A 137,676-nucleotide genomic window follows, 5' to 3' on the forward strand; every position below is an offset into this window, starting at 1 on the left:
GGCTCAAACTCACGGACCGCGAGATCGTGACCTGGCTGAAGTCGGACGCTTAACCGACTGCGCCACCCAGGCGCCCCATGTGACGACTGAGGTTTTAGACCTGGCGGTGCCTGGACTGGGTGGTCGGGCTGCGTCTGGGCAGAGAGACAATAAAAGAAGGGTCTCTGCAGGGCCCCAGGGGAAGGGGGTGGGTTACAGAGAGACTTTGTGAGTCAAGTGCAGCGGAGAATCTCAGAAGCCCACATTCACGGAGCTCTCGGAACACCTGCACCCGGGGGGGAGTCCGAATGCTGTGACACGGGTGCCGTCAGAGGGCACCCCGTCTTCCCCAACTCCAGGAACAGTTGTGAGACGTATCTGCACTGGCAGTTTTTAAAAACATCAGCAGTTCACCTGAAAGCCAATGACCCTCTGTAGTTGTGATTTCTTAGTAAGCACCATCTCCACACTGCTGGATGTCAAGTTCACCCCAAGCTCGCGTCCTGGCAGCTCTGACCCGCCTGGGTGCCCCCTTCCTGCCGGCGAGAGGTGCCGTGAGGAAGGAGAACCCCCCACCTGCGGCCGACAGGGGTCAGAGGCTCAGGGCCCCTAAACGGAAGAGGTTTCAGAGTGGCCTCGGCTGTGGTCCGGAACACAGGTCCAGCAGGAACCGCGCTCTCCCCTAACTCGCGGATGTCCCAGGTGACGTCCAGGAGCAAGAAGGGACTGGTTGCCCAGCGGAGTAACAGGAAGAGGAGTGGCCGGCCGAACCCCCGGCCCAGGAGCGGCTGCGCTTGGCCGGTGCTGACCGAGGCAGCCGGGAGGATCGGCCCCGCAGGCCCCAGCGGGTCCCCCAGGACAGGGCGCCGAGCCTCGGCTGCAGGGCAGCGCAAGCAGGCCCTCCCGGCCCGGCCCGGCCCGCACACATCACATCTCGGCAGCACTGTGCACAAACTCAAAGCCAGGCGACAGGCATGGCCCGGGCTCCGGGCGCTCGACACTCAGGTGCGCTCCAGGAGGAGGGATCTGGCGCCCAAAGGGACTTTGAAAACGGTCAGCTTCCCTGGGTGCATCGCCCCAATAATCCACAGAAACAACAGTAATCTAAAAATAGTCTTGTTTTCTGTCCTCAGCTCCTTTTAACTTCGTTAGTCACCGATCCTTAAAATAAAACCCGTGTAGCGTCTCTCCTGGTAGCAGCGATAAACACACCCGCGCGCAGGCCGCGCCGACGGGCGGAAGGGAGCGCAGGGGCCGCGGCCCGGGGACCGACCGCGGTGGCCCCGGGGTGGCCGCAGGAGCCGCCCCGGGCGGACCGGGGGCGCGCTGGCCGAGGAGCCGCCGCCGCCTCCGGAACTCCCTGCGCCCTGGCGCGCGGCCACCGTGGTCCCGGCAACGGCATTAAACAGAGGGAAACAGACGGGGATCCCGTCACCGGGCGGGGAAGAAGGAGGCATTGAGAGCAGACAGGAAGAGAGCTTTTCTGGATGGAGTGAAAATTATTTACTGAAGGGGAGGAGGGGGGAGGGGGAGGGGGAGACGAGGTGGGGGGAGGAGGAAGAGGAGGGAGGAGACTAGGAGGAAGAGGAAGCGGAGATGGAGAAGGAAGTGGGGGAAGAGGAAGAGGTGGGAGGAGGGAGGGGAGGAGGGAGAGGAGACGGGGAGGGGGAAGGGGAGGAGGGAGAGATGGGGAGGGAGGGGGAGGAGGGAGAGGAGATGGGGAGGGGAAAGGGGGAAGGGGAGGATGGAGAGGAGGGGAGGGGTTGGAGGGAGACAAGGAGGAAGAGGAGGGTGGGGAAGAGAAGGAGGAGAGGTGGAGGCAGAAGATGTGAGGAAGGGGAGGTGGGAGAGCAAGAAAACGGGGAGGAGCCTGTGTGGGAGGGGCGGACAGGAAGCGATGGGGGTCAATTTTTATTTTCATGCAACTTGTGAGACCTTCTTGCCCCGGTGCCCGGACTCTGCCCTCAACCCTCCCCGTGGCCCCAGATGTGGGCCACTAGGACCCCCAGGCCGCAGGATCTTTGTAACGGGCGGGGTGAGGGAGGGGCAAGGGCTGTGAGGCCCTGGCGCCCCCTGGCGGCCTCCCACGCAGGATGCGCGCCCCTCCCCCTCCCAGCCTCAGAGTCTTCGCGGGGTCCCCCCAGCCTCGGGGCATCCTGATGGGGTGCCCCCAGCTTCAGCATCCTCGAGGGGTCCCCCCCCCCCGGCCCTAAGCCATACTATCCTCCCCCCCTCCCCCGCGTCACCTTCTCCCCGGCCCTGGGGCACCAAGACACGTGCCAGGCCCAGTTCACCGCGTGGGGGCAGATCTCCAGGTAGGGGCACCTGGGAAGTGTCCTGACAGCCACGCAGACACCCGCGGGCGCGCGGCCGCCTGACCGAAGAGTGGGTGGAAAGAGGGATTTCAGTTCTGTCCCCAACGGGCTGGATAACCCAACAGACGGCGGTGGTGACGGCTTCCGTCGGGCACCGATTAGCCAGCGAAACTCACCGGTTGGGGCAAAAGTTGCACCGCCCCCCCCCCCCCGGGTCCAGGCCCTGGAGGCTTGTGGGGCGTCCGCTGCCTGCAGGCCTCCTGAGTCCGCGCGGCAGACACAACTTTGCTTTTGGGGTTATTTGAAACCACATAAGGGTGTCGTGCAGCAGATTTATGATTTTTATACACCAGACGTTTTAACCGCCCTGACGCCCCAACCCCTTCCATCCAAGGCCAACACGAAAATACGGTCCGGTTTTGGCAGCTGAGCCGCGCCGAGGAGAGGCGGGGCGGGGGGGGGGGGGTGAGAAGAAACTGTAAAGTGAACCGGCGGCTTCGAGGGGCCTTCCCGAAACCAGCTCCCGGGCTCAGACCCCTCCCCCTCGGCTGGAACCCCAAAGTCCCTCCCGGGGCGGCTGGGAGCCCGGGGGCGGGCGTGGGGGCTGTGCCCGGGTTCTCCGGGACCCCCCCCCCTCCCCCAGCTAGCTCACGCGGCAGGCAATCTGGGTCGCTCAGATATTTACAGAGTAAAATGACAATAAGTCCACGTCCCGGGACTGCCGTGCAATCTGTTAGTAATTTAGCGGGATGGGAATTTCCTTTCTCGGGCCTGCCAATGGAAGCGCTTTTCCAAATTTCCACAGCGGGGGAAGCCTGCGACTTTACATAATGACTTCAGCATGCAGGGCGCTCTCGGCCCCCTCGTCTCCGCTCCCTCCGCCCCCTCTTTAAAGCAGAGTGTGACTCCCTTAGGACACGGGCTGGACCCCGGCGTCCCGGCCGGCTCGTTCTTCGGGTGCGCCCGGGTCTCACCCGGTGCGCCCCCGCCCTCCACGGGCGCCCCCGCCGACACCCCCCGTGCGCCCCGGCCCTCCGCGGGCGCCCCTGCCCGCCCCCGGCGCGCCCCCTCCGGGGCCGTGCGCCCCTGCCCGCCCCCCGTGCGCCCCGCGGGCCCGGCGAGCAGCGGGCCCGGCGGCGCGGGGAGGGCAGGAGCTCGGCGACTTGTCCTCCGGGCCCTGCGCCGGCTCGGGCGGGGGCGTGATGTCACGGCAGGGAGGGGGCGCGGGAGCGGCCGGGCCGGCGGGGAGGCGGGGGAGGTGTTTTCCAGCTTTAAAAAGGCAGGAGGCAGAGCGCGGCCCTGCGTCAGAGCGACACTCAGAGGACTCCGAACTCGCCGGCACAGTCACCGCGCCGGGTCGGGCGGCCGGGCGCGGGCACCGGGGCGCGGGAGCACACCGCCGAGCCCCCGCCACCCCGCCACCCCGCCACGCAGCTCGGGCCCCAGGGCCGCGGCTCGGCCCGCCACGCGCGCACACGCCCCCCAATGACATTTGTCCGGGGCGGGCGGCGCTGAGCCGGGGGAGAGGTCCCTGCCTTCCCGGGAGACCCGGCCGGGGCGGCCGCGCCGAGCGCCTCCCGCTCCTCCTCCCGCTCCTCCTGCTCCCCGCCGCCGCCGCCGCCGCCGCCGCCGCGTGGATGCCAAGTACCAGTTTTCCAGTCCCTTCCAAGTTTCCACTCGGGCCTCCGGCTGCAGTCTGCGGGAGCGGAGAAACTTTGGGGCCCGCGCCGCCCTCCGGCGGCACCATGAAGTCGGCGGAGGAAGGTAAGCCGGCGAGGCCGCCGCCCCCCCTCCCCCCCGCGCCCCCCGGGGTCCCGGCCCGGGAGCGGCGAGCGGGCCGGGCCCGGGTCCGCCGCCGCCGGGAGGGGCGCGGGCGGCGGGGCGCGCGGCGCGGCGCGGCGCGGCTTGGGAAGCGGTGTCCCCCTGGTGTTTCCCCGGAGCAGCCCTGGTCTCGAGCGCGCCTTCCTGCCAATAGGTGTCTCCTCTCCTCCAGCGCTGAGCGCAGCCTCGCGGCGGAGCCGCTGCACAAACTGCGTTCAGACGCAGGCGGTCCGGGGACCGGGCGAGGTTAGGGCCGTCGCCACCGCAGGAGACGCCTCGCGACCGAGCCAGGAGGTTTCTTTGGGAACGAAGTTCGGCCGGTTTCGTCCCCGGCGGGGGCAAGGCCACCCTGCGGCCTGGGAGAGCAGCCACGCGGCGTGAGGTGGGGGTCTGCGCCGCTCCGCGAGCCCCGCCGGTGGCGGGCGCCGTCTCGCCCCCCGCCCCCCGCCCCGGCTCTGCCTCGCCGGTGGCTCGACCCGCAGGACTCCAGGCATCAAACGCGCTGTCTGGACACAGCCCCTAATTCAGAACATTTTGCAACCTCGTAGAGGGCGAGTTCCAACCGTAGAAAAGGATTCAGGATAGTTTGAAAAGGGACCGCCAAGTTTCAGGCCGCTTGTTTATAGTCCCGAAAGTGCGGAAAGTGAATGAAGCCTGGTGATGGCGACTCCGCTCCCGACAGGGAGTCTCGCGGAGTCCCCTTGGCCCGCTGCCCTTAGAAGCGCCACCACCTCCAGCCGGGCGGCCTGGAGCGCCCACCGGCTGTGCTCCCGCAGGTGTCTGAAAACGGCCTCCCACCGGGGTGACCGGCATCCTGCCGGGGCATCGGGAGGGCGATTGCACCCTGGGAACCGGGAGACACCTTCCAAAGGCCTTAGGAGCGCCCGATGTTTATTTAAATTATTTCAAGACAGCGGGCAGACTTGGTAGTGAGCTTTGGGGGCGGACGTGCTTCCGAGGACCAGAACTTTCCTGCGGCATTTGCAGAGCAGACTTCCAGCCGCGTTCTCGCCAGCTTCGAGAACCTACGTTGTTTAACAGAGAGGAGCCCAGGCCAGTCGGATTCGCTCATCAAAAGGAGATCGATCAATTATTTGCCGGGTGTTTTGTGTGGTGGAGGAAGACGTGCGTTTCTTACCATTTCGTCCCAGTTGAGGGGCTGTTTAAATGTAAATACCAGGTGATGGTTATGGGCCAAGCTCTCGCTATTGGAACAGTTTCTAAAAAGCGTGCTGAGGTTTTGCTGTTGGATTCTGGGACACCGTTTTCGGAGTGTCTTCACTTGAACGGCCGGTGGCCCATCCTGCAACAACCTCTCTTCTTTCACAGGGAAAAAAGCCATGGGGGGGGGGGGTGGGGATTCTTCCTGTTTCCTGCATTTGACAAAGGGCCTCTGCAGAAAAGACAGCAGGCCAGGTGCCGCGAGGCCTCTGGACTAGGTGAATATCAGTGTATGTTGTGAGAACTGCGAGGCGAGGCAGCTAGAAAGCGTGGTCGAGTCCTTCAGGGAGACAGGCTGAGGGTACGACAGGCGCTCCGTTTGCTGCAGGTCGACGCCTGCCCAGCCGAGCGAGCGCTGGAGGACGCGTGATCTGTCCCCTCCCCAAGGCCTGACTAAGGCGTCAGCTGCCCCTGTGAGAATCTGCGTGATTCCCCGGCACTTCCCTCCAGTTTAATGAGCATCTGGGCTGAAGCTCATTAGGCCTGTTGTTTCTGAAGGCCTGGTGCTTGTTTTTCCGCGTGGAGAGCGCAGGGCAATGCAAGGCCTGGTAGGTAGCCACCCACCCACCCATTCCGAGGTTGCTCCACACGGAATGCCCCCGGGGCTCTCCGGAACAGAACAAAGCTCGCTCTGTTCTCCCGACACTTAACTTCGAGCCGGCCGCGCAGTTTCCTAATCCAGATTAGGAGAGGCCCTGCTCTATCACACCCAGGGCTGGAGCTCTGTGCTCCCACACCCGCAGCCTCAGAGACTGCACGCCAAGCTAAACATTTGCATCAGGACAGGAGTGTCTGCTGAGTTGGCAAATAGCTCCACACCATCCACCAGTTGAAAGGCACTCACCGGGAGGGGGGTGCTGGTAAGGGGAGCGTTGAAAAGCCTGGCCTCCCCGGGTGGTGGCTTTGCTTGGGGATCCGAAACTAGGTGGGGGGCGGCGGGGAGCTCAGCCTTAGGCAGGGCAGGGCTGAGTCCTGGTCCGGGGGCCCAGGTGGGAAGCTGGTGGGCACCCGTGTGCGTGCGGAAGTGCGAACCCACTTTCTCTGAAAGTGGTCGAACGGTCGACCAAAAAGTTTTCGTCTAAACAGATGACAAGGGCTGTTGTGTGTGCATTTTTGGTGGGGACTAGGTGGCTGCAGAGAGAACAGCTGGAAAGAAAATGAAATGTTGCGGCTTCTCAACAGAAACAGACTTCCATTTGCCCGAAGGTCAGCAAAAAAAGCGAACTAAAACAAAACAACCCTCCAACATGCATCTCAAAGTGAGCACTATTATTAGAAACTAAATCAGGCCAAAGTGAACTATAGTTTATCACTGGAGAAAACCAGGCATTTTGAAAAGGGTCAGGGGAGAGAATCATGGGGGGGGGGGGGGGTCACGTGATTTGCAGCTTATTTGCTTCCGGAAAAAGCAGTACCCCCAGGGCAAAGGGCCTGCAGGGCAGAAAGGAGGGCGCTCCTTCCTTAGCAGACCAGCAGCAGTGGCTGCGGTCCCGCCCTCCCTCTCTTGGACGCGTCCTTCTCCGTGGCTGACGCTCACTCTCCTGTAAAGTTCGCGTGTTCTTGCAGATGCCAGTTGTGCGTGGCGCTGAGACACTGGGGACAGTCAGAACGGACGGCTGAAGCAAAGACGTAGGAGACAATGGTGCCCAGACCTGCCTTGTACATTACATTTGCTGTGCCCGGCTGCTGTGTCCTAGCCTTGGGTTTCAGTCCCCCCACACTGAACCTTTGAAAGCTTTGCAGTTACTTGTGGACGCGTAGGAGTGTGCACGTGTGTTTTAAGAAGTTGCAGGACTGAAGCAAACGGTGTTGCAACGAAGCTAGGTGGCAGGTGGGCACGAGCCTGTGAGGAAGACGCCACAGCACAAAAGGGCTGCTGTGTGCCAGCCAGCGGCGCGTAGATGTGCGCAGCCTGCGGGCCACAGCAGAGCCTCCCGCTGTACGGGAGGGCGTTTCCGGTCCCTGCGGAAACCCGCACGGTTCCTTGGCATTTGCGGGTGATTTAGCCACGGGGGCTGAGAGATGGTGCACCCCCCGCTGCCTGTCCAAGGGGCAGGCGGGTTAGAAAGCGAGCACAGCTATCCAGTGGACTGCATCCGCACTGAGGCGAGCGCCGGCCTCTGGCAGGACGTGCATGTTGTAGACTCAGGCAGCAACCAAATCCTCGCTCCAGACGAGGCTCCGGCAGTTTGAGAGATTTTTTTTTCTTTTTTAAACTTTTACACAAATTTAGCAGGCGGGACGCAGTCTCCCGTCTCGGTGGCACGCAGTTTTCCATCTTTGGGCCACTCGGTGCCTGGGAGCGGCGCCCTCTCGCCCCCTGGGACCCGGCGGGTCCGCGGGCGGGGGGCGGGGGTCCCAGACGCCCGCTCTCCGCCCGCGCCCCGCCCCCCCCGCCCCCAGCCCGTCGGGCGCGGGCCGCGGGGGGTCTGGCCGGGGCGCACGTGGACCCCCGGACGCGGGCGGGGGGCGGGGGACACGAGGGAGCCGCGTGCGCCCCGGCTGCCCCGGGAGTTTATTTAAAACTCGGAAGCCGGCGGCCGGCGAGCGGCTTGTTTATGTCAACCCGGAAACGGCGGGGGGGCGGGGGAGGGGCGCGGGGGCGGGCGCGGGGGAGGGGCGCGGGCGGGAGTCACGTTACCCGAGGACGCGCGGCCCAGCGCCGGGCGCAGCCGAGCCCCGGGCGGCGCGACCACAGGTGCCCGCGGCCGCGGCCCCGAGCCAGGCCGCGACCCCGGCCCCGACCCCGACCGACCCCGGCCCGGCCCGGATCGGGGCCAGGGCCCCGCCCCCCTCCCTCCCAATCCTAGACCGGGACCGCCACCGCCCCCCCCCCCCACCCGACCCTGACCGGACCTTGACCCCCGACCCCAGACCCCTACCTGAGCGGCCCCGCACCTTGACCCCAGACCCTGGGCCCCGAGCCCGGATAAGGACCCCAACCCCGACCTGGCCCATCCCAACATGACGGGGCTGGAGGAGGACCAGGAGTTCGACTTCGATTTCCTTTTCGAGTTTAACCAGAGCGACGAAGGCGCCGTCGCTGCCCCAGGTGGGTCCGCGCGGGGCCTGCGGAGGGGGCGTGGGCGAGGGGCGCAGGGGCCGGAGGTGCGGGGGCCTCCAGTGCTGTGTTTCGGGGTGCGAGGCCGCAGGTGCAGGACCCTGGCGGTGCAGGGCTGGGGTGGGGGCGCAGGAACCCGACTGAAGTCAGGAGGGCTGGCCTGGGGGGTGTGCCTGGGGCCCCCATCCTGCCCCTAGGGCGCCGAGACCCAGTTTAGTGGGGAGTTGTGGGAGGGTGGGACAGGCCATGTCGCCAAGTGGCCACAGGGAGAGCATCAGGCCTCCTGCCTGCGGGGCACACTGTGGGGTCTCTCGGGCACTCATGCTGGAGAGGCGGCTTCTCCAGGGTGGGGGTGTGCTGCTTCTGCCAGGGGACACGAGTGTCCGAGGCCCTGGACTTGGACACTGTCGAGGGACAGGTGGTGAGCGGCCATTGCCAGAGGGCAGGGGGCCATGGAGCCCCTCCAGACCTGTCCCTGAGCGCCCCGGAGGCCCCGGCCCCTCCCGGAGGAAGGGAGGAAGCGTTAAGTGAGTCTGCCCTCAAGAGCGGGAGCCTTTGTCTCTTTCATTTTCTCCTCTGCAAAAAGAAAGGTTTCAGTTAAACAAACAAATAAACGAAACCTCCAGCCTCCCGGAGTGGATGCTCTTGAGTCAGAGTCAGAACTCGAGCTGAGCTGTTGAATGTTCACAGCCAGCTCCTGGTGGCAGGCGCTGTCTGCGGGGCGGGAGGGCTGGGGGGGGGGGGGAGGCGGGTGCAGGACCCCCAGAGCCGGGCCCCTCACCTCTCCGTTCTGGCCTGCCCACGTGGCGCTAAAGCGAGGAGGCTGAAGGCAGCTCTTGGCGCTGATGGGACGGCATTTCTGCGATGATTGTATAATATTTTCCACGCCGCTCACCACCCCTCCTTTAAAAACTGCAACGTCCTGTTCGTTTTTAAAGAATAAACGTTGCAACCAGGCAGAGGCGGCCTGAATTTTGTCATCTGCACCCCGTTTTCGTCTTCCACGGCTGTGGGTCTCCAGGCCTCCGGGGTCAGTGGGAGCCAAGGCAGTTCAGGAGAGGCTGGGTCTGGAAGGGCCGTGGTCCCTGGGGCCGTCTTCACTTTCTTCCCTGAGTCTGGCGAATTTCCAGCCACCGGTTTCAGGCACTCAGCAAGTGTCTTTGCCAAGAGGCACAAGGTGAAAGTGGGGGCCGTGCCTGTGACTCCCCCCCCCCCCCACCGTGGTGTAAAGGCCCATCCTGGGCAGGGCCTCCCAGCACTGTCCTCCCACCACTGGGCCCTCGGGGGTGCTGCTGTGCCGGAAGGCTGGGGGGCACAGACCCCATGTGGCTTCTGTGGTTGGGGGCTTCCAGAGCTGGGGAGGACCTCGCCGCCTCCCTGTGCCTCCCAGAATGTCTGCTCCACACTCAGAGCCGACCCTGAGCCGGGAACCTTCATGAGGCTGCTTTTAATCCTCAGCTCAGCTGTGCCCCAGCCCCCGGGCTCCCAGGGGAGGACGATCCAGGGAAAGTCTCCTGCGGGAAGCCTTCCAGGGTGGCGGCACCTGGGGCCCAGCATTCACCAGGCTTTGGGGCTGGGCGGTCCCGAGCAACTTGGAGATAGCTCTGGGCAGAGGAGGCCAGGCAGAGAAGGAAAGGCCTCCTTCGCATCATCACGTGTTAGAAAGAAGTGTAGGAAACGTTCCTCTTTTAACGTATATTTGAGAGAGATACTCGTGTTTTGTTTTGTTTTGTTTGCATTTTACTAAGACTGTCTTTTAAGAGCGCTTTTAGCTTCAGGGCTGAAGGAGAGGAAGGTGGAGAGATTTCCCCTAGACCCCCCCCCCCCCCCCGCCCCGTCCCGCCCCGCCTCAGCTGCCCTGTCATTTAACACCTGCCCCGAGAGGGCACCTGTTACTGTGCTGGACCTGTATCCTCACCCACAGTCCACAGTGGATGGTAGGCGGCGCTCTCGGCGGTGCATGCTCCGTGGGCCTGGACACACGTACGAGGACACGTGTGCACCGTGACCCTACCTCACAGAGCACTGGCACACGAGGACGCGCAGGCAACGTTCCTGCACCCCACGGGGGCCTTGCACGGCCCCAGACGCCCCGTGGGCTCCTTCTCCTCCAGCTCCTGGTGGCCGCTGGTCTGTACTGTCTCCGTAGTTGTGCTTTTTCCAGAATGTCTTCCAGTGGGAGTCATACAGGATGTAGCCTTTTCAGACCAGCTTCTTCCACTCGGTGATGCGCGTTCCGGTTTCCTCCGTGTCTCTTCGTGGCTAGTGGTGCTGATTCTTTCTGGTGCTGGGTAATAGTCCCTTGTCCGGATGGACCCGTTTATTTATCCATCACCTGCTGAAGGACATCGGTGATTGCTTCCGGGTTTTGGCCGTTATTTAATGAAGTCCCTCCTCTTTGTTCTGAATAATTGACGTATCATAATTATTAAATGTTAAAATATCACGGTGTTAGAGTAAGCGGTTACGTTAACTTCTCCAGCCTTTACTGGGTGATAGAAGTGGCTTCATGTCCGTTCTGGAACGAGCCTGGATGTAACTCTGTGAACGGGTAGCTGCCCCTGCGCTGGGCTGTGAGGCCCGGTAACGCGGCCTGACGGGCCGCCGGGCACACGGAGACGGGCGCTCGGCCGCGGGGGCGCGGGGGCACAGACCAGGTCTCTGTCACGGCTCCCCCCGCCTTAGCGGCATCCCCCACCCTGAGGAGTCGTGGGTGGTGGGCCTCCACCCCCGTCACTCTCGTCGCCTCGTGCTCCCGTTGGGCAGGAGGCATGCACACGGCTTCCGTCTCGCCTGGCGCTTGAAGGGCTGGGGCGCACGGAGTTCCTTGTCCCCAGGACGCTCGGCAGGCCCAAGTAGTCACCGTTTGTTGAGGGAAGGGAGAGAGCACGTTTAGAACGTTTAGAACCATTTGCCCCCACTGAACAGGAGGGGTGCTTGTGCTCACAGGGTCCCCGCACCCCACCCCACCCCCCCCCCATCCCATCTCTGGCGGCCCCAGCGCCCCCCAGAAGGCTGGCGGGGCCCCTTTCTCAGGCTCAGGACGGAGCTGCCGCGTCGGCCCGGAGGCGGGCACCGCCCTGCTTCCCACCCGGGGCCGGAGCCCGGCTCCTAAGTTATTTTGGCCCCGAGCTGCGGTGCTGTCGCTGTGGCAACTCGGGAGGAAGTCGGCCAGGCCTGTGGGCCCGGGCTGGAGTGTCCCCGGCAGAAGAGCCTCCTCCTCCTCCGGGCCTCCAGGCTGGCGGGCGCGGTGCCGGGTGCCGAGGGTGGTGTGTCCCAGTGCACACAGAAAGGAGACCTGTCTGCAGGGACCTTTATTCCTAAGTCCGTTGTCAGGAAGGTGGCGGTGGCAGGAAGAGACCCGGGGTCTCTGGTGCTGGGGGCTCGGTGAGTGTGGGTCCTGCACCCTCAGGGGGCCTCAGGGGGGACCCTCCGCTTGCGGGACAGGCGCCCCTGCATTCAATGTGGGCGGCCCACCGTCTGCACTTTGTCCCGAGGTTCCGGGATGTTCCGTCAGGATAGTTACTGGCACGAGGGTGTTTTCATTCGGGGCCTTTGTCAGAGGAAGACTGCAGCTAATAATGACAATTCCTTGAAGACAGGGAACGAGAAGGTGAGGGCCTGAGGGACAAGAGGTGTGCGGGGCGCCCGTGTGGCCCGGGGACAGGGGCGCTGCCGCCGTGAGGAGGCCGCAGAAGGCTGGGGGGGCGGGGCACCTTGGGGCAGGTGGCGGTGTCGGTGCGAGGCCTTCCCGGGTAGGCTGTGGGGCCCCGGGGCTTCCTCGCGGTTCCGCGTGTGCCCCGCGGCCGCCGGGCCTGGGCCGCTGTGGCGCCGCCTCTGTGTGCTCAGGAAACAGGGCCGGGCGGCAGGCTCTCGCGTGGAGTGTGTTTCGGTTTTGTTTTGCTCTGTTTCCATCCCCTGGGAAATTGCCGTCTTGCTGCCTGGTGGCCGTGGGGCCTTGGCGAGAAGGTCTGGTCGGGCGTCTTGGAGGACAGGACCGGGCGTCACGGGTGTGCGGTCCTCTGTCCAGCCCCGTGTCCTGCGGTCAGGCCCCAGCAGATGCCAAGCGGGGGGGGGGGGGTGGTTCCTGGAAACGGAGAGCATCATTCTGCGAAGGACGAGGGGTCCGTGCCCCGCCCGTCGCCGCCTGCAGGGGACGGGCCGGCAGGGCCAGGCCGGTGGCCGGGATGATGCCCAGAGGCCGTTGGCTTCAACACGAGACACACATGGATATACTTTTCTGGTGGTGGTTCGGAAGTGACAAAATTGTCTGGTTCTGAAATAGATTCTTTCTCAGAACGGGAGGAAATAGTTCTGACAAGTCCGGGCGCCGGAGAAGCCTGGGGGCGGCCCCCGTCCCACCCGGGCGTCCCTCCTCGGGGACACGCACCTGCGTGGGGCTGGGACTCCAGTGCGGACGGCGGAGGGGCGGTGCGTGTCCTCAGAGGACGGGCCACACCGCCGTCACTCTCGCGTGTGGAGCCTTCTGAAGGTCCCCACGATGCTCGCTCAGACCCGGGCGCTGTCTTTCGCGCTCCCCCGCTCTGCAGGTTACTGAACGCTCGTTGGCAGACGGCCAGGTCCCAGAAGCAGCGGCAGAAAGTGACCCTAATGGGTGTTGAGCGCCTCGGCGGCACCTGACGCGACATGAATCAGCCCGAACATCTCAGGGTTGCTAAGAAAGTTACTGCAAACATTTTCACTGAATCGCTAAGTAACGCAGATTTGAATACGGCTTAGGTGGGTCCTCAACCCAAACGGAGTGGGGAGCAGGCGGGAGCCCCCGGGCGCGGCAAGCAGGGACGTCTCCCTTGATGTGTTTTTGCCCCGGCAGAGATACCTCCATCATCCAGCGCCCAGCCCCGCCGTTGTGGGGCCCTCACGAAGGTCAGGCATGCGGCTTTCCGTCTGTAATTTGTTTAATTAGGGAAAGTTGTGTTTTAGGTGAGTCTTTTTTTTTTTTTTAATGAGGCTTTTTGCTTTTTCTTTTCTCATTGACTCATGTTTATTGACAGTGTTTGGTTTACATAAAGTCCCCTCGGCAGTTCCACAGCCCAGGCCCATTGTCTGCTCCTCCTGGTCTCTTCCAGATCCTTCTAGAAGACTGCGCTCCCGGGGGCACACCGGTCAGACCGGCCGCGCCCCCACCCGCCGTTTCACCCAGAACCCGCCTGTGACCCCCCTCACGCCTCCACCGGCTGTGCAGTCAGAACCTGGGGCCCAGGCACCTGCTGGGGGGGGGGGGCGGGGGAGGCCCAGTCCTGCTCGGCTGTTTGGTAGGATTTGTTTTTTAACTCTTCAATTACCTTCTTGCCGACAAATGTTAGCTCAATTGTGGGCTCAACCTTCTCTCTTTTTTAGGTTTATTTTTAATTTTTTAAGGAATCTCTGCCCCCAACAAGAGGCTCAAAGTGACGACTACAAAGTGGAGAGGTGTTCACTGCACTCACTGAGCCAGCCGGGTGCCCCAACTCTTAAACTGTGGATGCACCGTTTTACTTTTTTTTTTTTTTTTTTTTTTTTAATTTTTAAAAATTTCCTTCTGAGAGAGAGTGAAAACGAGTTGAGGAAGGGCAGAGGGAGGGAGAAAGAATCCCGGGCAGGCTCGCATGCTCACCACAGAGCCCGATGTGGGGCTCGATGTCGCGGCCCTGGGATCCTGAGCTGAGCCCAAATCAAGGGTCGGCCGCTCACCCGACTGGGACGCCCGGGGAACCCCACCCATAGTGCTCTTGTAACCGGGTCAGGGAATACAGGGATCGGTCCATTAAACTTCCTTTGAGGTCCAGACAGCCTGGGAGCTGGTGGGGGGCCCATCACAAGGGACACCACTTCCTTGGCGGTGACCCAGCACGTGGCTTTGTGACACACATTTGTATTTGTGGCGTTTAACATTCCCCCTCAGCCCCACGCCCGGTGCTCTGTCTGCGGGAGGCGGTGATTCCCTTTGAAATGAAAACACGTTCCTCACCGAACGCTGGGATGTCATGTGCGTCACGGGTCCGAGGGCTCTACGGCAGGGCCCACGATCCGTGTGGGTGGGAGCGCCCCAGCCACAGGCGGGCCAGGGCCTGGGGGCCTCGTCCACCGGGAGGGTCTGGCGAGGTGCCCCTGTCGTCGGGACGTTGCCTCCCGGAGGACAGAATGTCGAGACCGCGCTGGTCCTGGGAGCCCTTGGACCTGAGCCCACAGGCGGGCTGCACAGTCCGAGCTGCTCCAGGGAAGGCAGAGCCCCTCATGCCTGTGGCTCAGGGCTCGCTGGGGGCCCCCAGGGGTGTCTGCCCCCCCGAAGGCCAGAGGGGGCCGAGACCACAGGAGAGTAGCAGCGTGGCTTTCTCGGTGGTCTGGGAAAGTGCGTGTCTGGACAGGCGTGACGGCGGCGCGGGCAGGTGGCGCCCAGGGCGCGGACGCGGGCGGGGATGGGGCGTCTGCAGACCTGCGCTCACTGCCCTGCGGGCGGGGGCTGCAGGCGCCCAGAGAGGCGTGTGCGGCCGGTGCCAGCGGTTGTGGGATCGGCGCTGCTGGCTGGGCACCTGTGGCAGCCCAGGAGGCAGGGGCTCCGTGGCCGGCAGCGAGCCGGGTGCTGGGGACCAGGACAGCCGAGCGTGTCTTTCACTCACACTCAATTTTGCAATGTGCCAAACACACTAACGTCGTTTCTTGACGTCTGATTACTAACACTCCTGTCCTCTGAGTGTGTAAAACGGACTCACGCTCTCCTTGCTGATATTCTGCTTACTGATAATGATACTAATACGCGGGGAAATGTGTTTAGTACACGAGAAGGCGTGTGGCTGCGAACAAATGTTTTCTGCTGAGGTGGATCTTTCTGCTGAGACCCCGTTCCGTGCGGAATGGCCCGGGTGTTGGCGCCCCTGCTGCCCCTGCCTCGTCCTGTCTGCTGAGGATCCAGAGTCTGGGTTGGGCCCTCCTTCTGGGGGCTTGTCCCCTCGCGCCTGCCGGGCCCCTCCCCGATGATGTCCCGCTCAGGCACCTGTGTGGCGGTTTGCCGGGTCCGGTGTGGGGATGTGCACACGTGTCCCCGGGGGACACAGCCGCCATGCCACCTCTTCCCCAGGAACCGTGACCTTCTCCGGGCAGTTACTTTCCAGGGTTGTAACTTCTTGATTTTTACAAAGACTGTAATCGTATTTGTAACTTTTGATTGCAGTTCCTGTGTTCAGGTGTCAGTGGCCACGTGGGGAGCATGGGACACGGTCCCAGGGCAGGCGGCCCGCGTGGGCCCAGCTCCCCACCTCCTGCCCTGGGGAGACGAGGGGCTGGTCTTTTCCCCGCCTTCAGTGTTCCGGCTCCTGCTTGCCCGCAGGGCCGTGGGAGCAGGTGGGGACCGAGACGGGAGGTGGGCGGCAGGGTGGCTGGGCCGTCCGGACGGGATTGCGTCCTGTCGCTCCCAGCGTCTGGTCTCCCCAGGGGCAGTGCTGCTCTCTCTCCCTCGGCAGAGCTCTGCCCACGCTGCCTCCGCCAGGGCGTCTTAGCACCGCTGCCCGCCGAGCACCTGGGGCGCTCTCTCGGAAAGGGGGTGGGCCTGCGTGCTCGCCCCAGGCCACCTGTGAGGGGCCTGGAGGAAGAGAGGCCATTTGGGGAATAGCAAGCAGGTTTTCACGGGGGGCATTCAGAGCAAGAAAGCAAGAACTTCTTGGTTAGCAAGGACGGCAAGAGCCTGGGTCTCCAGAGAGGGTGGTTAAATGGCTCCTTCTGGAAAAAAATAAGAACAGCTGTAGACCCTTCCCTATTTAGGGTGCTAGACCGCTTCCTGTGAGCAAATACGATGGGGTTCGAACCTGTACTTTGAGACCCTTGATTCTCCAAGGTCGGTCCGTGTGGGTCTCTGAAACACAGCACAGGGGCGGCACCCTCGTCGAAGGGAGTGTGTTCCAGGCAGCAGTGCCCTTAAACCAGGGGACGGTGTAGGGTTCCATGTGTGCGTTTCCATTATTCAGAGACTGTGCAGTACTCCTCTCCAGGCCAACAATAATGAGGCACCAAGACGTGGCTCCAGAAATGTGGTTTTCCTATTAAAAATGACTAATTACACTGGTAATGGTTTTTTAGAAACGTTTTTCCTTGAAGTTATAATTAGCATATAATGATTCTTAAATACAGCTATGTGCCACTGTCATCTGCTTCCCAGGCCATGAGAGACCCCAGAAAAGGTTTCTGTCGGATCCTTGGGTGTTACGTCTGTAGCCAGTAGCTAGGACATCTTGACAGCGATTAGCTCATTACATCTCTTTACATGTCCAGGTTCCTGTAGCTAAAACCCACCCATCCGCCCACCTGTCCATCCACCCATCCTTCCATCTACCCACCCACCTATCGATCCACCCACCACCCATGCATACGTCCAACCATCTACCCACCCATCCTTCCACCCACCCACACTTCCATCCACCCATCCATCCATCCATCCGTTTGACAAACTGAGGACCTTACCTGTGCCAGGTACGGTCATAGGCTCCGAAGACAGCCACGAAGCAAGCTAAACTAAAGCAGGCAAGGGGTCCTGCTGTCACGGAACTTAGTTCCTTCTGATCAAAGAGGTGATGACCGAGATGATGTTAAGTGCCGAGGAAGAGAGATCGACTGGGGTGTCTGCAGGGAGAGCGGTTGGGCTGGGGACCGGAACCTGGGAGGGTGGCCGGGGAAGGGGGCGTTTGCGTGGAGAGCGGAAGGGAGGGGGGAGCGGACAGCTCTCTGCGGGCAGGACCTCGGGGCAGAGGTCGGCCAGTAGGAGCGTGAAGGCGGTGTGAGGTGCAGTGGGTGCCCTCGTGCTGCAGGGCGGAGAAGGGAGGGGAGGCGGGGTCGGTGCCTGGGGTCCCGCCCGGGGCTGCGCGGCGCCGACGGGCTCGCCAAGCTGTGCGCGTGCTTTCTGACGACTGGCCCCTCACGCCGTCTTCTTCTCTGGCCCCTTTCTAGAGCACTACAGTTATGCACCCCCCAGCATCAGCACCGCTCTGCCTCCCGGCTCGGCTCACCCCTCGCTGCCGGCTCTGTGCCACGACCTGCAGAGTGCCGCCCCGGGCATGCCGGGCGCTGCGGCCGGCCAGCCCCCGGGCTACGGGGGGGCTGTGGACAGCGGGCCCTCCGGCTACCTCCTGTCCTCCGGCCACATCCGGCCCAACGGAGCCCCCGCCCTGGAGAGCCCCCGCATCGAGATCACCTCGTACATGGGACTGCACCATGGCAACAACCAGTTCTTCCACGACGTGGAGGTGGGAGACGTCATTCCCAGCTCCAAGCGGCCCCCCTCGACGGCCACCCTGAATCTGCCCAACCTGGAGGCCTACCGGGACCCCTCGTGCCTGAGCCCGGCCAGCAGCCTGTCTTCCCGCAGCTGCAACTCTGAGGCCTCGTCCTACGAGTCCAACTTTTCGTACCCCTACGCGTCCCCGCAGACTTCCCCGTGGCAGTCGCCCTGCGTGTCCCCCAAGACCACAGACCCCGAGGAGGGCTTCCCCCGCGGCCTGGGCGCCTGCGGCCTGCTGGGGTCCCCCAGACACTCGCCCTCCACTTCGCCCCGCACGAGCGTCACGGAAGAGAGCTGGCTGGGGGCCCGCACGTCCCGGCCGTCGTCCCCCTGCAACAAGAGGAAATACGGCCTCAACGGCCGGCAGCTCTCTTGCTCCCCGCACCACTCGCCCACGCCGTCCCCGCGCAGCTCGCCGCGGGTCAGCGTCACCGACGACACCTGGCTGGGCAACAGCACGCAGTACACCAGCTCCGCCATCGTGGCCGCCATCAACGCCCTGAGCACCGACAGCACCCTGGAGCTGGGCGACGGCGTCCCCGTGAAGGCGCGCAAGACCGCCCTGGACCGCTGTCCCTCGGTGGCGCTCAAGGTCGAGCCGGCCGGCGAGGACCTGGGGGCCACGCCGCCCACGTCTGAGTTCCTGCCCGAGGAGGTCCCCCCCTTCCAGCACATCCGGAAGGGCGCCTTCTGCGACCAGTACCTGTCGGTGCCGCAGCACCCCTACCAGTGGGCCAGGCCCAGGTCCCCGACATCCTACACCAGGTGAGCGGGGGTCGGGGGCGTGCGGGGTCCGCGGGCGGCGCCTGGTGGCTGCCGGTCGGGATCCGGGTGCCCGCAGGGCCGCTGCCTTCTGGCGCCTTCCGGGACGCCCACGCGGCCCGCGGCAGCCTCAGGGTTTGCCGTTAGCAGCATCACGCGTTCCCTGGGCCTCAGCGACCTTCTCCCCGCGTGGCTGTATTCGAATCCGCTTCTTGTAAGGACGCCCTCAAACCTCGTCTTCGCTTAATTATCTCATTAAAGGCCCCGTGTCCCAACAAGGCCACGTTCTGAGCTGCTGGGGGGTGGGGGGGCTCCCGCACGCGCGTTCGGGTGGGGACCCGCCGGCCGTAAGGAGGGCGCACACGTGTGCGCTCAGCATTTTTTCCATAAAAGCAAACGATCCCTGTTTGTGTGCTTCCCTCCGCTGCTCACCCGCTCCCGTCCTCCCGCCTAATTGCCACCGCGGCGTCGCTGCAGCTGGGGCCTCGGCGCTGCGATTCCCCAGAGCCGCAAACCCCGCTCCCCGCGGTCCTCGGAGAGCAGCACGGCCTCCCGTCCCGGGAGAGCGGCGCCCGCTCCCCGCAGTCTGGCGACGGGAGCTCAGGCGAGCGTCTCGGGCTGTTGATTTTACTCCTCAGCGGCGTGCGGGGCTGCGCCACTCCGCCGGGTCCACTTAGCCAGCCCGGCGTTTTTATTTTTAACTAAATAGCCTTCCCAACAGGTGGGCCACTAATGCCGCCTGGCAGAGCGCTTTCTGCACCTCGAGCTTTACCAGCGCGGAGACGGGCTTCCCTCGCAGCGCGGGGCGCCTCCCTGGACGCCCCCGTGCGTCCCGTGTCCTGGGCTCGCTGTCCCGTTTCTTCCGTCCCTGTTCTGTGGGAGGGCGTTCCGGAAGCGACCCTGGGGAGCGGCACCCACTGGCTCCGGCGAGGGCGTCCGCAGCATCGTTTGATTCGGAATCTGCTCTGCTCAGAGCCCGTGTCCACAGCGAGAGCCTGGGGCGCGGCCGCAAGGGGTGATGGGCTCGTGGGTGCCCGGCGAACCCGGCTGAGCCTGGAGAAAGTTTGTGGTGGGAAACCAATATGACGTTGACCGGATTCTTTTTTTTAATGTGTATTTATTTATTTTGAGAGAGAGCGCGCACGCGCGAGCGAGCACGGGGGGAGGGGCAGAGAGAGGGAGAGAGAGAATCCATCCTGAGCGGGCTCCGCACTGACAGCCTGACGCGGGGCTCGATTTCAGGATCCCAGGGATCATGACCTGGGCTGAACCGACCGAGCCCCCAGGCGCCCTGTTGACTGATGGCCTGTAGAGCGTTGAGCTGGCGGATGCTGCCTTCCTGCCAGCGTGCTGTTTAGGGCAGGAGTCGGTGACGAGAAAACAGGAAAGCTCGAATCACCACGGACTCTTCTTGACTCGTGTCATTTCTGTCCCAGCTTCTACTTTGCATGGTACGAAGCTTCACGAGCGGATGTGTTCAGAGTTATCATCAAAACAAATGTATTTCAGCAGCTGGATTTAACTCGTAAACGTGGGAGTTTTAAAAATCCATTTGGGGGGCGCCTGGGTGGCGCAGTCGGTGAAGCGTCCGACTTCAGCCAGGTCACGATCTCGCGGTCCGGGAGTTCGAGCCCCGCGTCGGGCCCTGGGCTGATGGCTCAGAGCCTGGAGCCTGTTTCCGATTCTGTGTCTCCCTCTCTCTCTGCCCCTTCCCCATTCATGCTCTCTCTCTGTCCCAAAAATAAATAAACGTTGAAAAACAAAAAAAAAAAAAATTAAAAAAAAAAAATCCATTTGGAGGCATTTAGAAATTTTTAAGAACCTTTTATGCCTGCTGTCCTCTCTATAATTTTCGAGTAAAAATAAGACTATTTCCAAGCCAACGGCCATAAGCACACAGGCTCACGTATCATAGTCTCCGTGGACCCTGGAGGCCACGGTCTCTCACTGGACTCCTTGGGCCAAGGCCACAAGCATGAAGGAAACCGTGGCTCAGGGTGAAGCGTGACGTGTCGGTGACCCTGTGTGCTGGTCTGTGCCCTGGCGGCGTAGGCGACAGACATTTGTTTCCCGGGGTCAGAGGTCAGGGCGCCAGCGGGTTGGCTCCTGAGGCCCGTCTTCTTGGCTTGTGTCTGTCCAGATGTCCCCTAGTTACAAGGACACCAGCCACTGGACCAGGGCCCACCCGGTGACCTCACTGTAACGTGACCCCATGTGCAAACACAGTCACATTCTGAGGTCCGGGGTTAAGACTCCGGCCCAGGAATTTGGGGGGGGATGCAGTTGAGCCCAGAGCACCCGACATGGCCTCCGCGTGAGGATGGCAGGACGCCTTCGACGATGGCTCCCCCTTGGAGGCTCGCTCAGCTGCGGGGCGTCTGCAGGAACGCGGGTGTCCCTGGCAGGTTGCTGTGGGTGCGGACCAGAGGAGTCCGTCCGTCTTGTCTGTGCTCAGGGCCCCGCGACGTGCCCCTGTCACAGCGCCCGGTTGGGAGCAGGGGAGGGCGCCCGGAGTTCCTATGAGCTCGGCGAGCAAACACGGCACGTGGGGGGAGGGTGGAAGCTAACCTTTCCCCCTGTTTTGGTTTCACAGTGAAATATGTTTCCTGGTCCCTTGTCCTGTTCCCATGCTGTCCTGTCGGCTGGTGCCCCAGGGCAGCCGGGCCACAGGGACAGGCCGTCGTACCCGCGGGAGAGGGTGGCCGCATCAGGCTTCCTGTCCCACTCTGGCCAGCGCCTGGGACGTCAGCGGGGTCTCGGCTGTGCAGCCCCGGGGCCGAGTTTGTAACAGTCTCTGGAGTCTGGGATGTGGAGAATTCATCACGACAGATGTGCTGGGTGCACTTTTAATCCCATCCTGCCCGGAAAAGGAGCTTTTTAATGAAAAGTGTGCAACACTAGCCTTTCCCAAGAACTCTGGATGCTGTGGGATTCTCTCCCTTTTGAGGTCTTCTTTTGTCCGAACATTTATGGCGACCCCTCTGTGCGGAGCGTCCTGATGGGCCCACGGCAGTCAGAAAGGATACTTGGTTCTTGCTACACTTGAAGAAATTGTGAAACTGACCATAGTGTTTCATAGAACTTCATTGCTTTATAGTTTTGACATGTTTTAGAGTTTAACAGAACGACACTTCTGTTCTCAGAGCTTGGGAAATACACAGAAACTGCATCAATGTGTCTGAGTCCCTCTAAAATCTAGAATTTTCTAAGTCTTAGAGGCAGGCTGTGAGCCTCTTCAGAAAGGAGAGGGTGTTTGCAGTGATGATGCCAGTGATAACCGCTTCCCAGGTCAGCCTAGACTCCATTGCTGAGGCAGCTGGTGTGTGTGCAGCGGCTGGGGGGGAGGGGGCAGGTGTGCGGAGGCGGGGCGGCTGGGGGGGCGGGTGTGCAAACGCGGGGAGGCAGGGGGGGGCGTGTGCGCGGAGGCGGGGAGGCTGGGGGGGCCGAGTGTGCGGAGGCGGGGGCGGCTGGGGGCGGCGGGTGTGGGAACGCGGGGAGGCAACGGGGGGCGTGTGCGCGGAGGCTGGGGGGGCGGGTGTGCGGAGGCGGGGAGGCTGGGGGGGCAGGTGTGCGGAGGCGGGAGGCTGGGGGGGAGGCAGGTGTGCAGAGGCGGGGGGGGGGGGGCGTGTGCGCGGAGGCAGGGAGGCTGGGGGGAAGGCAGGTGTGCGGAGGCGGGGAGGCTGGGGGGGCATGTGTGCAGCGGTGGGGAGGCTGGGGGGGGGGCGGGTGTGCAGAGGCCAGAACGGGATGAACATCTGAAGGCCTGACTTACAAAGACACTAGCTTACGCTTGGTGACTTCTAGACGGTAGATGTCAGAGGGCAGCTTCTAGAGGTTTTCGCGGTGGCACGAAGGATCTCAAGTTTCGGTGGGTGCTCTTGACTCCTCGGGTCACTCGCGGACCTGGCGGGTGTCCGTCTGGTCAGTGCACAACCGCCAGTGTTGGGGGTTGCCTCTGTGCGCGTGGACACCTTTTTTTCTAGGACAGGCTCACGGGACGTGTCAGCTTACAGGGTCTTAACGTCTTCGGCTGCTGCACCCAGAATCATCTCTGAATTTGCCTTCAAAGAGGCGTACTTACGTGAGGAATATAGACGGATAAGGAAACCGGTTTTGGAAGCGCAGAAGCGTTCTATTTGAGTTTGTTTTAAAAATTGTGTTTCTAAGTAACGTCTACATCCAACGTGGGGCTCGAAGCCGCAACCCCGAGATCAGGAGTTGCACGCTCCACGGGCCGAGCCAGCCGGCGCCCCTAATGGGATCTTCTGTAGCATCAATCTCCCACTTGCAGAACTAAATTCCTATACGGGAAACTTTGCTCTTTCGATTTGAGCTCTTGAAGAGGTTTACTAGGGGGCCACGTAACCTTAATGACCGTCTTTGCTCAGAGCTGAGCTGGGTCAGGGACCTGGGGAGGCTGTGCGTCTAGGGTGGGGTGCTTGACATTTCTTTCAGGTTTTTGGCTGCAACATCGGTGATTTTCATAGCGTCCCCGGCCCTTGTGCCCGGCGTTAGGTGCTGGCTTCTGGAAGTCTGTCGACCCCGGCTGATTTTATGTTTTCTGAGTGTCTCAGAGTGTGTCCTAGCTTGGCGTGAGATTCACCTGTAGGCTGGTAACACTTGGGACCATCGCGGTGTCCCGGGGGTCTGTCGCACCCCTGTGGGGGCCCTGGCCCCGCGCCGTCTGTGCTCAGGCGGTCTTGGGCCAGCCCGCCGGGTGTCGGCATGTGGCTCGTGGCACAGCAGCAGGCGCCTGGAGGAGGCTCGCCAACACGGAGCTTTAAGACAGGAGGGAGCGTGCTGGGCCGTGCTGTGGGGCCCCGTGGGGACTCTGTAGGGTCCCCTTTGTGCTGGCAGGACGCAGGTGCAGTCGGGGACGCCCGTTAGGGCCCTGGCTATCGAGGGGCAGAGCCAGAACTCGGCCCGTGACCCCTGACCGCTGCTCCCAGGAGACGTGTCGTGGAGGGCGGGGTGGGTGTCGGGACGTGCCCGGAAGTGACGAGAACGCGTCCTGCTACAGGACGCTGAGCGCACTTCCGGGGAGGGCGGACGCCCAGCACACAGGTCCCGGGGAGGCCAGAGGTTAACCTGAGGCACAACCCCTTCCGGGGTGAACCCGGCATCTCGGGGGGAGGATCCAGGCGCCGGCTGTCCCCGTCTGGGACGCCGAACGCGCCGTGTCTGCTTGCCACACGAGTACGTGGGCCGAGAGGCCCGAGCTTGAGAGGCTTTGCGGAGACCCGGGCCTCTGCCTCTCGTGCGGGTTCTCTCTGCTTTTACCGAGCTCACGGCCGACACCTGGGAAGGTGCTTCGCGGCGAGTACTGCCTCTGCCTTGAAAGGTGAGCCTGCCGTTGGCGAGCATAGTTAGCGGATGTGTGGGGGTGGGGAGGGCAGGGCGAGGCGGGCGAGGCTTCTGCCCACCTCTGCCATGCTTGTCCCAGGTGCGTGTGCAGGACGTGGCCCTTAAGTCAGACCGCCGAGATCCGGACCGTGGCTCATCTCATAGACCGGTCAGAGGGCGGGAGGAGTTACCGCGTCGAGTTTGACCTGTGCCTGGCCTGGTCCTGCTCCCGTCTGCCCTGTGCACACGGGGCCTTCACGGGACCCCAGTGTGGAGATTTCCCAAACAGTGGGAGCCCTGCCGGGAGCAAGCGTCCCGTGACACCCTGTGTCGGTGACCGCAGACAGATCAAAATTGATCTCTGCTCGGGCCTTTTCCTCTGAGGAGAGGGTGCGGGAAGGGGGTCGTCCACCCCCGGTGTGCGGTGGGGCCTGCCGCCAGGCCAGCTCCTGCCAGAGACCGTGGTTGTGCCAGAGACACATTCAGGACTAGACCTTCCACGCAAAGCAGTAGGACTTGCTTGCCCCTGTTGCTTTTTTCATTGAACAAAAACTACTTACGTATCACGATGGGGTTCGCTTTTTTATAAATAGTTCTAAACCATCATCTGCGAGCTGGGCCACACAGTATTCGGTCAGTTTTCAGTCAACAAGCAACTTGCCTAAGGTCTCGCTTCTGACGCAGGTGGTCTGTGCCCTGCGTGCCGCCTGCACGTGGGCCGTGGGGCAGGTGCACTTCTGGACGAGGCCGCTGCCCTGAGAAAGTGCACGCAGCAAACCCCACCTGTCAGGCTGCCTTCGGCTCCGCGCTGCAGGGACTCGGGGGCCAGGGCGTCTCTGAACCCCGGAGCCACCCGCACACTAGGTTCCCGGCTCTGTGGGCGCTGATCCCTGCCAGCCCCGGGGGAGGGGCAGGTTCTAGTCCTGGCATAAAGGCTTCTCCTCCAGAGCTCGAGCCGCCCATGCAGGGACATGCAGGGCGCAGGAGCAGGGAGTTACGCGTGGTGCTTCCGTGTTTAGTGTGGTGACAACTGTGCGACTTTATCGCCGCTGCCGTGTTGTTGCGACGGCCCGTCGAGGCGGACGGTCCAGGCCTTTCTCTGGTGGGCAGGCCGCTTGTAGGTTTGAGTGGACGGTGGCCAGAATGTGGTGGTTCATCCCAGTGCCCGTGATCTCACACACGGTGAGATCGTGCCCAGTTCTCCAGCCACGTGGCAATGCCTCGATTTCCCTCAGCATGACTCCCCACAGGTGAACGTGGCCATCTGCGGGGTGGGTGCACGGTGACGAGTGCCCCCCTTCCACCGGAGCCTGGGGTCCAGCAGGGCTGTCAGGGGCGAGCACTGTGGCCTGAAAGCCTAACGTGCCCCTCCCCAGGGCCCTGGACCCAGGCCCAGAGAGCTCCTTGCTGTGGGAGGCCGTGTGTGGGTAAGTCTCATCGTACGGATGGACAAACCGAGGTGTGTGGCGATTTCCCAATTTAAAATAAAAGAGTAAGAAGCCACCAGGCCCCGTAAGGTTCCGGATGGCACGGCCTGCTCGCTGGAGGGCTCTGTGCTCTGAGGCCACATGTGGATCGGGGCCCCGGTGCTGGCGTCTCGTCCCAGCCAGGGCCTGGAGCTGCTCAGCTGCAGGGTGGGGTCTCGGTTCCCATCACGGAGGGGCGTGCGGGCACGTGGGCCGGAGGCAGAGGCCGTGGGCGGTGGCTGATGCTTGCAGAGAAGGGGCCGTCAGCTCTGGCCGAACTGGGGACAGGCGCCGCGACCCCCGCAGGCAGGGCCCGGGACCATGGTGATGTGGCTGCGGCATCCGCTGGCACGGGGCTCCCGTGGCCTGAGACAAGGGCTCGGCCCCAGACAGCGTCCCCGGCGTGAAATGCTGTGCTTGGACACATCCCTGACGCGCATCCTGAACCGCTGGGTTTCTAACTTCACGTTAGGGAAGGAGTGGTCGCTATTTGATGAGTATCCAGGCTGCGGGTCCCCTGTTGGAACTGAAACGCATTGAGTGACCTCGGCTGTGTGTCTGTCCCTGCCTGTCCCGCGTGCTCCGCCCGGTGGGAGAGCCTGCTTCACGGCACCTTTGCACCCCAACCTGCGTGAACTTGGAGGTCCCGAGTTTCTCAGCTTTTATAAGCAGCGTGTGGCTGGTGGCGTTCTGCTGCCCGAGTGCCACCGGGAGAGGTGGTCTGTGTCCACACAGGTCCAGTCTAGTCCCGGAGGGGCGGAGCGCAGGGGCAGGAGTGAGGCGTCAGTACAGAGCTCCCTTCTGCTGGGTGGACGGTGGGTCCCTCGTAGTTGTTTCCGTCTGCGTCTGGATTTCTGGACAAAGCCTCCTCCTTTCTGCCTCCCTGAGCAGCCCCTGCCTGGTGGGACTGTAGGTAATCTCTGGCATTACTGGATCGGTCTGGGCTGTTCTGGAGGGCAGGGGGCTGGTGGAGGCCGTGGGCTCTGGGCCACCCCTCCCCATCTGAGTGCAGGGCAGTGAGGTCAGGGCACAGTCTGTGGCCATGGGGGCCGTGGAGGCGTGTCTGCGAGTTGGGGGCAGAACGCGGGTGATGTGGGTGCCCCGGGAGCTAGAAAAAGCCTGGGCGGTGGGACTCCTGAGGCAAAGATTATCAGGGAGTTTACCGAATCTGTCAGTTTAGAATCCGGCACGAGTATGGAGTACGGCTCGCATGCCGTAGGTTCCCAGTTTGTGCCGAGTGTGAATGGAGCTCCTGACTGGACACAGCCTCCCTGGGCTGCTGAGCCTGCACACGGGGCACAGGGACAGGTCAGGGCCAAGGAGGCGGTGTCGCTGTGGACGGGCCTCCTGGAGGGGCCCCCGGGTCCCAGGACCGTCACGGGACGCGTCGCCAACCACGGGGAGGGGCGGGGTGGGGGCAGACGGCTCACTCGGGAGCCTGCAGACGATGGCCTCCTTGTGCCTTTCCTGCATCCTCCGCGTGACCGTCCTCCCGGCGGCATCTGTCCCAGGTCCTGCTCCGAGTCACCCTCATTGACGGAGCAGAGGCAGCCGTCGGGCAGCGAGGGCCCAAGGCTCCGGGAGCAAAGTCCTGTGCGAGGTCTCCCCCGGACTTCTGTCCCCGCAGAAGCGAAGCCCCTCCTTCCCGGGGGGCCACCCTGTGGGCCCCGACAGTGGGCGCTGCAGGGAGGACGTGCACAGGGACGGGCTCCCGGCCCTGGAACGCTGGCGGGCGGTCAGCCGAGGTTTCGTCACGGGTGGACCTACCTGTCCCTTCCCGACAGGACTCAGCCGCCCTCCAGGAAGGTCGACCTCTCGGGTGTGGGAAGAAGCTTCTCAGCCCAGAGCCGGGCGGGGGCGGGCGGGCCTGTGCCAGGACTCCTGTGTGGTCCCGGGCGCACCCTGTGCCCGGATCCCGGGCGAAGGGCCTGAGAACCGCACTGATAACCCTCTTTAAAATGAGAGGGAAAACCAAAATAAACAGATGAGAGGAGAGGAGGCCTTTGGCCGCGACCCTGAGAAAATGTGTTGCGTTAAAACTTTGATAATTTCGTTTTCCTTAAGTTTCGATTGTCCTTCCTTTGGGCGGGCCTGAGTCCTGCCAAGTTCACAGTTTACGGCTTCAGCTACTTTAGGAAAATAGGGCTCATAAAAGCCGTTGCAGCCTTCTTCTAAGTGGTAAGTACCTGTAAGCTGTGGACACACAGAAAGAGACACGAATCACGTGGCCGGGCCCCGAATACCACAGCGGCCCTGTGAGCGCTGCCGCCTCCCGTGAGAACCTGGCCCCGCCTGCTACTTGGTACCGCGGAGAGCCGAGGACGCGGGCGACAGAGTCCCCGCCGTCCCCTCCTGGCTGTCCCACAGCCCAGACGTCGCATCGTCTCATCTACACGTTCAGCGGGCGTCTCTTTGGAGCCACGACCCCGTCGGCCTTCAGGGCGTCCCCCCACCCGGGCTGGGTCTCCCTGGTGCCCCCGTGGTGTTGCTTTGCAGGCTCTCCTGTCCTGGGTAGTCCCTGTGTTGTGTTTTGTTTCTCAGACTGGCGCCGAATTTGGTCCTCTGGCTTCGTGTTTTGGCAAAGTGGCGAGTGCACGCCCCTCGGGAGGCAGACGTCCGGTGTCCCTCTCTGGCGTCAGCGGTCACTGACGAGGTGATTTCCATCCAGAGTCTCGGGGCTTTGGAGGTCTGGCCTGAGCCCTGCCGTGGCCCCGTCAGCCATGGGTCTCCCAGAGCGCCGGCCGGGTGGCTGACTGTCGTGTGAGCCGCGCTGAGGCTTGGAGACTTCTGTGCGCCCCGGGCCCCGGCAGGAGCGGTGCGGTGTCATCAAGGTCACCTTGGTTTTGAGTTCCAGTGCAAACAGCCCCCCTGGGCCTCAGTGGTTCTCCCGGCGGCTGGGCCTCTGGCTCGTCGGGTCCCCTGCACAGAAACGCTGGAGGGCCCCGCAGAGGCCACGTCGCTGTCCAGCTTCGTGTGCGAGGCGGTCAGGGCACCACGTGTCACCGAATACCTGTCAGGAACTGGCGCCGTGACACGACGAGGCTGTGTTGTGCAGCAAAACGCAGATGTGTGGCTCAGCGGACGGCCCTGCTGACGGTGCTTCTGGGCAACGTCGCTGAAGGGAAGGGGCCGTCGACAAGGTCCTGCGGGTTCTAGAGACGCGGGCCTCTGCCCATGCGGTCGGCGACTCTGGTGAGGGGTGGAGCTGGCGGCCCGGGTGGGAAGGGCTTCTCCGGGGTCCCGGGACCGGCCAGGCAGACGCAGCTGGGACCTGGCCGGTTCCCTCCTCACAGCCCGGAGGTGCCGCGAACCAAGCCTTTAAAAGAAGCCTTCACGCTTTTCGTACGTGGAGGAAGACTGAGGTTCAGTGAGAGTTGAAAGGCGTTTCTCGTGGGAAACGGGCGGTGGCAGCCGCTGGGAGAACCGGGTGATTCAGACTGGGAGCGCGAGGCCTCCTCTCCCCACGGGAGGCCTCGCCCACGCTCGGAAGGGGCGCCGGGCAGACTGTGACGGCTCGAGGGAAGCCGTCACACGGGGCAGTGCTATCTGGGCCCCTGGCACACGGCAGAGCTCCCGGCGGAAGGGGCCCCTGCCCCCTCCCCCCCCCCCCCCCAGGCGACTGGCACTGACCCAGGACCCAGGGCTGCTCTGGGGGGGGGGGGGTCCACATGCGACAGCAGCTCGGGTAGTTATGATAGTAATGGGCACGTGATTTGGATCTACGTCTCCTGAGACGAGGACGACCGGTTTTTTTTAAGTTTCTTTATTTTGAGAGAGAGAGGGGGGGAGGGTCAGAGAAGAGAGAGGGAATGAGTGGGGGAGGGACAGAGAGAAGAGAGAGAGTGAACAGGGGAGGGTCGGAGAGAGAAGAGAGAGGGAGTGAGTGGGGGAGGGAGGGCGTCCGCAGGACGCTGCTCCTTCGTGGTTGCACATTTCCCAGAGTCCCCTCTGCGCCAGGCCCGGCAGCTGAACCTCGACCTGTGGTCTTGGGGGACGAAACGAGTTTGGGCTCTTCAAACTAAAAGCAGCTTTGGCCAACTGTATACCTTCCACGGGGCTGGTGTTCCCGTGCCTTTTCACCGGTTTGTGCTTCACACGGAGTTTACAAGACCCGTGTCCTGCGATTGTGAAATCATTACGTGTCACTTTCAAATGAGTGTGAACAGTACTAAGGACGGTGACCGTCAACGCGGAGCAGATCTGGAGGACGTGGCAGGACCAGGCCGTCTGTTGGGCTGGGCGCCAGGCCTTCAGGCCAGGGGTTGGGGGCACGCGTTGTCTTCGGAAAAATGCATATGAGAAATCAGACGATGGGGCTCCTGGGGGCTCAGTTGGTTGGGCGTCCGACTTCAGCTCAGGTCATGGTCTCACGGTTTGTGGGTTCAGGCCCCACGTCGGGCTCTGTGCTGCCAGCTCGGAGCCTGGAGTTGTTTCAGATTCTGTGTCACCCTCTCTCTCTGCCCCTCCCCCGCTCCTGCTCTGTCTCTCTCTCAAAAATAAATCAACGTTAAAAAAAAAAAGAAATCAGACAGATATGGAGCCCTCCGGAGATTTTCAGAGGTTACTGCTGCTGGTTTGAAGTGTTTGTTATTAATATCTAACGGGCTGTTTTGCACTTGGCGTGTCTGTGACCGTGAGGCCCCAGCAAGGTCTTTGGTGGGATGTGTTGGCAGGATGGGCGCACGTTCTCCAGCGGGGTCACACGCACGACCCGGCTGATGAGGGGCCTCCCGGAGTGTCTCGGGGCGACGTCTGGAGACACATCCACAGGTTCAAGGGTTTGCTGCCTTTGATGTGACCAGGAAGGTGGCCTAGGCCTCTTACTTGGCCGTCCACCTCGCTGGTGATAGCGACAAATTGGAAACAACCCAGAATCCGAGCAGCGAGGTAGCAATCAGTTACTTATATGGCAAAATAGGATACTGGGATCGAACCAATTTTTAACAGTATGCCAAAATGCTGAACGTCCTTAATTTAAAAAAGGCAGGGTATCCAGTTACGTGTTTTACTTTATTAAAATACACCCTTTTTTAAATGAGAATACTCCCAGGTACACATCCAATTGTGGAGATCGTTTCTGGGGAGGATTTTGAGGTGTTTGAGCGCGTGCACGTAGAGAGCTTCGGGTAGTCTCTACAGGTCACGTGCATCTTACTTCCGGATTCAGCCACCGTTTTCTTGTTGCACTGAGATCAACTCGAAGATGGGTCTGAAGTACGGAGTTATCTGCTACGTTCAGCGGGCAAAGCCCAGGAGCCGGGGCCGAGGCCGGGCGGCAGCGTGGGGACCGGCCCGTGGGGACCGCGGAGCTGTGGCCCCAGGGCCCCAGATATCTCTCCGGGCTCGGCCCCGTCTCTGAGCCGGAGACGAGTTTGCATCTGTTGTCGCGCTGCCGACGCCACGCGGGGAATTTTCAGCAACTTTAACCGCGTGTAGCGTAGCACTTTGTGATCACACGAGTCCACACGTGCCACGGGTGCGCTGTGGGCACACTCGCCGACGACCCAGGGCGGGTCGTTCGGGCACATTTACTCTTCGGTCACGTTCAAGTGCGCAGGGGATTAGAAAGCGCCTGTGCCCAGGCCCACACTCCAGGGACCTGCCGCGGTGCCTCCCACCTCCTTCCTGCCCCCCGCCCCCTTTCTGGTTTTACCTCCGGGAGGCAGGTGGCCCCAAGAGTTTGTTTCTCTTTCTGTTCACCTAGGTCGGTGGAGCGGTTAGGGTCTCACGGGGCTGGTGCGTGGGACACTCTGAGCGGAGGCGCCCTCGCCACAGCGGGGGTGCGGTGTTTGCCCGCGCGCTGCGCTGTGCGGAGCCCGGGCAGGGGAGCAACCCGCCGACCCCCTTCCCGCCCTCGACCCCTCCCCAGAAGCCCTCCCAGATGGCCTTTCCTTCCGCCCTCGGTGTCACCGGAAGCCGGCGCTCGGCTGATAACCTCGTCTAGGAAATGCCTCTGAGCCACCAAGGCGTTTCCTTCGTCAGGAAAAGTCTCATTTGACGGCTGTGTAAGCTCTTTAGAAGCGACACTGGCATTTCACGCCAACTTTGGCCCGTTTTAGTCCTGGGCAGATTCCCTGCGCACACGTGTCTTTACCCCACTCTTAACTGGTCAAGTTGCTGGATCGGTTTCTCTAGAGATCCGTGAGATTTGTCTACACAGTGAGAGACCCCGGGCCTCAGGTTTTGTCTCAGCATCTCGTTACAATGGAGTTGACGTGCACACAGCAGGCAGGGGCGTGAAGGGGAGACAGGGCCCCCAGAAGCGGGCTGTGGTTGGAGCGCGGTGGCCGGTGGACCAGACCCCGGTCCTGTGGGGGGGACACAACGGCCGGCACAGGTGGCCCAAAGCTGCTCAGGGTTGCGTGCTAGCTTCCTAAGGGGCGGGGCCCTGAGGCATATACTTCGTCGGGAGAGCGGGACCTGGTTTCAAAGGGGAAATTGCCTCCTTTGCAAAGGTCGCCAGCTCTGCAGCTACGAAACGGGGCTGTTAAAGCAAACCTCTGTGCCACGAGGAGACAGCGTGGTTCCGTGGCTCTTAGGATGGGATCTGGCAGGTGCACACGCTTGCCCTTGCCAGCGCACGCATGTGACCTCGTGTGACACCCCCGGTTTCCCTCTCTTCTCCTGGGTCTGCGCCCTCAGCGAGCAGGCCGTCTCGTTTGTCCTGCGTGGGCCCCTGGGTCGAGGGGGCTGGGGTGCAGTCTCCGCGAGCCAGTTAGAAGGGGGGCCGGCGAGCCCTGGACGGCCGGCGAGCGGGGCCGTGGCCTCCCGTTCCTGCGGTCGGGCTCGTACCTCGGTGACTTTGAAAGGATCTTCAGTTAGTTCCGGAACCCGTCCTGTTACGGAGGATAAATCATTTAAAAAGGCCTATCCCGACGGGAGGGAACTATTTTGAGGTCGTGCGCGACGTCTGCATCTTGTCCGGAACCTCGTCTCGAGACCCGACAGCCTGCGGCGTGCGTCCCGGTCACACGACCGTTGGCCTCACGGGTCGTTCCCCTGCCCGACGGGAGCGTCGGACGTCGGGCGTGGCGGAGCGCTGCCACGGTGTGCGTGCGAGGAGGCGCGTGGCGTCGCCATCTAACGCCCTGTGTGTTCTCCCGCAGCCCGTCCCTCCCCGCCCTGGACTGGCAGGTGCCCTCGCGCTCGGGGCCCTACGAGCTGCGGATCGAGGTGCAGCCCAAGCCCCACCACAGAGCCCACTACGAGACGGAGGGGAGCCGCGGGGCTGTGAAGGCGTCGGCCGGAGGACACCCCAGCGTGCAGGTACCGGTCTGCTGGCCGCGGGACGCGCCGGGAGCCCGATGGGGCACCTGGTCCGCCGCTCGTGGTGCTTCTATCTGTGCTTGTCTTTTTCTCTTAAAACGTCATTGTTCTGCCCTGGCCCCTTCAGCTGAGAGCGTAAAGTCCCGCTTTCGTCCTTCGTAAGACAGTGGCTGGCAGTGGACGACCACGTGGCTCTCGGCTCCGTAGCTTAAACCCAGCTGTAAGCAGCTAAGATTGTGTGCACGTGGGATTACTTTCAGGGATTCCCAGGGATCTCTAGGGCCGGGGGTCGCCCGTGTGGGTCTGGCCCTGGGTGGGGGCCGGGGGTCGTCCTGTGGGCCTGGCCTCAGACGGGGGCCAGGGGTCGTCCCTGTGGGCCTGGCCTCGGGTGGGGGCCGGGGGTCGCCCGTGTGGGTCTGGCCTCGGGTGGGGGCCGGGGGTCGCCCGTGTGGGTCTGGCCTCGGGTGGGGGCCGGGGGTCGCCCGTGTGGGTCTGGCCTCGGGTGGGGGCCGGGGGTCGCCCGTGTGGGTCTGGCCTCGGGTGGGGGCCGGGGGTCGTCCTGTGGGCCTGGCCTCAGACGGGGGCCGGGGGTCGTCCTGTGGGCCTGGCCTCAGACGGGGGCCAGGGGTCGTCCCTGTGGGCCTGGCCTCGGGTGGGGGCCGGGGGTCGCCCGTGTGGGTCTGGCCTCGGGTGGGGGCCGGGGGTCGCCCGTGTGGGTCTGGCCTCGGGTGGGGGCCGGGGGTCGTCCGTGTGGGTCTGGCCTCGGGTGGGGGCCGGGGGTCGCCCGTGTGGGTCTGGCCTCGGGTGGGGGCCGGGGGTCGTCCTGTGGGCCTGGCCTCAGACGGGGGCCGGGGGTCGTCCTGTGGGCCTGGCCTCAGACGGGGGCCAGGGGTCGTCCGTGTGGGTCTGGCCTCGGGTGGGGGCCGGGGGTCGCCCGTGTGGGTCTGGCCTCGGGTGGGGGCCGGGGGTCGCCCGTGTGGGTCTGGCCTCGGGTGGGGGCCGGGGGTCGCCCGTGTGGGTCTGGCCTCGGGTGGGGGCCAGGGGTCGTCCCTGTGGGTCTGGCCTCGGGTGGGGGCCGGGGGTCGTCTGTGTCCCCGTGGGCCTGGCCTCGGGTGGGGCCGGGGGTCGTCCCTGTGGGCCTGGCCTTGGGCAAGGGCCGGGGGTCGCCCGTGTGAGTCTGGCCTCAGGTGGGGGCAGGGGGTCGTCCTTCAGGCGGGGGCCAGGGGTCGCCCGTGTGGGCCTGGCCCTGGGTGGGGGCTGGGGTTCTTCCGCGTGGGCCTGGCCCCTGGCGGGGGGCGGGGGGGGCACCCACTGCTGTTGCCGGCAGGTCCACGCTTGGCGGCCACCCCCTGTGGCATGTAGGTCGTGTGGGTGGCAGGAGCCTTGCTGATGCCGCGTCCAGTCGGACGCCTGCTCTCCCCACGTCTTCCTAGGCTGACACGTTTGATTCAGACGAGACGTTAAGAGGAAGATGAGCCCGAGGGCCGGCCTTGCTTCCCTGATGGCGCCCATGGGCAGTGTGCGCGGTGGGCCATCTTCCGCACCTCTTAGGAGCCGTGACCCTGGCTGTTACTCCTTCGTTGAGGGTAAACAAAGAGTGAATTAAATATAACCTCGGAATCAAAATGTTTTATTTTTGAGGAGCTCTTCTGTAAAAGTCTGTAAAGTGTCAGCAGAGCCAGGGCGCCGCTCATGGGGCTCTGCAGAGACTTGGCACGCGCCCCGTCCCGCCCGCTCAGGTGGGGCGATGAGGAGAAGGTGCCCGCAGCCCCGGGCCGTGCCTCTTGTCCAGACCTCGATGTCCCTGGAGCGGCGGCCTGGGGAGACCTCAGCCGCCCCGCATCCATCCAGGGCGTCTCTAACAGCAAATCATTAGGAGCCAACAAAAGGTCCCCTTGGCCACTATTTAAATGAATTCCATTCACATGACGCTGCTTTTGGCTTGGGTATTTTCAGTGGTTTCAGTGGTTGGTTTAAAGACTTTCTTCTTTCTGAAGGACAGAGGTTCTCAGCATGAGGGCCCTGACCTGGGAGTCGCTAGAAATGCAGGTTCTGTGGCCCACACAGACCACGGATCGTGGAGTTCCTGGGTGGGCCCGAGGTCTGGTCCCCTCGGCTCCCTTATGTGGAGCGGGCTGTGCACGGTCTGTCCCTTCCCACGTCTTGGGGATCCTCACGCCGGACACGGGAAGAGCAGAGGACGTGCCTTGAGGCGCCTGGGCATCAGGGAGCCCCGCGCTCCCCAGGAAGAGGCGCCACGCACCGCCAGGCCGTGCTGGGGTCTCCTGCCCACGTGTCGGGGGTGACTGCGGGTGCTGGCCTCCCGACTGAAAACCCTGGACGGGAAGAAGATTCATTTGGCTTTAGAGCTGGAGCGTTTGTCACTGGTGTTCCGGGGGCACCTTGGTAACTGTGACGGGGACGGGTAGTGTCCACCGCCCGAAGGCATCACCCTTCTACTCAGGGAGGACGTGTGGCCGCAGAGCGTGGCCGCTGTGTGACGTCGGTGGACTCCGTTCCTGACAAGCTTCGGCCCTCCTGCCCGGGCCCGTCGCTGTGACTCTCGGGCGCCCGTGTGGGGTCGGGCTTGCTCTCCTGCCCAGAGCTCCAGGCGGTGGATGGGGAATGCTTGGCCCCCACCACGAAATCAGGAGCCCCGACCGGTCACTGGGGGAAGGAGGCCAGCCGGAGGGCGCCTGGCAGGGCAGGGCACGCTTTTGCTTTATTCCATTCCGATAAACAGAAGGCCTGCCAGGGAAGGAGCCCCAGAGAGAAAGGCCGTCCGCCCAGACGACAGTCAGCAGCTGGGGTTTGCGGGGACCGTGCTTGGGGCCCTGCGCTTCATGCTGACTAGCGCTTGCCTGCTTGGCTGCGGGACGCACACACCGCGGCCAGCTGGGCGTTCTCCGTCCCGCCTTCACGGCGGGCTGAGGTCGGGGGACGCGGGCATCAGCCCGGCTCTGTGACTACAGACATTGGACTCCCTTTCCCGCAGCCGTTTTCACCGAACAAAAGTGCACTGCTGTGGACAGGAAAGGCCGCGGAGCCGCTCACGGAGAAGAGAGAATCCGGCAGCAAAACACCCCCATTTCTTGAAAGTAAACGCAGCAGGGGGAGCGGGTCCTGCAGTGGGGACAGCCGCGTGCAGACGTTAGCGCCTTCCGCGTGGACGTGCGACGCCCGGGACTCGGCACGAGTGATTGAGGACAGTCCGCGGCCGGCGGCCACTGTCCTGGGGGTCGGGGAGGGCGCGCAGCACAGCCCGGGTCTCCGGGTGCTTTGCGTCCGTCCGCCTGTGCCCGTCGCCCCTCGCGGGACCCCCGCCTCCAGTCTCTAGTGTGGATGTTACGGCGAGGATTACGGGACTTGAAGTGGCGTTTACAACATCTGAACGATTGTTTCAGATTAAATGCAAGAGTGGGTTGTGGGTTTGAACGGGCCGAACGCCCCCCCAGCCTCACGGGGGAAAATACAGCAAGAAAATGGTGCCTGGCAGAAACTGTCAGGTGCTGAGAGGGTCTCTCGCAGGTGAGAAATGGGCGACTGAGGCTTTTCTGGTGGATCCGTGGCAAAGTGAATTCCTATCTGTGCACGTGTGAGGTGAGCAGTTAGAAAGAAGGGGTTTGGGGGGTTTGTTCTCTTTTTCGGTCGGTGGCCCGCACACTGGGTGAAAAGAGCGTTAGTGCGTAATTACAAAACACGTGAAAATAGAAAACCCTCTCAGGTGCCGCGAAAGCCTGCTAACCACAGGTTTTATCCCGTGGGGAGTCGTTTTAGCGCATCCTGACACGGGGCCCCAGCGCCACGCCCGCTCCTCCCTTTTCGGAAGCCGGGTGCCCGCCCTTGCCACCAGGCCGCGCGGGGGCGGTTCCTGGGGAAGCCTGATGGCAACATGACGTCCCCGTGCCAGCCGCCGCCGACCAGGCTCTGCCGCGTTTCCAAGCCTGTGAGTCAAATCGCAGCCCCCGTGCAGAACGGGACACCCAGCCGTGCCCCAGGGCAGGACCTGCTCCGGGTCAGCTGTGTCCCTGACCGCAGGAAGGAGTCGCCCGGTGCGCCTGCCTCCGGGAGACACGGCAACCCGAGGGGCCTCCTTCCCAGGCACGGGCCGGGACTGGAGGGTGGGAAGGGACTTCAGCAGTCACGTGGGCTCTGCCGGCGTCCGTGTCTACCGAGCGCCCGCGTTAGTGCCCGTGGCCTCCTGGGCCAGCCTTGCCCCGGCTGTAGTCCCGGCCCCGGGAGGCCGGCGTGTGGCCGTCAGAGGGTCCGGCAGAGCGAGGCCCCCGAGTCCTGGGCAAGGTGGGAGGCGTCAGAAGGGCCTGCGTGAGACTTGCCTTCCCAGGGGGCGCAGGAAGGCTGGCCCTCTTCCAGTGTTGCCGCTGAGAACCCAGAAGATTCCGCCCTGAGGGTCCCTCCTTCAGACTGGGCTCCCGGCCAGACGGGTTTGCTGACCCTGGTTTTCTGTTCTGTTTTCCTGTGTGACCTCGCTGCCTGCTCTCCCGGCCCTGTGCTGTGCCCGGTGGCCCGTCTGCAGAGAACCTGTCTGTTCCCAGCTGCCCTGCGGGGGCCCAAGGAGCAACCTGGGGGACATCGCTGACCTCTGAGCCAGGGGTCAAAGAATTAAGCTCTGTTTACCAAGCTCCCGAAATAACCGTCTGATAGCATCTAGCCCACCACACAGGAGGCCGGGTCTGCGTGAATAATTAATAGGTCACTGAGACGAGAAGCCTTGGGAAGTCTCGCGAGGTCGTAAACGGCACTTGAGACTTGCATTTGGTGTTGTCGGTTCCAGGCTCCCGGTTGGTGACGGGTGGTCGGTGACCGGTGGCTGGCGTCAGTCCTGCCCAGTGATGCCGGAATTGGCCCTGGAGCAGAGGGTGGGGGCCTCGAGGGACCCGGGGACCACCCTGGCCTCAGGCTCAGGCAGGCTGCCCCGGGTGCATCGGGGCTGAGCTGTGCCCCAGCAAGCTCGTGGCAAGTGTCCCTGTAATGTGAGGCCTCTGAGGCCTGCAGCCCAGGGACAGACACACTGGGGAAGAGCCCACGTTCTCCCGTCCTGGAGGCTGGGCTGGCAAAGTCTCGCTGCTGTTGTCTCACCCGCCTGAACGGTGGGGCTGCAGAGCTGTGGTGTGAGAAACCTGGGCGTGAGCGGGCGGGTGGAGAGAGGCTTGCCCGGGCCCACGGCACGGTCTTTGACCCAGACGTGCACCCCGTCGTCTCCTACCTGGCTTGTCACGGCAGGTGTCACTTCTGTCCAGACAGGGCTGCTAACCTGGAAAGCCAGGATTTCCACAAAAGGCAGAGAAATAGATGTTACCGGAATAAACTAGTACTTGATGACAAACTTTCATAGGCCCGGCTAGGTGGGAGCGTCGGGATCCACGGAACAGCCCCTCCCACGGAGCCCTCACGCAGCGGGGATTCAAATGCAGTTCTGACCCCAACCCAATGTCAGCCGGCCCCACAGTCCAGTCTGGCCGACTTGGAGGGGGTGTGGACTCACGTTCCCGGGGCCGCCCATACCCTTGCAGTGTGCCCAGGCAGGCGTCCAGGGGGGCGTCCAGGCAGGTGGTCTGCTGAGTACACACGGTCCTGTAGGTGCCGCCCTGTCCTGGTCAGGCAGGGGGGCCATCTGGCCCCCAACACGGGTGGGTCCACAATGGTTGTACCTGCCCAGCACCCCTGAAATGTGTTACCAGCTTTTATGATGACGAGGGCTCATCCCTCTTAAGAAAGCCAGAGACGTCCGCTGGGACCGTGGAGAGAGGTGCCCCAGTGCCTTGTGTCACCGTAGTAGTGCCATTCAGGTGGCCAGTCTGTTGTCATCTCAGTTTGGGGGGGGGGGGGTCCTTGGAATATTGTTGCCACCTGCTGGTGTGCAGAGAAGGCAGACGGACTCAGGCAGGCTCCTGGACGCCCGTTTGAGTTTGGTTGTTCCGCCAAGCTGATGGAAGCGTGGTTTTGGTTTCCGTGCCGCCCAGACATCCCGCTGGGAACAAAGTCCGTGAGTCGCGTTGTAGTGGAAGCCGCCAGAAATCTTGATTCAGCACTTGAGCTTTCTTGTTGCAGGCTGTGGAAACCGCAAAAGAGTGTTCTCAGGCGGTTTTCTGAAAGGCCCTCTGAGGGCAGAGCAGCGCACGGGACTCTTCCACGTAGAGATGCGTGCCTGTGCCTCAGAAACGTGACATCGGGCGCATGCCTGATGGGGGGGAGGGTGTGATGGGGGGGGGGCGCCAGGCAATTTAACTGGAGACAATGGTGAAGAATTATAAAAAGTTTATTTTGAGAGAGAGAGTGAGAGAGAGGGCGAGCAGGGGAGGGGCAGAGAGAGAGGGGGGAAGAGAGAGGATCCCAAGCAGGCTCCACACTGTCAGCACAGAGCCCGATCAGGGCTTGAACTCACGAACCGTGAGATCATGACCTGGGCGCAAATCAAGTCAGATGCTTAACTGACTGAGCCACCCAGATGCCCCAAGAAATTATCATCTTTAATAAACATGTCAAAATTGGGAAATCCACATCCCAGCTGTGCCTCCCCATGGCAGCCAAGTGACAGGCGCCTGGTGCCCGCGGGTGGGGCTGCGCCTGGCAGGGGGTCCCTGCTCCGTGGGCTCTGAGGTCCGGCTTCGTTCCCACTGGCTGGCCCCTGGCCTGTGGTGCCTGGCGGGGCTGGTCTTCGGCCTGTGAGCCAGGCTCTACCCCGGGTGTCGTCCCCCAGGGGCCCCACTAGTGCAGGGCGACACAGGGAGAGGCGGACGTGCTGAGACCTACGGTGTAGACCCCCATTGCGGGCCGCAGGTAGCTCAGGACTCAGTGCTCCCGCACACCAAGGAGGCGGGTGGCCGGTGACCGACTGTCCAGATGCTTGGGTTTTTGTCTGTTGCCCTGTGGTTTTAAAGTCTGTCCCGTGTTTGAGAGCAGTCTGTGGACTGGAGAACGCTTCCTTCCTGCGCTGCTGTTCCGTGACTGTCCCCGAGCGTCGGCCGCGTGTCCCGGGCTGGCAGCCGCGGTCCCGCCGAGCCGGGCTGCCCCCAGTCCCTCTCCCTGCTCCGGGAGAACACTGGGCTCTGCTCTGTGTCAGCACAGATGACGCTCGGTCCAGCTGCGGCCCAAGAGCGCCAAGGTGGGACCCGCAGTCGCTCCCTGACCGGCCTCGCGGGCGGTGTCCCCTCAGCAGCACTGGGTGCAGGGAGGAGGGCTGCGGGCAGCAGGCTGTGCAGCACCTCCATCAGCCGATGTGCCGGGGCCCTGCCCTCGCTGTCCTTTGGGTCACTGACGGCAAACACCGAGGGCCTGGCCGGGGGGTGAGTGGCCTCTGCGGGGGGCGGGGGGGGGCCACCCCGTGGGGCCGGGAGGTCCTGAGGGGGTCCCAGACACCCTCTCCTCCAGGGGCAGGCCACCAGTGGGCAGGTCCGTGAGTTCATGGGAGCTCGTGCCTGTGTAGACGCCACACCTACCACGCCGCTGGATGGGCCTTTCTTTGAAGACGGACGTTTCCAGAAGTTTTCTCCACCATGGCCAGGTTCCTGGGGGTGCTCTGGGTTCTGGAGTCACTGAGTTACGTTTGCTGCTGTAGTTTAACATTTCCAAATGGTTTCCGAGGCTCTTACGCGCTCTGTTTCTAGATAATTTTTCCCTCAGCAGAAAGTTGGGCCTTCTCAGCATGTTTTTAATTAGAAACGCTAAATGTAGTGTTTCCGTGCAAAACGTTCTTTGATCCAGAAGTAATGTAATTTCTCTTCTCTGGATGCTTCCACGCGTGTCTGTGTGAATCCCACCCGCTGGCTCCGTGGGTGACGTCTCTGGGTCACTTCAGAGCCGTCCCATCTGTAGGGTCAGCCCGCGGGGGTCGGGGCCCGGTGGCCTCAGCTGCCCTGCTCCCGTGAGGGACGACGCGCCTGTGTGTGGTGGGCTACGGGCGGCAGGTGCCCGCACGGCCACAGAGCTGCCACCCAAGCCTCCCTTCCCGCCCTCTGGCCCCTGCCCGCCCGCGCTCGGCTCAGCCGGAACCAGCCTGGAGACCGTGTGTTCCAGTCAGCGCTCACACACGACCACTGTGCCCTGTAGCCGTACAAAGCCCCGGGGATTCTGCCCGTCTCCCTGCCCTTGGCCAGAAGCTCCTGCTCTGTCACTTGCTGGATGGGAACCACTCGGAAGGAAGGCTCACGGTGACGGCATGCCGGAAAGTGGCGTCCCGGGAAACACGGCCTGCGGACTAGGACCTTATCTCTCTCGGCGTCTGGACGTGTCCTTGAATTAGGGACACGCGCCAACCGTGCCTGCGGACTGGCGGGGGTCCCGGTGCCAGGTGAGCCCCTGCGCTGGCCTCGTCGGACCCACGTGTGTGAGCCCTTCTCCCCCGTCATCAGTGGGGGCAGGTCTGAGGTCTCGATGGGGAAGAAGATGAGCCCCGTGGCGAGAGGCAGACGTGTGCCTGGCGCCCCTGACCCCCTCGAACGACAGGCTAGCTTTGCCAGGGCCCGAGAACGGTGCACAGCTGCTCTCGAAGCCCCGGGGGTCGTGCGTTCAGGTAGCTTCGCAGGCTGGGCGGCCTTGAGGCCAAGTCCAGAGTGAAGATGGGACCTATGTTTCTTACAGTCAAGTCCGGAAACCGAGTCAGCTAAGGCCTCACAACTGCGGAGCCACAGGACGCTGCCCACCTTTTCCTCTCAAAGCCCCTCCCTCCTGGAGACCACGTCTCGACCCTGGGATGCAGTGGGGTAGCCGGGGGACGCGTGACTCCAGCCCTGCCTGGCGCCTGCCCCGTGCAGCACCTCACTGGCGGGACGGGACGTCCTGGCAGGTGCTCCAGACCCTGCCTTCGCCTCGTGTGCGCGTCCAGTGAGCGCCCCAGGCCCCGGGAGAGGGACAGCCGAGCAATTTCATCCACGTCTCATCCGAGATGCACGCCCACGCTGACGTGAAGTAAAGCGTAGGGGGTTTTGCGTGAACAGTTGGCCATTCGAGGCCTTGAAAAATTTAAAGTCCGTTGTAAAATGTAACCGTCCCATTAACGGAAGTGAGTATGAGCCACAGAGGCAGCGACTGTCCCCGTGCCGCCCGCGGGCGGTGGCCAGTGGTCCTGGGCGGGCACGGTCTCTGGGTGTCGTGTGTCCTGAATACTCAGACGATGGACTCGTTAACCACAGCCCTTGGCGTGTTTATTTTGAGCTTTTTCAGAAAGGTAGAAAAATTCCATACACCCAACGCGGGGAACCCTAGAAATGAGCTTTTTCCTGAAAGGAACCTCGTGCAGCCCCTCAGAGCCGTTTTGTTGCTAGAACCGTGTGTGACTGTCAGCTTTGAAAACCACGGCTGGAGGGCTTCGTGGGCTGGCGGCGAGCACCTCTAGATCTGGCTTACGTGGCAAACCTCGTGCGAGTCAAAGGAGTCCCTCGCGGGAGGAATTCCGAGAACTTATGTAACACTGTGCGGTGTAAACCCAGAAGGTTTGCTGGGTGTAGTGCACACGCAGACACACGCATGCACACGTGTGTACGCTCACAGGCCTGCGTGCACGCACAGGTAGATGTGCCCGAGTGTGTGCACGTGTGTGAGCCCGTGCGTACTTCATGTGTGTGCACATGCGTGTGTGTGTGTGTGTAGGGAGTGGGCCCCCCCCAGCTCCCCTTCCGTGGCACAGGGTTTGGGGCATCCATCACCAGGTCTGTGGTCCGTTACCTCCAGACTGGAGCCCACGTGGCGTGGGTCCGTGCCCAGATCTGGAGGTGCATCGGGCACCCGGGGGAGGTGCTGGCAAGACGCAAGGCTGCAGAGCCCGGAGCCGCTCACGGCTCTGTCCGCGGGCCTCTGAGCCGCGTTCCCCGCCGTGGATGCTCTTTGCTCCGATTACCGGTTCTTCAGAAGTGGCCCCAGGACGGTGTGCGCAGCCTCACGTGGCACCATTCGCTGGTGTCCCATCTCCTGCCTCCCATGGAGTCTGCTGGCCACACCCCACACCCACCCCAGGCCCCGCAGCCAGGCCCTCCGGCACGGTCACCCTGGGCATGGCGGCGAGGAGAGGGGACAGAGCCAGACGGAGACCAAAGCCCCCGGGGGGCCCTGGGGCCCGGGGACAGCTGGGCGGGCCGCCGTGGTCTGTCAGAGGTTCTGCTCCTGCCTGAGCGCCCCCCCCTCCGTTCCATCCTCTGTCCCCCTCTGATGGCTCAGCTGCTTTTGTGAAGACGTTAGACTCACACGTAATTGATTTTCCGGTGAGAGCCACAATCCTCTGTCTTCTGTCTCCCTCGGACGTGTGCCAGGACCCACTTTCGTCTGTGACTCTAGGTCCTTCTGGACCTCGCTGCGGCCAGCCAAGGGGCCGGCACTTTCCAATCTTCCGAGAGAGGGGAGGGCCCGCGTCTGGGACACGCGGTGCAGCCACTCCTGGCCCTGCCTGGCTGGTCCCACCTGCTAATCACTTCCCTGGCCCCCTGCAGACAGGGACAGATGGACCCAAGAGCGTGTGGACACAGCCACAGGTGACAGACATCTGGCCCCATGACCTCGGGCGTTTCTGCCCTCCGAGAAGCTGGGCCTCGCGGCGACGAGGTGCCGTGTGCCCCCCCGCTCAGGGCCACTGTGGGCAGCGGCTCCGAGAGACCCGGTGCGGTACACGGTCCTCATAGTAACCGAGTCTCCCTTGGCCCTTCCCGAGAAGGCAGTGTGGTGCCGACGTTAACAACATCAGAAAACAGCCTGTTTTAGCTGCTTTCCTTGTGTCCCTGAGCTTTTTTCCAGGAGAGACTACAAGTCTTACATTACGTGGTTAAAACGGGTCAATTTTATGCCGTGGAAAACGTGGCCTCAGTAAAGCTGTTGAAAATGACTTGTGGCGTTGCCTGCGGGAAGTCTGCCTGGATTTCCTGCAGGTGTTTGGGGGCTGTGAGGGAGGGTGGGGCCTGCACCTGGGCCGTCACCTCGTCCTGCCCCACCCGCTTCTCCACGGGACAGCCACCCTCTCTACTCACACCCGGCACACCTGCTCATGCCTCCCCACAAGCGCGCGTCTGCACACGCTCACACCGTCTTGCGAGACACGTGCTTCTGCGTGTGTATCCTCGTGCACGCACAACACCGCCAGCCTCTTGGGGTCCATACTGTCTTTATCTGGCGGCTTTATCCCAGGCATCGTGGTGAGGCAGGGAGGCTGTGGCCCCTCGCACACTTTTCAGCAGAGGCACAGCTCAGAGATAGCTCTGCCCGCTGTTTTTAGCAGCTGCCTGGAGGCCTGGCCGAGAGAGGTGGGGCCGGCTGCTGGGAGAGAACAGGCCTGTGTGGACCCGTCACGTGTGCTCGGTCGGGGCTTCCGCCGACCTCGGCCCCACGTGTTACGCGGTGGTTCCGTTCTCATTCGTGGTTTTCTCGTTTCCCGCTCCCCTTAACGCGGCCGCCGGGAGTGGGGGGTCGGCGTCTGACGGCACCGGCCATTTGTGTGCCGTGGTGGTCACAGATGTGAGTTGGCGTGACGGCCGATCCCCAGGCCCTGCCGTGGTCGGTGTAGCGCCGACCCCTCCCGTGTCCAGTGATGGTGCCGGTGAGCAGACACGTGGGATTTTCCTTCCTGTTATTTGGCAGGAATTTGTGTGGATGTAGGACACCCTTGGGGGCGGGGGAGCAGCGTGGGTGCAGGCCGTGAGGATTGGGGATCTGTTGTGACAGCCGTGCTCACGCCCCACGGGCTCACAGGGTAGCATGGTGGCCAGAAGCGTGGGGGTAACAAGTGAATCCCGTTTGGGGGCCGGGTCTCCCTCTCCACACGGCTCCTCTTCGGGGCGTCGTGTGAAGATTCGGACCTAACACCCAGATGGACGTAATTTCCCTTCGGACGGATGGTTCTGTGCGAGCGGCTCGCTCGGCCCTACCTGCCCGAGCGCGAGTGGCAGCACGAGAGGACTTGCCCCACTTGTCACCCGCCTGTCACTGCCCCACAAGTGCTGAGGTAGCACAGGAGCTAAAAACAAACACGCACGCGTAGAAAACTTAGCAGCTCTCATGCCTCGAAAACGGAATAATGCATTTTGTTTAGTTTAGTTGAAGCAAAGGGAGGCCATTGTTATGACAGGTAATTTTATAAATAGCGTTTTACAGATACTAAAACGTGCCGGAGGCAGAAAACCCATGCAGCGGAGCACGTGAAGTATTTAAATCACTTTCTTAAAATGAACTCCGTGTTTTAAATAATAGATGTTTATCTCCCAAGCTAAACCTTAAGTATTCCCATTTTCACTGAAGTAGCATGTTTTTAAAAGGGGAAGTTATAGCCACGGTTCCCTGCGCCCGCGTGCAATCAGCAGTGCCAGCGTGGGTCCTGGGGGGGCTCTGACCTGTCATTTCCAAACGCCTGAGTGCCACCGGGCCCTCCGCACGCCACTGACCTGCCTCAGCCGCATGAGAGACCGTTTCGGCCAAAGACTCGTTTAGGTCTTGTTGCGTCAGACGTCACAGAACGGAACACCGAGGGGCAAAATTTGCCCCTTAATCAGCCTCTGATGTTACTTTCACGTTTTGTGTTACAAAAACATAGATTCGAGTCCAGCACGGAGTAGGGGTTTCTCATTAAAGCTCACGAAATCGGCCGAGGCCCGAAGGCGCCCTCCCCACAAGGAGGCGAGAACTTCGGTGGCCGCGGCTGCTGCCGTCCCGACCCAACGGCGCTCCTCTGGGGACACTCGTGCGTGCACACAGGAAGAGCTCTGCAGTTCAGAGAGGAGAGGTGTCTCTGCGGGATTAAGCCGCATCAGCAGGAACGGCCTTGAAAGGAGTCGTGTGCGGGTTCTCCGTGCGCGGCCACAGCGAGGCCTCCAGCGAGCAGACGGGCAGGGCAGGGAAGGCGCCCCTCGGCCTCTCTGCCCACGCGCCCACCACACGGCCGTGGCATCTCCCGTCCCTCCGCGGAGGCCCGGGCTCACGTCCGTGCTCGGCTCAGCCGCGCTCCCTGTCTGCGTGCACACGCCTGTCAGACGCGTGTTTAGTCTGTGTGCATCAGGCACCTGTGGTTCGGGACGGAAGCGCGATGATTTTACATGAAACAGCTGCTTTGGTGATGACCACGTCCACAGACGCGTGGGACCCTGTCGAGGCAGAAAAGGATGCATGTGTCCCTGCCGCCGGCCGGCAACGAACCTTCCCAGCCAAGCACAGCGCTGCAGAGTATGTGGGAGAGCCCTGGTGCGAGTGTGTGCGTGTGCGTGGGCACGTGACTGTGTGTCTGGGCACACCCTCCTGCACCGAGCGCCTCTGTCTCCAGGACGTCCCACAGGCGGTGGCCAGCGTCTCTCGCACGGAAGTTGTGACGTCACGTGGACGGGGCAGCCTGGCCCTTCACGCGCTGGCGGCCTCGACCACGCGGTCTCCTTCCTCCTGGCCCTCAGCATGCTGGCGGGGGGCGCGTGCGCCTCCCGAGCCGTCCTCGTTGGAGGACCCTCTTCCGAGAACCCCGAGCTTGCAAGCACCGTGCCGTAATTAAGTGCAGTGACAGTCACTTAACGAGTCTTCTATCAGCATGGTTCCAGTCGATGGTTCACTGCTGATTTCAACTACTGTTTGCTCCTCAGGGTTAACAGATTCACAGGGTCGGATCCCATTTTTAATCTTAAACTTGACGTTTCGAGCGCTTGTGTTGGAGATCCTGGGTCCGTTGAGGGTGACGGCGTTCGCGTCCCTAAGACAGGTCTCGCGACGCCCTGGGTGGAGCTGTTGACCTGCTCCTGACAGACAGCGGGACGTCTGGCGCTCGGCCGTATGCTCGTTCCCAAGCCGTGGGGCGTCCCAGGGGCGGCACAGCCCGTCACCCCGCGTGGAGGACGATCCACTTTGCACAGGGACACCTGCAGCCTCCAGCGAATGAAGCCTTTGCTCAGACTGCTGCCCGAAGCCGGGGAGGTGGCCTTTGTACCTTCTCGTGGCAGCTGACGAGTGTGCACCACTCGCGGGTGCCTCCGATTCCAGACAGAGCGGTGACGGGTGCAGACAGGAGCGAGCCCTTAGCCCAGGGCCTTTGATCGTCCGATGCTGTCTTGCTGGCCAGTGCCTGGTCCACCGAAGAGTCCGTGAAAATTACAACAGGCAGCCGCCTGCATCGCCCCAGAGGCCGCGGCTGCGCCTGGAGAGCCGCGAAGACCAACGTGAAAGATGCACACGCGGTCGGCCGGAGCCAGCATGGGGACTGCGGGAGGTTCTGAAGGCCTCCTTCCCTGCTGGACGCCCCGTCCCCTGTGGAAGCTCTGTCCCCCTCTGGACACCCCATCCTCCTCTGGACACCACCTCCCCCGCTGGACGCCCCCTCCCCCTCTGGACACCCCTCTGGACATCCCGTTCCCCTGTGGACATCCCATCCCCTCTGGACACCCCGTCCCCCTCTGGACGCCCAGGGACACTCCCAGGGACACTCTCCATCTGTTGGTCGGTGTTCGCTGCCTGTGCCTGGTCCCTGAGGGCACCTCTTCTGTCCCCATCGTCAGGGCCTGTGCTGCTGGGCAGGTCCTCAGGGCGGGTGAGGTGACCTCATGGTGGACGTGTCACGGGGCAGAGGTGGAGCCTGGCCAGTGCCGCAGGTGCCCTCAGGCCCGCCCTGCCCACGCCCCCTCCGCATGCGCCTTGTCTGCCCTGACCAGGCGCTCCGGCACACTCACCGGGCGTGCGGCTCTCACGTCGTGCCCCATGGGCGGGACGGCGAGGACGTGTGTCTGTCGTTCCGGGAGCTGCTCGGAGAACCGGCGGCCCCGGCCCCCCTGCACATTTGGAAGGACTGGTGGCATTTCTGTGCACCGGTCACTCGCGTCCGCGGACTATAATGTGCAGTCGGGACAGGTTGTTCAAGAAGCAGGACCCCAGCCTGCAGGCTGCGGGGCCTGAATTCCTCGGGAAAGGCCTCGCCCTGGGTGTCCGGTGGCACCAGCCGCACACGGTCCTTACAGCAGATGCTGGGCGGAGTGTAGACGATGCTCACAAGCTGCCAGGGAGGAGGGTGCCGCCACGCGGGAGCGACTTAGCACTCAGCACCCAGCGTTCCCATCGTCTGTCACGGAGCGGAGGGGGCGGGGGCGCGGAACGACTTAGCACTCAGCACCCGGCGTTCCCATCGTCTGTCACGGAGCGGAGGGGGCGGGGGCGCGCAACGACTTAGCACTCAGCACCCGGCGTTCCCGTCGTCTGTCACGGAGCGGAGGGGGCGGGGGCGCGCAACGACTTAGCACTCAGCACCCGGCGTTCCCGTCGTCTGTCACGGAGCGGAGGGGGCGGGGGCGCGCAACGACTTAGCAGCGAGCACCTGTTGCACAGTTTCCGTTTGAATCAGCCTTTGCTTATAAAAACCTAACCGGTTCTGAGCAGCGTGCGTGCAGGGTGCCTGACGGGGGACCTTGTTCTGTCGCCAGCTACACGGCTACTTGGAGAACGAGCCGCTCACGCTACAGCTGTTCATCGGGACCGCTGACGACCGCCTTCTGAGACCCCACGCCTTCTACCAGGTCCACCGGATCACGGGCAAGACCGTGTCCACCACCAGCCACGAGGCCATCCTGTCCAACACCAAAGTCCTGGAGATCCCGCTGCTGCCGGAGAACAACATGAGAGCCATGTGAGCTGCGCCCGCGGGGCTGGGGTGCTGGGGGCCGGCTCGGGGGTGTGGCCTGCGTGCCCTTCCCTCCTCTGCATCTCTGCCCCCGGCTTAACACCTGGGCAAACCCCAAACATTGGTGGCGGTGGGTTTGCTCCAGGGCGCCGGGCGCCGTGGGCCTGGCGCTTGGACGGTTCGGTCCCCGCTGTCAGCGTGCCCTCGTGCCCGATTCTCCTCCTGAGCGCGACGCCCGTTCATTCCTGAACACGGCCACCACCAAGGTGCACGGGCCAAGGGGCAAAGTCAGGCCCACTCGCTAGTTCCGAGGGCCTGACCCGTAAACTGAGGACTGACCTCCTGAGGGAGTAGGGCCTCCGTTCACAGCCTCCCGTCTTCCTCCTGCCCGCACGTGGCTCCCAGGGTCTCGCGCGGACGGTGGGCCTCTCCAGGGCAGGGTGGGACGCCCTGGGCCTCGCCCCAGGGACTGAAAGACGGTCTGACCCTTGTTTCCGGCAGCGTGGACTGCGCCGGGATCCTGAAGCTCAGAAACTCGGACATCGAGCTGCGCAAAGGGGAGACGGACATCGGGAGAAAGAACACCAGGGTGAGGCTGGTCTTCCGGGTCCACATCCCGCAGCCCAACGGCCGGACGCTGTCCCTGCAAGTGGCCTCGAACCCCATCGAGTGCTGTGAGTAGCGGAGCTGGCCCCGTGCCACACGCCCTCCCGTCTGTGACCTCGCACAGACTTTTCCCATCAAGTGCGTCCGTACCGATGTGCAGCCGCTCTGCTCCCCGCCTCTCGTGGGTCGTCCCCCGAGGCCCTGACCTCGCTGGCATTCAGGTTCACGGGCTCCACCCACCCTGCTCCTCGCACCCGCGGGGATCACAGAGAGGAGAGTTTGTCCTGAACCCCTGAGATGGGTGCTCTCGCCCCATTCGAGCAAATCCCTAGTGTTTCAGAAACCTGAGCGGCGGGGTTGGGGCGTCTGGTCCACTGGGCTGAGCAGACCTGTTTCTCAGCCCTTGTATGACAAGCCCATCTTCCCCGGCAGCTCCTGGCTTTCCCTCGTCTTCCAGCCTTGGGCCTGAGTCCTCTGCTCTTGCGGGGACTCGGCCGCGGCAAGGGGTCAGGGTCCTCCGGCAGATGAGGTCGTTGGTGGACGCCCCACGAACGCCTGTCCTCAGCACGGCTTCTTTCCTGGGCCTGGGGGTGGGTCACCAGGAAGCATTCTGTAGGCCTGCCACACCCACTGGCCGCTGCCGGAACGTCACCTTTCCAGGGCCCCTCTTCCCTCACCCGGTCGTGGCTGTCTCAGGACACTTACCCGTGTCCCTGGCTCACCTGCCCGCCCGTCTCAGTGGGGGTGTCTGGGTTTGGTTCCCTCACCTCAGCCCCCGGGGACCCCGTCCCCCTGATGGCTGTCTCATGACCCCTGTGTGGAGCCCCACGGACACCTGTCCGCACACCTTGGCGTGGCCTGTGGGTTAGCTGCAGGCGGCTCCACGTGTCTGAAGTGTGGCCCCCTCCCTCGGGCCCACTGGTTGGGTGAGAATGCATAGTGGCCAGGGAAGTGGCCACTATTTCTGCCCGGAACAGCCTCGGTGCCCCCCCTCCCCCCCCCGCCCCACGTCCTGTGCTTTCCAGACGGCCTGACTCCCCACGCTCAACGCCTTGCTGCCTGGCCTTGTCCCAGCAGACCCCCGCCTCTCTTGTCCGCCACTCCTGGCTGTGACAGGGCCTCCACCGCGAGACCCCACCCCTCAGTTCACGCTGGGCCCGCGCCCCCACGGCGCCCAGGGTGGGGTCTCGTGGTGGCTCCCAGCTTCCAAAGCCCACACCCCGTTCCCACCATGACAGGGTGTCCCGAGGGGGGGTTCCTTACCCGGGGCGGTGTGTCCTATCCAAGCAGAGGCCGGGGTCACCCTGGGGGGCCGGCACGTTCACCGCACGGAGGCGCGCACTCAGACTGCACGTGTGTGCACGCACCACTGAAGCCGCGATCTTCGCGCACACACGAGCTGATGCGCCTTCGCCCCTGTGTGTGCGTCATCACGCGGACCTGCCCTGGAGCAGCAGCCGTGAGGGCGACCAGCTGTCGCGTGCGGTCGCCCTGCGCTCCGAGTGCGTGACGCCCCCCCACCAAACCCCGAGGAGCCCGCGGGAAGGGCCCGTTCCTGACCAGCCGGCTGACCCTGGGGCGCCCTCCCGGGGCTGTGGCGCGAGGTGGGGCCGGGGCTCCAGCTCATTCCCCCTGTTGTGACCCCGCGCAGCCCAGCGGTCGGCCCAGGAGCTGCCCCTCGTGGAGAAGCAGAGCGCGGCCAGCTGCCCCGTCCTCGGCGGGAAGAAGATGGTCCTGTCCGGCCATAACTTTCTGCAAGACTCCAAGGTCATTTTCGTGGAGAAAGCACCAGGTATCTCCTCTATAACAGACTGTCCGCGTGTTTCCCGCTTTTGCCGCCGGGGTGGGGGGTGGCTCCCGGGGGCGGAGCGGGGCCGCTCTGGGGTCTCCACGCCGCACAGCAGGAGCAGATCACCGAGCTCTGGGTCAAGGCCTGTCCTTAACGTGGCCCACATCAGCGGGCCATGGCGGCCCCTTGCCCTTGGCCTGGCCCGGACACACGTCTGCTTCCTGGCTTTGGGTGGCTGCTGCTCAGGCCGTCTCGGGAGGCGCTGTTCTGCCCTGTGTAGATGATGGCTTCTCGTGTCAGAATCACCACCTTGGGAGGTGAACATCCTGATGCTCAGTGGCCGCAGCGGCCGTGGGACCCGCACTTGGCTCGGTGGCCTCCCCACACCCCCGTGGTGTCCTTGAGGCCCCAGAGATGCAGAGGCAGGTGCTGCTGTGGGCTCCCAGCCGTGGTGTGGTGTGTGTGTGTGTGTGTGTAGACTGCTGGGTGGCAGGTGTAGTCCTCCGCGTGCAGAGCGGAGCCCAGGTGTGCAGCAGGGCGGATGCAGGTGTGTGCACGCCTGCCCCGCCCCAGGAGAGGCCTCTGGGCACTCATGAGAGTAAAGCAAGGCTGGGGGGCAGGTGACAGCGCGGGTGGCCGGTCCCTCCGGAAGCTCTGGGCAGCTGTGGTTTGGAGACCGGTCCCCACTGAGCTGGCCAGGCAAGTGCCCCCCACGGTGCTGCCACCGCTGGGCTGCAGGGGGCCGTGCTCCCGCTCAGAGTTTTCCGGAGAGCACGGCTGCAGGACCCACGCTGATGCCGGAAGCCGCAGCGGGGCCCAGCGTCCACAATGGGGTCTTGATTTTGCGCAGGAGGCTTAAGTGCCTCCATCAAAACGGGCCGGCAGGTCCTGTGTGCTCAGCTTGTGCCCGTGTAATCATGCACGTGATTGGAAAATGTTGTGAATTATGGAGAAAATCGGACCAAATGTGGTGATGATGAGGAGAATTTGCATTGCTGGACACTGTTTTTCGGAGGAGGCTAATTTTGAAACGATGTAACCTTTTGAGCTTAAACACACGAACAAGTGCGTGTGGGGGAGGGTCGCCAGGCGCTGTGCTGCGACTTGGCCTGAGTCAGTGCTTTTCTGGCTGCTGCACAAGTCCACGCGGCTTTCTTCCTCCTTCCTGAACAGTCGTGACCTTGGCGCCACGGCGGGACCTTCGGGCGCCTCTTGGGTGCTCCCCGCCTGGTGGGCACCGTGTGGCCTCTTTGGCGGGGCGGGATTCACCGCCCGGCCGTCCTGATCGGCCCCCGCGTGCGTGTCCGCTCCAGGGCCTCACGTGCCACGTGGCGGCTGGCTGCGTGGGGCCCTCCCCCGCCCCCTCCCGTGGCAGCCGGCGAGACGTGGGTGTGGGTGGTGACGTCACAGCCTGTGGCCACCACCAGCCGGTGTACACACTGTGCTTTCGCGTCTGGACGCTGGCGGTGGCTGCGTGTTCGTGTTTAAGAAGACGGTTTGCGTGTTCACACGTGTACGTGAAAGTCACGTTTTCAAAAGAGAACGTGCTTTCACCTTTGACTCCAGGCACAGGTGGCCCTCGTGCCACTCCTGACGCATCCCGACGCCCTCTGCAGTCGTAACTGGGCTTTTCTTGGTTGATTTTTTGGAGGTACCGCTAAAGCCAATTTAGGTTAGGGCCGAGCTGTTCTCTAGGCTTCCGATGAGGTCACTGCCCTGTTGTGAGGTTCAGTCCCTAAACCACCAAGGCCGGAATGGGAGCGGAGAGACCTTTTTGTGGGAGTCCTGAACGCGGGCCCTGTTCTCCCAGCTGCTGGGGGGTCTCCGGGGCGCCCCCAGCCCCCGCACCAGCAACCCAGACCTTTCTGAGGGTTTCACGGGGCAGTTCCTGCCCGGAGGGCCAGCCACAGCGGCTACGCCTCCGTGAGAGAAGGGGGCTGGAGAAGGGTCTCGTGGCACCTGTGGCGAGAGCAGCAGTCAGCGCACGGGAGCCAGGTGTCCCGGTAGGCGGCTCTGGGCCTCCGGTGGGCGTCAGCGGGTCCCTCGGGGCAGCCCAGGCAGGATGAGGGGCTGCAGGGACATCAGGATGTGTCACACAGGACATGACAGCACAGAGCTCTGGCCGCGTACGTGATGGTGCTTTCCAGAAGAGCCCTGTAGTTTTTGGGGGGGGGGGGGCCTTTACCGTGTTTTGCAAAAGGCCCCGGGGTTACAAGAGCCTTTCCTTTGAGGACTGGGGTCAGCGGCCGTGGCTTGCACGTGAGACGGCGCTGCTGAGCGTGTGAAAAGCTGAACGCACTTACCCAGCGGGGCCGAGAGTCCAGTGCTGGATGGCTGCATCGAGGGCTTGCCTGCGGACGTCGTGGACATCCCCGTGCGGGAGCGAGACACTGACCGGCCCTCCCCCCCCCATCCCTGGCAGTGAAGATCTCTGGAGCTGCCCTCGGCGGTGTGGATCGAGCGTGTATCTGAACACGCGTGTGAACGTTTGAATCAGCCCAGAGGACCCTCACGTGTTCCACACGTGTGAAGACATCGCGTGGAACGTGAACTCGCTCTGCGCTGGAGGCAGGGCTGAGGTGCCAAAGCCGAACGTGTCACTGGTTTGGATGTGCCAGATCACGTCCCTGACACCGGGGCTGCAGGTGGCTCCGAGCGGGCTCCTGCCTGTTCCGTGGTGATTCCTGAAAACCGCAAACAGAGCCTGTTTCGGCTTCTTGGCCGCACGGCAGACCTCACCCAGACTTAGAGGCTTCAAGAACGAGCCCTCCCTTTGCTGGCAGTTGTGTGGACTGGACTCAGCCCGTGGCCGCTCCCGTGGCCCCCGTGAGCTGGCAGGTCGGCTGTGTTCTGTCTGCACGGTCTCGGGCCCCGCCTGGCGTCCTTAGCTGCTGCCACGCCCGCACGTGGGGCCTCTGAGGTGTGAACGTGGAAGCCGGTTCATCGGGCCGTGGTGTGAGCACCCTTCGGTGCTGGATCACTCCCTCGAAACCTCTTCGTGGGGCGCTCAGACGCCCCCCCCCCCCCAAGGCCCCAAGCCCCAGGTGGCTCTGCTGTTCTCTCCCATCAGCGGCTCCTGCTGGGCTGAGCCGCCGGCCGGTGGGCGCTCTGGGAGGCGGCACACGTCCCACACCTGCTCCCGGGTGGGGGATGGGCAGAGGGGCTCTTGGTGGGTGCACCGGTGGACGGGCGGTCCGTGGGGGCGGCAGCGGCCCCCACGCCCCTTCTGGGCCCGTCCAGCAGTGGGCAGGGAAGGCGCTCAGCGGGCGGGGAGCCTGAATCCCCGGGCCCCGCCCCCGGCCGCACCTGCACACGCCCCTTTGTGATCCTCACCAACCTGCTTCTGAACACCCCTAATCTTGGTGCTGTTGTGAACAAGGTCCTTTCGGGGGTCCGGGTTCAAGGTGAAAAGGCTTGTGGGAGGGAGGGGGCTGCGGGGTCAGCACACCTCCCTCCCACGGGTTGGAGATGTGCCCGTTTGCTCCAGAAGTAGGAAAATGGTCACTTTGTTGTAAGAGGCTTCTTTGGGTGCATCCTGGGGGCTGAGTGTGGGGGGGAAGTGTGGGCCCCTGGCCCATGGGCTCCCTGAGCTGTCCGTCCTGGGCCTGTGTGTGTGTGCGTGTGGCACGGCTCGCTCCTCACCTGTGCCTCCCGGACGCTCTCAGACCATCGGCACAGATGATTTCGTGTTCACGGGCGAGGCTTCAGGCCGTGGCCCAGAGCAGCGGAAATCTCACCTCCCAGCAGAGGGGGTGTGGGGGCCTTAGGTGATGTTTCTTTTTAAGTATGCACCCGGTCGCAGCACAGGCCTGGACTCCAGCGGCCAGTTTAGGAGTGGTGTGTGCAGGGTGCCTGTGTCAGGGCGTGTGTGAGCAGATGTGCGTGTGTCAGCGTGTGTGAGTGAGCAGGTGTGTATCAGGGTGTGTGTGAGCAGGTGTGTCAGTGTGTGTGAGCCCATGTGTGTCAGAACGTGTGTGAGCCCATGTGTGTGTGAGCAGGTGTGTGTGTGTCAGCATGTGTGTGTGAGCAGGTGTGTGTTTCAGTGTGTGTGAGCCCATGTGTGTCAGAACGTGTGTGAGTAAGCCCGTGTGTGTCGGTGTATGTGAGGTGTGTGTGTCAGTGTGTGAGAGCCCGTGTGTGTCAGGGCATGTGTGTGAGCAGGTGTGTGTGTGTGTCAGCGTGTGTGAGTGAGCAAGTGTGCGTTGGGGTGTGTGTGTGAGGTGCGTGTGTCAGTGTGTGTGAGGCCGTGTGTGTCAGAGCATGTGTCAGTGAGCAGGTGTGTGTTTCAGTGTGTGTGAGCCCGTGTGTGTCAGAATGTGAGTGAGCCCGTTTGTATCAGGGCATGTGTGTGAGCAGGTGTGTGTGTGTCAGCGTGAGTGAGCAGGTGTGTGTCGGGGTGTGTGTGAGCAGGTGTGTGTGTGTGTGTGTGAGCCTGTGTGTGTCAGAACGTGTGTGAGTGAGCCCGTGTGTGTCGGTGTATGTGAGGTGTGTGTGTCAGTGTGTGAGAGCCCGTGTGTGTCAGCGTGTGTGAGTGAGCAGGTGTGTGTCAGGGTGTGTGTGAGCAGGTGTGTGTGTCAGTGTGAGTGAGCCCGTGTGTCAGGGCATGTGTGTGAGCAGGTGTGTGTGTGTCAGCGTGTGTGAGTGAGCAGGTGTGTGTGTCAGCGTGTGTGAGTGAGCAAGTGTGTGTTGGGGGTGTGTGTGAGGTGTGTGTGTCAGTGTGTGTGAGCCCGTGTGTGTCAGGGCATGTGTGTGAGCAGGTGTGTCAGTGTGTGTGAGCCCGTGTGAGAATGTGAGTGAGCCCGTGTGTGTCAGGGCATGTGTGTGAGCAGGTGTGCGTGTGTCAGCATGTGTGAGTGAGCAGGTGTGTGTCAGGGTGCGTGTGTGAGCAGGTGTGTGTGAGCCTGTGTGTGTCAGAACGTATGTGAGTGAGTCCGTGTGTGTCAGGGCATGTGTGTGAGCAGGTGTGCGTGTGTCAGGGTGTGTGTGAGTTAACGTATCTCGTCCGTGGGTGTGAGGGGGGGCCGTGTGTATGTGACAAGCCTCCTGTTGTCCTGGGGTGTGGCCGCCCCCCCACCCCGACCGCACAGCGTGGCGGTGACAGTGTCGGGAGCCCCGGGTGCCCACCGCTGGGCAGAGCCTGCAGGGTCGTGTTCCGCTTCCTCTGGTGGTGGCAGCCACGCCTCCTCCTCTGCCCTGCGCTGTGGCCATGGCTGCGGGGCTTCTGGTCCCACTAGCTTGGTGCGTTGGTTCTGAAGCGTTTCCGGAAATTTCCCAGGTACGGACGCCTCCAGCCGGCGGTGCGGCTCGCATGCCCGCAGGTCATGACTTGGCGAGAAAGAAAAGGGTCTCTTGGCGTGGACGTGGGAGGGATGGGAGGACGGCCGTCCACACGGACAGCCACTGCCACCTTGCTCCCCTGTGTCAGCGTGCCGGGGGGGTGATGCCAGGCAAGTGTTCTCCGGCAGCCTCTGCGGTGAGAGTCCAGCGGGCACCGGCGTCCCCGCACGGCGTCACCTGTGACCGTTCCCAGGGCTGGTGGTTCTGGAAGGCGCCCGTCTCCGCTGAGCAGAAGAAAAACGGCAGACCGGAGGGAGCGCCGTGCCACGAAGGGTTTTTCCTTACGCTGTGGCCTTGGACTTGAACGCTGGCCCCACGGTTACACTGAGACGTTTTGAGTGGTCTCAGGAGGAGCCCAGCCGGAGAGGAAAGTCAGCTGGGAGCGTGGCCGGTGCCACAGGGCAGCTGGTCCCAGACTCACCCTTCTCCTGGCTCAGCTTCCCTCTGCTGATGTCCCGGGAGGCGACCTGATGCCCGTCGGGAGACACGGCTGCAGCCCAGCCCGGCGGGCCTTCCATTCCCCTGCAGGGCTGTCCTGTGGGGTCCCGCCATGGTCTCTGGGGTACACACCAGGGATAGGGGCGGCCAGTGGAGGCTCGGTGTGACCTCTGTGCCTTCCCCAGTCCTTCCTGGGGCCTGGTGACCCCAGCACTGGAGGGCCCGTCCACAGGCCCCCACGGGGCTCCCCAAGCCAGACCAGAGGCCTTGCGTCCCCGCCGTGAGAAGGTTGTCACCGAAACTTCTTTTCTCTGGGCTGGTGACCAGTCTTTCCCTGAGGTCTGTGCCAAACCACGCCCAGCCCCCCGCCTCCGATTCGGCACCTCGGGGACATCCAGGACGTGGGCACACGTCCCTCTGAAGCGGGGAGGGAGGCAACTGGAGGCACCTGGGGGGGTGGCAGCTTCCCACCTCAGTCTTGGCGGGAAGGGGAAGGGCACGGGAGGGGGCAGGTGTCGAGAGTGCGAAGCTGGACGGAGGGGACCGGCTGCCTCTGCTTCCTCCGAAGGCCGCCTCGGAGCATGCCGCACGCAGCCGCACGCAGCCCTTGCACGACTTCTGTCTTGCGTTTGCTTTGTTGACATACAGCTCACAGAGCACACAGCTCAGCCACTTAAGGTTCAGTGGCTTTTGGTGTGTCCAGAGCCAGGCAGCCATCCAGGCACCCTGCTAATTCCAGAAATTCCCCAAAGAGACTTTACCTGTTAGCCGTTAACCCCGTTCTCCCCAGCCCGGCGGATTCAGAGCTGACTTCCGTCCCCGTGGCTCTGCCTGCTCCGGACGCCACCCTGGAAGGACAGGGCCCTGCTGTGCGTAGCTCCTCGCGCCCACAAAGAGCGCGCATCAGGACTCTGTCCCCTTTAAGGCTGGGTGGCTTCCTGTCTTGTGGATGGATGGCGTGCTTAGCCTCCTGCAGCGGCCGGACTCTGGGGTCGTGCCCACCTCTTGGCTCGTGTGCTCCAGTGACTGCCTGTGCACGCGTGGGCCCCCTTCCTGGGGCACGCACCCAGGAATCCCACATTCGGCCACGTGAGGAAAGCCCAGGCTGAGCCCCAGGCCAATGGGTGATTTCCTTCTCACTCTGGAGTCTTCTGCAGGAAGCAGGCTGGTTGGAGCAGCTCTGGGGGCGCCCCAGGGTGTGAAGCCTGGAGGGGTTTGGGGGGCCTGGGGGGGATGAAGACAAGCTGTGTGGGGACCCTCCCGCTGACCGGAACAACCCCGGAGCCCCTGCCCTGGCCGGCCCCGACTGCTCCGGGGTCAGGGTGCCGTCTCCCCCGTGGCGCCCACGGGAGTGCAGAGGGACCTCCTGTTTGCACCCCGCTCGCTGCCTTTCCTGCCAGCCGGCAGCCCGGGGACAGGGCGCTGCGGTGCTGGTCCGCGCCTGTCTGGGCTGAGCCCGCTCCCAGAGCCGGCAGCCAGGCGCGGAGGGGACCGTGTGCGCGGCCAAGGGCCCCAGGGAACGAGGTCCCGCCACTCAGGCGCGGGGTCCTTCCGATGGGGGCTCCGTGCTGTTTCCATTCTGGCCGTTGGCCAACGCTGTGACTCGGTCGAAAGCCAGTCACGGGCGTCTGCGCCTCCTGCGTGCCGGGGACTCGAGTGTGCCTCCGGAAAGCAGCCGCTGCTCCTGCGGAGGCCGGGGACCTCCACGTGTGGCCCCGTCCTCCCCGAGCCGCCCCGGGAGGTGTGTGACTAAGAGCCGTGCTGTGGAAGCCTCAGGGCGGGTGTGGTGGGGAAGCCTTTCCGATGACTCACGCGGCAGGGAGTTCCCTAATGGTTTGGAACATTTTTCCTTCTGGGCTTGCGCACAGTTTCCCCGCTGAGGCCCGCGGAGCTCTTGATAAGGCCGCAGCTCCGAGGCCGTGCGGGGCCCGCCTACCCCGTGTAGGCTGAGGCTGTGCTCAGCCAAGGAGGACGCCCCGAGGCCGGATGGCAGGGCCCCACGCCCCCAGCTCGGGGTGGGGGGTTGGGGACATCGGCGACGGGGTCCTGATGGCACCCTGCCCCGAGGAACCTGTCCGTGACGATCAGCCACGCTGAGTGGCCGCGAAGCTGCCATCCTGATACACAAGCGGACGGCCACTCGTTTAGGGCCCTTAGTGGAAACAGAGGGACCACGACGTGCTTGTCCCCATGGGCTGTGATTCAAACAGACACGAAGACTCAGGGAAAACAGGGCCAGAGCCCTGGGCCTTTGAGACCGCTGGTTCCCGCCCTGCGGGGTCTCCAGAAGCCCTGCTTTAACCAGCGTATCCGGATGGGCCTATACTCTCTTAGTGCGTGACTCTCGGGATCGGTGTCTGGGAAAGCTGACACGTGGCGTGCACGGTGGACCGTGTGTCTCGCCGACCCCGGGCAGCCGCTCTGACGGGGGGACCCTGCCCCTAGGCCCAGGAGGGGCTGGAGGGGCCGGAGGAGGCCTCTGCTGGAGCGCTTTCTTGGCCGGCGGGCCCCACAGAGCCTTCCGTCAGTTTCCTTATTCAGATGAGCCTGCAAGGTGTTCACAGGGAGGCCGAGTCTGGTCTGACCCCTCCCCTCCTGGAGGATGCCCCTTGTTGCTGTGTCCCTGGCCCCTCATGGGCCTCGACCTCCCTCTTGCCCCCTGTGTGCTCTCTGCGCCTCGACAGGAGGCCTGGCCACACTCGAGAATTCCTCAGGGAAACTCGAGCCGTGGTTACCACCAACGGGCAGAGACTGGGCAGTGGCCAGGTTTGTCCCCGCTTGTGACTCCCACAGCTGTGTCCCTCTGAAGTTGTTTTAAGAGGCACAGGAACATAGGAGCTGTGCTTACGGGAAGAGTAATTTTGATTACCTTAAGCAAGCAGCGGGTGGGGACCCTGCCCACGGGGCCAAGGCCCGTCTGGCCTGCGCGGCCCGGACGAGCCTGCCCCGTTCCCGAGCTCGGCCCCTGGAGCCACATCCCTGGCTCACACAGCTCGGGACCTTCCGCCAGCTCAGGGACCGGGGTTCACAGAGATGCTTCCGCACCCGCGCCCTGGGCTCACGGGGCTCCAGAAAGTTAGCTGCTTTGTGGGTCTTGATGCCTTTAAGAACAGCAGAGTGTATTTTTAGTTTCCTGTTATGTTTTTCTGGAGGAGATGTGGATGCTGCTCCCTTGGGCCGCTGGTCTGCATTTTATCACCGAGTGGGTTCATCTGGTGGGTAATTTGTGCTGGGACTTCAGGCGTCCCGAGAGGCTGGTGTGGTCCTGGCACACAGACGCTGCTCCGGGCTCTGTGTGACTCACATTTCCTCCCTCTGTCTCCACCCTCCACCCCTGCCCGCCCGCACTGTGAGGCAGAAAAAGGAGATTTTGTCTACGTTATTTATAATTTCTGAATTGTAACGCACGTACATCTCTTCTTTGAAACCAGAACGGGAGCGGGAACTGTGGCTGGCTGTAACTGTTTGGGGACAGACTTCACAGGAGATGGGGAGGAGGGAGGTCTCAGCAGGAGACGGACAGCTGTTAATTCCAAGTAACCACCCAGCCGGGCCCCGTCGCGCTGGCCAGCCATCGAGGGGCTTCCAGAGGCCAAGAGCTCGGTTTGCAGTCGTTCCTGCCAGTGGGCTTCTCGAAGCTCCCTCCCTCGAGGCCTGGCCCACGGGACACTGAGCCCTTTCAAGGCCCATCGGGAGCCTTTCTACCTTTTTTTTAAAACACGCAAACGGCCATTGGGGCAAGGTTAGAAATACCACACTCTGCGTTTCTGTATCCCGACGTGGTGAGAAGCGGCCACAGAAAGGGTTCTCTCGCTCAGCCAGCAGCTACTCTGAGCAGAGGCGGGATCGTGGCTCCCGGGCCCCGACTCGTTACTCAGAGTAAGTCTGCTCCCAGAAAGCACGCGGTACCAGGTCTGTGCTTCCCGCCAATGCACCCGGAGCTGGAGCCGGTGGGTCTGAGAGCCAGGACGCTGCCCGGGTCCAGGTCCGGAGACCACGCGCCGTTTACCGGGTCACCGGCACGGCTCCTGTGTTTACGAGCCCTCCCGTGGCTGCCGTGGGGCCGGGGCGGCGAGCGTGTGGACGCGGGCAGGGTGGGTTTCAGGGCGCTCGCTGCCCGGGGCTCCCTCCCACGGAGCCCGGGGTCTTCGGGCTCCACAAGTCTCCTTGCCCCCGCGTGTGGGCCTAGCGTGTCCTCTCCGGTGGCAGCGCTCACACGACGTTTTGCTCTCGCGCATTAGCAGCCAGCACGGTGCGAGCGGACGGGGCTGTGGTCTCCGGGGTGGCCCGCGCCTGGTCGAGGCAAGGGGATTGGGGCGGTGTGCCGGACTGGGCACGCGGGTAACAGCCTTCGTTCTGCCCTTCTCTTCCAGACGGTCACCACATCTGGGAGGCTGAGGCAAAGACGGACAGAGGCCTGTGCAAGCCGGTGAGTAGGGCTTCCCGCGACACGAGCCGCTGGAAACACCGGGGTCAGGGCGCGGCACGCGCCAATGGCGTGAAGGGCTTCCTGACACCAGTGCTCTTAGGACCCAGACCAGCCTGGGGCGGCACAGCGGGGTGACCCGTAGGAGGGGACCCCGCACAGGGGACCCTGGGACCCTCCTGCGCGGTAACTGCTCCCGGTCACGTGGCAGGCACCGTGGGCACAGGGCCTTCGCCACCCTCCTTGTCGTCGTCGCCAGGGGCCCGCACACAGCGCCGCCACCGTCTGCCAGGAAGACCGGCTGTTCTGAGCCGCTGAGTGGGCGTCGCACCTGCCCGGGCTCGCCGGGCCGCGCGAGGCTCCAGCAGCGTCCTTGGCACGACCTCGTCTCCCGCCACTCGGTAGACTCTTGTTCTGAACGTGAACTGGCTGGATGTGAAGGCGGGTCTCCGTGCTGCTGATTCCGTTTTGCCAGTTAGCTGGTGCGCTTGCGGGCGCCGGAAGGTGGCGGGGCAGGTGCCCGGGCCTCGCTGGTGCCGCCGAGAGGATCCCGGGGCCGCAGACGCCCGGCACACCCACACCCACCCACACCGCCTTTCTCGGCCTCCTGGGCTCTGTTCGCACGTGTCGGTGCCCACGTGTTTGTTTATGGGGGACGTTTTCTGTCTGGGATCACGCAGCGGGTCCCGCTTTCTTACAGCTCGCGTTAGCGCGGCCCGTCTTCTCTGTCCCCGCCAAACTTTTGTCCGTGCCTTTGTGTTTAAAGTGGTTTCTTACAGACCGCAGGTAGCCGGGTCTTACTTTCTGTGCACTCGGACAGCCTGCTAATTGGCGTATCTAGGGCGTGAGTGTTCCGAATGATTGCGGACGCGGTGGGATTAACGTCTGCCACGGAGTGTGTGTGCGCACGTGCGTGTGTGTGTGTGTTCTCTGTGATCCTAGAAGAGCAACAGTCTTCAGGCTGACGCAAAACACACTGTGGCTGCAGGTGACTGTCTGAAAAAATTCAGAGTTCTTCCAAGCTCAGTAGCTCTTCCCCTGGCCACGGGCACAGGTGTGTGGGCACAGGTGCCACGGGCACAGGCGTGTGGCCCTTCTTCTGACAGTGGGGGGACGTGGGACGTCCACCTGTTCAGAAATCGTGTTCAGGACAGTAACTTGCTGCTGTCTTTGGGCTCCCGGGGGCCCTGGCTGTTGGAGCTGGGGGACGGGGAGCCTTGGGTGGAGGGGTTTGCCGAAGCCGTCAGGTAACCGATCTCTGCCCTGCTGCTGGTAGGACCTGAGTCACTACTGGAGATGCCTGTCCGCCGCGGAGGTGGCTCTTTTTTTTTTTTTTTTTTTTTCAACGTTTATTTATTTTTGGGACAGAGAGAGACAGAGCATGAACGGGGGAGGGGCAGAGAGAGAGGGAGACACAGAATCGGAAACAGGCTCCAGGCTCTGAGCCATCAGCCCAGAGCCCGACACGGGGCTCGAACTCACGGACCGCGAGATCGTGACCTGGCTGAAGTCGGAGGCTTAACCGACTGCGCCACCCAGGCGCCCCGGAGGTGGCTCTTTGACGGCGGCTTGGTTACCGCAGGTCCGGCCCTGGGTCCTCACCGGTGGCTCTATCGGGACGAAGCGTCTTTTCTCGAGACTTAAGCCTCCTTTCCCAAAGCTCTGATCTGTTTACCGGAAGCCTGTCCAAGTGGTGTCACGTGGAAAAGATTCCTCCCTGGTCCCAGGGAAACTTGTGCTCAGGACCTGGCTCCCCTTCCGTGCTGTCTGGGCCCGGTCCCGCGCTCAGGACCGCACACGACAACGCACACGCACGCTCACGCACGTGCACGGGCTCCTTCTGGCCCCGGGGCATTTCTTGCTGCCTGAGGAGCCCTGACCAAGCGCCGTGGGCTCCGGGCGGCTGGGCTTCCAGAAGGGGGTCCCCCGGTGCAGCAGGCCCAGCAGCTGAAGTCCGCTCCAGACCACCACGGGCCTCGTGCACACCTCCCCTGAGCAGGAAGAAGAGACCCGCAGAAACCCTGCAGCTTTCTCTCTCGGGATCTTTCCTGCCAAGTTTGTGGGAGGTTTCGTGTCACTGGGCTTTCTTTTGCACTTTGAACGGTTGCGTGTTTTAAAGGGAGCTTAGCAGTTAACAGCTGTGCGTTTCAAAAGAAACATAACAGTACGTGCGAATGATGACGTACTCTATCTCTTAACTGAGGTTTAATTTTACATATTATTTCTAATGACAAAAGGGTATTTATTCATTGCGGAAATTTGAAAAATACAAAAAATGAAAAAATAGAAGCACCTTGTGTAATTTTACCACTGCTGATGTGTGGGCGTATGTCCTGCCAGGCTGTTCCTGGTGTGCGTGTATTCACACACGCGTGCCGTGGCTGTCATATTGAATGTGCCTTCTGCACGAAGCGGGATTATGCTGCACACGCAGTTTATACACTAGCAGGAGCCCTCAGCGGGGTTTCTTGTTCCGTGGGGTTCTGCGTGCCACCCGTAATGCCTGGTGTTTCTGTGGTAACACGTGTCCTGTGGCTGCATTTTCCCCCTTCACCGTGCTCCCGGGAGGATGGTGTCGTGCACGTCCTGTTCAGAGGGGTGAAGCGTATCAGCCTGTGCCCGCATTGGAACGCGACCCCCCCCCCCCCCCCCCCCCCCCCCGTCGCCTACAACTTACAAAAACCAAACCCGCAAAGCCCAACTGCTGACGAGGGCCTCCCTGCCTGGCACGCCCTCCCCTGCCCCACGTGACCCGTCACGGAGACTCCCGCTGACGCCTCTTAGTAGTTGTCTCCTAAACCTCTTCCTTGCTTGTCTTCTCTTCCGTGGACGCTAGACTCCACCGTTTCCTCCACAGTGGCTCGCCCCCGGTGGGCGCCAGCTGTGTGCGGAGGCCGGGTGGGAACCCAGACCTGTGCTCCCGAGCCAGGCTCCCGACCACGGGCCGCACCGCCGCCCGAGCCACCTCCTGGCCAAGACGCGGCACTGACATCCCCTGTAACTGCAGTGCAGCCACCCTGCGCAACACCCGTCCTCGGCACAGTCGGCTGCACGTGCACAGGGTCACGTCTGCAAGGGGCCAGACGCTCAGGCTACTTGTTGCTTCTTCCAAACGGATGCAGTTATTGAGACGACCAAACCACGTAGCCTGGAGGGAGCGCAGTCCCAGGGGAGGGGCCCAGAGCAGCTCCCGGCAGCAGGCTTCTTTGCCTCGGTTTCTTTATCTGTAACAGGAACAGGTTGGGCCCAAAGTTCTGTTCGGTTTCCTGTTTTAATATTCATACGATTCCATTACTAACCTGATTCAATCAATTTTGCTATTAAGCTGGGTAACAAAACCCGATACGATGGATTTTTGTTATACATTTTCTTTGCTTGTTAACTTAAATCATTTGACAAAAGCAATCGAAGAAACATTTTGGGTGTGAGATCCTGTCCCTCCCGTGAAATCGGGTACAGCGTGAGCCCCCGTGAGGACGTCGGCACTTTGGTGCACTGCACGCTGTCGGCTGGGGCTCAGGCCCCCTGACCGCCAGCCCGCGTCTCCCACAATGCCATGCTGCCTCATGTGCCTTGTTTTATGCCCGCACTTGAAGGAGCGTAATTTTTGTGAAAATGTCGTCAGTTCGTATTTTAAGCCATGGGAAGGTACCAGTGCCCACCACGGCCCCCATCCCGATCTGTGCTTTCTTTCTAACTGTCCACACGCCCCTCAACCTGCTAGGGTCGAGCTCACCTGTTTGAGGGAGTCCGGGAGGCCATGGACAGGCTTCGAGCCTTCGTCAGAGAACCTGTCCCCAGACACGTGTCTCCAGGAAGCGGGTCTCCTGGGTCTTCAGTGTGTTGCCTGAACAGGGGCGCACAGCTCCATCCGTGGGCCAAACGTGGAACTTTTCTCTAGTTTCCAAAGGCCACTGACCCCTTGGGTTAGGGCAGGCAGATACATCCGGGTGTTCCAAAGACCGAGTAGCTCCTCTCTCAGATTAGCACCAGCGGCTTGTCTCTGGGGCTGAGTCGGTGGGTCTTAGCTGAAGCCCCCAGCCTGCCTCCCCCCACACGCTCCGCATCCACGGGCTGCCCGGGTGTGGCTGGCAGGTTCGATCCGCCCGGACGTGCGCCCGCGCCCCGGGCAGACTCTCTGTGGGCAGCTTCTTCCAAGCAGCCCGCACAGTCGGGAGCTGCTCGCCGTGGCCCCCACGCGGGCTGTTTACTGCAGGGTGCTTGGTGTTTGTGAGATGCTCACCGTCTCCCTCCTCTCTGCCGTTTGCTCGCCAGAATTCGTTGGTGGTCGAGATACCGCCTTTCCGCAATCCGAGAATAACGAGCCCCGTCCAAGTCAGTTTCTACGTCTGCAACGGGAAGAGGAAGAGGAGCCAGTATCAGCACTTGACCTACCTTCCTGCGAACGGTAACGCTGTCTTTCTAACCTTGAGCGCTGAGAATGAGCCCGCAGGGTGCTTTTCCTAAGAGACGCATAGATGCCAAGATGCTGTCGGGGTGAAGCGGTGTATGCGGAAGCTGCGTTATTGTCCTGTTGACAGGAACACGTCCTTGAGTCCTAAAAAAAAAAAGTGAAGCTTTCAGTGTATTTTCCTTCATTACTGCTGTGGGTGGGGCTGCATATTGGGATAATGATGGGTCATTTTTGCTGGCCGCTTGCAAATAGAGAATGGCCCGGGGGGAGAAAAACTGCAGCCCTTTTGCGCCCAAAGGCTGCGGTGGTCTAGGTGTGTGTGTAAGTCCTGTAGGTGTGTAAGGTGGAAAACCAAATAGTTACCATTATTTGGCAGGTGCCTTTAGAAGTAAAGCCGTGGCATTGAGCCTAAAGGCTGGTGCCTGATATGGTCGTTGACTAACATTAACGATCCCTGTGCTCGGGCTGAAACCCCCACGTCACATCTTTGGTCGAATAATCGCACCTTCCTGTGACTGGGAGGCTTTCAGGCCCAAGTACCTGTCACTCCACCAAAACCACCCTCGTTGAGGTTGTGTGTTCACGCATTCTGAGGACACAGCCTTAGGACTTAGAAGACAGTTCGCCTTTTCAGCTTTCTAAGGTGTTTCCTTAAAGAAAATACCAGCGTTTGCCTTTGCCCCCCGAATGTCGTCCTCAGAGCATCGCCTGATGCTCTGAGTGGTTCCGGCTGCGGTCATCCTGGATTTCGCTGTGTTCTGTGTTAAGGTCATCAATGGCGGCAGTCTTCTTGTATGGTAGCTTCTGTTCTAAAAGCTTAGGAGATTAGTGTGATTTAAGAGGGAAGTTATACACTAAAAACTATTGAAAAAGCAGCCACGTTGCTATCTTGGTGAAGTCAAGATTCTCTGAAGGTTTTCGTTTTCTCTGACTGTAACACATAATACCGAGTAGATGATAGAAGGCCCTAGAATATCCGCGTTGATATCAAACCGTTAGAATTAACCGCTTTGGGGGCAAATGTTAGCCGTGCCTTTCAGGATCTGAATGATACGATCTTGTTGCGAAATTACGTCATGAGACTGCACACAACATAGCACCGTGTGCCCGTGAGCTGCTCACGCCAGGCCGGTCTGGTCTGTTCTCTTGTCTGCGACCCCGTCCTGGGTTATGTGGTCTGCTTCATGCAACTCGGTGAATCCTATCTGTTCTTGGAATAAGGTGCAATATATCCTACAAAAGAAAATATTTAGTCGTTTTGTGAAAATGTAATGATTGTATGCTAATTAAACTTCAGGCGTGGTTGACCAAAAGTTGAACGTTTCAAAGAAAACCAGGCCTTTTAAGAGAAATTGCTTTTTAAAGCGGTTTAGAAAATCTCTAACGTTAGTTTCCTGCAGTCCCTGCTCCAAGTTCACGGTGCCCCGAGCAGTGTCAGCGGTAGAGGGCCCCCCCCCGCCCCGCCGTGACCTGCACATCTCTCCTACGGGGGGCACACTGAGCCCCCAGGGACATCTTACTAAGACAATGGGGTGCAGAGGGCAGTGTGTGGGCCATCCTGTCTCCCCGCCCTGCAGCGGGAATCACATCCTACAGCCTTATCCCACGGGGTCCTGACTGTGTTCCACCCCAGTGCCCCGGCGCCCCTCTCTCCACCTGCCCCAGAGACCTCGCCGCCCCCCTCCCCACCCCCTCCATCCGTCAGGCGCCCCGCCGGCACGTGCCAGGCACCTCACACACGTACTCTGGACTCTGTTCCACTTGGACCTTCTCTCTGTAGCCGCTGCTCCGCCCCAGACATCGTCTGTCCCCTAGCGCAGGGGCCAGTGACTGTGGGCCGGACGTACCTGCCATTCTGCTGGCCTGTCTGCCTCTCTCAGGCCTCAGTGACCCTCCACGCTTCTCTCCTTGAAATTTGCTTCCAGCCCCTCGGAGCCTGAGGCATCCTCGCTGCCGGCCCCTGGGGGCACCCGGCCCTGCCCCGGCTTCCTGGGGCGGCAGGCGTCTGCGGCCCTGTGGGGTTGGGACGAGGCCACGCGCCGCTAGGCTGTAAGCTCCCTGGAGCAGGACCCTCGGCTGGGATCTGACCTCGTGGCTGAATCGCGGGGTCTACCCTTACGTGGCTTTAAGAATAAATAAGTGAACGAATGAAAAACTAGAACCCGTGTGTCTGGTTTTCGGTTTGGCGTTTCTCCTGCCGTGCACTCCCCAGGCTCGCCCGGCCGTGAGCAGGACGCACAGACCCGCACTCGGCACCTAGACGGCGCCCCCCACCCTGCCCCCCTGGGCTGAGTCCCCCACCTCACGGAGCGCGACTGTCGACTCTGAGCCCAAAGATACGTGCTGTGCTGTGTCGACGAAAGCTTGGTAGCGGACGGGGCGTGCCGCACGGACGGGAAGACGTCGGCCTGTTTGGGGCGGGCTCCCGTCCGAGGGCGAGCACAGTGGGGCCCCGGCCTCTGTGCGTTCCGACGGCAGGTTCTTTCCAAGGTTATTAAATGTGCTGTTGAAACGGGCGAGGCTTTGGAAGTAAGTCCTCTTAAACTCCACCCGAGAAACTTACTTTCATGTTCAAATGTGTAAAATCAAGTGCTCCTCTAGGGTTTCCGTCAAAATCAGCCGTGGGTACAGGTGATGGTGTGGCCTCAGTTGTCCTCAGGATGGGCTCTCAGACATGTGACCCCAAGGGACAGTGCCCCCGGGAGGCCACCCTCATGCAGAGAGGTGGGGACGCTCACCGCCCCCGTGTGGCCCCTGGCGGTGCAGGTGACGGAAGTGAGGGGGTCAGAGCCCTTGTTGCTCGGGGACGCGTACTCTGGTCACCTTCCCCGCTGCTGGGCTCAGCTCGCCGGTGACCTTCTGACAGCCGGACGGCAAGCGAGTTGACCGCGGCTCCCTGGGATGACGCCCTCCTCTCTTTCCGTCTGCACCACACGCGTCTGCGGGGCCTCCGGTCTCAGGGTCATTCCCAGCGGTCGGCCTGGAAGAGGCCACGAGGCATCACACGCGGGGCCTGCCGGGCTGCGATGGAGCGCGGGCCCCTCTCTGGGTGTTGGCCGTGGGTGTGACGGGGGGTGGGGGTGGGGGACGGAGTGGCACCTGCCGCTCGTGCCCCGGGGCAGCACCTGAAGGCGGCCGTGAGCACATCCGGTGCGATCCTGGAAGGCGCCGCAGAGCACACGGAGCCAGAGAGGTTTCCTCGTTCCTTGTGTGTCACCGTTCCTGTCAACTGTGCCTCCCGCAGCCCCTGCAAGGAGCGCGTCGGGCCCCCGGCTGGGCTGTGCGGGCCGTCAGGGCGGACTCTGCCGGGAGCGGGGGCACCTCTCACCGTTGGGCCAGCTCGTGTTAGGTGTGGAGAAGGACTTGAACCGTGGGCAGCGGCTCCTGAGATCGAGGGGAAGAAGAGTGTCCACGTCAGCGGTGACTCTGCGGGCTCATGTGCCCGACGGCTGCCCCAGTGCCTGGGACAGGCAGGGAGGGGGCAGGAGCTCAGGCAATAAGCGTTTCTGCTTATGGCCTCAAACTTACACACCAAGGCCAGTCTGTCTTTAAGATGAGGAAATAAACGGTGACGAATTATCGAGTCTCGGAGAGTGCGTCTTTGTGTCTGAGATGTTTGTAGTCGGTTTCCCAGAAGGTGCCTATGATGGCTCCTGGCCCCTGCTCACTGTCGCCTGTGGCTGAGCAGGTAGGGGTCCTGGAGTTCCCCCAGGATCAGTGGGGATGGCTTTGGGGACACACCATTGTTGGAGGTCCCAGGCAGCCAGAGCTCCCTGCCCTGGGCCCTGCCTGTCCACCACCGACAGACAGTAGAAGGTCACGGCCGGGGACCACTTGGCATGGGGCAGCTCCTCTAACAGAGCCCTCTTGGGACCGGGGTAGGGGGAGCTCGGAGCCAGGTGGCGGGGCCGGGGCTCCGTGGGCCCGACGTCAGCAGCTGGAGGAGGAACCACGGGGGGAGCGGAGCTCCCGCTCGCCACGGACCTCGCGGTTACGGTAGTTGGTAGCCCCCACGAGATAGGGAGCGGAGGGACGCTGTGCCTCCGCCCCGGCCGGTGCAGACAGGAGTGCATTCTCTGTGTTCCGTTTGCATCGTGTGGTCCGGAAATGAGAGTCCCCAGAGCCGAGGCTGCCGACCGGAGGAGCCGGCCGCGAGCAGCCTGCGGGCCCGAGGGCCAGGGCGGTCTCCCTCCTGTGGCCACCTGCAGACCCAGCTCTCCGGGGGCGGCCCCGTCTGTAGATGGAACCACGGACAGCGGCTTCCAGTCCCGTCAGCCCAGTGGCCTTGTCTTCACAGCAAGCTCCACAGCGAGCTTTGGGCCTCGTTGCTTTTCTGAGTCCTTCGCGTTCAAGTTTGGTCCCAAAGTAATTGCCTCCACGAAATCCTAAAGATGCTTAGTAGTGACTCAGCTGGGAGAAGCTTCACAGCCCCTCGGGCCCCCGGGGCCCTTGTCACAGCCCCCAGGGCTCGGTGGGAGGGCACCCTCTGACAGACTCCTCTGGGCCAGGCCTCACCGGGGCACCCACTCCCCACGTCCCCTCGTCCTGTGGGTAACAAGGAGGTGGGCTTGGTCCATGCGGAGCTCGCGGAGGCCGAGTTTCCTAGGGCACCGTGCCCCCCACTTCTTCTGAAGAGGGCTGCGAGGCATAAGCACGTGGTCCTCGACCCCTAGGCCCTGCTGGGCGAGTGTCCCCACCCCACCGGATAGGAGCTGGGGCGGAGCCCGGCAGGGCAGCCCGCCACCGTCCACAGCGGGGTCCGCCGGGCTGAGACCGCACCCGAGCCCCGTGTGCGTGCGGCCGGAGCTTTGCCTGTCACGGAAGACCTTCGGGGCTCAAACAGAGAAGACTGCCACGTTTCTGACCCACGGGTACGGAGGGTCAGGTTGGCCCAGGTGGCAGAGGGGGCGTCCGTTCTGGGGACTCCTGCCCACCCTGGACTCCCTTCTCAAGGCAAAGCAAAGTCAGTGGTGCCCGTCCCATGACCCCAGGACACCCGGCTTCGGGCCCACTGTGGTCAGTGGCACAGCTGGTCCCCGCGGACATTGTGGAATGTTCTTCCCGAGTCAGCTGAGCCGTGTGATAACCACACCGCCGAGCGAGCACGTTGGGAGCGGGGCCAGTGCACGGTACACGGCCGTGAGCACTTTGTGCGGGACACTCTGCCGTCGCTTCTCGTCGGAGCCTCGCGCAACCTGCATGAGGCTGATTTTATTAGGTCCCCATGTTTACTGGCTCCCCTGCTATTCCAGCCAGAGACTGAGGGACCGGTGTTCTGATTTCTGCTTCCACATCTTCAGCCTGCCGTGTAGAGGTGAGGGGAGCTGGCTGTCCAGTGTAGCTGGGTCTTCCTTGCCCGCAGGAGCCAGGCCCTGGATGCCCCGGGTGGGGACCGTCCCCACCAGCCTGGGAGGAGCTGGAGAGGGATTCGGGAGCCATCCTCCAGGCTCGGGAAGGCCGGCTTCCTCCTTCCGTGGCGAGATTCAGTTTCCCGTATCACCTTCTGGACGCCGCGTCTACCGGCGCTCGTCCACGTGTCGCTGGCCCTGCCGTTGGGTGTCGGGTTCGGTCGTGAGAGGCCCCCAGGTGTCAGGAGCAGGGCTCAGGCGAAGGAGAAGCGGAGAGGCGTTTCCCTCCCAGGCGCCTGGCACCCCCCAGTCAGACGCCTTGACTACCAGGTCAGACGGCACACAGACCCTGACGTGCTGGCCACAGGGAGAGGATTTGAACTTGCAACAGACTGAGGGGTGGACTGTGGGACGGGGCGCCTGGGTCTGAACCTGTGTGAACGAGCACGAGTCTGGCCTGCTTGGGAAACGGGAGACCCACTCCACAGGGCGCGCGTCTGGGGGGACGCCGGGGGCCGGGGAGTGGGGGTGGCTGTGCCCGAGGCTCCTTCACAGAGTCCGTGCTGCCCACAGGGACCAAGCGGAGGGGGCGGGGCACGGGTCGCCAAACACAGAAGGACCACGTGCTGTGGATGGGCGTCCTATCCCTGGGAGCCTGGTCCCGCCAGCTGTGGGGGAGGCAGCCCCCTGGGCCCTGCCCAGAATCACAGCCGTGGGTGCAGCTGCTTGGGGGCAAACAGCAGGACCGTGGATCTCATTCCCTCTAAAGGCGGTTTTGGCCATTCCTGGATGGAAATGCTCGATGCATCTCGTGGCGCGTGTGATCCAGCGTGACTGGTTGGCAGCTCCCCACAGGTGGGGACCCAGAGGAGATGGGGGTTGGTGCCCCATACGGGGTTCCGGCCCCGTCTCTCAGCCTCGGTCCCCACCCGCAGGACCAGTGTGATGCCACCTGGTCGGGATGGCCGTTGCTGCCTGGCTCCGTGGAGCGTCCACAGCCCCGTGAGCCCAGAGAACCCTACCTGGCTGGAAATCTGGGAGGTTTGGCGTAGATGCTGGTTAAGCTGTGTGGAAAAGACGGGGTGGAGTCCCGAGTTGAAATGCCCTCCGTGTCCGTCATCGCGTGGCTCGCGGGTCGGTGTGCGTCAGCTGGCCCGCTGGTCCCCCCGCCCCCGACCAGGCCCCATTCCCTCTGGGCTCCGGGTGTGGAAATGGTGCGTCCTGCCCCTTGGGGTGGGCCCTTCAGGTGGCTGCGGTTACTACTTTGCCTTTCTCGTTATTTGGAAAAGTCATGCCCTGAAGTTATCATCGTGGGTGTTTATACTGACGGTAAAACTGGGGCTTTAATGTCAGGCAGCGAACAGAAAACAATCTGATCTTTGTTCTCTAGGGTTTAGAACAAAACCCCTTTTGTCCAGAACCGTGCAGGGTACCTGGGGAAGTGATCCAGGCCGACGCAGCCGGGGTCACTTGCACGCGTGCGTGTGCAGGGAGAAGGGGGTGGTGGGGGCGGCTCCCTGCACCGTGTGGTGGCTTCGGCATCCGGGGTATCTTGGCACGAGCCGTTGCAGATGAAGGGGTTCTGGGGGCTGGGACTCCGGGCCAGTGGGTCACGTCTGGGGAGGGCTGCCCGCAGGTGGCCGGCAGATGTCACCTTCTCGCCGTGTCCCCGCACGGCAGAGGAAGGTCTCTCTCTTCCCTGTAGGATCAGGGCTCCCCGGACTTCGTTCAGCCATCGTTGCCCCCTGAAGGGCCGTCTCCAAATACCAGCTGTGGCGAGGCCAGGCCTTCAATCTATGGGTTTGGGGGACACAGTGTGGTTAGTTGCAGTGTCTCTGGCCTATCCGAGGCCAAAGAGTGGGGCCCTGACTCGCGAACCCCCACTTCTCCCAGTGCCAGCAGAGGCAGGGGTTTGCAAACGGGGGGCACGCACCAGTAGCCCCCCACGCGGACTGCCCATGTGGCCCCCTTGCCGTTTGCTGGGTAGGTGGGACTCTGTCCCGGGGATAGGGAAGCAGGCCCACAGGAGTTACGCGGTTAGCCAGTGACTGTGCAGCCCGTGGGTCACTGCAGGACTCAGGCCCCCCGTCCGTGTGTGCTCCCCGGGGTGCGGGCCTCTCGTCCCCCCTTCCGTGTGTGCAGCAGGCCGCACATCTAGGGAGGAATATTTAAAAGGAAAGGCACAGACGGGAATTGTGCTTTCTGTTCACCAGCTTTGGGACTGGAGAGCATTTCACAACCTGTGTCCTGCTTCGTTAATCGGAATCTGAGTACTGGGTCAGGTGCTGGGGCCACGAGATCGCTGATGTCTGGGGACCCAGGACTCGAAGAACGGCTTTGCTTTCAGGTAGCTGAGGTGCTGATGGGGGGGTGGGGAGTTCCCCCGACGTTTCCATTACAGACGGGAAGCGCCTTTGTCTTCTTGGGCCCCTGAGCCGGAGGGTTGGCCCAAACAGCATCTCGAAATTGAATTGCTCGACTTTGCTCTTCAGCAAGAGGACAGGGTGTGTCTGATCACGGGCAGGACATGGGGAAGACTTGGGACGGCTGGTCTGGTGTAAGAGGGGACCGTGTCCCCCTGTCCGCTTGGGGGAGGCCATCACATGTGTCCGTACTGGCTCACAGGCCTCGGGATGGTCTGAGCATTTTCTGGAGGGAGTCCCATCACGTTGCTCTGGGCCAGCTGTGGGAGCTGGTCCCGGCCACTGCCCTCTCCATCCGGGAGGGGTCCTGGGGGTCGGGGACTGCCTGGGGGCCAAAGCCCCGACCCTGCTGCTGGGTCCTGCTACATCACCTGCTGAAATTGTCAGTGGCGGCCATTTGGCACCTGCATGGAATCCCTAGGTGACAGGGAGTGGCTGACCCGAAGGTCTGGCCGTCTCGGGGGAGACCGTGAGCCTGGCTGGGTGTGTGCACTGTGCACTCTGCCCGAGGGGCACGTGGATGGGGTGGATGGGGTGGGATGGGGCGGCCACACCTGGGGACCCACGCGTCCACCCTGGGTCCCACCCTGCGGAGCAAGGCGCACACTCACTGCTTGATCTCCTGTGTGAGACACAACAGCACAGCCCATGTGTGAACCACGTGTGGGCCACGAGGCCTGTGCTTGGATGCCCCAAAGCACCCGAACCTGACGAGCAGCAGGGAATCTGCTTGGAGTGATTCGAGGGAGGTGGCCGGCACTGCCTTGAGCCCCACCTGACCTAACCTGGGGCTCTGAGGAGGGCCCTGCTCTGCCCACAGGAACAGGAAGCCGCTGCTGTGTGTGTGTGGGGGGGGGGGGGTGTCGGGCCCATTTGCCAGACATGGGGTTTCTTCGAGCCAGGCCAGGATGTTCTGGAATGGTCTTTGGCCCACAGATGGCCATTGCAGGGGCTGTGGGTGGAGCGGGGTCCTTGCGGAGAGGCATGCCTGCCACACGGCCCAGGAGAGAAGGCGCTGCAGCCTGGGGACCAGAGGTCCTGTTCGGGGCTGAGACAGCCGCCCTTTGCCGGGGCACGGGGTGCCCGGCTTCAGGGGGTTGAGGGGACGTCTGCTCTCTCCTCCGCAGAACGCGGTCCCTGCGCTCGGGGTGTGAACGCCAGCACGGCCGGGGCGGCACCCCACCTCTTCCATGAGAACAGGCTTTGTGAGCGGCGGCCGCCTTCGAGATTAACGCTAATCTCTCGCACGTTTGCTGTAATGAATCTGGATTATAAACTCGCCTCCTGTCCCGGCCCCCCGCCCAGGCCAGCGAGGTGGACGGCGGGAAGGAACCAGACATGGCGTCACACCAAGCGCCAGGTCTGGAAGGAAGCTGCTTTCGGCCGTGGCCGCGGCCCCCCAGCGCTTTCCGCACCGCCCAGGGCCCCGCGCAGGACGCGGCCCCTTTCTTCCCTCGCTAATAGGAAACAGGAGGCGGCGTCTTGCTCTGATTTACAGCGAGGACACGCGTTTGCTTTGAAATCCAACACGAGAAGTGTGATTTAGACGCCGGATGTTCATGCTTGGAGCCCCTGAAGGTGCCACGGGGACGGCGGGAACCGTGGCTGCTGCGTGGATGTCCCGCGTCCCCGGGCCTGGTTCCCAGAGCACATCCGCCCCTGTGTCTGCTGCCCTTCGCCTGTGGTCGGGCCTGTCCTCCTGTGGCTCCCACCCCCCGGCCCTGAGCCCCGGGGTCTCTCTCTTGGTGGCTCCTCTGTCACCCGTGGTCCCTCGAGCACAGGGGGGCCACTGTGTCAGTTTGTTCCCTGAGGGAGTCTGTCCAGGGGCTTTAGGCAGAGGTCAGGCCCACCTCATGGGGTTGGTGGGGTCTCGGCTGCAAACACAGGAGGGACGTGGGCACCCGGCACCGCAGTACCGAGGAGCCCGTGGGGGCCAGGCCGGCTGGACGGGGTGTGGTCCAGCCCCATGGCGTCGGTCCTGCCACGACTCTCCACTGCCCCCCCCCCCCCACACCATTGGACGGTGACCCGTGTCCTGTGGGGCAGGCCCCACGCTGCGAAAGCTTTTCCGGAAGGTCCTGGGGAGCCCAGTGACACGGGAGTTAATGCCGGTGCCACCGGGAGGCCTTAAACAGGTCATAAACAGCATGCACGAGCCAGCGGACCCCAGCTCGCCCCTGCCCGCCGAGGGCGGCTGCCGGGCCTCTGACCAGCCTCCCGGGGTCCCCGGTTCTGGTCGCTCGCACCGAGCCCCATCCCTACGTGGCGGCTGAGTCGCGCTGGCCGGCCTTTCCCGGCAGCTGGTTTGCCTGTGCGGTTCTGAGGCTCAGTGCAGACGGGATAGGAGTTTTTAAAGAGCTCAGGGGACACCTCGCGGGAGAGACGAGTGGGCCCCGTGCCTGGCTGGAAATCCAGTGCAGTGAAGACAGAGTCCCAGTAGGGTTTCATTTAATCCGCCAGACATGTACGTGTTCTCAAGATCAGGAACTTGAAAGCTACCCAGCGAATTCGGAATTTAACCTCCGCTGTTCCGTTCGCCGGCATGTCGCCGCTGGACCGAGTTCCTGGGGCCCCGCCAGAAGGTGAAGGCCTGTCTGCCTCTCTGGGCCTGTCGCCTGGGCCGTTCCGGATTCACAGTGTGCGGGAAGCAGGCCGGGGCGGTCCTGCCTGGGAACACTGTCACCCTGCAGGCCGCGTCCCCTGTCACCCGGCACTTTGGGTGTGACGTGAGCGGGGGCCCAGCACTGTGCCCTGTTAACCGCGGGGCAGCTGGAGGTCCAGCTCCCCGCCCCACCTTGGGGAGGCCGCGTCAGGCTGCGCCGCACGGCACAGCCTCTCCCCAGAGGCGGGCTGCCGAGCCGGAGGCCCCGCGGCTGGGGGCTGGGGGGGGGGGGCTCGATGGCAGAAACCCCAGCCACGGCAGCTCCAGAGTCAGTGGTGGCCACTGCTGGGTGGACGGAAGTTAACAGAGAGCCCCCAGGGGCGCGAGGGCTTCTGAGGGGCCACCCGACACGGCCACTGTTCCCACGCACGCGCACGGACGCTCGAGCCTAGGGACGCACTGCGCCTCAGGTGGGGCCAGCCGGGGGCTCCTGGGCCAGGGGCCCGAGGTCACTGTGGCCCCCGTGAGGAGCAAGGCCCACTCTTCCACACGCACACCCAGGCCCTCGCGGGTCCTGGCTCCTCCCAGAGACCCGTGACGGTGGCCCAGAGCACGTGTGATGGACACGCAGCGCTAAAATGCCACCCCGAGAAGAGCTGCTCTTCCTGGGTCCCTCCTGCGGCCAACTGCGCTTTTCTCTGGACGCCCCCGTGCTGGGACTCGCCCGCAACCAGAGCCCTGCCCCCCGGGTCCCGCGGAAGAGAGTGCGCTCACCCGGCAAGAGTGCAAGAGCGGTGCACGTGTAGCGGCCCTTGGGGACACGCGGCTGACGCACACCTGCCCGGCGCCCCCATGGTGCCCGGTGTGAACGCCACCCCTCGCTCTGTTGCTCTCTGTCCGGCCCTCCTGCCCCCAAAAACGCAAAGCAAAAGAGAGCGATCCCGTGGCGAGCCCCGGGAGCCGAGCGCCAGGACTTGGCGCCTCTGAGGGGAACTAGACACCCAGGAACCTGCCGGTCACGTAGCGCGGGCACCGCCTTCGAACGCAGATTAGATGGAGCTGGTCACCACCTCAGGGCCGTGCCTCGTAGGCACTGCTGCGTAAGACGTGGCCCAGCTGTCCACGGCGGCCGGCAGGTCTTGGGGCGCAGACGTGCTCTAGTGAGGGCCGAGGCCGGGGCCACGCAGCCCACAGGCTGGTTCCCCCAGTGCGGCGGACCCCACCGCCACGCACCCCACCGCCACGCATCCCTCACGCGTCCGTCTCCTAGGAAGAGAGGGGAGGGTGGGTGGGAGGGTCTCGAGACAGCCCCTCACCCAGGAGACCTTCGGCTGCGTGGGTGACCGTCGCGGCACCAGGTGCGCCGTGAGCCGGCTCTGGGGAACAGGCGAGGAGGCGGGGCCCTGGGAGCACGCGGGGGCAGGAGATGCGGGAAGGTGGGAGGACGGAGCGGGTCCCGCGAAAACCCACAGCACACCCGCCCCGTTTTGGAAGCCGGAGCCGCTCGCGCCGTCTGGCCCGGGTCTGGCAGAGAGGACGGGCCGCTGTCCTGCTGTCTGCCTCACGGCCCTGCTTCCCGGCGCGGGGGGACGGGAGGGCCCAGAGCCGTACCCCAGCTGCGTGGCCGGGGTGGCCTGTGGCTCCGAGGCGGCTGCCCCACGGAGCCGCCTGGGTGGGTGCGTTCTCCCCGCACGTCGGAGGCTTCCCCCCGCCGTGTAGTCGCGGACCGTTTCTCTCGGGGTTTCCGGACATCTCCGCGCCACCTCGGTGCGTGTTCGAGTTCACCGAACGTGCAGACGTTTATCAGATAGGGCGTCGGTAGCAGGAGGAAGGCGGTTGTACATCCAAGTTAAAATTTTCGCTTTGATTGCTACAAATCCGCGGGCCCTTGGGTCCAAAGCTTCTACTGCAGTTTGCAAATGGATTTTTATAGCACATTAGTGCTGGGGGGGATTCCAAGCAAAACAGTGTTCTCAGTATTAGAACCAGCTGCAGCTTTCTGGAGACGGTGACTCACACCCTCCTCTTAATTGGGTGGGAGAACCAGGCGGAGACGCACGGGGACTCGGGACGCTGTTTATTTTGCGAGGGCGTCCTGGCCACAGCCCGCCCCATCCCCCACCCATCACGGCGTCTGCAGCCCGCGTTCATTCCCCTCCTTTCCTTCTTGCAGCTCCAACCATAAAAACGGAGCCCGCAGACGACCACGAGCCTGCCCTGACCTGTGGGCCGGGGGGCCAGGGCCTGAGCCCGCTCCCGCAGCCGCGCTTCAGCCAGCAGCTCGTGGTGCCACCCGACCCGGGCTCCTGCCTGGTGGCCGGCTTCCCGCCCTGTCCGCAGAGAAGCACCGTGGTGTCGCCGCCACCCGGCGCCGGCCAGGAGCTCCACGACCTGTCTTCCGCTGCCTACGGCAAGGGCACGGCCAGCCAGGGCCACGGCCACCTTGGACTCCAGCGGCCGGCCGGAGGGGTGCTCGCCGTTCGGGAGACGCCAAGGCCTGTGGGCGTGCACCCCGGGCCCCCCCAGCAGCCGCCCCCCGCCCTGCTGCAACCACAGGTGAGTGCACGGCTGAGCAGCGGCTGTCCCCTGGGCCTCCGGCCAGCTCTCTGTCCTGACAGCCCCTCCTCCTCACCACCGTCCGGTACCCAAGAGCCGACCTGTTTGCAGTCCTGCAGCCCTACCCGCCCATCCGAGATGGGCCGCCAGCAGCACCGACTGCCGAAGGCTCCGAGGAGCGAGTCTGCAGCCCCCCGGCCCCTGCCGCTGCCCGAGGTGCGTGAGGACAGTAGTCATAGTCTGGCTCCCTTTCCCGTAACGGTCAAGCGAGAGCCTCAGGAGCTGGACCAGCTGGACCTGGACGACGGTAAGTGCCCGTGGCCGTAGGTGCGCTCAGCCTGGCGCCGCGTCTGTGAGTGTGACGAGGAGGGGTGTGCGCCTCAGCCACCTGGCGGGGGAGCACGCCCGGCGCGTGTGTCCGCGCTCCGGGCGCGTCCTGCGGCTGGCGCGCTGCCTGCCGCGTGGCTCCGCTCCGTCACCCCTCCCGGATGTCCCCGAGTGCCGGTGGCTGCAGACCCGCAGGCCCGACGCGGCCCCAGGCGGAACAAGTTCTGTTTGAAGAGGCTGCCCCGGCACGTGGCTTCGGGTCAAGCTTTCTTGCTTCTTAGCACCTTAAGGGCCTCCCGGGCTGAGTGAACGATGTTTAAATGGCGGCTTAGCTGAAAGTGGTGAACGTTCTGTGGCGCACCGCTCCGGTCAGGCGCCTGGCGGAAGGGTGATGAGGAGCTGGGCTGCCCCTGAACGGGGACTCACAGCCCCCTGTGTGGGACCCACCCTCCCCCCCCCCCCGACCAAGCACACGGGCTGTCTCACCATCCAGCGTGCCACGTCAGGGTGGTTCGGAAGGGAAGGGCCCTCAGGACACCTGCAGTCAGCCTACGTGGCAGGCAAGTCCACATGCTAGGGTCTGTCCACACAAGGAGGGCAGAAGACACCCCATTGTTCTTAGTGCGATCATTCCACAGAATTCTCTTTCCTGCAGGACAAGGTGCTGCCTGTGCCCAGTGCAGGCAGGTGGCACGCTCGCGCTCAGTCACCTGACTGTTGGTGGCTCAGGCACGTGCCCAGCGGCCCCGTGGTCTGCTCAGTACAGTGGGCCTGGTCAGTGCCTCCACAGGCCCTGTGTGGATTGCGAGCGGGTGCCGGGCCCGGTCAGCGGGTCCACAGTCCCTGCGTGGATTGTGAGTGGGTGCTGGGCCCGGTCAGCGGGTCCATGGGTCCACGGGCCCTGCGTGGATTGCGAGCGGGTGCCGGGCCCGGTCAGCAGGTCCCTGGTCCCTGCGTGGATTGTGAGTGGGTGCTGGGCCCGGTCAGCGGGTCCATGGGTCCACGGGCCCTGCGTGGATTGCGAGCGGGTGCCGGGCCCGGTCAGCGGGTCCCTGGTCCCTGCGTGGATTGTGAGTGGGTGCCGGGCCCGGTCAGCGGGTCCCTGGTCCCTGCGTGGATTGCGAGCGGGTGCCGGGCCCGGTCAGCGGGTCCACAGTCCCTGCGTGGATTGTGAGTGGGTGCTGGGCCCGGTCAGCGGGTCCATGGGTCCACGGGCCCTGCGTGGATTGCGAGTGGGTGCCGGGCCCGGTCAGCGGGTCCACGGTCCCTGCGTGGATTGTGAGCGGGTGCTGGGCTCGGTCAGCGGGTCCATGGGTCCACGGGCCCTGCGTGGATTGCGAGCGGGTGCCGGGCCCGGTCAGCAGGTCCCTGGTCCCTGCGTGGATTGTGAGTGGGTGCTGGGCCCGGTCAGCGGGTCCATGGGTCCACGGGCCCTGCGTGGATTGCGAGCGGGTGCCGGGCCCGGTCAGCGGGTCCCTGGTCCCTGCGTGGATTGTGAGTGGGTGCTGGGCCCGGTCAGCGGGTCCATGGGTCCACGGGCCCTGCGTGGATTGCGAGCGGGTGCCGGGCCCGGTCAGCGGGTCCCTGGTCCCTGCGTGGATTGTGAGTGGGTGCCGGGCCCGGTCAGCGGGTCCCTGGTCCCTGCGTGGATTGCGAGCGGGTGCCGGGCCCGGTCAGCGGGTCCCTGGTCCCTGCGTGGATTGCGAGTGGGTGCTGGGCCCGGTCAGCGGGTCCATGGGTCCACGGGCCCTGCGTGGATTGCGAGCGGGTGCCGGGCCCGGTCAGCGGGTCCCTGGTCCCTGCGTGGATTGTGAGTGGGTGCCGGGCCCGGTCAGCGGGTCCCTGGTCCCTGCGTGGATTGCGAGCGGGTGCCGGGCCCGGTCAGCGGGTCCACAGTCCCTGCGTGGATTGTGAGTGGGTGCTGGGCCCGGTCAGCGGGTCCATGGGTCCACGGGCCCTGCGTGGATTGCGAGTGGGTGCCGGGCCCGGTCAGCGGGTCCACGGTCCCTGCGTGGATTGTGAGCGGGTGCTGGGCTCGGTCAGCGGGTCCACGGGCCCTGCGTGGTTTGCGAGTGGGTGCCGGGCCCGGTCAGCGGGTCCCTGGTCCCTGCGTGGATTGTGAGTGGGTGCTGGGCCCGGTCAGCGGGTCCATGGGTCCACGGTCCCTGTGTGGATTGCGAGCAGGTGCCGGGCCTGGTCAGCGGGTCCACAGGCCCTGCGTGGATTGCGAGCGGGTGCTGGGCTCGGTCAGTGGGTCCACGGGCCCTGCGTGGATTGAGAGCGGGTGCCGGGCCCAGTCAGCGGGTCCACGGGTCCACGGGCCCTGCGTGGATTGCGAGCGGGTGCCAGGCCCAGTCAGCGGGTCCACGGGTCCACGGGCCCTGCGTGGATTGCGAGCAGGTGCCGGGCCTGGTCAGCGGGTCCACGGGTCCACGGGCCCTGCGTGGATTGCGAGCGGGTGCCGGGCCCGGTCAGTGGGTCCACGGGCCCTGCGTGGATTGCGAGCGGGTGCCGGGCCCGGTCAGCGGGTCCACGGGTCCACGGGCCCTGCGTGGATTGCAAGCGGGTGCCGGGCTCAGTCAGCGGGTCCACGGGCCCTGCGTGGATTGCGAGCGGGTGCGGGGCCCAGTCAGCGGGTCCACGGGTCCACGGGCCCTGTGTGGATTGCGAGCGGGTGCCGGGCCTGGTCAGCGGTGCTTCTCGTCTCCTCGGGTAGAAGCTTTACTGGGCCCAGATGCGCACGTCCCCTGCTGCTGGACTCAGGTGGAGCTGAGAGCTCGGGGCAGTGCTGGGCACATGGCCTCCTGCCCCCCAGCCTCCGTGGTCAAGGCCTCGCAGCCTCCTTTAGTCGTGGTCCCTAAAAGTAACAGCCAAATATGGTAGGCTCGTCCCTCTCACCACAGCTGTTTCAGTGAATGTCCCATTTTCACCGTTCGTATCGTACAGGCTTCCCTGTGGCAGAGCTGCAGGCATCCTGTCGGAAGAGCGTTCCCTTCTGACGCTGCTGTTCCAGAAGCGGACGGTGCCTATGGGCCTGTTCCACCTAAGAGGCAGGTGCAGCCTGGCAGGGGGACCCATGAGCCTTCAAGGCAGTGCAACCCCAGCCCCAGCCTCCGAGCACCAGTGTTTGCCTTTGGCTCGGTGACCCAGGGCTTTGCAGACTCCTGTCCGCTGAGGTGACCCGGGGCCTGCCCTCTGTCTGCTGGGGTGACCCGGGGCCTGCCCCGGCTTCTCCATCCCCAACTTGAGGCTACGAGCTTTCAGGTACTTTTGTTCCAAAACGTTCCACCTTCAATCCTGGAGCCCCCTTGTGGTGTGTGCCTGCCGGCTCCTACGGGAGACCAGGCCCCTCCTCCTTCCCGAGGTGCAGGCCCTGACGAGCTCTCAGGGACACCCCAGAAGCCGGCAGTCCGTCCTTCAGAACCGCACTCTGGGTCCACAGCTGCCCTCGGCAACCTCAGGAGGTTTATCACCGGCGGGAGGTGGCGCCGGGTCCCTGTGGGTACCTGCGCTGCGTTCGGTCCCCTGAGGCGCATCAGGCCCGAGGCGGGCAAGCTCCCTGCCAGCCTTCTCAGTGCTCCGTGTGGTCTTGGGAAGTTCTGGCCTGGCCCTGGGGCCAGGAGGGCCCGAGGGTCTTGGCCGAATCTCCAGTGCCTTCGGGAAAGCGCAGAAGACCGGCCGGGCAGGCTCTCCAGTCGGCTTTGCTGCCCGAGTGTCTTGAGGTCAGAGGCGGTCTTGTCAGGGGTGAGGGGGTAGGGGCCACCTGGGAGGTGCGTGTGACGGGGGTGTCCTGCGCCCGGTGAGTCCACAGGGGTAGGATCTGTTCTCAAGAGGGCGCCGTGGCCCCGGCGAGTCTCTGGGCACCGCCCAACTAGAGCTCACCTGGGTGGGTGTTGGGTTTGGTGGGGAGGGCAGAGCTGATGGGGGGGTCCTCCTCCAGGCCCCTGGTCCCACGGGGCCGCCGGCCGCACACGCGTAGCACTGACTCCCGTCTGCAGGGGCCCAGCCGTCAGCCCGGTGCTCGCCCACGGAGCAGGGCTCTGGGGCCACGTTCTGCAAGGAGCCACCACCTCCCGGCTGGCTCCCAGTCCTGGCCTGACTCCCTCCATGGTGCCTGCCCCACCTTTCCCGCACTACCTGTCACCCACCCACCGTCAATAGCTGCTGTACCCTCACTGGGGGGGGGGGGGGGGGCGTCTCACACCTCCATCCACTTTGTGAGGTCACTTTCTCAGGGATCTCTCCTTCTTCATCCAAACATCCTGCCTCGGTCTCCCTGGGCATCTCCTCCTGCTCTGAGCCTCAGCCGTGCCCCCCTGACAGCAGCCGTCTGCCCATTGGCCTTTCTTGGTGGTGCTTGTGGTCCTGGGCCCCCTGGGCAGCGGCTCTGAGAGCCGGCCCGTGAGGCTGCACACAAAGACGTTCCCTCTGCCTCCGTTTGGGGCTGGATTTATGGGCCCTTATTTCCACAAAGGCCCCGTAATCCGAGGCCGGCTATAAACAAAGCTTTTCAGTTTTAGCTCATGAGAGCATTCCCGGGAGATGTTTGTTGTTATTTTTGTTGTTGTTGTTGTTGTTATTTTTTGGTCAGAACTGGGATCGTGGTGAAGGCAAGGGCACCGCAAGCCTCCGTAGCAAGCAGATAACGTGTTTATAGAAACACGCGTGCTTTTTCACTCGCGCACGCTGACGCGTGCTGTTCCCCCTCTGCCCTGGTGGTCCTCACTCAAACCTTGAGCAGCTGAGGAGTAGACGCTGGCCTCGGACCCCTTACAGAAGTGGCCCTGATACGTCCCCCTCTGGGTCCTTCCAGAACCGGTGGTGGGTGGAGGGGACGAACCTGGGACCGCCTTTCTTGAGGCTGACAGAGGCCAGTGGGGAGCACGCACCGCGCTCCTGGGGCTCAGCCTCACACCGGCCCAGGCTTCCCTCCAGCGCGGCTTCTAGGCCCAGAGGCCAGAGTGGGCCACGCACGCAGGCCCGGGAGGTAAGCACCGAGAGCTGTGGGCTCTGCGGCTTCTCCCTGGCAGTCCGGGCACACACGTGGCCTGGCCCAGGTGTCCGTCCGCCACCAGGAGAGCAGATGGAACGATCGTCACTCTGTGTGGCTGGAGACTATGCGCCCACAGGCCGTTAGGAGGCAGAGTGGGCCCAGCCCCTTCTTGCGGTCCGAGTGAGGACAGAGTGCCGTGTCCTCGTGCCAGGGTGAGTGACTCCGTCCACTGAGGTGGCACGGGCTCTCGGGAGGATCTGGAGGCAGGATCTCCGTGGCAGCCTTGGCTCCCTGGAACCCAGGACCCTCTCACGAGAGCCACGATACGAACGTGGTCGAAGACGGTTTAATGCAGGGTAAAGGCCCACGTCGCGGGCACGGCACCTGAGCCCGGAGCCCCCCATCGGAATGCCGAGGGACATCTAGGGCCGGGTTCGAACAGGCGCCCTCCCGACGGGCCGAGGGGGGAGGGCACGCAGGTGTCGTGGGCGGGTGTGGGCCTCGACTCGGAAGGCTCTCCGCAAGCCTGCAGGACCTGTGTTGCCCCAACAGTCTGATTCTGTGCCAGCCCCCCCCCCCCCCCCATTTTAACAGCTCGCCTGACGGGGGCTTTAGAGAATTAACTTGTCAAACGGGCAGTGTCACGCTCTGCCCCTTCCGGGTTGAGGGAAGGTTCGGAGAGAGCTTGCGCACCGCCTGGGTGGGAGAGGGGCCACGCCCACCACAGCCAACCTGGGGCCGGGGACCCTGCTGGCCGCTCCCATCTGAGCAGCTGCCCTGCTGGCGCTTCCCCCGCCTTGGCCCACGGGAGCCCCCCAACACCCCCTGGAGCTGCAGCCCTGAACCCAGTTGTGCCTCCCCTCCCCCCACGCCCGCCCCTGCATGCCTCCCCTCCCCCCGCGTGCCTCCCCTCCCCCTGACGCCCGCCCCACGTGTGCCTCCCCTCCCCCCACGTGCTTCCCCTCCCCCCACGTGCCTCCCCTCCCCCAGTCCACACGTGCCTCCCCTCCCCCGCATGCCCACCCCACACGTGCCTCCCCTCCCCCCGCCCCACGAGTGCCTCCCCTTCCCCACCCGCCCTCCGCCCCACTTACTGGTGATTACACTGCCCTGGACCAGGCGTGAGTTGCCCTGTGCTTTGTTCACCCTGTGTCTTAAGACAATGGGACCCAGCGTCGCGGATTCAGCCCAAGGGCAGCTGTGACGATGAGGGTGGTGGTGCCCGGACCAGGTGCGTCTTCCCTCTGTCTCTGGTCTGAATTTGCAGCCTGGAAATGGGATAAACAGCAAAAACCTAAATTAGAAAATCCGACACGTTGATTTCAAGTGGCCTTGAAGTTAAAGAGCAAACACCTAGTCTTGGGCAGTTATGCAGCCGGCAGGGGGGAGGCTGGGGCGGCTATGATGGGGGGATACGCCCACTTCCAGGAGAGACCAGCAAGCCATGGGACAGTGGGACCGCGGGCCCGTGACAACCTGGTGGCAGTGAGGCCTTTTGCTAGAGGCCCACGGGCACCGTGGACTCCCACACCGCTCTCCGGGGGCCCCGTGGGCGGACAGGGCCTGGCCGGTGGAGGGCCTGCACGTGCCGGCGCCTGTGGTGACAAATCCGATAGCGGGGAGCACGGTGACGATCATCCCGGCCTTTCCCTCCGACCAGCAGAGCTTTCTGGAGCTCTCGCGTTCGCCTGATGGGGCCACGCAGGAGCTCTGACCTTCGTGTAATTACATCGGGCAATGATGGCATGCTGGCTTCTGCACCACCATTCAGAAGTCAGGGACCGGGTGCTTTGGGGTTCTCTGCTGGCGTTTCGTTTGGGTTTTATTTTTGTTTTCTAGGAGCGTGTAATGAAAGAGCCAAGAACAGGGTTTCTGTCCAGTCGCCGGGAGTCTGGGGCACTTGCGGCACGTAAACGTCGCTGCCAGGGTGGCTCACGCTTGGGACCGCCCCTCGCGTGTGACCTGCTCTGTCTGCAGAGCGACGCCCTGGAACCTGGGAGGATTAACGCGTTACAGATTTCCGTTTGTCTTAAAGAATAACGTAAGCGTAAGAGAACTGGCCTGAAAACGGATCCCAACTTTTTTTTTTTTTTTTTAGAATTTGTTTTTCAGTTGTCTCTACTCTCAGGTTTTGTTTCAAAAGTATTTGGCTCTTCAGTTATAATTTGCTCTTTGGTGCAACAGTATCCATAGGACTTAAGCTCTCGATTTAGACTTCTCAATCGTGGCAGAATCACAGGCATGTGTTTTTAAGAGATCCATGTTATAGGCCTTGTGCTATTTCAGATGTAGATTTTTTCAAATCGGCCGTAGAAGCTAGCCAGGAGCCCTTTCTGGGGTACGACCCTGCGAGTTCCCCGTGTGCAGAAGGCAGCTGTGGGGCCATGCGCCCCCTGCGTAACGGGTTGTCCGTGGCTTACGCGAAAACGTGAGCAGCTCACACACGCGCCCGCGCAACTGTCCGTGTGTCACGGCCTTTGGAGAGGTACCCTACGCGTTTCTGGGGCACACGGCATTCACCGCGTGTTACGTGAACGGGACCCACACAAGAACTGCTTCTGCAGAAACGGGCACCTCCTTTGAGCGTTGCTGCTGACGCACTTGCTCCCGAGGCGTTGGTGTGTCTGCGCCTTCGCCCCCGTTGTCACCCCGCCCGCCCGGCAGCCTCAGCCACAATCGGCCCTTTCAGTCCCCGCCAGCAGCGCTCAGCCTTCCAGAAGTCTCCATGTCATTAAAACAACAAGCAGGTGGACCAGGCGGCCAGGATCGTGTCTGCCCGAGTCTGGGCCGTGAGTCCCCTGCTCTGCTCCCCCCTCTTCCCTCAGCCCAAGCTGCTCTGGGAGAGAACAGAGTCTTTCCTCATGGAAAGTTTTACCGACCTGGCTTGGCACCCAAGGCTGGGGCCTCCCCCATTCCATTCGTGATGGAAAGAGTCTGTATCACGGCGATCAAACACGCGAGTCGTGAATACTGTGGACGGCGGCTACTGCGTGATGGGTAGAAGAATGAATTCAGCCACGCAAACGATTCATTAGAGTCAGTCCTTCGTGCACGCGGATGTGCGCCTCGGAGTCTCGAGGCGTAAAAATGACGCCCCACGCCACTGGAGACAGGGTCTGCTGTTGGTGGGTTGCAGGCTCTGATGATGGGTTCTCTGGAGGCCCCGCAGAGGGCTCTCCCAGCGCAGAGGTGAGTCCCCCGGGCCTGGCCTGAAGCTGCTGACCCAAGAAGCAGAGCCTCTAACTGGTCACTTCCAGGGACCGGAGTGCCTCCAAGGGCCGTGGCAGGATTTTCTGACCCGCGCACGCTCCTCGCGGGGCCCGCGGTCCACGTGTGCACGGAGCTGTGCGTCAAGGGACGGTGCGCCTCGTGGGGGTCAGATACGCAGACGTCGGTGTAAACATTTTAGCCTTTGTCCAGATAAACCGAAGTGTGACCCGGCAGCTAGCAGAGACCGTTGGTCAGTGTGACGAGGGTCTCTCAAGTGGACGTGGGCAGCGCCCCAGCCCCGTGTTTCCGCTGTCTCAGAAGGTGTGTGCTTCCCCTTGGGGACCCGCCGCGGCCGACCCCCAGGGCAGCAGTGGTCAGGAGGCCGGGCCTCCAGGAAGGAAGAGGGGAAAGAGAGCGGGGGGTCCGGGAGGCCTGCTGAGGAAGGCCCTCTAGAAGTAGCGTGCAGTCACAGACGGGCACCCAGCCCGTAACCCGTCGGGCCGTGACGTCAGAGCATCTGCCCCTTCCGACGGGCCGTGGGGCCAGGCGGGCGAGGGGCCCTTCGGCGCGTGGGACGTGGGAGCTTCGGTGTCGGTGAGGTTCCGGGCACTTTCCTCCATTCTTACCTGGTATAGACATTACCTACAAGCATGGAGGGCTTTGAGTTATCTTGTTTCTGATGACGATATCATTCTAGAGTCTGCCTGCTTTCTGTGTACTTGGAGAGGGATCCGTGGGATTGCCGTCAGTGATGTTTCTGCCTCTCCTCGCCGTCACGGGCCTTAGCTCGTTTCCCTCTTAGTATTAACTTGAGATGAAGAAATAGAGCTGGAGAAGGAAAGCAAAGGGAAGAGCCCGAGACCGCCATGGAGCTCAGCAGCCTTCCATCTACTTACGGCAGGAGCGCAGAGGACCCGCCAGCCGATGCCCAGACGTGACTGTGCTTGTGGGCAGCGTGGGACGTGCTCGTGGTGCTTTTGTCCTTTGTCACGGGCAAGCTCTGAGTAGTCGCAGAGTGTGCGTGGACGAGCGTTTCATGACTGCCATGCTGGTTCTTTCTGACTTCCTCCTGCAGAGAGCAGGGCACCTTTCTGAGAGTTCTTTAAATGGCTTTGTCTCTGCCACAGATCAGGTTGTACGACTCGGGCCTGGGCTCCGTGCCTTTTCTTTCCCTGAGGCTCGCGGCGCTTTCCTACTTGAGAATGAGCGCTCTTTACAGATACCTTCAGATCTGTGAGCCTGCGAATAGCACGCCACTGTGCCGCGTCACCGGAGCGTGAAGCTGTAAGGCAAAGCATTTAAGAGCATAATAGCCACATTCAAAAAGCACGGTTGGTGATCAGCCATCAGGGCCTGTCGTCTCCTTGGGGAGAGTGGTGACCAGGGCAGCGGAGGGCTCTGTCTACATCTGTCGGACAACCGTGTTTTTGTAAGAGCAGCCAGACTCTTCCGTAACCCGGGCGCTGGGCTCTCCTGCCCCCGGAGCTGCAGGCAAAGAGACGGCTAGGCACGGACGCTTTTAAGCGATCTTCCTGACGGAAAAGCGTATTCTTACCCACGGATCCCTAAGGAACACTGAGTCACTGGCTCACGGGTGTCCGTCACATTCAGGCAGAGAAGAACACGGATGCTTGGAATTGTGGCAACGTTCTTCCCGTCGGAACTGAGAAAGTCGCTCCCGACCGAGCTGACGCATCATTGTCAACAGAGAACCCACGTGCCAGTAACAGCACGGCCTTTGGCGCTTTTCAGACTGGCTGTTTGCATACGTTCTCTCAGTTCCCATCTTCAGCCTTGGAACAGACCCGTGGCCGGAAGCGCCAGTGTTGGCCACGCTCGGCAGGGGAGACGGGGCTCGCAGACGGGTCGGTTCATGTGCTCACATCACACTGAACAAGTGACAGGCCAGGAGCACCACGGGGACCTGCCAGCTGTGGTGTAAGTGCAGCCTCTTTACCAGGGTCAGCTCCGTCATGAGTATCTCTGCCCACTCGATACGTGACATTTAAAGCGTCCTGCTTAAAAGTCTGGCTTGCAAGCGTGAGTGGGCCTTGCAAACCCAGGAGGACCGTGGTGTGTCTTCACCGGAGAACCTCTGGTTCTCGCCGGAGGCACCTTTCGAGAGCTCGGAAAGGGTGCCAAGACAGACAGGACTTGCAGAGTGTTGGAGAGAGGGCCTCACAGAGTCAGCACTCCCAAAGAAAGCAACAAAAATACTGACAGAACCACCAAATCAATCGTTTCACGATCTGGAAGTTCACCGAAGAGGCGGAACAAACTGAAAAGCATTGACTCGAGAAAAAACGGACCCACGAAGAAGAGTGGGTCTGTGATGGTGTAAGCGGGGGCTACTCCCATCCCGCCTTCCCCCGCTCCTTGGAGCACAGCTGTGGAAAGACAGCAGCTTCACAGACCGTGAAGGACGTTGGCCTCTGTGGGGCTCTGTGAACACCCTGCCCCGAAGCGCAAACAGCGTCTCGACTGGTGGCGAAGCTCCCTGGAAGGGTCGTCTTCCCGGGCCATGATGGAAAACACAGACGGCTAGACTCACGCTTGCGGGAGATTGCCCAGGCTGGGATCTCAACCGGGGCCAGCGGGAGACCGGCCACACGAGGTGACCGCAGCGGGGTTAACAAGCCCCGACATATTCCCGGGGACCGGGAGACCACACGTGTGCACTCAGATGCGCACATGCTCAGGAAAGACCCGGGGAAAGAAAGGACCGGGTCGTTCGCCGCAGGCTGGCCTGGAGACCCTGTGCGGAAGCAAAGTGGATGCTGAGGCTGACTTGGGGATTGCCTGCAGTTCGATCTCATCAACAGAAGGTGGAGACGTAAGGCATTTAAAGAAACCTCCCGACTGACCATTAACCCTGCTAACCTGAGGGTGACCCTTGGGAAGCCAGGCTTCAAGATAAAAACATGGTTTTCAAAGAGGAATAGAGAACTTACGTAGCCACACGTTACAGAGATGACAGGAGTCACAGAATCCGTCCAGAAAAGTCATCAAATACACAGCAGCAAGGGAAGGGGGAAATAAAGAGCAAACCCTATTGGCGGAGGAGTCTGTTTCCAAAGTTCCTCCAATACGTTATCTGTAATGCTCAGTTTTCAACTAAAACATTACGAAACCTGGAAAGAAACTTGAAAATATGTCCCATACAGACGGGGAAGAAACAACGCACCAGAGTAGACAGTGTCCTTGAGAGGGCTCAGCTGTTGGACTTAGCAGCAAGGGCTTTAAGTCAGCGGCTGGAGATCTGTTCAAAGAACTAAAGGAAACTATGTTTAAATAATTAAAGGAAAGTATGACAACAGTGTCTCAGCAAATAGAGATTATCCATAACGAGATTAAAAGTTTATTAAAGAACCAAGTAGACATTCTCGCCTTGCAGAGTACGATAACTGAAACGAAAAGTTCATTAGAGAGGCTCAGAGGCAGATTGGAATTGGCAGAGAAAAAGAGTCAACGAACTTGAAGAAATGTCTATAGATTATCCAGTCTGAGGAATAGAAAGAAAAAAGGAAAATGAATGTGTGGGAAACCATAAAACATGTAAATAGGCATACTGAGAATCAAGAAAGACAGGAGAGAGAGAGAAAGGGGTAGGAAAAATATATGAAGAGGCAATGGCCCAAATCTCCCCAGATTTGATGAAAAACATTGTACATATCCAAAAACAAACAAACAAACAAAAAAAAAAAACAACAACAAATTCCAAGTAGAATAAATCCAAAGAAATACAGCTGAGCCCATTATAATCAGACTGTCGAAAGTCAAAGGGAAAGACACAATCCTGAAACCAACAGGAGAGAAACAAGTCCCCAGGGACACGGAGTCCTCAACAGGAGTAGTGGCTGACTTCTCACTAGCAATCGCAGAGGTCACAGAGTTTTGAAAAGACCATTGACCAAGAAGTCAGTAGCTAGCAGATCTAGCTTTAAAAATGAAGGAGAAATGGGGCGCCCAGGTGGCTCAGTCGGTTGGGCGTCCGACTTCAGCTCAGGTCATGATCTCACGGTTTGTGAGTTCGAGCCCCGCGTCAGGCTCTGTGCTGACAGCTCAGAGCCTGGAGCCTGTTTCAGATTCTGTCTCCCCCTCTCTGTGCCCCTCCCCTGCTCCTGCTGTGTTTCTGTCTCTCTCAAAAAATAAATAAACATTAAAAAAAATTTTTTTTAATGGGGAAATAAAACTGTTCTTGGGTAAGCAACGATGTGGATATTTTGTTGCCAGCAGACCTGACCTAGGAGACGTTTTGAAAGCAGTCCTCTCGGCTGTTGGCAACTCAGATACGCGCACTTGGTAAAAAGTAAGTTTGTAGATAAATTAAAAGACAGCATACGTATTTCAAAACTCTTTTCTTCTCCAAACTTGTTTAAAAGAAAATACATAAAACAAAAATTACAAGACTATTCTGATTGGCTTATATAAAGGTGTCATTTGTGTGACAATAACAGAAAGGGAATGGTAGGGAAGGAAGCTATATCAAAGCAAAGATGCTCTATGTTATTAGGAATAAGTTAATATTAGGCTGAACTGGAAGGCTTTAAGTTAAGCTGTATATTATAATCTCTAGAAGAGCCACAAAAAAAACTAATTGAAAAATTTACACCGTAAATGAAACCAAGCCAAACCAAACAAAAAAAGCATTAAAGTGATACATTAGAAAACATATTCAACACCAACGAAGGTAGTAATGAAAGGTCATAGAAACAAGAAAAATGACAAACAACCCCCCTCCCAAGACATGGAAAACAAACAACAAAATGGCAAATGTAATTCCTACAACAAAATTACATTAAATTTAAATGAACTAAATACTCCAATAAAAAGGTGAAGTTTGTCAGACCGGATTAGGGAAAAGAAAACAAAGCAGGACCCAATTATATGCTGTCTACAGACGACATACTTTAGATTTAAAGGCACAAATAGGTTGAAAGGATGGAAAAGATATACCAAGCAAATAGTGACCAAAAGAGATTTGGAGACAAAATCAATTTAAGACCAAAGAAAATGTCGAGGCGCCTGGGTGGCTCAGTCAGTTACGTCTGACTCTTGATTTTGGCTCAGGTCACCGTCTCATGGTTCGCGAGTTCAAGCCCCGCGTCAGGCTCCATGCTGCCTGGGATTGTCACCCTCTTCCTCTCTCTCTGCAACCCCCTTAAAACAAATAAACTTGAAAAAAATGAAAGAAAATGTTGATGGAGACAAAAAGGGACAATTTATAATGAGCGAAATGTAAACTGAACAAGAAGATACGATAGTTTTAAGTGTATTTGCACCTGAAAACGCCCGCATAAAACACGAAACAAAAGTTGGTAGATTTAAGGGGATAAACGGAAAGACGAAAATAATGGCTGGAGACCTCACCACACTACTGTCAGCGATGGACAGAATAACTAGACAAAAAATCAGGAAGGATGTAGAACAATTGAACAGTGCTGTCAACCAGCTCGACCCAAAAGACATGGATAGAACACTCAACAGAGTGGAATGTGGGTGGAACATTCTCCAGGGTACATTTTCTATTCATACAACGAGCCTTAGTAAATTTCAAAGGATTAATTCTCATCACAGTGGAATTAATGGAATTAATTTATGGAATCAGTGCAATCCCTATCAAAATTCTAGCAGGTATTTGGTTTTGCTTTTTTTCAGCAACATGACAGATGACAAAATGATCCTAAAACTCATACGGAATTTCACAGACCCAGAGTAGCCAAAACAATTTTAAAAACAAAGAACGGAGTGGGACACACACTTCCCGATTCAAAATTTACTCTAAAGCTACAATGATGAAGACAGTGTGGCACTGGCGTAAGACATACAGGTCAACGGAACAGAATTTAGAGGTAAGAAATTCCTATGTTTATGGTAAGTTGATTTTTAACAAAAATGCCGAGCCATTTAACTGGGGCAAAGGATAGCCTTTTTAACAAATGACACCAGAAGAATTGGATATCCATGTGCAAAAGAGTGAACTTGCACCTTTAGCCTCATACCGTACACAAAAATCTCAAAATTGATCCTGGAATTAAATGTACAAGCTAAAACGATAAACACGTAGTAAATAACATAAGAGAAAAATCTTCAAGACCTTAGATTAGGCAAAGATTTTTTAGATATGATACCAAAAAACATAGTCCAATATCTAAAAATGGGCAAATGAGACCCCATCAAAATGCAAATTTTATTCTGCTTCGAAAGAACTATTCAGAAAATGCGAAGACAAACAATTGACTAAAGAATATAGTTGCAAAATACATATCTGATCGAGGGCTCGTATCCAGAATGTACCAGAAGTCTTATCTCAACAATAAGAAGACAGCCTAGACAAAAACTGGCGTCTAAGATTTAAGTAGATGTGTGAATGGCCGATAAGCACGTGCAGATATGCTCAACGTCGTCAGTCATCAGGGAGGGCAGCCGTGACACCGACACGGAGGTGATTTTGTACCCAGTGGAGGGAGTCTAATAAGCAAGAATGGCAGTGGCACACTTGGGAAGAGGCAGAGGAAACGGGAGCACAGTTGTGTCCCGTGGCCCATCCATTCTACGCTTCAGTATCTGCCCACGAGAAGTCAGCACCGACGTCCACACAAGGCCTTGCGTGCAGATGTTCTCAGCAGCATTATTTATAACGCCCGAACATCTGAGACAACCGAGTGTCCAGCCCCTGGACCACAGACGGGAAAGGCATGTCACAACCAGACGATGGAGTGTTAGCCAGAAGGAGGATTGACGTGCTAACGCACACTCCAGCGTGGGGCACCTGGAAAACACAAGGCCGAGTCAAAAAAGCTGGACACAAACACCCCCTGTTACGTGGCTCCATCCGTGTGAACGTGTCCAGAAGAGCCAGACCTCCAGGGATGGCTTTAGGTCTGCATCTGTTACGGGGCTTAAGGAGCTTCCTTCCAAAGTCACCCACGTTTGTTAGGACACTCGATGCCAGAGGCAGAACGGCTCTTTTGAAGCTGAAGGCTTGTGTGTGTCACGTACGGTTTTTCCTTTGTGGAACACGTACGGTCCTCAGACTCCTTTCTTAAGGACAGCTGGGAGACAATTTGTGGCGTAAACACAATGCTGGCGGTCGAATTTCTCGGGGGGCGCAAAACTGCGTGTGCTTCCACGTTATCCCCCATTTAGCCGGCGTAGGGACCTTTTGGGAGACACGGCCAGTGAGTGGTACCAGGGGCCGCTCCGTTGGTTGCCTCGTGGCGGCGTCCTCGATTTCCCGCCGTCGGGCATGCAGCCTGTCCATCGGTTTCCATGTCGGGGGGGTGCACGGAGCTGGGAGTCCCTGCACCTTTCTCTGCTTGAATTTTGAAGCAGGGTTCTTCCTTCCTTGCAGATTATAACGTGGACACTTACACACACTGCAGAACAAAGAAGGCCTGTTCCTTTCCGAAACATCCGCCCTTATCGGGCCCAGGGGACCCCGGCTAATCAGAGCCCGATACTGCGCACAATGGGCCGAGTCAGCCAGACCACTCCCCGCCCTGGGCGCACGCTGTCACTGCAGAGCCAGCGGCCGGAGTTCTTTTGTTCTGAAATGGGGCAGACAGTGCAGGATGCAGTCATCGGGCCTGGGGGCGGCGTTATCAGCCCCCCGGCCGTCCTCTCTCCCACCCAAGGGTGCAGGCTTCCCCAGCACTCGGCCCTATCAGGCCCCACAGCTGCTGTTAGTTTAGATACGGCAGGAAGTGGGCCCGGAGGACAGTGGCAGTTGATGGCCCTCGGCGGCGTCCAGAAACGCCTGGGATTTGCCTGGGGTCTGGCTCTAGCCCGAGTCCACCGCAGGGGGGAAAGGGGGAATGTGCCACAGAGACACCGTCTGGCCACACAGATGTAGGGGAGCCTGGCTGCCACCTGGGGCCTTGGCTGGTCACTCAGAGCGGGCAGCTGGGCCTGAGAGCCCAACGTGGGACCCGCACATGGGCAGCACCCTTCAAACCAAAAGCAAGAAGCCCGGGACCCCGGACCTGTCCACTTCCTCCGGCTAGCCCGTGTAGCTCTTTGTTGTGGAAATGGCTGCAGACCTGTCAAGACCCCGGGAAAGCCTTGTTGTCCCGGCCCCTCTGTCCTTTCCGCCCCTGACACGGGCAGATGGTTCTGATGGGGCTGGGAGCCGTGGCCCAGAGACGGCTGGGCTGGAAACCGGGGGCAGGTCTCGGCCGGCGGTCCGCATCACGATGGGTTCCCCGTCGGGGTGGCTCTGAGAAGTCCACGGGCTCGGCGCTGCCTGCGCCGGGACCCTCTGGGTGGGGCAGACCTTTCTCCCCCACCGGCCCCTCTCGGGCTTGTGCTGGAACCGGTTTCCAGAAGGGACTCCAGATAAGACGGTGGCACCGTTACGGCCCTAGCCGGCATCTGAGAACGTTTCGCGTGAGAAATTGCATTTCGAGACATTTCCCCTGAATTGCCATCCCCAAACGAGATCGGGGAACAGGGAGCGTGCCCCTGGCCGCGGCACGGCTGCGTCCCGGGTGGGGAAGGCCGCGCTGTGCCTGCTGCTGTTGGCACCCCTCCCCGCCTTCACGGTGTCAAACCTCGAGTCGCCTTTATTTGCACTTTGCTTTTTTTTTTTCCACGGTAGCTGTTGCCAGCAAGCCGTAAACTACCGTATATCACTCAGATTTAAGAACCTAAACTTTAAAACAAATTAAACTCTTGTTGACATTGTAATAAAAATCAGAATGGAACCAAGTGGCTCAGTAGAAGCAAACTTCAATTATTTTTGTGGATTTAAGATTGTTTTCTGGGATTCCCAGACTCCCAGCACAGCGAAGTTATTTCCTCTTGGCAGATGGCTGGACAGCAGAAGGGCGGTGGACGGAGGGAGGGCGGTGGCGCTGGGCCGTGCGGCCTGCCCGTCAGCGGCGGGCTCGCTCTGGCTTCGGCGGGGGTGTCTGCGGCCACACTTGAAAAAGCCACAGGACAGCTTGCAGTGCTGGGGCTGGGAGAGTGGCACGCCCACATTTTTTTCACGCACTTGAATTTAAGAAAAGCGCCCAAAACCTGCTTGTCAAGGTCTGGCCGCTCATCGAGTGTTTGGATTAAAAGCGTGGGAAGCATGCGTCGGACCGTCGTTGTGAACTTTGTCCAAACGCTGGAAAGTGCGCAGAGTGGCCGCACCCACCCTCCGCTCCCCTGGTCCTTATCTCTCATCACCCGTTAACCACGGTGTTGATGCTCTGTCACCCTCGGAGATGGAAACGGTGGTTTCCACGGGACCAAGTGCCAGCTTTCCATCCTGCGTGCAGCTTCCTGTCCCGATAGGGCGAAATGAAGTATGGCACGGAGACATACGGATGGAAACTGGGTGATTGATCACTTTGGTGAGCATTTCCCCGGAGGCGTGGCAGGCTCCCTGGGGGTGCCTTTTGACCTGGGCTTTCAAGCGAGCCTTTTACCAGAATCGGCCCTTCCCTGGCCTGCCGCTTCCTCCTCTGTTCTGCTTCCTGTTTCTGTGTTTTCAAGGCCAGGTGGGCAGCGGGGCCCAGTGCACGCGGCCTGGAGCCGTCCCCAGCTGCCGCCCTGCTAGGTCGGCAGAGCCTGGCGTTGGGGAGCCGGCGGGGGTGGCCGGGCACCGGCACGGCTCCTACCTGCCGCCAGGGCGCAGCTGGGAGGAGGCCCCTCTGCGCTGGGAGGAGCTGGGGCCTGGAGTGTGGGCCTTGCTGAGCAGACGGCATCCAGCACATTCATTAAATGCTGGGAAGGTGAGGAGAGCTTCAGGACGCACAACCCTCTGGGCGGTTTCTTCCCGGCGCCCCTCAGTGTCCTGAGCTGCAAAGAGCAGGGCCCTGGGCACCGGGAGCATCTTTGCAGACACTTGGGGGACTCTTAGAGCAGCTCTGGTCACCGCTGCATCGGTGACCTCCACTTGAGCAGGGCTTCCTGAAGTCAGCACTCAGATGGGTGCGTGGAAGTGTGGCCAGACCTCTGGCCGCTTGTGGGGAAGGTGGAGCCGTGGTGGAGGGGCTGACCTCGGGCGCCTAGGCCTGCGCTGTGCCCGGGACCCCGGACTTGTCCGCTTCCGCTGGCTAGTCCGTGTAGCTCTTTGTTGTGGAAATGGCCACAGACCGTCAAGACCCCGGGGAAAGCTCAGACACCGCTTTGCCGTCAAGTTACCCACGCCTGATACAGAGCCCCTTCAGTCTGAGCTAACGTCTATTGCGCACACATATTTCTAAATAGCTCGTTCTCTGCACGTTGCCTCCTTTTGAGGACATATGTTAAGGCTTCTTCGGAAGCCAATGTAGATAAACAGAGAGAGAGTGAATGCCAGATTTTGCAAATGGATGGCTCGTAGCCCCACCAAAAGGAAGAAACCCAGCAGACGCGAGCCCGCCACGTGGCTGGGGGGTGACGTCGGCCCGGCCTGAGCAATAAATGCCCAGAAGCCTCCGGTGAGACTGTTACTTAGCTCTCGCTCGGTCTCCTGGAAACTCACGCAGAGGATCCGTTCAACGTTCAAAAGAGGACATAACAAACAATATTTGCAGATTCCTCACTCTGTTCCGGCATCGCAGGGCCTTCAAAACACACGCGCACCTCGGTTCTCTGGCTCCTCGAAAATTAGAGGGGAGTGGGCAGAGGAGGTCAGGCAGCTGACGATAGTCACAGTTGAAATAGCGGTTCGAGAAGACAAAGCCAAGCTGCCGGACCGCTAATGACCGCGCACTTGCCTTGAGTCTGGGGACCTAGAGATGGTTTTGGGAGGACTTTTCAGGAGAGTGAGACGGGCTGGGTTGGAACAGGTTGGAACCTGTCCTGGTCTGCTCCACGTGGACAGCTGCAGATGTGTGGGCCTCTGAAGGACGTGACCCGTCTCCAGGCTTGGGTTCCGTCGGGAGTTCGGAGCAGCTAGACTCTCCCCGGAAAGCAGCTCTGAGAAAGCTGCAGACCCGGGCGGGCTGCTTCCCCGGGCCCCCCGCGTCCTTCCCGCGTTCGAGTGACGGCTTGGGTCTGTCCTTTCGAGGAGGGTCGGAAACGGCGGTTCCACCTGAGGCCTCGGGCCGAGAAGTGGTCTTCGGGAGCACGGTGACACAGCCAGACCGCTCCTCTTGGTGGACCAGGGGCGCGCGGTTATTACATAAAGTCAATTAGAGCGCATACATGCCGGTCCTGCTGATTTGATTTAGAACTAACGAAAGCTCCAGTAATGGGCAATTACAAGAAACTTAATGGCCCTTTATACTGAATGCAGCTTCCATGGCACCTAATATACTGTGATGAATGACTCATTATGTGCAGTGTTGGAATAGCTTCTATGAAGATTAGTAATCAGATAATCAATACAAAAATTCAATCTTGGGTGTTTTTCCACTCCAGGGTCAATATGTCCTCCAGACCCGGGGCCTGTTCCCTGGGCTGTACTTGGTGGCCGCTCCCTGTCAGTTCGGTTGTCTCTTCCACACACAGAATCTCTGAGAGGAACTTACCAGCTCGGTTTCGCACACGGTTTTCTTCCTGCATTCTGTGATTTTTCTGTTCAGATCTTCACAGAATAAAGAAGCAGGCTTCGCTGCTGGTCAGTTTTCTCAATACTCACAGGAACAATTCCTACCCTCAAGGTGGGCTCAGACCAGTGGGGCCCGTGAGCACGGGAGTGGCGGCAGGTGGCCCTCCCCCGGGGGGCCAGGAGAGCCAGGAGTGGCAGGGTGAAAAGGCGTCTTGGTGCAGAGGACATCGCTGGGGGTGGGCGCCGCCACGGGATGGGCTCGGCCGCCCAGCAGCTTCCCCAGGTAGCAGGCGAGGCGCCTAGGCTGACCGACCGTCACCGGCTTCTCCCGGGCTCCAGCTTGCCTCTGAAGACGGTGCTGGCGTTTAATTACGAAAGTTTCAGACGCGTGCAAGATACGATAAATAGTGCGGTGGGTCCCCAGGGCCCTCACCCAGGTCCACACTCGGGGCGGGCAGGACACGGCACTCTGTTCCTTCTCTGCCCTGTAGTGCTCGTTGCTGAGATCGCAAGGACCCGGGTCCTGGACCTCGTGTCTGCCTCCTGCCATCCCACAGGTACAGACGGCCGTTTAAGCGCCCACTTTCTTATGTGATTACAGCAGGGCAGCCCCGCCTGACAGAATTACTCATGATTCTCTGGTAAGGTGAGGATTTACTTCAAACGCACATTAACCGATAAGGTGTGGTTTCACTTCCCGTGAAGCCAGGAACCGGTGGGCTTGAGCCTTTCCTCTGCCTCCGTGATGAGCAGCCTCTTCTGACCAAACCCGGCAGCTGCCAGGCGCGTGGAGGGCGCTTGGCCTGTGCTCGGCCGGCGGGCGGTCTGGTGCAGCCTGCCGAGGCCCAGCCGGTGCACCGTCGTGGGGACGCTGCCGATGCCCACAAAGGATCGGGAGCCACTTGCTTCGTTGGCGCCTTTTGTGTTGAGGACACCGACTCGTGTCCCCGGGCAGGGAGACAGGAGGCAGCAGCCCGATCGTCTCTCTGTCTCTCTCAGTCCACTTCACGTTGTTTATTTTTTAATTAAAGGGAGCCTTTTTGGTCTTTTATTTTTTCATTGCTGTTAATTCTGCGTGAATAGAAATTGTATATTTCGGGGAAACGTGTTTTCTAGCAGCACAAAGAAAGCCCTGGAAAAACGCTTGTGGTTTAGTGATCCCCAGGAGCGACCGTGGGGTGAGTTTGGCGTGGAGACAAAAATGGGCCAGGTGATAGGGGAGCCTACGCCCGCCGCACGCCCGCGGAACCCCCCGGTCACGTGGCCGGCCCGGTCCCCACGGAGGCTGGAGTTTCCACACGGGCGTTCGCATTATCTGGAGTATTCGGGCTAAATAAGGAAGCAGGCACTGAAGGCAGGAAAATTATTCCGTTTTAATGGCTGACAGTCCCGTGTGACAATAGTATCTGCCAGTCCCAGCCCCACACGCAGTCGGGAGGGTCATGTTTTATTAAAACCGTGACTTGTTGTCACTCAGACTTCGCCGTCCCGGTCCCTCCTTCCAAAAATAGCAGGCCCCGTGGCAGTGGCTTATTATGATTAAAAAGATAAAAATAAGTGAAGGCTGAAATGGGTCCAGGACACCCGAGGTAACACGGGAACTTGCTTTTTAATGAAACTTGAGAGACGGCCTCATTTTCCACCGCCTCACAAAGCGTCTTTGAAAAAAGTCAGAAAAGTAAAACAGGACTTCGGTGATGTTGCAACTCTGCATTTTCAGAATTGCCATGGTTGTGACAGTCCTGCAGAAGGGCACCTGCTCTCGCCCGAGGCCGTGCGGGGCCGGGGACGGCACCGGCCACGCCAGGTGGGGCCGCATGGCCGCTGAGCCCGCCGTCCACACCCGGCCACGGGCGGAGTGCCCACCTGTGAACGAGGAGGTAGGGACGGCGGACTTTGTAAGACGCTGCCCCTTTTAAGAAATTAAAACCCCGCGCGAGAGACGGCTCCAGCTTTCTTCAGCGCCCACCCATGCTTGGGGGGGAACAAAAGCGTGTTCTTCTCTGCTCCTACCTTTCCAAGCGGTGGCTTTTATCGTGACGTTTTCACGCACTGCCCACACCTGCCGTAATGCTTTCAATCACCAAGGAGGTCTGGCTACGTCTGTGCAGTGGTGCATGTGAACACCGTGTGTCCAGCAGGCCACCGACCGCGTGGATCACGCCCTCCGCACGGAAGGTCTCGGCAGCGGGGACCCGCGCGCTCGTTAGGATTTGCGTCCGGTGGCCTCTGCGTCCCAGAACCACTGGCCGTGTAAAGGTTCACACGGCAGACGCTACCTGGCCAGGGGTATTTCTGGTTGCACTGCTGTCTGCCTAAATTATCATCCTCTCGGGTTACAGCACTAACTTTAGCTAACGGTGTATTTTCTGGGAAAGTTAGCAGATACTTTTTAAAATTATCTTTTAGTTATAGGAATGGGGAAAACGGCCTTCCTGTTTTGTTTTGCTCCTCACAAAGCTATTTTGGCTCTCCCTTAAAAATAAAAATGTCTCTGATGAAGGGCACGCATTTTGCTGTCCCTCAGAAAAAACTGAGTAAGCACGTACCAACCACCCTTGTACGTTTCTTTACACGCGGTACTTAATTTGGCCGTGAGCTTCGAGCAGGCCCACGGGACGAGACAGTGCCGCTGTGGCCACAGGACCTGCGCCCAGAACTTAATCCTGCGTGGATCCTTCCGGCCTCTTTGTTTCCCACGTGGCTTGTGTTTAAAGGACAGCGATGGCCTTTGAGAAGTCGTCCTCTTCGTGAAAAAAGCGGCATCGTGGCCTGTCATCAAACCAGAAATGAAAAAGGAACAGTGGCCCTGCCAGGCTGACTCTGAATTTTTAAAACTTCACGGGACAACTGTCTCCTTAGCAGAACTAACCTCGCTATTGGAAAGGAGGAAGATGCTTCAAAAGCGCGTTTTACGTAATCAAGTTAACGAGTACCGACGCAATCGATATTTTTTTCAAACAGTAGACGCAAGAGTGTTACTTGTGAAGTATAGCCCTTAGCCATCTGCACTGAACTTTTTTAAAGCAAAGATGACACCGTGTGGCTGGGGGAACGTTGCCGAACTGGATTTCTTACTCCCGAGGCCCAAACCCAGCTCCCAAGGAAGTCGGCCCAGTGTCTGTGTGGACACCCGCCTCTCCCGTGTCCTCCCTCCCCGAAGCCCCGCGCGTGGGCCCCGCGACCCTGATGGGTGGGTTCCTGCCAGGGAGAGGGGACAGAGAACCCCGCCCACGGTCCCAGGCCTGTGGGGCCAGTCAGGGGCAGCCCGGGGGCGTCCGTTCAGTTGTTTCGCCCCGGGCGACACTCAGGGCTGCGTCCGGGGCTGTCGGCGCTCCGTGACCGACACGGGGAGCGCGGCCCGGGTTTGTGTTAGCCCATAACACGCCTACACGGAGAGGTGCTCTGATCCTCTAAAGAATGCACACGCTGTGCAGGAAACACTGAAACTCAACACACGGAAATGACCCCCGCCTCTCGGCACCGTGGTGAGTCTCTGTGAGTATGCGTGCAGTGTGGCCTAGCCCAGGTCTCCGCTGGCGTGCCCGAAAGTCCACTCTTCCCACGGACAGGAAACTGAACGTTCACCAGGAAGTGCCAGTCCTGCGGCACGTCGGCTGCGGAAGCAGGCTGGCTGGGCACGCGCTGGGCACGTCGACGCGTCCCTCTGCCGTTCAGAAAGCCAGCCCGGAGAGCGAGCCTGTCCCCAAGGAGGCCGTCGCTCAGGCCGCTGATGATGCTGTGTGAGGCCTGGAGCGTCCCCTGCCCTCTCTGGGCCCGTCTTCGAAGAACGATAATAACATCCACCTCCCAGAGGGCTGGGGAGGGTGCTGTGCGGTTCACGCCTGTCTTACGCTCGGCACGCGCAACTCCAACCGGGAGGTTGGTTTCTCCTTTCGGCGTGATCACGGCATCCCCGACTCGGAGGGCAGAGAGGGGTCTCGGCCAAACCCCCATGTCACGGAGGAGACCCTCAGGCTCCAGTCAGGCGCAGGGGCAGGGTGAGAACAGGACCGAGGTCGTCTTCCTCCGGCCCTCCCGCTGCTGCGTCCGCCCCGAGAGCGAGTGTCTGGGGCACAAAGAGCTCACATCAGGTTTTCCGGGGAAGGTCACAGGCCTCCGTTCGTAAATCTCTGACCCGGCGTTTAAATGGTGCGGCAATCACGTGAAGGGACTTGAGTTCTGAGAAAGTTAGAGAATCGTGCGACCATGAGGAGTTGTTGGCTTTGAAGTGGCTTCATTCACGGCCCCGGGCACCCCCCACCCCGCACAACAGGGGTCGGGCCGCCTTTCAAAACAAGCACCACCTAGATGCTGGGTCGTTTCTGTCACTTTCTGGGGATTGCTTTCCCTCCCAGCGTCTGTTTCTGTTTTAACTCTGATCGCACAGCGTCCTCTAGTTCTTAGGATCTAAGGGACACACTGTCAGAACCCCGGGTCTCCTTTCTAGTTTAAGGTGCCATCATCACTTCCAAGCCCCTGTTATTTAAAGTCAAGCACAGATGCACACACCATCACTTCTTCCCTCAGGGTAGGAAGGAGGGCTGTCGCGGACAAGCGTGGGGGCCGAAAAGATGGACGGCACCCTCCTCCCCAGGCCAGCGATGAGCAAGCTGCCTCAGAGGCCGAGAGAGGCCCCCACGGGCAGGCAAGGTGCGTTGACAGCGGGGCTGTGCTGGGCCGTCACATCGGAAAAACAGACTTAAAACCGGTCGAGTGGGCGCACGCGGCGAGAGCGGGGCCCGTGTCAGGCGGGCAGCGTCGTGTCAGGGCCTCCGGCAGACCGTCCGTGCGGCGCCTGGAACCACCGTGCCACGCCGCTGGGATTTCTGAATGAAGTTTCCCATAAGGCGTGTCAGCAAACCTCTGGCTTTGATATCTGTGTGATCGGGTTGAGGGCGGTCAGTTCCCTTTGCTGTTTGTTTCAGAGCAAAGGAAATGCTGATGTGCGGTGTTCGTTCTGACGATGCAGTGGAAAATTGGTGGCCGTACAGACACCGAGTGGTTCCTGGTTCCTCCGGTCGCTTGCTGCTTCTCCTCCTTGAAAAAAAAAGTTTTTTTTTTCAAGGCACGGAACAGCTAGTACAGGAGAAATGAATGAAAAAAAGTAGGTGTTTTTAGCACAAACGGAACAGAATGCCCCGTCTGTGTGCATGGCGCCAGTGGGGGGTGGTGTTTTAAGAGAAGCCGCGGAAGAGGGGAACGCGGCCCACCCTTCGCGCCGGGTTCTGAGCCCCGAGCAGCCCTGCGGACACAGAGGGGACCAGGGGCAGGGGCAGAGTGGAGGCCAGGCTGGGAGGAGGGGGCCTGGCGGGCACGGGCACGGACCCTGGGCTGGCGGAGCTCCTCACCCGTGAGCCCGAGGGCCGCCGTGGCCACTTGCCGAGCCTCCCTCCCACTCTCTGCTTCCAAACCCGCGACTGCGGCATCTGCCTCCCCTCCCTCCTGGGACTGTCGCGGGGGACGGCAACGGTGCGCGTGCGTGTGTGTGTGGGGAGCGGGGGGGCCGCCTACGGGTTCCTGACATTCTGATTGAGATCCTTGGCTGCTTTCGAAAACCAGGAATTCCGAAAAGGGGGGAAACTGGGCTTATAAGCGAGGCGTCAAGAAGGAAAACATGTTCAGTGAGGTTCAGACCCTCGCCGCCCCCTTCGGTCACGTTGTCTCAGGAGAGCCCGACAGAAGCACACCAGGGGTAAACTGAGGCCATTTCACTACAGCACGAGGCTGTAAAGTCCGTTTTTTTCAAAATGGTGTTGAAAAGGAAACTCGTGAGATGAAAATACAAAAATTTTACTTTAGGAAGGACCCTTCACCGATGACTTTGCGAGCTTATTTGTAAATCGCCGCGAGATCTGTGTGTGTTGCTGGAAGGTTCCAGTGACTGTGGACAGGTAACGTGAGCGGAGGTGAGAGCGCGTGCCTGTGCTTTGTACATTTCAGACTTTAAATGTTAGAAAAACACGAATTTTCTTTTCACTCCGTCTCAGATCTGCACATCGAGGTGGCTCGGGTGTGTGTGTGTGTCTCCTGCACACGTATCCCAGAGTAAAACAAGAATTCAAACTGCCACAGAAGTTTCAGGAAAAAAACAGTAGTTTCCACCTTGGGAGCGCTTGAGAGAAAACTTAAATACGAGGGAAAAAACCTTTCTCATTAAATTAAATTGTGGTATAACAGCTCACCACATCCTGCTGCAGGGACATCTGACACTAAGCACAGCAAAGGTTCCTCTTTTAGGTGTCTGACAAGCTGTGAGGGTCACATGTTACCTGCAGTTCAAAATACTTGCACAGAGAAAAAACCCTTCGTGTCGGTGGAAAAGCTGAATAAGAAGATGGAAACTATCAGCAGAGAGGAGACACTGTAGGAAACCGTAACAGAGAGAAAACCGCCCCCAGAGTCACCAGCACAAGCCCCTGGGGGCGGCTGTGGACTCACGGGGCCTCGGAACCGTGACCTCACGGAAGACAAGTGGGAGGCCGTGGCCGGGGTGAGGCCAGGGGCGACGGGACCCCGCGTTCTCGTCCTCAGCCCGGCCCTCGGAGCGCTCGGGCCCTGCCTGAGGTCCGTCTGGGAGCGGGAGCCGGCGTGGCTTTCCCCGCAAGGCCAAGGCACAGATTGTGAAACAGCGTGGCTGTGCCGTCGTCCCGCCCTCAGTCGTGCGGCCGAGCTGTGCGGGGGACCTGGTCCACCTGCCCCTTCTGTCAGCTGCGGCTGCCCCGTGCGCTCCCGAGGGGACCCCAGGGCAGGTCCGAAGGGCGTTGGCGCGTGCGCGTGGGTCCTGAGCGCGGTGCTAAGGTGCCTGCCGCGCTGTGACGCTGCTCGACGGTGCCAGGCCTGGAGGACGGGGGCGTCGGATGACCGCTCGCTTCCGGCCGGCCGTTCCTGGGAGGCAGGCAGGGCCGGTGACTTCTCAGAAGCCCGCGGACCTCAGTGACGGGCCAGGAGCACGGCCCTCCCAGCCCTCCTGAGACCCTCCTGCCAGCCTGGGTGGGGGCAGGTGCCGGGACGGAGGGCCGTGACGCGCCCCGCCGGGTCCCTGGGCCGCTCAGGATGCGCTGAGTGATTTCCCCACCCCCACCCACCTCGGGCTCCCCCTTCAAGGTTCAGGTGACCCGGTGGGCAGCAAGGGGAAGCCCGCTTCTGAGGCTGCTTCCCCTTTTGTTGTGTCACACAGATGTTGTTTTTCCTGTGCTCTGTGTAACCCGGGCGAACTGGCAGATTCGTGGCTGCTTTGCTTCAGCCTCCCTTCTGTTGGTTGTCCTTATTGCCCGTCCGACGTCCCCACATTCCCAGATAGGATTACCCCTCGGGTGTCCCCACGTTCCCTGTCATCGTTACCCCTCAGACGCCCACACATTCCCAGATAGGATTACCCCTCAGACCTCCCGACATTTCCCTGCCATTGTTACCCCTCGGACCTTCTGAAGTGCCCCGTCACCGTTACCTCTCAGACCTCCCCAACTTCCCCGGTATAATTACCCCTCACACCTCCCCACATTCCCCATCATTATTCCCCCTCAGACCCTCACACTTGCCCATCATTGTTACTCCCTCTACCTTCCCGCATTCCCCGGCATTATTACCCCTGTGACTTCCCCACATTTTCCCTCATTATTAACCATCAGGCCCCCGCAGATTCCGTCATTTTTCTTTGTCTGGCTCCCTCACATCTCCGTCATTATAGCCCCTCAGAACGCCCCGACTTCCCGGTCATTATTGCCCCTTAAAACCTCCCCCCCCCCCCACCCGGTCAGCGATCTCACTACGGTCACATCTCTGGTCTGAGATTCCGCTGTCCTTGGCAGCGGAAGGAGCAGTGACACCCAGACCCCCGTGTGTGTAACTGACAAGTCCGGCCCGTCCCTCAGGGCGTCCTGTCCGGGAGGCTGAGTCTGCACGAGCTGTCATGGCTGAGTGTTGCAGCCCCCGACCCGGGCAGGCCCGTGGGGGCCGGACCCCCCGTCCCACCGTGCCATCACCTGCTGGGCCCGGAGCCCAGACGTCGCCACGGACGCCCCCCAGACTTCCATCTGAAATTGGGTCAGGAAGGGCTCCTGGGCCCACGGGCCCGGTCAGCGTAGGAGGACGTGAGACTTTTAGACTTCTAAACCGCCCGGTGCCACGCCGGCCGTGGCGACGTGCTCCGTGGGGGGGTGGCGGTCGCCGCCTCTGCCAGCTGCCACCGCGGGGCTGGGCTTCCCGCACGCGGCTTCGTGCCGTCCTGAGGATGTCCTGCCTGCCCCGCGTGGTCCGGAGACACGCGAGTGGCAGGAGGACCTTCTCTGCGCCAAGGCAGGGCCCCGAGGAAGCTCGCGCTCGTCATCCTTCTCTGCGAATGTTCTTCTGTGTCACGCTCTTCTGCAAAATACCAGCCGGACGCGCGCCTCTCGAAACAGAAGGCCCAGCAAGTGAAGCGGGAGGCAGAGGGGAGCTGTCGCTGGTGGCCCAGGCCCTTGTGCCCGTGCTCCAGGGGCCGGTGGCACCTGGGACCTTGGGAGCGCAGGGCAGTCTCGGGGTCAAGTGACGGGGGAGGCCGTGTGGTCCGGGCGGCGGAAGCGGGGAGCACCTCGCCCTGCCTTCCCAGGTGCCTCGGCCGCGCGCTTCTCGGGGCTCTCTAGCGGGCCTCGCAAAGCTGGGCGGCCAGAGTGTCGCAGAGAACCTGCGTGTGGCTGACCCCTGGGACGCTCCAGGGACGGGTGTCGTCCTGAGAGCTGGCCTGAGCAGCCGGGCCTCGTTAGCAGCTGGGAAGAGTCACGCGCCCGGCGTGAGCCACGGCCCCCCCGGTGTTTTGTGCCTGAAGGTCAGTGCCGTCTTCAGAGAAGGTGTGGCTCGTGCATCACGTCCGTGTCCCCGGCAGATGTGTCCTCTGCAGGCATGCTGGCCTGGCGCCCACTCTGGCCTGCTGTGCTTCTGGTGTTTGCATTAAGTGACTCATCCCCCCCACCCCATAGGCGGCCCCCTGGCAGGCCGCGGGTGGGCCTGGGCACAGTGTGGGACGCCATGGCCCTGGGTCTGAGCCCGGGTTGCACCTTCGGGAAGAGCTGGTGGCCTGGGGCTTCGCGGGCAGGCTCCCGCCTGTGAAGCCGGGCTGTTATCAGCACCCATATGACACAGTTCCTGGTTCCCCCAACCCCGTTTTATTATTGTTGTTCTTAACAATAGTAGGGGTGTCGAAAGGGCATTTAGGGGAGGGGTGGGGGTGATGACAGGTGTGCCAGCTGCCGGCTGCAGGAAGCCGCCCTCGGACGCGCTGGGGCCTTTGCAGAAACACGCGGAATTTATCTGGGCGGCAAAGGGAAGCCCGGGCAGTTCCGTGACGTGAGCGTGTGCTCCCCACCCCCCAGTTCTCTTGGCAAAGTGGGCCGTGGGGACGCGTCCCCTGCCTGGGGGCCGGTCACGGGGTGGAGAGAGGGATGTTGTGCAGCTCGCTCACGATGGCCTTTGCCAGCTTCGCTCATTTCCTCTCCTGCTGCCAAAAACCACACGCTGATAGTGGACACGGACGAGGGAACAAAAATGGAGGAAGAGCCACAAACAAAGGGAGGCCCAGGCCGCCCCGTGGTCGGCCCTCCTCTCGGACGTGGCCTGTCCGACGACGAGAGCAAGGAGGGGGGTTCTCTGAGCATGGACTTCGCGGGGGTGCCTCCACTTCTTCCCGTGGAGACGCCAGCTGTGCGCTCCTGCCCGGAGAAGACGCGCTCACGGCACCCGGACCGGCGCCTGGCGCCTCTCCCGGAGCCCGCCGTCGCGGGGCCGGTTCGCAACCGTGCTTCTGGACTAGAGCGGTAACCTGACCACCGCCGGCCCCTGGAGTCGTGGAGCCGGGTCCCGGGCAGCTGCGTGCTGCCGGCTCAGGGCACCCCAGGCCCGCGGTGGGGTGCAGGAAGGAATGCCATCCCGCCCAGAGACACCCCCCCCCCCCCCCCCCCGCCCCGTCACAGGCTCCGCGTGACTGGCCGAAAGCATGGCTGATGGGATTTCTGGTTCTTACATACGCTCCTGGGCAGAGCAGCGTTTCCCTAATGATTTCTCCGTTGTGTTTTCTTGCAGTAAATGAGATAATCCGGAACGATCTTTCCAGCGCCAACATCTGATCGTAGCTGGCGACACGGAACTCGCTCCGAAGCCGCGTGGTGTCGACTCGGCCGCTGACCGTTGAGCTTCGGCACCAGGACTTCAAGTAAACTGAGCAGAGCCCTGGTGCCGGTCAGACCCCCGGCTTCATGAAGATTTGCATTGTCCGCTCACAGAAGCTGCCCGGCGGCTGGTGGGACGGGCCACTCCTCCCGTGTCAAGACCGAAAGGGGCACGCCTCCCACGGGGGGACTCCAGTGCTGGAAGTGCCTTATTACACAGACCCCAGCATCGGGGCGCCACGGGGGAGCCCTGAGTCTGCTACGAGGAGAGTATTTGTAGGAGCAGAAGCTATAAAGACACTTCATCCTGAGGCTTTCTCTTGTATAAATTAGGAGAATACTGGCAAGCTAGGTAGGCATTGTGAGAAATACCTCACACGTGCTTCCTGCTTTTTTTCTCGGCTTTCCTCGGGCTGCAGCGTGCAATCTGTTGCCTCATTCGGTGCATCGTAGAGATCTTCTGCTTTGTCCTCGCTCTCGTCACCTGCCCCCTCCCCCGTGTTACTGGAACCATAGGATCGTTAATTGTAGCATGCTAGGGTTTTGTTTTTAATCTGGCTTTGGGCGTAGCGCGAGTAAGATGATAGCACAAGATAGGTTGCTGGACGAAAAAAGAAGTCTGTCTGCCACACGACAGCTCTTGTGTTTGCATGTATGTACAGATTTGGCACATATTTAAGTACAAATGATAACGACAGAGGCGGTGACGTCTGGTCTTTGCCCAGCGAGGGCTGCCGTGTCAGCAGCAGTAACCAGCGTCCGTTCCGGAAGGTGCATCTAAGACAAAGCCTGGCTTTTCAGCTGCGTGCACTGGGGCCCGCGTCCCTCCAGCGGGCCTTCGTCGTCTCGTGCCGTCAGCCGAGCACTTTAGAAAGCCAGGAGGCGTGTGTTCTCAATGCCTGGATGCTACCAAACGGCAGGTGGGAAAGTCACTGTAAATAACATCACAAGAGGAGTGTAATATATTTGTTCAGCTGTAAGATTATTACTTCACAGAAGCCTTATATCTCTGCTTCATCTAGGACAACAATTACCAAAAACGTTTTAACATGCAGCGACTGTAGTGTGTTTTCCGACTAGTTACTGTTAACGGATAGGTTGGTGTAAGCTTTACTACTGCGTTTGTGCAATTAACAGCTTATTACACGTTGTTACTAGCAGTGACCTGTTGTTCCACGTAACCAAAAAGCATGGTCTAATTGGCTAACCTAATAATTGTGCCTTAGGAATTCATGCCCCCTCATGGAACATGCCTGAATTGCACCCGCCGGCGGAGGTCGTAAGTTACGATAACGAACCATAGCGTCACGGTAGAGAACGCTCTCCCACAGGAACGATGATTTTAAAACTGCTCCTCAGTGTGGTTATGTCTTATTCTTGTCTGACTCCCAGAAAGGACACAGCCCCGAAAGCCACATCTGTAGCGTTTGCACACAACTGTCACGGGTGACGGTGCATGGCTCCTCGTAGACCTGACCCTGCTTCTCCCAGGCTGCTGCCCCGCCCGTAGCCCAGACCGCAGCCCGCAGTTAGCGCCCCAGGGCTCGCATGGAACACTTCTCAGTAGGCTGTCCTAAGGAGAGGAGACGTGTGGTATTCGTGTCCGCTGTCTGTGCTTAGGAAATAGATCCAATAAAGCAATATTTTTTTGCTGGACGATCTGAGTCTGCCGGTGATTCATTACGTGCGCGGACCATCCTACCCGGCTCTCAGTGACTTCCCGCGGTACGTCCTGGTTCCGTTGGCATCTGCACGAAGCGCTGCGGGGCAGAGCCGCCCCGGCACGACCACAAAGCACCGGCTGCCCCTGCAGTGGGGTCCCCTCCTCCACGTCCGAGGAGAGGCCTGCACGGAACACGGAAGAGGCGGCTGTGTGGCCGCGGCCGCAGATGCTCTAAACACCGCGCTTCAGAGCCGCTCAGCCAGGCCGGGGGGACGGGGAGCTTTCACTCGAGCCGAATGCTTCCGCTCCGAAGGGTGACCTGGGCGAGGCTGTGGCCACACGCACGCCCGCGTGCAACACGGCTGTCACTTGGGAAGGTGACGTGTGTCCGCAGACCTGTTGTTGCTCTGCTTCCCCCTTCCAGCTACTCGGCCCCTTTCCCCACCAGACCCACTGCAGCTCAGGTAGGGAAACGCTGTCTAGTGGTTTGTAAAGCCAGCGTGAAACCCAGAACTTCTCCAGCGATGATGATTCTGAATTGTCACAAACGGTGCTTTGATTTTAGGACTTCCTGAAATGCAAGATTTCCTGTTTGTTTTGCTGAGACGAGGTGGAGTGTTAGAGAAACCTTGGTCACCTAGCGAGCGGGGTTGGCAAGCACCTGCTCCCTCCGAGGGGAGTGCGGGGGGTGGGGGGGCCCGTCACAGGCCAGGAGCCCCGAGCCCGCTGGACGCAGAGGGGATCCGGAGTGCCATCTGCCCCTCCTGAGAGCAGACCCACGGGGCCCCAGACCGGACTGGCATCCCTGAAGAATGTCCTGGAAGCTATTAATTTCAAAGCGAGCTTCTATAAACCTGTCACACCCCCTTGCCCAACAATAGGATTTTATATTCCAGAAACAAAAATACGAATCCACGAATTAAGGGATGGTCTCTGCCGAAAAGGTGGGGTTTCTGCAAATACCTGTTGACTTAGTTTCGTTTCTTTTGGGTTGATTTTGGGTAGTAAGGGAAGCGTAGTGCGGGCTCGCCTCTAGCAAGGCGTTTTGCCCTCACACCGCCACGCTGGCCGGGCCCCTGGAGCATCAGGGCCACTTGCCTGCCAGCCACTCGTCTCTCGCGGTGACCGGGATCGGGCGGCACGTGCCCCAGAACCGTCTGCTGTGGCGCAAAGCGGGGCCAGCCGTGCCCGGGGCCCATAGGGCAGGCGACTCCTCCCTCTGCCGCCGGTCCCGGCCCTTCCCACGTTTGAGACCGGGTGGTATGGAAAAGTCCGGCAAACGTCCAGTCCCTCCTTGTAACCATGCACAACCTAAGCAAAAATCTGGGTGCTTTAGCTCCCCCATCTCAAGGGCGTCCTCTGACCTGAGCAGTCGGAGTCCCAGCTGGGGACAACTCTCCGTGCCCCCACCTTTGCTCCAAGGAGGGTCTGTGACCTCCCAACAACGTCGCGAGGAGGGCGTCCCCACACAACTGTCGTTACGTGTTTCCTGAGAAGCGCGTCCCGCGGTGGAGCACAGAGGCTGTGCTGAAGCTGCTGCACCTGGGGGGGAGGTGCAGAGCCCGAGATGAAGGGCCCGTGTGAGACCACGGTCTTTGAAGACACACACACAAGATGAAATTAAGCTTTTAAAGTGGACAACTCGGTGGCACCGAGCACGTTCACGGCCGCCTCCGTCTGGTTCCGAGCACGTCGTCACCCCCGAAGGGACCCCTGGACCCGTCGAGCGGTCGCCCCTGCCCCAGCCCCTGGTAACGTCTGTGAACTCTGTCCCTGGGGGCCTGTGCTTTCTGGGGACTTCATGTCCGTGCACCCGTACAGCAGGTGGCCTTGAACGAAAGAACTCAGCAGAATGGTTTCACGGTGCGTGCGCATCACAGCGTTTGTCAGGACTCCACACCTCACTCACTAGGTGGCCAAAACCCACTCCGCTGTGTGGCTAGAGCAGTTTGTGGACCGCTCGTTGGGGGGTGGACATCCGGGCCGCCTCCACCGTCGGCTGCTGGGAACACTGGCTGAGTCCCTGCCTGCAGGTCTGGGGCCCGTCCCTCGGAGTGCGTTTCTTGGGTACTTAGGTAATTGCCTCACTCTTTTCTTTACGTTTATTTGTTTATTTGGGGGGCGGGGTGCGGAGGGAGACAGAGGATCCCGAGCAGGCCTCAAGCTGCCAGCGCAGAGCCCGACGCAGGGCTCGATCTCACCAACCGGGAGATCCCGGCCTGATCTGGAATCAAGAGGTGGACGCTCAACTGACCAAGCCCCCCAGACGCCCCTGTATGTGTCACGTTCGGAAGAACGGTTTTCCCTTGTCCAGTTTTAAACGTACTCGTCCCTAACACAGACCCCGGATCACGAGCCTAATCTGCGGTCGTGTGCGTGAACCGCGTCGCGTTCGTGGTTCTTCCTGCTGGGAGACGTGACGTTAAGTATAAGATGACCAGATGCTCACTTGTGTCCAAGGGGAGGGCGGGTCTCGCCCTCGTGCCTCCACCGCCGCCGGGGCGCCAGCGTCCGAGCCGTTCGTGAGGTGCCACCGGAGCCCGAGTTACGTGTCGCTGTTTTAGGTGCCACACACAGAGGACGCCGCGGGGAGAAGAGCAAAGACGACCGGTGTCGCCGGAGATGCGCGGCTGTGCGGGGCTCCCGTGAGCCCCCTGCCGGCCCGGCGCTCGGTGTCCTGACCCTGCCACGAGGACCACTGCCATTTTCTGCCCCGCGTGACCTTCTAACAGTCGCGTTCTCGCTGGGCCCTTGTGTCTGTGACCGGCGGGTCGCAGCCGAGCGGCTCCTTCCACGAGGTGCCCAGCACGGGAGTTACTGGCAGTAACGACTGTAATCATCAGGGCCTTTTGTATCATTTTCCTTTCCTCGTTCTCCCCGAGTCGAGGAGGGGTGCCGAGGAGGGAGGAGGACTTGGTCTGGAGGAAGCCCCAGTCACATCGGGAAGGAGGGGGCGGCGACCGAGGCCTTCCCTCCTCGCTGCCCCTTCTGGAGCCCGGCCCGGGCTGCACAGACCGTCCCTGCTGCCTGTCAGCCCCACCCGCCAGGGGCACCCTGGTCCACACACGCTCCTCTGGAAGAGGTGCGTTTTCCAGACCATCTGTGGTTTGTGTCTGAAGGTCCTGAGCCGTGAATGTTGTCACCGGCACTCCTTCCCCGCTCACTCCACCCAGCCCCCGTGCGGCGGCCCTGGGGTCCCGTCTCTACAGCACCGGGAAGGCCCAGATTCCGCCATTAGAGAGTCATCCCTGCGGTGTGAATTCCTGCAGTGTGAATAAAGCTGTGTCCACCATTTAAAAGTGACGCCCTGTGGTTGGAGGGTGCCAGTGGCCCCGGGCTGAGGGTCTCCACGTTTGCCTGGGAAGCAGCAGGAGCCCTGAATCTTGAAGGGAGAAGGGTGCCGGGACCGCCCGAAAACATTAGCTGAGACCGACAAAGCCACTGCCCCCTGCCAGCTCCCTGAACTGGCGTCCCCGGCGCGGCCCTCTGGGGACCCCCGGGCCCAGCCTCCTCCGCACCTCCGTGTGTGGCAGGCCGTGGCCGGACACCCCAGGCTGCATGGCAAAGCCACGGGGCACAGAGTTTCTTTGTGATTTGGGGAGACCCCTCCCTTCTCCTCCAACGGAGCAACGATTCCCTTCTACGGTGCAGTCAGCAACGGGGCACAACACAGACCAAGTGCCACCTCTGTGCGGGGCATGTTCCAGAAGCTTGGTGTAACGGCAGACAAGACTTCCTCCGGAGGAAAAGAGCCATTAACCCCCGTGCCCCGTGGAAGGGCCCATGCGCGGTCCGGCAGGGCGGGCGAGCCGTGCGGAAGAGGGGTGCCAGCGGGGAGCAGAGCGGGGGTCAGGGAGACCTCGCGGGAAAGTGCTGGTCGAGCCAACACTCGAAGAGGTGACATTGTCCCGAGCAAGAGTGCCCCATGGGGGCGACCACCGGCGCAGAGATCCTAGGCCAGGCACACCGGGCGCTCGCGAGAGGCCGGGAGGGACGAGGGGGCAGCGGGCAGGGGCAGAGTTTCTTTCCCATGAGGGCTAAGCCGGTGTTTCCGACCCTCACGTGGCCAGGCCCTGGGCCCAGGCAGACGCCATCACAGTGGACATGGCTGTCCTCGGCTTCCAGGTGGCCCAGCCTCTCAGACGCTCCCCTGGACGCCCGGATGCCAGGATGTAAGGAGCACGCCGTGGGGAGGCCGCGTGCGGATGTCCCCGCAGATCCCCGGACGTGTGAGGGGGAGAGGACAGACAGATGGACGGCCGCAGAGATGCAGAGAGCCGCCCCCTCCCCCCCCCCCCCCCCCACTCAGGGCAGCCGGGACCAGATGTCCCTGGTGGCGTCGAGCCCCGTCATCAGGCAGCTGCGTTACAAACCTGATAATCCACGAAACAAAGGGTTACAGCGAAATGAGAAGAATCCGGGTCATACCAGCCAGGTTAGTTTGGGCGAGGAAGGGCTGGGATCCGGGGCCCAGGCGGGTGCCGCTGGGAGAGGAGACACGGTGGGGGCGGCCCCACGTTCGGCTGTGCCCCGCTTCCTCCTGTCGCCCTCCCGGCTGCCCAGCCAGACTCGCGTCCTGGATGGAGCCCTCTGCTGCCCCTCCTGCTGCCCTCACTTCTCTCGGTGTAAGTGTGGTGCACGTCTCGCCCCGCTTGGCACTGTCTCCCCGGGGACTCGGCTGACGGCACGCTAACGTCCCCGTCCGTAAGATAAGGGGCTGTCCTCCCCAGAGCTGATGCACTCGTGGCATCCGTGACGGGCGGTGTGCGTGTCCCCAGAGTTCCTGCGCTGGAGCCCCAACCCCCAGAGCGCCGACGTGGGGAGGTGGGCCTTTGGGAGCCGGTTACGGGAGCCCGCGCGGACAGAGGGGGCCCTCTCGCTGTCGGCAGCCGCTGCGTGGGGAGGACAGAAGGTGGGTCTGAAAGCCCGCGGCCGTGCCCGGAGGCCGCCACGCTGGCACCGAGCTGAACCTCCCGCCCCAGCACTGAGAAGAGAATGTGCCCCGGCTGAGCCCTGGGGCTCGTCCCCCCGGACGGAGCGGAGACGGCACCTCCGGGCTCCGCCGCTGCCCCGCGTCTCCCGCATCTCAGCGGCCACGGTCCTCCTCGGGGGGCTGCCGGCGGGTGGAGCGCTGCCGGCGCGGGCGCCCCCTTCCAGCGCGAGGACAGAAGATGGGGGTGTCCCCGTGTCGAGCGGAAAGAGGCGGGAATTGAAATACTCCTTGAGGAAGGGGACCAGGGTCGGGGGTGTGTGTGGAGTGCGTGTGGTGTGGGTCGAGCGTGCTGCGTGTGTGTGCGTGTGTGTCCTGCGTGCTGTGCGTCGAGGGTGCGTGGTGAGTGTGCAGTGTGCTGCCCGGGTCGCGTCTGTCGCCCCCGCCGCACGCATCTGCGCTCCGTGTCTGCGGTCCTGCCATTTCTTTTCCGTGGCCCCGTGTGTTCTGTGGGCGCAGCCAGCCGTGCCTCCGGGGTCCGTCCTCCGTGCTCCCCGCCGCCGGGCACCCTTCCGTCCACGGGTGGAGCCCGGCGCCTGTAAGTCCTCGCCCGCTGAGGGCGGCTGGGCCCCCGGGGGGCCGCCGCGAAGGGTGCCCGCGTGGGTGTTCATCGCGGGGAGCACGGGGTTCCTGTCCGTGGGGCGGGGGCCCGAGGCAGCGGCCGTGGGCCGTAGGCAAGAGCGCGCTCCGTTTGCCGAGCGCCCCAAGTCCTCCGGGGAGTGGCTCGCTCGCTCTCAGCACCCCTCCAGCAGCCCGTGAGCGATCCTCGGCAGGCCGGCCATCCTGGTCGCCGCGCGCTGCCGTGGCACGGTGGTTTGCACTCGCGGTGCCCGGTGGCTGCTGGTGGCGAGCACTTCTCACGCCCGGCCGCCATCGGGGCGCTCTCTTTGGTGACACGACTCTTTGTGCCTTGGCCTGTTTTCTACCACGATTGTTTTTGTCTTGTCTTAACTATCAGGTTTCAGGGGTCTTTATAATGCACATCGTCTGTCAGACGGTGGTTTGCAAATATTTTCTCCCAGTCTGTGGCTTGTCTTCTTAGCCTCTCGACAGATCTTTAAGAGAGAAAAACTCGAATTTTGGTGAGACACAGTTTGTCAGTTTTTCCCTTGACGGGTCATGCGCTTGGTGTCGAGCCTAAGAGCTGTCTTCCTGGCCCTCGGCCCCGAGGAGTCCCTTCTATGTTTTGTCCTCAAAGTTTTAGAGGTTTGTTTGACATTTGAGTCCATGATCCCTTTTGAGCTAACTTTCTGCATAAGGTGTGAATCTGGGGTTCATGTCCCCTCACACACCCGATTGCTCCGTCCGTTTGGGGATGGCGTGGGTCTGTTTCTGGGTTCTGTCTTCCTTCCCGGGACCTGCAGGTCGAGCCCCCCGCTGGCCCCCGCTGCCAGTGCTGCTGTAAGTCTTGGAATCCCCTCGAGTAATTTCTCCCACTGCATCTTTTCCAAAATCGCTGTAGCTGCCCAGGCCCCGTGTCTTCCCACGTAGACTGTACCGTAAAGTCGTCTACGCCCCCAGGGAGCCGCGCGGGGTGCGGATGGGAATCGCGCTAAACCCGTAGATCGACTTGGGAAGAACTGGAAACTTGGAAACTGTGTTGGGGGTCCAGAACGGCACGTATTCCGGGCATGTCCTGGGCTCCTCCTGCCCGCTCTTAAGGCAAGACCCTTCTGGGGACACTGCCCGCGTGGCTTTCCGCCCTGGGGTCTAATGTGAGGGCCAGTGCTGCCCCCCTCGGATCCTCCAGGGCGGCTCTTTGCCCTGAGGGGCCTCACCCCTGCAGGGGTCCAGGCTCTCACCTGGGCTCCCAGCTCTGCTTCCTCAGGCCGGCTGGGTCCCCACCTCGTTGCCTGGGGTTGAATGTGTGACCCGTTTCCTATACTTCCCCCCCCCCTTTTTGCTTGTTTGGTGAGAGGGTGACTCTGGTTCCTGTTACTCCGCCTTGGCTGAGCACGGGAGTCCTGGTGCCTGACTGCTCACAGCTTCTCTGGCAGGGGAGCAGTCGGGGCAGGAACCCAGCTTCCATTTTCGCTGCATTTTGTACCCATAACAATGATGCCATTCACATGAAACCTGTGCTGCTCGCCAAGAGAGTGACTTGTGATCACGAGATATGCCTTGGGGCCCCGCTTCATTTTAATCGGAAGGGAAAGCGTCAAACCGAGGCTGGAAAGCGACTCCAGCTGCCAAGAATGCTTTTTACCTGGAGGAGGAACAAACAGAACCCAGGGAAGCGACAGAGAAGAAGTGTGTCTGTGTTCGGGTGGGTGGGAACACCTCCCACGTGGCCGTGGTGTCGTGTGGTCGCTGTGATGGGTTGTCCAGGCTGAGCTCAGCCCACTACCTTCCGCCCCCCTGCACGACGCAGTCCTCACCTGGAACCGGCACGGAGACCCGGCCAGGCTCACGCCGCGGCCTCGCCAAGGTCAGGCTGCGTCTCAAGGACGCCACTCTGCGTCCCGCCCCGAGTGACACACACCCAGAAACCCACAGGGAAGCGTCGGCACACCTGGCTCTATGCCCCGAAGATGAAGATGGCTGAATTTTTGTGAATTCCGTTTTCACGGACTAAACCCGAAGACGTTCTGACCAAGTCCACCTTAATTTGGAAAATAAAATGATTGGACACAATGACGTTTCGCTGACTCAGGTTCACTTCTCAACTTTTTAGTGAGAAAGGACTTTGCCAAGCAATTGAATCCCTCAAAACAAGTTGTAAGCGCTAGTCTTACAGAGCAGTTTTAAGGACCTTAGGAACACTCATTGTGTGCAAATAAGGCTACTAATTATGAGACTTCTTTCCTATTCACTGAAGTGGGCCCAGCAGGACTTCAACTTGAAAATATACTATTAGCAATTAGTCCCTGTAACTACCTATACTTGAGAGGAATAAAGAATTTTTTAAAAAGTATGCCCCCTAACCCAAAATTTTCACCAATTTAGACGTCACTTAATCTAGGTAATAATTGCACACGGCTCCTGTACATAATTCAACTGCAGTTTTCCAACTGTTTTTCAACTGTGTTGTTCCTCGTTTGACCTCAAAGCCATCCTGTGAGGAAGACAAGGCAAATCAAAATCCCCATCTATAGATGCGGTAACGGAGGTGGGGTGGGGGCATCGCAGTGACTTGTAGGGTCACAGGGCTTTCTCATTTTGTGCTCATGCTTTGACGAGAGATTACCTGACATTCATTCAGTGATTCATCCACCCATCCATCCATCCACCTATCCATCCATCCATCATCCTTCCATCACCCATCCATCATCCATTCACCCATACATTTATCTATCCATTTATCCATCCATCCATCCAACCACCCATCCACCCATCCATGCATCCATTCATATATCCACCCACCTCCTCACCCATCCGTCCATTTATCTATCCATCATCCATCCATCCATCCATCCATTCATCCATCCATTTATCCACCCACCTACTCACCCATCCATCCATTTATCTATCCACTTATCCATCCATCCATCCATCCATCCACCCACCTATACATCCATCTATCCATCCACCCTCCACCCACCCATCCATCCATTTATCTATCCACTTATCTATCCATCCATCTATCCACTCATCCTTCCATTTATCCACTCATCCACCCATTCATTCCCTCACCCACTCACCCATCCATGTATCTATCCACTTATCTATCCATCCATCTATCCATCCATCCATCCACCCATCCATCCATCTATCTACTCATCCATCCATTTATCCACTCATCCACCCATTCATTCCCTCACCCACTCACCCATCCATGTATCTATCCATTTATCCATTCTTCTATCCATCCACCCACCCATCCATCCATTTATCCACTCATCCATCCATCCATCCATCCACCCACCCATCCATCCATTTATCCACTCATCCACCCATTCATTCCCTCACCCACTCACCCATCCATGTATCTATCCATTTATCCATTCTTCTATCCATCCATCATCCATCCATCCATCCATCCACCCACCCATCCATCCATTTATCTATCCACTCATCCATCCATCCATCCATCCATCCATCCATCCATTTATCTATCCACTTATACATCGATCCATCCATCCATCCACCCACCCATCCATCCATTTATCCACTCATCCACCCATTCATTCCCTCACCCACTCACCCATCCATGTATCTATCCATTTATCCATTCTTCTATCCATCCATCATCCATCCATCCATCCATCCACCCACCCATCCATCCATTTATCTATCCACTTATCCATCTATCCATCCATCCATCCATCCATCCACCCACCCATCCATCCATTTATCCACTCATCCACCCATTCATTCCCTCACCCACTCACCCATCCATGTATCTATCCATTTATCCATCCTTCTATCCATCCATCATCCATCTATCCATCCATCCATCCATCCATCCACCCACCCATCCATCCATTTATCCACTCATCCATCCATCCACTCATCATGCATCCACCCCTTCACACATCCCTGCCTCCATCCATTTCCACTGAATTAACATATTTTGCACGTTTCCTCACTTACATCCCACCACACAGCTGATGTTGGGAGTCTGTCATCATTGTACAGCAGTGTGTGCCAGCCGAGCAGGGGTCACTGGCTCCCAGTGTCGGCAGGCAGGCCCTGAGAGCAGCTCCACCGATGTAATTAATTCAGGCTGTGACTAAGGCACAGTCGGTGCACGGAGACAGCACTGACCATCTGGCATAGGAGCTGAGTGGTGGAGGGGGAGGGACCCAGGACAGCCTGGGGTGACAGATCTGGGTTCAGCTGTCTCAGGAACCCTGCCTTCCTTTCCCTGTCCCTGTAGGCTGCCTGCAGCCCTAGCCACAGGGGCCCCTAAGGTTTGCTCTGCCCCCTCCGTGCCTCACCCCCTCTCGGGCTCCATGACTGTTCTCTGTTGGGAGTCCGGGGCCCCTCCTTCTGCCCATCCAGTGGCACCTAGGTTTAGGTTTCCTTGTGTCTTTTGGTTGTAGTTTCCAGGCAGATATGAATCTCAGCCGAGGGCCGCTGGTCCCGCCAGTCTGGCTCTTTCTGCCCCTCGAGTCCTCTCATCGGGCGCCCTTGGCTGGGCCGCCTTCCCCTCCTGGGTGCTGGTGACAGGTGGCCTGCTCTTCCCCTTGGCTTGGATTTCCTAGTTACTCCTGGAGCCAGCCGCCCTTCCTGGGGCTTCCGTGAAGCTGGAGGCCCAGACGGTGGGGCCCTCGTGAGAGGGGTGGCCTTCGGGGCAACTCCATCACACTGCACACGGGGGCATGGGCGCCAGGCCGGGGGCAGGGGGCAGCATGGGAAGGGGGCCCTGAGAAGCCGCTGAGGAGAGGAAAGTCCCACGGTAGACAGTACCCCGGGCTTGGGAGCCTCAGTTACCTAGCTGTGGCACTTTGTCTTCAAGTTCTCCGTACTTCCACACTTGTCATTCACGACCCACAAACACAGAAGCTACGTTTGTGCAGGGGCCCCAAACCTGACACACGGAGGTGATGTGGGTGCCAGCCCTGTCCTGGAGTGGGGCTGGCCCTTCTGTGGGGCTTGGGCAGTCTTCTGAGTAGAGACTTGGGGAGCCGTCCTCACACCCTGCCACCTGGCCCGTATCCTGGTCACTTCGCCGCCTCCAGACCCCCGAGGCCTGTGACGCCCCGAGTCAGATCTGCCCCAAACTCGTCATCTCCCGGGGCCGGGATTGGGGGTAGGCTGCGGGGTGCCCGGTGGGCCCCGTCCCCGACAGACCCTCCCCGCAGCCCACACCCAGCCCCACCAGGCCCGCCTCGAGAAGGCCCCTGATAAACCGGTGCCATGCTGACACCTGTCTCACAGGCCAGGGAGCCCAGACCCTCGCTTAGTCCCCAGGCTGTGGCCGGCTGGCCCCGAGCAGCTGCAAACCCATTGGTCCCCCCGGGCTCCTCCTCCTCCTCGGGGAGCCAGGTGGGAGCCCAGCCAGCCCGAGTTGGGAGGTTGGCCGCCTGCCCCCGCCCAACTTTGGGATGGGGCACGTGGAAGGACCAGCCTGATGACCAGCGCAGAGAGGGCTCTCGGGCCAGGGGGTCGGGACAAGCCGCAGTGTGGAGGACGGGCCACGTCCTGCACGGGGCGGCGGCCCGCACCTTGGCTCCTCTGCCCGTGAGGTCGCGGCCCCGTCCTCGCTCTCTCCTGTGAAGGGGGAGGGCTGGAGGGCGCTCTGCAAGTTGCCCTGTGACATAGTTGAGCAGGAGGCTCTAACCCTTCTGACTTCAGCCCTGCAACCTCTCCCCCTCCTGCTCACCTCCTTGTGGCTCCCGGAGAGGCAGGCCGGGCCCTGCTTCTTCCCAGTACCCCCAGCAAAGGAGCCCGCCCCCTGCCGTGGAGGAGAGACAGAGCCTTTTCTCTCCAGCTCGTTCTCTTGTCCCCGGTCTGCTCAGGCCGTCTCCCCATAAGGCAGTCTGTCTTCGCCAGACTTCAGCCTCCCTGCCCCGGGGACCGAGCGGGGTTAGCTTTCCGGGTGATTCACAGAGGCGGGAGCAGCAAACCTGAACTGTGCTCGGCTCTTTCTGTAGAATGAAAAACGGCCGCGGTGTCATCTCTGAGCTGCGAAAGGCCGTGCGTGTCTTCGGGGTGTGGGGCTTGTAGATAGGGTAACAGGGCAGCGGGAGTGAAGGTGGCGGTCCAGGGACACGTTCCGGGAAAACCCTCCAACCTAACAGTTTTAGACTCCTTTAACCAGGAAACCCATTGACCAGACTGTTTCCCGGTTACTCCATCAACGAGACGTTTCTGGATGATGTTTTGATGTCCTGGGATGAAACCCCAGGCCACCTCTTCCGTGAGGAGGCGTGGGGTCTGCTGCCTGGAGGGCCGGAGCACCGGCCGCACGGACTGGCTGAGCGAGGGCGGTCGTGGTCCCCGCGTCACAGAGTAACACTCAACACGCCAATCGGGGGGCCCGGGGGCACCTGGCTCCAGAGAGCTGGCCGAGGACGTGCCCGGAAGAGAGGGAAGCTGGGAGTCAGGTTTGGACCCCAAAGCAAGAGGCACCCCGGCTGGGGACGACGGGCGGCCGCGGTGGCAAGCTGAGCCAGTGTCGGAGGGGGTCCTCATCAGAAGCATCTGTGTTTGTGCAGAGACCCTCTTGGCTCCAAGAGAAAAGTCTGGTTTTGTTCAGCCTGCGGGACCCCTTCGTCAATAAAGAAATCATCGCCCACGGCTGGGAGCCCGGCTCGCTCGCCCAAGGCCTGGAGCTGGGCCAGGCTGACCACACGTGGGGGTTTAGCGGCCCCCAAGACACGACCGAGCGGACAGAACGGCCCCACCGGGTGTCCCTGCTCAAACCTGAGTCGAGTCCCGGCTGGGGTCTGCGTGCGGGGGAGGGCCGGGGTGGGGAGGTGTCATCACAAAAGCAACGGTGCAGCGGCCCCCGGCCTGGAGAGCACCCCGAGAGGTGGAGACACGCGCCGCCGACTGGAGCCCGGCCCAGGACACTCTCTCCTGCTCACAGACGGGCGGCCAGCGTGGAACAGGTGCCCGTGGGTGGGGAGTCTCAGCCGTAAGTCAGGGACAGGTGACTCGGGACACATCCTTTCTCTGCCTCGATTGGCCGAGCTTTGAAGCCCTTCCTGGAATTGTGGATATGAAGCAGTGCCGTGCTTCTGGGCCGTGACAGCACAACCACTTTTCTTTCTCCTATTTCAAAGCCACACCCTTTGTGTAGCCCTTTATCTTGGCCAGCGTGACGCTCCCCTGGGCTCCGCCAGCCCCGTCGCCGTCCAGCGGGCCCCACACCCACGTCCTGTGCCTCCATAGGGATGCGTTTCTGTTAGAGAGTGCTATTTACCCCGCCGCCCAAGTGCCCCCCTCCCTCTGTGCCGTGGAAGAAAAACTCACCATTTCGGGGCCACGCGTTGCCCACAGTGACCTCCAGTGACTGCCGGTACGCAGCACGCCAGAGTTCTGTGCCAGGGACACACCTGGTGGAGACGGGGGCAGCAGCGGTCAGGGCGAAAGCCAGAGCCACCGGAAGCCGTTGGCGGAGAAAGGGGAGGCTGGGGCCAGGGCGCCGCGGGCCATGCGGCGGGAGCTGGGTATGAGGACAGACCCCTGCCCCGCGGAGTCCTGGGCCTGGGGCTCGACAAAAGCACGTCAACAGCAAGCGCTTGGCTGCCGTTGATGGCCAGGTGTTGATGGGACGGTGACGTCCTCCCCGGGACGCTCTTCCCTGGCGTGCCCTGACTAGACCCGTCAGTGCGTGCTTTGTTCCTAACAAGGGTGCGTTGTCTCCCATCTTTCATCTCGGTGGGTGAGCGGTCTTGTTTTCGCACTAAAGCTGTGGTTTGCGGAGCAAACTCACCCTCGATTGCAGCAGAGGGCTTGGGCTGAGATACGATCTGTGTTGTGAGCCCCCTGCAGAGAGATCTCAGCCTAGCGTCAGACGTAAGCTTAGAAAATTGAAGCCCTCAGAGCCCACTGTGGAACCTGTCAACACTTTAACGAAAGCCCCCAGGAGTTCCTCACCAACTGTGGTGATCGTAGATGTAAGGATTCAAAGACGGAAGGCTCTCCCTCTCTCGCGCTCTCGGCCGCCCCTCGACCTCATCACGAGCTGCCACGTGGGGAGTCAGGGGCCGGTGTCTCAGGATGGCCCTCTGGGGACAGACGTCCACCCACTTGGCCGTAAGCTGGGGAGAGAAGGCCCGGGAAGGGTGAGCGGCGTCTGAGGTCACGCGGCCAAGACCAGAGTCTTCTGTGATGGAGCTGGGGCCTGTGGCCGTCTGCCCGAGGTGGCACCGGCGGTGCCCCCCCACGCCTCTGCGGCGAGCCCTGCTAGCCCCTCCCCTCGTGCGTGTCCCCAGGAAGCGCTGGCCGGTTGCACACCGCGTCCTCGTTTACTGCCTCTCCCTCGGGAATGAGGGGCCGGGAGCCGCACGCGTCCGCTCGCTGCCTCGGCCGGCAGACGCCCCGCAGACACCAGCTGAGGAACCAGGGAGTGGGTGGGGGCGGGGAAGCCCCGGGCTGGGCCAGCCTCCCTCCAGCAGCCCCGCCTGGGAGCCTGTCTTTGGTTTGGGCACAAGGGACATAGACGAATCGGTGTACGTTCAGCCGAAAGGCCGGTGTCTCCGCTTCCGCGCCCGTGAGAGGAGACCTGGTCTGCGGGCTCCCTCACGGCCCTCCGCTCGGTCATTCTCAGGAGGGGCTTCCAGCCCTCGGGGTCGTCGTCTCAGGCCCGCCCCCTCAGTGCCGCCCCCTCAGGCCCCTCTGGACGAGGGCCACCCCCAGCTGCTGGAGGGGGAGGTGGGGGCGGGTTGGATCATCACCCCTCCTGCGCTCAGGCCCATCCTCGTGGCCGATGGAGCCCAAGGCCAAAGGAAACCTGCGGGGGAGGAAATGGCGGGGGTCCGCCGTTGGCTGTACTCCCTCTGGGCTTAGGAGCGAGAAGCAAGCCGACCCTCCCGGGAGCTCCAGCCCGGCCCCCGCCGGGCCCTCCACGAGCCGTGGGCAGCCCGCTCTGGGACGGGTGTGATCCCGTGCGCGTCAGCCGCCAACGACCGCACCCGGCCGCACGGCCCGGTGTCCCGCCGCCAAAGCGGGGACCCCGGGGAAGCAGTGCCGTCGCGGCCTCAGGGCAGCGGCACCCAGGCAGCCAGAGGCCGCTCGGCGCCCCGACTGCAGAGCCAGCTGGAGCGCCCCCAGAAGCGTGCATGGGCGCCCGGCCAGCCCCGGCGGCCAGCTGCAGTTTCATTTAGCCAGTGGAACAGTCTGGGCTCCTGCGGGAAGATGGCTCTGCTCCAGCCTCGGAGGGTCCCTGCGTCTGGCGGCTTCTGTCCTGACTTCCCTTCCTGCAATCACAAGCCAGTCGACTCGGCTAAAACCACTAAAGAAACAGTTACTCTGAGGAGCGCACGGCCTCCCGGGCATCTGCGGAGAACGCGTTCCGGGCACCGTGCTCACTCCTGGGGAGGAACAAGGGCCTCTCAACCGCCCTCGGGGCAGCTAGGTCACGGTGGCCCCTCTGCTGTCACGGGAGCACCGACACGGCCTCACCAAGTGGTGGCAGTTTTGTTGTGCTCGGCAGTGGTGACGACAGACCTGGGTCTTGCTGGCTTCGCCCGGGTTGGCCGCACCTGCCTTAGGAGTCACCCTTAAGGGGGCTCCTCCACGGCCCTGGTCCTGTCCACACGGACTGGCACGGCTGAGGGCCCGCTAGGGGCCCTGTGGCTCCAGGGAGTGATTATGCTTGGTACCTCGGGCGAGAGAGGACTCCAAAATGTCCTGCAAAGTGTCGCCCCGGGAATTTTCGTACGCACCATCTCCCAAACGCTGAAGCGGGATGTAGGCCTGTGTAGACGAGTGCTTTGCTGCCCACGCAGGCCCAGTAGTCCAAGCACCTGCCCGTCTCCCGGCCTCCAGACGAAGCCGGTAGCGGCTGGAAGGCATCATCCCTCCGTAAGGGGGCACACGTCCAGAGGGAAGACTGAACACACGGTTGCAAACTGCGTAACGGCCCCAGGGGCCCACACGCCCAGTCAGGACCCGGAAGCCTGAGCCGACGGACCTCGCTGACGGCTGAGGGGAAGAAGGGTTTCCCCCTGACAGCAACGTGGGGACGAAAGGCACCAGGACGTGGGGCGCCAGCACCCCCGCTGTGTCTGCACAAAAATGACGGTGAGACTGGGGAGGAGAGGCCCCACGCGCAGGCCCCGGGGGTCTCGGGAGGAAGAAGCAAGTTGGGACATCTTAATGAGAGCTCGGTGTGCGTGGGACCCGGGCACAGCGTCCTCGTGGCGGCCGACGCCCGCGCAGATAGGCCACGCGGGCGCGGAGATGGGACGCTGGGCACTGAGTAACCGGGGTCGTGGTACCCTCTGTGACCCTGGGGTCCTCCCTCCAGCCCGGGGGCCCCGGCAGGCGTCCCGGAGCCGAACGCCTGCCCGGACTGGGGGAAGGGCACCGTTCTCACCTGTGTTCCAGTCCTGCTCTACCGCTGCTTGTCACGTGAATGTCTTGCCTCCCCTTCCAGCACCTCCTGTTGGGACCTGCCTGGGAACTTGGGCAAATTAGTTCCAATTAGCAGGATTGCAGTCCCCGTGGCTCCCGTCTTCGCCCACACCCAGCTGCCGCGCTGGGCTGTGAAGGGCAGTAGGGAAAAGACGGCAAGAAGGAGGGCTTGCTGGAGGCCGTGTGAATGTCCTGGGGCGGCGCATCGACGTCCCCACCCTGGGCGGCTTCGGCAACAGATATTCATCATCCCACACTCCGGAGGCCAGCCGTGGGGGTCAGGCGTGCACAGGGCTGTTCCTCCTGAGGCTGCAAGGGAGAGTCTGGCCCAGGCCTCGCCCCGGCTTCCGGTGCCTGAGATCTTTGGGGCGCCCCCATCTGTGTCGTCACATGGTCACCTCCTTGCATGTCTGTCTGCGGGTGTCTCCTTTGCTCTGAGGACACCAGTCATGCCGGACGGGGACCCATCTTAACTAAGCACATCTGCGACAGCCCCGTCTCCAAACAGGGGTCCATTCGGGGGCCCTGGGGTGGGACTCCAGCACATGCATATTGGGGGGATGTGGCTGGACCCTGACAGGGGTGAGGCCGGCCTGCTGGGCTCACCGCCCCCCCCACCCCCCCCACCCGGCTGACGGCCGGTCGGTCGCGCGCAGCCTCCTGGCAGGCCCTCCCACTCTGCCTCCCTGGCAGGATTGGACATGTGTGGCAGATTTTGCTCCTTCTTCTCCTGCCCAGGGACCCCACCGGCCGCCAGTGCGCAAGCCAGCGCCTCCTGGGTTCGGCCCTTCCTGCCTCTCCTCCCGTTGTCTCCTTGCTGCTATCAACGGCTTCTCACAACGAGGCAGATTGAAGCCAGTTTACGCAGAAGGCAGACGCGAGTTTATTGCGCAGCACGGTCGCTCTAACATCCTCGTCGGAGCTGAGGAAGGTGAGTAGGGAGGCAGGACTTCTCCAGGAAATTACGGAAACACACGCTGGCCTGCTGCCGCCTCAGGTGCGGGCCCCCCCCCCCCCCACCGGGGCAGGAGCTCATGGAGGCACCGCCCGGTCACTCGCACTGGGGCGAAGGAGCGATTCCCTGCACTCGCCCCGTGACCGTGCAGCCCCCCGGCCCCATGGGTGGGAGCCAGCCCGTCCCCGGCCGCCAGGGGCACCGCGGCTCCGCGTGCCTCGCCGGGAGATGTGGCCCAGCGCATCCAGCGTGCCGGTCCGCTCTCTCAGCCCGGCTCACCTCCCAGGCGCACGGGACAGGCTTCCCTGGAGAAGCCCAGCATCGGCCCCCCGCGGCCCGAAGATAACGTGACTGTTGCCCCGGGGCTGCCGGGGCTCCCGCCGCCAGGATCCGGCCTCCCCAGACGGCGAGGGTCCGCGGCTGCGCGTCCGGACGGTCGCATCCCCCGCGCCTGGGGCCCCCCGCGCGGCGCTGCCCCTGCCCCAGAGCTCCCCCGGGCACCGCACCACAGATCACGCGGCTCGGAGAGCGGCGCCCGTGACTCAGTCGGGGAGGAACGTGCTCTCTGGCACTCGAGGCCGACGAGCCAGACTTGGCAACCCAGCTGGAAGCCGTGTCTGCACACGTGTGCATCCAGGCCAGGCCACTCGCGCTCCGGCTTGTGTCTGAGGGGAGCGGCCAGGGCGGGGCCGGCGAGGGGAAGGGGCCGCAGGGGTGGGAAGCCCTGACCCCCAAGGGCTCGTGGAGGTTTACCGGCAACACCCGGGAAGTGGGAGCGAGACGTGGAGATTCTGGGTGGATTTTGCCAGAAGCCGTTTAGGCTTTTGTCTTGTGAACCTGAAGTTAGTACAGCGAGTGCTAAGCCTGCCACACCGTTGGTGGGACCGAGTGTCAGCGGGCCACACCCAGGGAGACACCTTTGGCCTGGGGGGGGGGGGGGGGGGCGGAGCCTCCTGAGTCACCCAGTCTGCGCCCCGCACCTGCCCAGCCCTGGGGCACGGGCCCCGGAGCCACCCAGCCCGACCCGGGCTCCCCGTGGGGGTGCAGAGAGCACTCGGGGCGGCCAGCACTGGCCTCGGCCATCCGTGACCAGGGCTCGACGTCCGATCAAACAGCCGGTCGGTGCTCTTGTGCGCTGACTGAATAGGCTGAATAGAACGTGTGTGAACAGCTGTATGAGGAGCCGACCTGGAAAGCAGACGGTAGGACAGAGGCCTGCCCCCCGCAGCACACGCCCCCGGGGGCCCCGGGCTCCGCCCTGTGTGGCCGCTGCCGTGTGCCAGGCGACCACGGTGCTCTGTGCGAGCTGGGGGTCAAGCGTCGCCCCCATCACTCATCACCACGAGGCCTGACGTCCTCAACTCTGTGTAGGTATGCCCCTAAACAGGACGCGAGTCAGGGGTCGTTCACCCCCGGCCCCCTCTTGTCCCTGTCCGTCCGCGGCCGGCGCCCCGTTCCCATTGCCACGGACTCAGTGCCGCACCCAGACCACCCTGAACCTGTCACTCCAGGAGCCACCGCCCCTAGTCAGACACACAGGCTGACCGCGGACTTCAAGCCTCAGCCAGCGGCCAGGGGGACGTCAGGACTGTGCGGGCTGCCTGACGTCTGGCTTTGAGGTTAGCTCTGTTCCAGGGGCGCCACAGAAATGCCCACACCCCGCTGGCCGCTGATTCACTTAGAGGAGTCTCCAGGTTGTATTAGATTTCCTTCTGCAAACGCACGGCATGAGCTGCCTCCTGGCCTCGCGAGGGAGGCGGGCCCGCCGGGTGAGGGGAGTCGCCACCATGATCAGGATGATTGAAACCAGAGCGGGCCCGTTTCTTGCCTAGCCCCCGGTAACTGGTTTCACGTGTCTGCACAGTTTGGCTCCAAGAGCCCAGGAAAGAGCCGACTGCGCCCAAAAGCAGTGCGCGGCCACATGTACCTTCTGAGCCCCTGGTGGCCGGCCGGGTGGGCCCCGAGGCACCAGACACTTGGGAAGTGACAGGTGGCCTCAGAGGCCGGCCCACAGCCGCCCGTACAAGGGCCTGACGTGTGGTGGGGCTCCGCCGAGGCGCCCCCCCGGAACTACAGCCCCGCGGTGCTGACCCGACCCTTTGCCAGGCGCTCCGAGACACCCCCCAACTCAAGTGCCGCTTCAGCCACACCCTGCGTATCGCCCTAAACGCTGCGTAGTAGACGAAAGCCCACCTCAGAACACTCGGTGTTCACGCGGACCCTGGCTCAGTCTCCTGATTTAGTCCCAGCTCCAACCGCCGGCGCCTTGGAAGTTGCCCGAGATGGGACTGCGGCAGGGGCGGGGCCTGCCTCCCGCCCACTCCCCACCGGCGCAAGTGTCTTTCCCTCTCCCCGCCCGCTCCTCCCCCTCCTCCTCCCTCCTTCCCCTGCTTCTCTCCTCCTCCTCCTCCCTCCCCCTCCTCCTTCTTCCTCCTCCCCTGCTCCTTCCCTCTCCCTCCTCCCTCCCCCTCCTCCTTCTTCCTCCTCCCCTGCTCCTTCCCTCTCCCTCCTCCCTCCCCCTCCTCCTTCTTCCTTCTCCCTCCTCCCCGTGCTCCTCCCCTCCTCCCTCCCCCTTCTCCTTCTTCCTTCTCTCTCTTCCCCCTGCTCCTCCTCTTCCCTTCCTCCCCTCCTCCTCCTTCTTCCTTCTCCCTCCTCCCCCTGCTCCTTCCCTCCGCCTCCTGCCTCTTCCTCCTCCATCCTCCCCCTGCTCCTCCTCTTCCACTCCCTTCCTCCCTCTTCCTCCTCCCTCCTCCCCTGCTCCTTCCCTCTCCCTCCTCCCTCCCCCTCCCCCTCCCTCCTCCCCTGCTCCTTCCCTCTCCCTCCTCCCTCCCCCTCCCCCTCCCTCCTCCCCTGCTCCTGCCCTCTCCCTCCTCCCTCCCCCTCCTCCTCCCTCCTCCCCTGCTCCTTCCCTCTCCCTCCTCCCTCCCCCTCCCTCCTCCCCTGCTCCTTCCCTCTCCCTCCTCCCTCCCCCTCTTCCTCCTCCCTCCCCCTCCTCCTTCTTCCTTCTCTCTCCTCCCCCTGCTCCTCCTCTTCCTCTCCTCCCCTCCTCCTCCCTCCTCCCCCGCTCCTTCCCTCTCCCTCCTCCCTCCCCCTCCCCCTCCTCCCCCTGCTCCTCTTCTTCCCCTCCCCCTTCTCCCTCTTCCTCCTCCCTCTCCCCCTGCTCCTCCTCTTCCCCTCCTCCTCCTCCCTCTTCCTCCTCCCTCCTCCCCCTGCTCCTCCCCTTCTCCTCCTCCCTCCCCCTATTCCTTCTTCCTTCTTCCTATTCTTCCTGCTCCCTCCTCCCCCTCTTCCCTCTTCCTTCTTCCTCCTCCCCTGCTCCTCCTCTCCCCCTCCTCCCCTCCCCCTCTTCGTTCTTCCTTCTCCCTACTCCCCCAGCTCCTCCCTCCTCCCTCCTCCCCTGTTCTTCCTCTCCCCCTCCTCCTTCTTCCTTCTCCCTTCCCCTCCTCCTTCTCCCTCCTCCTTCTCTTCCCACCTCTCCATCGCCCCTCTCCCCTTCTGGGCGGCCTGAGCTACTCGCCCAGCTGTCACCGGAGCGTGGCCAGGGGTCTCGATCTCCTCGACGAGTCTCCCGTCCTGGCTCCAGAGTGGTTGCAGGAAGTCACAGAGACGAGGTCAAGGCGTGCAGACCAGCGGGGCCTGGTGTGGGCTCCCTGTGGCCGGCTCCCGGGGTGCAGCCCCACTCAGGCCGTGACAGCTGAGCGCCTGGTGCAGGAGGCTGGCTGCTGAGTGGGTGCTGCCGTCCCCCGGCCAGCTCCAGGGAGGGCTGGCCCACGTCCCGCAGGGCCCTTGGTCACAGGGGAAACAGGCGGAGAGACGTAGACAGACGCGGCCACCTGGGCAGCTGGCGGCCGCCTCCTATAGGAGGCTCTCGCCATCCGGGGCCTCACGGTGGTAACGGCAAGCAGCTCACCGTGGAAAGGTGTCAGCGGGTTCTACAAGCAGCGGCAGCCGCAGCATCCCGGAGGCCGTCACTGCACAGCAGACTGGCGGGTCCCTTGGGCCCATTCCTCCCGCCACTGTCGGGGCAGGGGACAGGCCGGCTTGACCGCGGGGTGCGGTGGGCAGTGACCTCTAGGACCAAAGCTGCTTCTTCTCTGCCGCCTGCTTCCGTGGGGCCCCCGTGGCCCCCACTCGACCTCGACTGACCTTGGTGTCTGTTCCCTCTCGGCTCTGGCCCTTTCCCATCCTACGACCGGAAGTCAGACTGTGCTGTTGCCCGGTTTCTTCCAAAGACGGCGATGTCACACCCTCACCTGCACTCCACTGCTGCGCGTCTTCTTACCTGTTAGGGGCTTTATGTCACACAGAATGAAACCCTGGAAACGTGTTCATGTCTCAGCGCTCCCCAAGAAGCCGAGTAAAATTCTCTGCAGAATCCAAAACAGTGCGTAAGAAATAAAGTGCAGCCTTGACTCAGATGAGTGTCGGGGACCTAGGCGTTCGGTTTAATAGAATTTTCTGGTCAGTCATGATTGACTGCAAAACCCATTTTCTTGCAAATCTTGTTTTTAAAACTTTGTACAATTATGTCTGTTGTCCCTCTTAGTACTCGGTAGCGAACAACCCAGAACGCTTACTTCTGCAGGCATCCTAGCCTGTGTCCCCGAGCGGAGCGGAGCGCGGACAGAGACCGCGGAGGGCGGTGCCCCCGCGGCAGGAGCAGGGAGGAGCGTGGGCTCTGCAGATATGCCCCCCGCGTCTGGCGGGTTCACGGCTGCCGCCTAACGGACTGCTCTACAGGCCGGCAAGCACGCGGTATCTCGCGGCCTTTGAGGATGAGGAACCAGGGAGCGGCTCGGGGTCCTCAGGGACGCAGGCGCGGGTCACCTCAAGGCTCCGCTTGGGGGGCCCACTTGCTCTCTGAAATGCTGTCCGGAGGCCTCATGTCCCTGCTGCCAAGGCCAGAAGCCTCGGTGTCTTGCCGGGTGGGTCCCCCGGAAGACAGACCACGCACAGCAGCGGCACATACTCGGGGCGGCCCAAGGCCCAGGCTCACGGGCCGCAGCCCAGGGGGCAGCCGAGCACCGGGCTCACCAGGCCGGAGTTCGTGTCCGGGAAGAAAGCCCCAGGAGAGGAGGCTTGTCTGGGAACGCAGACCATTGTCGGGGGGAGAGCTGGTGGTGAACACTCTGGGCCGGCATCCCCGCCCTGCAGGCCGCCTTCCCTCGAGAGCGTTCCGGAACCCGGGGCCGCGCACAGTGCCAGCTCCTTCCCTGACCGGGGACTGTCTTCAGTGGGGCCGTGTGCGGGGCCCTCTCCTGCCCTTTCCTGTGCTGTCCTCCTCTGGGTGAGAGGGGCCGGCGGAGACACAGCCACGGTGTTGTCTCCACGGCCTGCAGCGGGTGGGAAGGCGCCCAGCGTCGCGGGGCCGTGTGCCTTGGGCCCAAATGTCGAGTCGTGCTAAGTCAAGCCAACAAATTGTATAAAATGTGTGTTTCCCCTAACTTGACGAGCATGTCTTCACAAACGCCTGGAGGCCGAGGCTTGCGTGGAGAGTTCTCCCCGGTATTCCTCACCAGACTGGCGGGCAGCGCGGGAGCAGGGGGGGTGCCGGATGGTGGGGACTCTGCCTCCTCGCCCCCTGGCTCCGCCCCTGCACCCATGACAACTCGGCTATGCCCCTGGAAGGAGGCTGTTTGGGAAGCAGTTCTGACCCTGGGGCTGCAGGGTGGGTGCCGGCTCTGGGAGGGAGCCCCCTGCCAGAGCGCGGGCTGCTCCTGGCCCCTAGGCCTCCTGCTCTAGACGGGCTGGGTGGGGGGCTCGGGCCCTCCGTGTGGTGCCGCCGTCACTCACAGTTTGGCTGCACGTACGCAGGGGTGAAGCGCAGAGGCTGCGCGTAGGCGGAGGGCCCCGGGGGACAGAGAGAAGTCTGCGGGGAGTGCCTTCTCCTCTGCCCGCCTTCTCTGTCTGCCTTGAGAGGGTCCCTGTCCTCTTGGTGCTGACTCAGTCCCCCAGACACAGCCGGCCCACCCGGACACCGGCCCCCTGCCCACCTGCTCACCGCCGCCCCCACGGCAGGGCACCTGCAGCCTGTCCCTGGACCCCGGGCCCCCCACGGCCCTGCTCCTGGCGCACGGCACCCAAACACCCATCTCCTCACCTGCTGACCCTGCTCGGAACCCTCCAGGCAAACCCAAAGCCGACAGCCAGGGCGCGTTTGAACGTTCCAGAATACGGTCCGTCTCCACTAGCCTGAAGCACTTGGGAATGACGGGGCTCGAGGGCCAGGAACAGGGGTGAGGAGGGCTGGGGGAGTGGAGGGGGGCCTTCGGCCTCCTGCCCCGACCACGCCCTGTGGCGGCCCGGCGCTCGCGAGCCCGGAGGCTGCGGGTGCGCTCTGTGATGGCAGGCGTTCCAGCCATCCGGGTTGCGGGCCGTGAGATGATTAAACACGACAGCCCAGGGGCTTCGGGGCGCATGGCACCGGCATGTTTAATGGTGTTCCGGAGGAAGATCCTAATTACCTGTGAAATTGAGGATCTATTTTCAGACAGGGCTCCAAGAAGCGATTCTGCCAAACAGGCTGGAATGTTCCCTTTGTCCCCCATATCTGGGCGGTGGGAGAGCCGGCCGGTCACGCACACCCTGTCCGCTACACGGCCGGGGCTGGCAGAGGGTCACCCCGGCCCGCAAGGCCGAAAGCCGCCGCCTCCAGCACAGCCGTGATCACTGCGCAGCGGCTCACCGCATCCCGGCCTGGGCTTGCGACACAAGTGTGAGGCTCCTACCGCAGGCCCGGGAGGGGGCCTGCCCCGTGGCCCTGCAGCGTGGGGCAGCTGTGCGCTGGGGGCCATTCTCCATAGCTTCGTCCACTGCACATTTTCCTGGAAAGGGTGGCGCCTTGCGTTGGCTGTTGGCTCACACACCCCTCCCCTGGCCTCCTGACCAGCTTCCCTGGGGGGGCTGCCCAAGGCATTTGTGGACATGGGGGGCGCTGCCCGTGGCATTTGTGGACGTGGGGGGGGCTGCCCAAGGCATTTGTGGACGTGGGGGGGGGCTGCCCATGGCGTTTGTGGACGTGGAGGGGGCTGCCCGTGGCATTTGTGGACGTGGGGGGCTGCCCAAGGCATTTGTGGACGTGGGGGGGGGCTGCCCATGGCGTTTGTGGACGTGGAGGGGGCTGCCCGTGGCATTTGTGGACGTGGGGGGGCTGCCCAAGGCATTTGTGGACGTGGGGGGGGGGCTGCCCATGGCGTTTGTGGACGTGGAGGGGGCTGCCCGTGGCATTTGTGGACGTGGGGGGGCTGCCCAAGGCATTTGTGGACGTGGGGGGGGGCTGCCCATGGCGTTTGTGGATGGAGGGGCTGCCCAAGGCATTTGTAGACATGGGGGGGGGGGCTGCCCATGGCATTTGTGAACGTGGGGGGAGCTTCCTGTGGCATTTGTGGACATGGGGGGGCTGCCCAAGGCATTTGTGGACGTGGGGGGGCTGCCCAAGGCATTTGTGGATGTGGGGGGAGGGCTGCCCATGGCGTTTGTGGATGGAGGGGCTGCCCAAGGCATTTGTGGACATGGGGGGGCTGCCCGTGGCATTTGTGGACATGGGGGGGCTGCCCGTGGCATTTGTGGACGTGGAGGGGGCTGCCCGTGGCATTTGTGGATGTGGGGGGGCAACACACAGAATTAAGTGGAGGTGGGGGGCATCCGGCAACTTCTCCACATTCACATTTGGTCCTACAGATACTTAGAGGAAGGCACCGACGGCCATTGTCTCACTCCCACGTGAGCTGACGGGTGCGGCCACGTCTCACGTTGGATCCCGTCCGCCGCTGACCTTTGCCGTAGGACGTGTGCGCCTTCTGCCTGGGCATCACGGTGGGTCCCTCATTCCATCGTGAAGGGGCGGGAGCTCTGGGTCCACCCTGCGCAGGGGGCAGCCCGCTGCGTTTGCTCTTACCACCCAGGCACCCAGGCTTTGCTGCAAGGAGACCGCGTGGCCTTAAGAGCGTGACTTCAAATTGAGGCCAGACACGAGGGTTTGGTGATTAGCCTTCAGTCTAAAGCCTCTCCCACCACCTCTGTGCATCCGGGCACTTGTCACACTGCGCTGCCCCCAGACAGCAGGCTACGTGACGCTCAGCCACAGGACCGAGAAGGACGGGGTTGGGGACGAGGTGACGCCCGCAGGGAAGCGTGTGGCGGCAGAGCAGGGGGGAGGTTTCTCCGGGTCTTACCGCCTCGAACTAAAGCACCACCAACCTTCTTTCCCGCACGGAGGGCGCCCGCAGCCTGGACCGAACTTCATTCTGCAACACGGACGCTTCCCCGGCTGGTGCCTCCTCGGACCCACACCCGCTTTCTGTTCGCTTTTCATACCGCTCCCGTGGCAAGGCCAACCAGGACCCCCACGGGAGGCCCCTGACGCCACGGCCAGCGCCCACGTGCAGACGGGAGGCCGGCGTTGCTGAGACAGCCCTCGGCGTAATGAGCGATGCCCTGATAGAAATCATGACTTCTATTATGATCGTAGAAATGGATACTCTTTCTTGATTTTCATGCTCGCTGGGGCTCATTAAATTGATTTCACAATCCGCTGATGGGTTGTGACCTGCGCTTCGTAAACAGCCGCCTGGTCTCGGCAGACCTCACACGGGGTCTCATTCTGCCCTGTGCGGCCTTCCTTGGCTGGAGACTGGACCCCGCTGGCCCAACCGCCCCGTGTGACACGAGTGCCCTCGCCGCCGTCCACCCCCTAGCGCCCCGTGACCCCGGGGCGGCTCCGCGCAGGCTGGCCCGTGGGGCAGGGGCACCCACGTCTCTGTTCTCCACAGCCCCCGTTGGCCTGGAGGCCAGGGCGTGAAGTGGCTTTACAGTAGACGGGACCTGAGACCCAGGGTCACAGACCATTCTGAACATGTCCTTTATGTGTTTTTGCCGCATTTTCCAAATTGTGTCCAACGGATCCCATTACTTTTAGAACCAGAAATAATATCAATAAAAGAAAAATGAATCCCCCGACTGGGGGGTCCGCCCACGAGCAGGGGGACGGGGGGCCTGGCTCTAGGGGAGCCCCTTCTGGGCCGTGGGCACCACGGCCCCAGGCCGCCTGCCCTCCGAGGCAGGATGCTGCTTGGGCCCCCTGTGCGGGTCGCCCTGCCGGTGGCCTGTGTGGACGCGCTCCTTCTGGGTGGAGTCTGGCTGGGGAGAGAGCGCTACGTCCCCTCAAGAGCGGTCAGCCCCCGAGGCCAGCACAGCAGAGGGTCCCTGGCAGAGATGTGGGAGGGACGCGGGGGTGGGGGGGCGTGGAAGAGGCAAGGCCTCGGGCCCCACCTGCCCCCGTCGGCTCTACTTGCCGGGAGGGAGGAGAGCAGAGCTCGGCCGTGTGGGGTCAGCCCCGGCCGTGGGGCACACAGGGACATCCGAGGGGAGAGCCTCTCGCACAGCCGGCGGTAAGCGAGGAGTGCCGAGCCAGGACGCGGGAAACTCCAACAAGGAAGGGAAGACGACTTCGCCTGACTTCAGTGAAATGAGGAACCCTTGCTCGCGGGAAGACCGTGCTGGGAAGCGAGGAGCACGCCTCTGTCACAGGGCTGAGGTCACGGTGCGGCCAATGCACACCGGCAGACGTGCAGAACTCGACAGATGGACCGGGCAGGGGCTCTGCAAACACGATGTGCAAACGTCTCTCGGCGTCTGGAAAGACGCTCGCTGTGACCACTCGTTCGGGGGACACCCGAGCGACAGGCCGACCCCGTCGCACCAAGTGCTGGAGCAGAGGGGTCCCGCACGCACTGAGGGCAGCCGTCCGACTGGCCGCCGTCGCCACCCTGCACGCACACCCAGCAGATCGGGCGCTTGCGTCCGCCCGGGACGTGCGTCGGCGTTCAAAAAAGCTTTGTTTGTAAGGGCCAAACGCTGGGCCCGACCGGGCTGTGCGCCGAGCACGACAGGCAGTGGGTGTGCTGGATGCAGGCGAGGAGCACGACACAGCCCTGCACACCTGTGCGCCTCGCCGGACGGCGCTCACAGCGCGAGTGTGGGATGCGGGACTCCAGGCACAGCTTCCCGAGCAGACAGCAGAGCGCCCTGCGCTCGGGGAGGGCGTGAGGCCGGCGTCTGGGGCGCCGCAACGTTCCGTACCTTGGTCTTGGGGTCTCGCGGCAGATCGCTGGGACCACGCTCTCCAAGGGGCACGCGTCCCGTCGCACGCTTGGCCGCGCGCGGGTCGTACCGAATTCGAGGAATCGTGGGCCTCGGGGCCAGGCGCCCTTGGATCTGAGTTGGGGCCTGCCGTTCACTCTGCTCCTACGTGGGGCTGCCGGAGCCACCCGCCCCCTCGGGGCCTCAGCTTCTCCATCTGCAGCCGCGTGGTGACAGCACCGGCCGCAGGGGCTGTTGTGAAGGTGCCCCCGGTGGACGCCGACCGGGGCACAGGGTCCCGCCCGCCTCGGCGAGTGCCGACTGCTCCCACGATTCCATGGCTCATGCTATCCAGGTGGCCAGACTCGCCGGCCGCGGGCTGGTGCCATCCTTGCCCCGTTTCTCCATTCTTCCCATCACGTGGCCTCGGGCTGCGCTCGGCGTCCAAAGCCAGGTCTCAGGACGTAGCCCGCCTGAGAGCTTCCTTTCTGTGCGGACGGGCCTGCTGTCACCTGTGGCGCATAAACATCGCTCACAGTTTGGCACCAGCTGCCTCTGTGCCTCCCGGGCGTTCCCAGCCCCTGTGACAAGTGGAGGTAAAGCCGAGAGTCGGGAGACTTGGAGTCAAGCTGCTTGTTACGCTCACACCTTCTCCCAGCGTGGAACTGAGAGGGGAAATCGGATCGCGGGCATCTCAAAAGCCACAAAAACACAAAAACCACGAGTGCTTCTTTAATAATTAGCGACCCTGGATCTGAGCCAGGGCGCCTCTCAGATCCAAACCGTGTTGGAGTCAATCGACCCGCATGGAGTGAGGCACACGCCCGCAGGAGCCCCCCGCCCCCCCGCAGCCCACGAGCGCC

At 61.9% G+C, this 137,676-nt stretch overlaps 2 protein-coding genes and 1 long non-coding RNA gene across 12 annotated transcripts in view; 1 reads left to right on the forward strand and 2 right to left on the reverse strand.

Moving 5' to 3' along the window:
• Positions 1 to 3,437: 3,437 nt before the first annotated feature.
• On the forward strand, positions 3,438 to 109,810 carry NFATC1 (nuclear factor of activated T cells 1). Of its 10 annotated transcripts, XM_045458008.1 has the most exons (11): positions 3,444 to 4,058; positions 17,335 to 18,430; positions 32,343 to 32,502; positions 47,880 to 48,082; positions 48,578 to 48,750; positions 50,334 to 50,474; positions 60,620 to 60,675; positions 64,948 to 65,080; positions 77,633 to 78,015; positions 78,127 to 78,322; positions 108,069 to 109,810. In XM_045458008.1, exons 1-11 carry the CDS (start codon positions 3,497 to 3,499, stop codon positions 108,110 to 108,112), a joined length of 3,147 nt encoding a protein of 1,048 aa, XP_045313964.1. In that variant the 5' UTR covers positions 3,444 to 3,496; the 3' UTR covers positions 108,113 to 109,810. The 10 variants fall into 10 exon arrangements, 9 of the variants coding, with proteins under 9 accessions (XP_045313969.1, XP_045313966.1, XP_045313964.1 ...); XR_006707607.1 differs by lacking the exon at positions 60,620 to 60,675 and having other exon boundaries at positions 3,439 to 4,058; XM_045458009.1 differs by lacking the exon at positions 78,127 to 78,322 and having other exon boundaries at positions 3,447 to 4,058.
• LOC123587920 (nascent polypeptide-associated complex subunit alpha, muscle-specific form-like) lies at positions 66,208 to 77,638 on the reverse strand. The gene is made up of 2 exons (XM_045458018.1): positions 67,388 to 77,638; positions 66,208 to 66,319 (listed from the first exon to the last, which is right to left on the reverse strand). Exon 1 carries the CDS (start codon positions 74,195 to 74,197, stop codon positions 73,241 to 73,243), a length of 957 nt encoding a protein of 318 aa, XP_045313974.1. The 5' UTR covers positions 74,198 to 77,638; the 3' UTR covers positions 66,208 to 66,319; positions 67,388 to 73,240.
• Positions 109,811 to 137,529: 27,719 nt separating the features above from the next.
• LOC123587921 overlaps positions 137,530 to 137,676 on the reverse strand; it is a 5,095-nt gene continuing 4,948 nt past the window's right edge. The window contains exon 2 of the long non-coding RNA XR_006707608.1: positions 137,530 to 137,676. This exon is cut by the window's right edge and continues 3,970 nt beyond it. This is a non-coding gene — a long non-coding RNA (uncharacterized LOC123587921).

The sequence above is a fragment of the Leopardus geoffroyi genome, chromosome D3 (assembly GCF_018350155.1).
Source record: "Leopardus geoffroyi isolate Oge1 chromosome D3, O.geoffroyi_Oge1_pat1.0, whole genome shotgun sequence".
NCBI classification, from domain to species: domain Eukaryota; kingdom Metazoa; phylum Chordata; class Mammalia; order Carnivora; family Felidae; genus Leopardus; species Leopardus geoffroyi.

What these genes read in the sequence shown, in the direction of transcription:
- NFATC1 (XM_045458008.1), top strand. Translation starts at nt 3,497, where the DNA reads ATGTCACGGCAGGGAGGGGGCGCGGGAGCGGCCGGGCCGGCGGGGAGG. An exon ending in CATGAAGTCGGCGGAGGAAG is followed by an intron (nt 4,059 to 17,334) that starts GTAAGCCGGCGA and finishes GCCCCTTTCTAG; the next exon opens with AGCACTACAGTTATGCACCC. An exon ending in TTTCGTGGAGAAAGCACCAG is followed by an intron (nt 50,475 to 60,619) that starts GTATCTCCTCTA and finishes CTTCTCTTCCAG; the next exon opens with ACGGTCACCACATCTGGGAG.
- LOC123587920 (XM_045458018.1), bottom strand. Translation starts at nt 74,197, where the DNA reads ATGTCTGGTTCCTTCCCGCCGTCCACCTCGCTGGCCTGGGCGGGGGGC.